The sequence below is a fragment of the Ambystoma mexicanum genome, chromosome 2q (assembly GCF_040938575.1).
Source record: "Ambystoma mexicanum isolate Mex_15411 chromosome 2q, UKY_AmexF1_1, whole genome shotgun sequence".
Lineage (NCBI taxonomy): Eukaryota > Metazoa > Chordata > Amphibia > Caudata > Ambystomatidae > Ambystoma > Ambystoma mexicanum.
In genome coordinates this window covers 1,149,698,808-1,149,842,986 of record NC_090924.1, presented here as the reverse complement: position 1 = coordinate 1,149,842,986, position 144,179 = coordinate 1,149,698,808, and the positions used below count along the sequence as shown (strand labels likewise).

The following is a 144,179-nucleotide window of genomic DNA, read 5'->3' as shown; positions in this document are numbered from 1 at the left end:
TTGCAGCATTCTGCTTTAGGATTTCTTGCTTCTTTCCTGCTATCAAACAGCTTTGGCCTGTCCCCCACTCGTCCCCAAACAAGGCTGAGTTGATGATGAGGCAGCCTTCCTACTTTGAAGTAGCATTTGTTAATTTAGGAAGAGGCATGCTAACACTTCACTAAACCTGAGTCCAGCAGCAGAGGAGACACATGCCCTGCCATGATCAGCGATTTATAAAAACATGTCACTGAACCCAGATTTTTAGTGTTGGCTTTTAGGTGGCACTAAAGCACCCTTATAAGCCAAAACCTTTACGTTGGAGAACAGTTAGAGAGAAATGGTTTATGAAGAGTAGGTGTTGTTTGACTCCCACCCATTGACTGTAAATGGACATGCTAATCTCTTTGGACATTCCCACCCAGTTCCTGCCTCTCCCCACCCAAAGCACCTCATGAGAACTCTGTGTGCTGGCTTTAATCAAGCCTTACCGTCGAACTGTGCACTCAAAGTGCCTCCCCGTGTTTTTTCAAAGCAGTCTTCTGAGAGACAATGACTTAATTGTTGTGAAGGTGCTACTGGTGTAATAAAGGTGTCTTAACCAGGTCTGCTATCAGCCACTCTATGAGTACTGTGTGTGTCGTTCACTGAAGTGCTGCTAAAAACGAGCATTGGCAAAGCCAACAGTTTTGACTTGTGTATATAAGTAATAGGCATTTGCCAGACACTGCTATATGCCCAGGTACTTGCACCATTTTGCACCGGCTACCATCAATAGCCAGTTAATAGCACTAAGGCAGTGTCTGGCAAGTGCCTTTCCCGTGCATATTCAAAAGCCCAAACTGTTGGCATTGCCAATGCTTGTTGTCATTAAATGTGGGCGTAAAATGATATGCCCCGCTTTCCTGATGTTCCAAGGCATAGGATGGCAGCAAAGCAGAGTTTGCATTTCCGCTTTGATTTCTTCTTCCATCTGGAAGAGCACACAGTTTTAAGCCTGCATGAGATTTTCACGCAGGCATGAAACCAATGGCTTTAAACGGGAAAATGCCTCACATTTACACTTTGTAAATAGCGGCAGAATCCATTGGAATCAGAGGCGTAGATAGGGTAGGGCCTCAGTGGGCAAGGCCCACCCAAAATCTGTAAATGCCCACTTACCTGTGCTGTGTTGGAATTTACAGATTTTAACATCACTGCAGTGGGATTACAGCAAAGCGCAGCATTTTATTTCTCACAAAGCAGAGAGTAAAAGTCAAGAGTAAAGGCTATTTCACCTTGGTTTACTATTCACTTTTAGACTACGCTTTGTGAGTATTGAAAATGCACGCAGACGACCCAACAGCATGTAAGTCCTGACGTTGGCGGTCCCTGCGTGCAGTTTGTAGTTTTTACAAAATGACCCACTCAATGTCCTTGACCATTAAGGAGCTGCAATATAAAAGTTCATGAATTAGTCAGAGGGGCATATTTGCCGTCTTTGTAAACCTCTTTCTAAATAGCAAATTTAAATGCATAGCCTGGAGGATTTTAGGAGGAACATTAGGAGAATGGCAATTAATAATTTAGAGGATCGACAAAGCACCACATGTCGCCTTACAACTTATTCAGGGTGCTCGATTTCAGAGGGAGCAGAGACCAGGAAAACGTAACTCCTCTGACAGGAATTGTAAGCAATGAATTGGGCTTGCATAAAAACATACAGATAGCGCACAGGGCCCCTCCTAGTCAAAGTCCAGCTGTACAAGCTCTGGAGATTCTCATTGAATCTCCTAGGCTCTCAGGCTACAGCAAAACAGCTGGTGAACCGCGGGTTGCACTCAACAGATATTTTGGACTACAACTCCCAATATCCCTCTACATTGACTCTAGTGACTTGGGCTGATCGGGGTTGTAGTCCAAAACACCTGGAGAACTAAAAGGTTACTGGCCTTGGGCTAGAAAGAATATCGTATGGTTGCCATTTAAAAATTAAAAAATTCCAGTTGAATCTATTTCATATAAAATGTGCTCACACATGTGTACATAAATGCCGAAAAGACAATGTATTTTGGTTGAGCTGATTCCATATTTGAATTTACTAAATTGTAATGCTAAAATAAACATGCTCGGAAAATTGTTATGTTGACAAATAAAACGAGAACCTTTATAACAGTTGAAGCCACATCAAAATACCTTTCACAAATTAAGGCAATGGTGAAGAGGGCAAAGATGATTAGCATGGACTCAGCATTCTATGATTGATTGGATACAGCTTGTATTTCTGTTTTATAGGGAAATACTTAACACAACTGTGGAAGTAATTCTGGCACCCAAAGATAGAATGATTCCCCGAGCGAGGCAAGGAAGAGGAGGTAAGGGCTAAGAGGTTGGAACATAATTTGAATATAATAAGCAACGCTACATATGGGTTCGTTGACTATTAGCACCCAGGGAGGTTTCAGTAGGCAATTGGTTTGTGTTGCTGAATGCCACAATATAACCTGCCAGATCTTGGCTGCTTGCATGTTCATCCATCTACTCCTCTTCCCCCCTCGGCCGCTTAAATTCTTTTTTTATTCACGGCCACTCTCCACCCTCACCTCGTCTAGCAATCTACCACATTCGTAGCAAGAACTTCATTGTTGTATAATAAATGAGTCTTCAGCTTAATTGAAGTGACAACTTTATTTGCTGCAGCATAAGAACAGGTAAGTAACATTAAATCAAGTCCATATAATGTCCATGGGCTGTTGGGTGGGGTTGGTGGAGGACCTCGGTGCCCTGGGCTCTTCTGATGGTTCTATGGCAGTCTTTAATCCCTAAACTGGAGGAGCACCAGCGGCGCAACATGCTCCATGATGTTGCTGCCATAAACTGTTCTTTAACACTTAGCATGGCTGTGCACACTTCCGGTGGAGGTCTTGCAAGACTTCGGCAGTGCCGCGTCTTGCGTACTCCCTACATTCATCTTAAAAATAGAAACAAGGTTTCTTACTTTGAGCTCTACTGATAGTTCTGTTGCTGCCCATCTGGCTTGGCTCGTTTTTTCTTTTCTGAAGTAGAGTTTGCTCACAAGCTTGTTGTCAAGTTAGAAAAAGCACTCAAGGTTCATGCTATCACTGTGCCTGATGTAAATGGGTGGTGATGACCCTTTTGCCAGCTTAACTGGGCTGCATCCATTACCAGCTGGAATGGCTTGCGGCCTCATCGATAATTTCTTAAAAGTAGTAGAGTTGTTAAAAAGATATTATGAAAATAAATCAATATTATGACTGGAATAGTTTCAAGCTCAAAATGCAATTAATGGAATTCTCCCTAATTTGAAATTACCAATGTTTATGATCATGAAGACTGCTGCAGATTATCCAGGGGCAAGAATATATCCAGGCCTTGGGAGTCAACAGGCATAACTTGCTACAGAAGCCAGATACACTCGGTTGGGAGAGAGGGGAGTAGCAGCAGGTGGCAGCAACAGTATTTGTGTCATTTATGACAGACGACCTGAGGAGGTTGGGTATTGTGATTAGTTGTATGAGAGACATATTGGGGGAAAAAGGGATTGACAAATAGACGAAGGACTATATAATGTTGAGGTGTGTGACTGCAATGGGGAAGTGAGGACATTTGTAATTGAAGGATGTAAGTGATGATGAGGGCTGCAAAGCGTCAAATGAATGATGGCAGTTACGCAAGCAAATCCTAAGAAGAAGAAGACGTCAGAGCAAGACAATGATGGAAGGCAACACGATATGGACTCAAAGGTGCATGCATGGTGTGCCCTTGCGGCCCCCAGATATGACCTTCACAGAAGATCCAAAAGGGTCCAAGCAGAGTATAGAAGTGTGCTTGCAATTGCCTGTCAGGTTGGGTGGTATATTGGCATGAATCCACAACCAAACCTAGCAGTTAAAGGTCTTCTTTTGACAGTGTGCTACGAAGAGTTTTCTCAAACCTAGAACTAATCATTTCACTTCATTGTGCAGCTGGCAACTGCATTCCCATGTTCTACTACATGTGCAGATGTCCCTTCTCTGAGTCTCATATGGGATCAGTGTTGCAAAAATGTTCAACAAATGGAAGTGGGCTGTTTTAAAGGTTTTAATTGTCGTGGGCTCAGGAGTTGCAACTTATTTTGTTTTTTTTAACTTTGTATAGCTTGTGCTGCTGTGTACCAGCATCACTGCCCCATAGGGGTATTTTCCCAGTTCCCTGAACTGATATTGCAGGTTAGCTTATCAATTTACTCAATAATTACTTGCATTGGGTGTTGTATCAGGTTGTAACTGCCCTTGTAACTGCCCCCCACGAAGCATGGGTCTTTAATGTGGGTGGCAGCGCATTGCCACCTGGTACATCCTGTTACAAAAGCACAATTGTCCTCAGGACCCTAGAAAAATCCAACATGCAAATGTTTTTTGGTGGGTGGAAAAATGTACATGTAGATAATGAAAAGCCAATTAAGCCCATAAAAAACTACAGGTAAGTTGCCTGCCTTAAAAGTGGCTAATGCAGCTGTAGGGCGAGCCCCTTTTCATTTTCTTTTGGCAGGCCATCAGCGATGGGGAAGGTGTGGGTTGGGAGTAGTAGAGTTGGTAGCAAATAGATTTAAATGCTTTACATTTTGTCTTCAGTGGTTGAGGGAGGCAGGGAGCAGGGGATTGAGCCAGACGTTCCAACAGGTTGTTTAGAATGTGGACTTACACTGCAGCAGTATAATGGGGATCACTGCACTACAGCAGTATTTACAGATGATGATAATGGAGCCCTACTACCCTAAAATAATGGCAACCCTTGCAATGCATCAAGAATTGGTCTCATTGGCCAGATAACCCTTCTATAATAGTACAGTGTTTATTGCAGCACTGCAGCATGTGTTTGATGATTGTTGGTGGGGATCTACTACAACTATTGGGTGGTGATCCCAGCCATGGTACAGACATTGGACATGAAGTTCCATTAGGGCGCTACTACACTAGCATAATGCGTATAGTGCTATGGCCCCATCACGAGTTTGCTGCTAACCCTGAAACGCAGTGGTAGCGCTATTACTGCCGCATTTAAGGGTCTGCCAGATCATGATCTTGGCAGATTTCCCCCAGCTCTGAGCTGGGGGAAATCTGTGGCAAATTTGCCGATTTTTTGCGCGTTTACCGCCAGCGGGAAATCCGCCTGCGGTAATAGCGCAAATTTTCCCCATTAGGCCCAATGGGGAATGAGGAATTCCCGAATGGGCCCAACTCGTGATGAGGCCCTAGGACATGTGGTAGACACCACAGAAGGCAGTCACAGATGAAGAGAGAATTAAATACTTCAACTAGTAAAGTACATAAAGATAAATTAACACATGACTTGGTGGTGAGAAGGAGTAATTTGGCTGAACAAATAGCAACAGTTCAGATATCAAATAAAGAATGAACACATGCAAGGATGAATGATGTTTCTATGGAGGGCAGAGGCGAAAGAGAGACCATTCCAGCTTCAAGGGTCAATACTCTCATGTGACCTCTGGGAACCATGTCAACAAATTGGTTCAGTTTATGTTTTCACGCTACAGTAAGCTTACCACAATGCAACATGATTGTGAAATAGGTATGCTGGCGAAATTATAGTAATATATGATCCTCCCTCTTCCATTTCTGTTCTGAAAGAGGATCAACCACAGCCCAACCCTTTGACAGCATCTGAAATGGTGAAGAACAAGACTAGAAAGAACATATGATTGTCATCTTTTTAACAAACAAAAAAGAGACCCTGAATGTGCGAGCACGTGCAATTATTATTAACCCTGAGGCAAACTTGTATGACTACATAAAAGGTGTTACAAAAATGATCCCTAAAGAGAAATTTATTTTAATGTGTTCATCGATAGTGTCAGATAAAGTCATATTACAACTAAAGCAACTTGTATAAATGTACACATTAAGATAGAAAAATACATACACATATTTTAAAAGGAAAAAAAAATCTCACCACCGTATTGAGGTAAGAGTATTTTTTGTTAACAACCTCCTTTTTCACTAATAGCATGTGCTGCCAACAATCGCATGATTTCTCATACTCCCCTTCAACCTAGTAATGATATGAAATCAAACTGCCCCTTTCTCCTGGAGACGTTCTCGTACAGATCAAGGGACCATAACATATAGGATCTATTTGTGTGCTTGAACCTTTAATTTGCAGTCTCATTGTGAATTCATGTATTACCCCTATTCTTAGGTTTTTGCTGATGATGTATGTTTACCTGTCTTTCCATGTTAATATATACACATTTATTTACAGTAATTGTACAAGAGCAGTCTATCTTGTTATCTATGGGTGTAATATATATCTTCATCTGACACTATTGATGAACTAATAAAAAATATTTTTCTCCTAATGATTTTTGACACTCTTGAAATATGTCTTTTATGTTATTATACAGGTTTGTCTCAATGAAGGTATCTTTTTTTTGTTTTTGTTTGTACTTGATTTTTCCCACGATGTCCTTTGATTCTCTTCGGGTACCCTCACTTTAGTGCAACATATGTATTCTTGACGCAGGGAATTGCCAAGTGCTACAATGTGGTTTACTTAACATCTGCCAATAAATAAATAGATGAGCTAGTAAGCTCCCACAATAAATGCCATTCCTCACATTTTCCAATTACAATTCGGTTCAACGAAAACTTGGTGTAACAATAATGTGGAAACTGTTCATCAATAACTGACTACAAACATTGCTGGAAATTGAACAAACATACCCTTGGAACTCATCATTTGCACAAGAGGTGAGGGAAGTGGAGGGCAGGATGGACACGATTGAAGGCGTAAGGGGCATCGTTCAAAGTGTCATAACTACAGGAAGCTTGTAGTCGGCATAGATGAAATACGTCTAAAAACCTATCAAATCATCCGATTATGTCTGCTCTACCTTTCATGGGACTGTACTGCAGTCATGCTAGACAGGCAAGTACTTCTGAAATTAGATGCTATCCTTTTAATTTGATAAGGGGGGGTCGTATCATTTTGATGTGATGACACCAGCACGGATTAGCAGACCTGATAGAGAGTCATAGGAGCTAGAGAAAAGATGCAGTGACCAGCAAGAACATGATTCCAAAAAAAGGCCCTTTCGTCAATGATTACTGTCAATTGTGGTATAATTCACTAGAGTCAGGGCCATCACCGTTCAATAGGCCTGTGTTCCCTTATTTATGACAGTGTCAGAACGTCTCAGTAGACTTGCAATACTTAAATTATGACAGTACCTGTACTTCTCAGCAGGCATGCTTTTATCACTATTATTCCGTAGGTGTGATGTGCCACTTACAGTATTTCTCAGATGGGCTGCTTTAATTTTAATTGGGCAATACCAGAGTTTCTCTGATAGGCTTTTTTTATTGTTATTGTTTCAATACCATAATTTTAATGTTTATTTTAATAAAATAACACCAGCATTTTCCTAAGGCGAGCAGCTATCCATTACAAAGTATTTTCTTGGCTTTCAGTCAGTGCCTTATTTCTAGGTTGTTGTACAGTCTCACAACATTGTTGTGAATCTGGGAAGACTATCTGATGTACATTGAAGGCAAGCAATAGTGCAGAAGAGATGGTTAACTCCTATTCACACCTGATTCACATCCTGCAAAACACTAAAGCGACTCTAACACCGAACACTAACACTTCCATGTCAGCTGCACTCTCTGTACATTTGTCAGTGTTTTTGATCATTCGTGTATTTAAGGCATGGAAATCCAGGCACTCCTGGGTTTTTGAGCCTTTTATTCTCCTACTAAAAACAATTGTTGATGGTGAGTGGCATTAAAACCTGTGAACTCTGCCTGATTTTAGATTTGTTTAAAAAATATGGGAAACTCCATTGGAATTGCATGAAAATTCCATGTGGGTAGAGCTGAAGCTTATTTGCAGAACAAGGTTTCTGCAGCAGGCAGTAGCAGACATTATGCTCTATCACCCAGCTCAGTGCTGTGAATACATCAAAATGGCCCCCAAAGAGGTTGACATCGAGAATGAACCAAGCGTCTGGGTGTCTTGATGCAACCCATAATTAGCTGGGCATGTTCTACTAAATGTTCACAAACTGCTGCCTCTCTCGTCCCCAAAATGTCTACTCTGGTCTTTAGATCCGAACCTTGTTGACATGCCGTTGTCTCCTTGGTTCCTGTTAGCAGCACTGTATCAGAATCAGCTAGAAAATCTTTCCAGGATCACTAATCCTGCAAAATCAAGCCGATTTTCAGCATTGGTTCTAAATAAACCAATTACTTTTATTTCAGCCAAAACAACTATTATTACTTTTAAAAATACTCCGCTCCATAGGGAACCGAGGTAGGCACCGCTAGAGGTCACATGTGCCACCCATACCTTTCTATGTCATTGGGAATACTCAGAATGTGGATACTGTTACATAATGAATTACAATGTTCGTTTTGATCATATTCAAAAATAGAAATCGCCCCAGAAGTAAGCATTCAACACAACCATATGGGTAGCTACTCTGCAGAGTGGGGATTGAAGAATGACAGTGTAGTGGTGCCACCCAATACTCGTTCCTGTTGTGCAAGAGCTATCCGACCTTCCAGTCAGCCTTTAGCATTCCCATGGGACAAGTTCATGTGGTTATTGAGTGCACCCTTAGGGAGGCTCCCAGGCTACATGACAAATGGTGGCACAATTTTACCTTCCACAACGTCTGTATGCAAAGCCTGGGCATTGCTACATACTTTTGTTGCCAGAAACCACAGGCTGATTTTGAGAAAGGTCAAAGGAAGCCCCTTTAGGGTGAAGCCTATAGTTCCATCCTTAGTGACCGGTGCACAAATTGTGATTTTACATTGTGGATGCCACGTTGTTTTTCAAAAAGGGCAGCTTTAGAGAATAGTGTCCGCTGTTTGGCCCTGTCAGTACCTAGAAGGGCAGAGGGCCAGGACCCCCTACACCCTAGAATGCAGATAAGCCAGGTAAGCTACACCTATATGTATACCCTCACACAGATAAAACACTTACTATCCAAAATAAGACATGCACACTCATACAGCAAACAATAACCCAAAGCCATGAAAGATCGGCCAAAATACATGCTATACCACCCACTGAACCTCATTCACATCTTCCTACCACACCCCACACAGTGACCACTACGTGTATGAATCAGACATCTGTACCATCATCACTGTCCACAACCTTGACACAAATTCAATCATAGAGGCATGACCCACCCTTGCCCCAACACACATCCGAGACATTGCTGTCCCCACAGACTGCAGCATAAAACCTGTTGATTGCATGGATGGGGCCTTGTAGTCATTCACAAGACCACATGAAGCTGAAGACTGTTAGAATCCCTGGCACCCAACACCATCAAACTCCTCACCTACCACGTCACAATATAACACCCAACTCACAAGTACAGTCCTTCAAAAACTAAAAGTGCTTTTCGTAAGAGGAAATAACAGACTGCAATACAACATCCTCAGTCAACCACACCTCCTACTTATTTCTGGGTTAGTTGAACACACCTCATGCACATGTTAGTAAGACGATCAGGAAAGCTCTAATTTACCTACTAGACCACTTGGATATCAAACAACACATCTCCACATTCACTGATGGCAGAAGCAACACCCTTGTGTTGATATAAATTGTACGACATGCCATCAAAGGCCTTCCTACCTTGCCAATGGACTGGTCACTTGACACTGCCACAGCCATCTCCACCACGCTATGCTCCAGTATCTTAAGCATCTAAAACACCCAAGACTCCATAACATACCTTCAAGGAATTCACTGCATACATATTGGAAGAAGAACTCACCACCCAAGAACTCACCCAAAACCCCTTGTCAAATATCAACACCCTACTTACCATCCACAGCCACACCCTAAAAGACACTGGCGCTCATTACGACCCTGGCGGAAAGGGGTTTACGCCAGCGTAATGCATGGCGTACCTTTCCGCCAGATTACGAGTTCCCGTAGCGCCATGGTGATTTTTACGCCTGCTTTTTGCAGGCGGAAAAATCCATGGCGCTACGGGACTTGTTGTTAATTACGCCACCGTAATTTACGGTGGCGTAATTAACGCCTTCCCCACTCCCATTATACCGTATGGGGCAAAAATGGGAATGGGGAAGGGTAAATGGGGATTGGGGACTTACCGCCCCGCCAACCTCGGAATGGGGCGGTAAGTCCGCCAACCCCCATGGCGGAGTTGGCAGCTCAGCGCCATGGTCCATGGTGCAAATTGCACCATGGATCTCCGCCAGGGTCGTAATGAGGGCCACTGTCAAGGTTCCATGGCACTTCACCAACAGTACCTACTTGGTTCTTTTTTCCACAAAGTAATTACTTTAAATTGCGTGATTGATTTTTTTCATTTATTGCCGGGCTCCCCCCCCCCATGTCCCTTAACCTTCATTAATGCCCGTACCCAAACCCTCCCCATCCCCTTGTTATCCCATACCCACAAATACCTATATTTTGTCAATGACATTTTGAAGTAACTACTTTGTGGTAAATGACCACAAACTAATTACTGTCGGCGAAACAACAGGACCCCACTGTTAATACCATGTACTTGTTTGCAATGCAACACAACCAGCTCAAGGCCTCTTAAGTCTGGTACACAAAGGAACTCATACAACAACTGTACCACCTGCAGATAAGAGAACATGTGGAGGTCAAATCAATTACATTAATATCTCCCTAGTCTGAAACATCCAGAGCATTACTAAGAACCTCTCAAGATGTCAATGCAACTGCTGCAGAGCAACAATTGTAGAAACATTCAATGCTAGAAGAGCTCTCTACAATAACAAGAAGCAGTGCATTTGCTTCATCAATAACCGCTCCATGTCAATCTTCAAACAAATGCAACAACATGAACTTTTGCATGGAGAAAAGCAAACACTACTAGACACCAAACTAATAGTACCCATCACTTTCCAGATTCCTCACATCCTTCCAGATGACATTCAGAAACAGAGTAATTTTAAGACCATAACTAAAGAAGACCTATCAAAGATCTTTAAATCCCTCATGGCCATCTCATACATATAGATATCATCATCTCCTAGTCAATCATTTTAGCCGTTTGAGTATAAAAACTCACATAATCCTCCAAATTATCAATGCATCGCTCATGCAAGGTGTGTTCAAAATTACCTGAATACATTTACAAATCCTCCACAGGTTTACAGAGTCTTGAGTCATTGGGCCTCATTACGAGTAGGGCGGTAAGGGATACCGGGCACTGTTACGGAGACCGGTGCCAGTAATCCCTTACCGCCCTACTATGAGTTCCCTTAGCGGGTCCCTCCAATGCCTGGTTTTACCAGGCGTTATGGACGGGACCCGCTAAGGGACTTCAGAGCTAATAACGGTATAGCAAATTGCGGTACCGTTATTAGCTACTTCCCCATTCCCATTGAGCCCTATTGGGGCTCAAATGGGAATGGGGAATGTTTTTTTCAATGGGGACTTACCGTTTCCGCAAAGGTCGGACTACACCGGTAAGTCCCCATTGAACGAGACCAGTGCGGTTACCGTTAATGGAGGCAGTCATGGCGCAAATAGTGCCATGACTACCTCCAATCTCGGAATGAGGCCCATTGTCTGAACATTTCAGATAGAGGGTTACCTTCCTGCACACAGGTCAACTCTCCCAATGATTCTGGGGAGGGCTTGGAGAGTTAATCATCCCTGATCAACTCGCTGTACTAGGGTGCTGGTCACTGGGACAGCCTCTCTTTGCTACCTCTGTCAGAGCACGAGTAGCACACAATGGGCCTCATTCCGACCCAGGCGGTAAGGGGTTTACGGCAGCGTAAACCCCTTACCGCCTGATTCCGAGGTCCCTTAGCGCCATGGAGGATTTAACACCTGCTTTTAGCAGGTGTTAAAATCCATGGCGCTAAGGGACCTTGTTGTTAATTACGCCACCGTAATTTACGGTGGCGTAATTAACGCCTTCCCCACTCCCATTATGCCCTATGGGGCAAAAATGGGAATGGGGAAGGGTAAATGGGGATTGGGGACTTACCGCCCCGCCAACCTCGGAATGGGGCGGTAAGTCCGCCAACCACCATGGCGTAAACGTAGTTTACGCCATGGTGGTAAAGGTACGACCCAGGCGGTAACTTACCGCCTGGGTCGGAATGAGGCCCAATATCACTGCACTGTCTCATATCATCTCCGCCCACTGAAGTCTGCAAATCTTCAATAACTCTCATTTCAGATGTTACCAATTCTCCTTCTGATATAACTTCCTCCAACATCCAACTCTCTCAGTGAACCTCTAACTTGCCAATCTTCTCCAAGCACCTAGTTCCTTCTCAAACTCCCTACACTATATGAAAGAGGTTGGGTGGCCTTAGATTATTATTTTTGCATTTTTAAAGAAAGCGCTCACACAGGCGCTGCTACAGGAATATGTCTCTTAGTTGCGTATTTATAACGGCTTATTACCCAGAGGTTTCCAAGCGCAGACCCAGGGATCGAACCTGTGTTGCTTCGTGTCGTCTTGTTTCCAAGGCAAGCATGTTGCCGCTGAGCTATCCTCCCTGCACCTGTGTATTGAGGCCCGGCATTACCTTGCTTTTTTAAAATTGCCCAGGAGCGTTGTAGTCCAGCTGACATTGCCTGCAGTGAACTAGAGTCCTCTATTTTCCCAGCGTGTAACTCAAAAATCTGGTGGTGATGTCTATTCTGTGTTAATGTAAGGCTTTTGTCACAAGGAAATGGCATGTTCAATGATAATGGGAGAGCAGTGTTTGTTTTGCCTATCAGGTGGATAACAAGCATATATTTCATTTCATGTGTATTTGTCAAGCGCAACTTTCTAACTATGAGAGTTTCAGCATCTGAACTAGTCTGACTCCTCTTAAATGCTTCCATCAGCAGTGGTGCTAAACAAAGAAATGTATTTCCACACAGCTGTGAATTCAGAATGTTCCAGCTCCTATCACCTTAAGTTATTAATTCCTGCATTGGATTTTTGGGTCTACTGGAAGGTGTACTGGCTCTCTAGTAGTGGCATTAATATGACTAGAGCTATCCTGAAGGGGTTCGTACCCAAAGCCCTTACCCCGTATGTCATTCGTGCTGGTTGGTGTGGAAATGCTTCTGTGACTGCCCTCTGCCTTAGAGTGGAGACCACATGGGGTTGCTGTGTTGATCCCCCATACACCTTCTCTGTGGCCAGAAATTACTAGCTTGGGGCCTCCCCGGTTTCTTTGACCATGTCACTCTCGGTTCCCAAGGTTCATTACACATTTACCTTTGTAAGGGTAGATCATCAGGAAAACAGCCTCCCACTCACTTATGTAGATCAACAAACATCCCACTGCAGAATTGTCAATCTAGCTTCTGCCCCTGATGCAGAATAAACATGGCAGTCATCCATGTGATTGATGATCTGCTGCATTTCATGGGCAAAAGGGGATCCATGCCTACTTATCCGTTCAACCTCTCAGGTGCATTTGATACCAGTCACAATGAATTCTTTAACATTCACGCTACCTACTTGGGGTTTGACAAAATGGTTTAGATACCAGTCACCACCAGGAATTCATTAACATTCTCATTACCTGCTTGGTGTTTGACAAAAAGGTTCTGAATTGGTTTACATTGAACCTCAAAAGCAAACACCAGCTTCTTCCATTGGGCTCACATACATCAAAGCAACATATAATACATAACCTGCGACGTCCCACAAAGGTTTATCCACTAGCCAGTCATTTCAAACCTGTACTTGAGATCACAGGGAAGCCTCCTAACAATGTTTGACATCAAAATCCACCAGTGCACAGATGTAACACAGCTTTACTTGAATGCCAACTTTGTCAACAACATCCACGACCTGAAGAAATCGATTACCTTCACCGAAGTCTCAATGTTGAAAGCTAGGAAATTATATATTATCCTACTCTGATATACAATTCAAGAATTACTAACAAGTGAAACTCAACAGATTCTCACAGAAATGACACCCACTTCAAAATCACTGGGATTGATCATACACAGTGATCTTGCCTTCAAGGCCGAAGTTGCCAAGCACATGCTCATAGCATGGTTGCATTGCAATTTCCCTCCTCAGCAGAATCAAACATTTCTAACACTGCACATATAATTCAATCTCTGGTCCTCTCCCACATGAACAGGTGTAACACCCTCCTGGTAGGCGTCCTAGCCTCCACCTTGGCACAGCTCAGCTGCAGCCCGACTAAATACTGGTCAGAATAAATTCAATCATGTCAACCCTGCCCTGAAGGAACTGCCCCTCAAGCAATGTGTAGCATGAGAGCATGTACGATTGGTGTGACAATGTTTTTGATTAGACCATTCCCATTCCCATCCACTCCCCAATTATTTTCTTGTTTTTATTATTTGAGTTTCCTTTTCTTAGCAAATACAATGAACACCTATATACTATTTCTAATGCTATTTCGTTAATATTTTGAAGCAACCTTTTACAGTACAAGAAAGTATGTGATTTGACAGACCAGGGAGATGAGAAGGGAGAAAACGGGCCCTCAAAGTGGGTTCATTCGACAGCACATCAGATTGCAGATAAGCAATTCAAATGCATTATAATCTGAAATAAAAATTGATCAACATCTCCTTGAAGTCTTTCTCCTGGGTGCGAGGAGTAGGTTTTGCAATCCAGATTCCAAGGCTTTAGAACCACCTGCTGGATGAATATGTAAAGGTGCCTGATCATCTCACCTTCTAGAAGCACAGCAAGGCTTAGCTCATCACCAAATTGTATTTTAGGCCTTGGTCCACATTATCTGCCACTGTTATACCAGATTGCTCCTCTTGTTGCTTGCGTATGATCCAAACGCAATGTCTGGGATCCAGCTCTTTGTTGTGCTGACTACATGATTAGGGGATGAGCGGGTAGATCTTTTGTCAATATATAAATACCTAGCATGGGCAGGCAAATAGCTCTATAAATATCACTCTAGATGTTTCTAAAGAGTGTTTCATTTAAGGTCCATATCTTCTGGATGTGGTGAGAAAGTATTTTAGATGACTGTTAACTTTAGTAATTGATCTCTTTCTTGGCCCTGTTTACAACATTGCTTTCTCTACCCTATCTCTATTGGACTTTACATTTAAACTTTGCTTCATACATGTCCTAAAAGAGTGATTTTGACTGGGAGTGGGGAGACTGAATGATATACTTCCTTCATTGTCTGTCATCTGATAGTCCGGGGGGAGGGGCTGGGCCCCATAGCAGTGGTGGTTCAAATATGAAAAATGACCTTCATGGTGATTCAGGTTCTCCTAGTCTAGGCTCTCCCTCCTTCACAACTAGTTGGGAATACCTGCATGTGGTTCCGCCAATGGAGGTAGAATTTAAGTATATGCTTACTGTAGGGGATTGCTGGGTGGGTGTTGTGAAGGATGGATAGCCTGGACTAGGAGAACCTTAATCACCATGAAGTTAATTTTTAATTTCTCCTTTGTCCTGGCTCTCCCTCCTTCCCAACTGGTTGGGACCAGACTAAAAAATGGGAACATGCCTGGTGAAGGCTACAGATACTGCCTTGGTTCTAGTGGAATGGTCCAGAAGTCTCTGAGGAGTCGCAAACAATTTAATGTCATAAGTCCGAGATACAGGAGACAAACCATCTGGCGATGGAAGCCTTAGCTGCCTTATTGTCAGGAGAAGGACCGCCGTGAGTAATGAAGAGCTGGTCTGCTTTTCTAAATGGTTTGGTCATTTCTAGATACAATTTTAAAGTTCTTACAACATCTAGGTTATGTAATGTCTCTTCAGCCACAGAAGCATGCGGTCTAGGAAGAAATACGGGAAGACATATTTCCTGATTTAAATGAAAATCTGAAACCACCTTAGGTTGGAAGGAGGGGACTGTCCGGAGGACTACTTTATCCTTATGGAACACTAAATAAGGTTCCTTTGAGGAGAGAGCTTGGAGCTCTCCAATCCTTCCAGCCGAAGTAATGGCTACTAAGAATGCCATTTTCCAAATTAGTCATTCTAATTCACATGAGGCCATAGGCTCGAATGGTTTTCGCATTGGGCTGACAAGACCATGTTGAGATCCCAATGTGGTGGAAGTTCACGAATAGGGGGATATAAGCGTAGAAGGCCTTCGAAGCCTTCGAAGGCCTTGGAACGAGAGAAAGACTTATGTTCTCTATTGAGGTATGCGCCAATAGCTGATAAGTAATGTTTGCATGTGCCTACTTTGAGACCCCTGGAAACTAGATAAGATATGAAGGACATGGTATTATCAATAAAAGCCTCTAGAGGGTTAAGGTCTTGGCCCAAGGCCCAGTGACAGAAATGTTACCATTTGCTACGATATTGCTTCGTAGAAGCTGACATGATGGTTATATTTTGCTCTGACAAATGTAAGTGGGAGAAGGCTAGTTTCTCAGGAACCAGCCCTTCAAGGTCAGCAATTGAGGGGAGGGATGAAGGACCTGCCCTTTCTGTTGAGTCAAAAGATCTCTCGATACTGGGAGATCTAGTTTGGCAGTCCCTGCTAATGGTAGTAGGTCTAGAAACCAAATCTGGCAAGGCCAGAACAGGGCTACTAGAATCATTTTCAGATTCTGTGTCATTCTAAATTTAAGCAATATTTTGTGTATTAATGGGAGAGGTGGGAACGCATAAAGTGTTAGGTTAGACCAATCCAGATGTAGAGCATCTCCAGTGAGTGAAGACCCTGACCTTGCGTCGATGCAAACTGAGGACATACAGAATTGTGTTGGTTGGCAAAAAGGTCTACTGATGGATGGCTCCATTTCTGAAAAGTCATCTTTGCTACTGATGATTTCAGCTCCCACTCGTGTGGAGCAGACTGTAACCTGCTTAGTTTGTCTGCTAGGACATTTTTCTTTCCCTCCAGATGGGACGCCAATGAGAAAATGTGATACTGAATGGCCCAATACCAAATCTGCTCTGCTACGAGACACAGGGGTAGGGAACAAACACCCCCCTGCTTGTTGATATAAAACATTGCAGTGGTTTTGTCCATTAGAATTTTCACAACCTTTCCCTGAAATGAGGGAAGAAATGACTTTAGAGAGAGAAATATGGCTCTTAGTTCCAGGACATTTATGTGGTGCTTCGTTTCCTGAGAGGACCAAAGACCATGAGCTGTTAGGCTTAGACAATTTTCTCCCCAACCATACTCTGACGAGTCCGTTGTTATAACTATTTGGTGCAGAGGAAGCTGAAAGGGAGAACCGATTAACAGGTCATCTGGGGAGTTCCACCAGAGAGGTGAGTCCTGAACTTTTTTTGGAATTTTAATTTTAATTTCCTGTGAATGCAACAGCTGGTTCCAGTTGCAAGCAAGATGCCACTGGACCGTTCTCATATGAAGCCTTGCAAAGGGAACTAGGTTTCTACAAGAGGCCATTAGCTCCAAAAGCTTTTGAAATCACCAAGCTGTCAGAAGCTGGTGGGTATTGAACTTTACAAAGGTTTGTTGAATAGCCTCCACCCTTTCCACGGGTGGAAAGGCTCTGTGTAGAGTAGTATCTATAACTGCTCCAAGGAATTGGCTCCTTTGTGAAGGAATGAGCTTGGATTTGCCACATTTATGTAAAACCCCAGGTTGAAGCGTGTGTGGCATGTTAATTGCATGTTTTGAAGCAATGCCTCCGGAGACTGGGCTTTGAAAAGTCAGTTGTCTAGGTAAGGATATAGATGTACTGTCCTGAACCGAAGGTAGACTGTCACTGACCCCAGAACGTTTGTGAAAACCCTGGGAGCAAAAGTGAGCCCAAAGGGAAGACATGTGAACTGGTAATTAGATCTTCCTATGGTGAACTTCAGGAACTGGTGGTGATGTTTGTAGATGGGGTTGTCAAAATACGCATCCTGCAGATCTATGGATGCCATCCAATCGTTTGAATGAAGAGAGGCTAGAATCTGAGGGATGGTCACCATCTGAAAGGTTTTAATAGACAGAAATTGGTTGAGGTCTGAAAGTTCCAGAATTAGACAAATCCCACCTAATTTCTTTGGGATCAGAAAGTAACATGAATGAAATCCCTGACCTAATTCCTCTTGAGGAACCAACTCTATTGCTCTGAAGGAAAGGAGTTTTTGGATCTCTTCCAGGAGCTCCAGGGAGGATTTTTGGCGCTTCGGAGAAGACGATGGTGGAATAGCCTGAAGGGCAAGGGGGTAACCATGCTGAATTATATTCAGGACCCATTCCTCTTGAGTAATGGTTTTGCAAAGGGGAAGGAAGTTGAACAGCCTTCCTGCTTCCGGGGATGTATGCTCCTCGATGATAGTAGGAGCGGAAGGTATGTACATGCCAGGAAGGAAATCAAATAGTCTTCTTTTGTTCTTGTGCAGAAGTTGAGGAAGGTGAAAGTCCCAAATTAGATTTGGGTCTCTGTCTTCCCTTTTTTAGAAGAGTAATAACACTTTGCGGTAGTGGTTGAACACCTATTTCCTTTAGGATGTGGTTTGAATGATTTAAACTTTTGGTGATAGGGTTGTTTCATCGAGATTGAGCTGAGTGTTTTAGCGGCTTTGACACTGGCCTTACATTTTTGGAGGATCTTATCCGTGGATGATCGAACAGTGTCTTGCCATCGAAAGGAAGGTCGAGCACCATCTTCTAGATATCTTGGTGAACAAAAGAGAATGACAAATATGCGTGTCTTACGCATGCAGACTTCACCAGTGACTGCTCTTACAGTTGTGTCAGTGAGGTCTTTAACCACTTGAAGCTGCTGGATAGCCGCTTCTCTACTCTCTGAAATCCAGAGAGAAAACTCTCTAGTAAAGCACTCAAGATTTTCCCAATTAAGGATATTAAATCACACCCAAACTGTAGCAGTGTTTACCTGCCTGAGTTGTAAGGTAGAGATTGTGTAAGGATGTTTATCTCAAGTTTCCCATGCTTTGGCTTTTTGTCCAGAACTGAAGCTGGAGATGGGGAAGGGCCTTTTCCCTTCTTGCCTAGTGCAGCAGAAACTACTACCGATTGTGAAGGAAGATTGCCCATAACTATGAAGGGTTCCTCTTTAGGCACCTTGTATTTGTTATCTAGAACTTTGGAGATATGCGTGAATCGGAATGAGGTGTTGGGATGGCAATTAGACTATCCCACCCCCCTATGTGCTTCCAAGTAAGACAAACACCATATGAGATGATATAACATACAAGGGGGGAGTACTCTGCACTATCAAGCAACCGGTAGGGGCTCTGTAGTGCCTAGAAGTAGATGCGTGGCAATAGAAACCCCATAGCCCTCGGCTCCATTTTGTATTAGGCCCAGAAGGGATAAGCTGGAGGCTCACGCTGTTCACTTTCCTGGTTCACAAAGCCCAAATTCGGTATAACACACTGGCTTAACAAGCATCTTGTTCCCACGGAGGTCTACTCCCCCCTCGTCCCTTCAGTGTTGCAAATATTTAGTATCTTCCAAGGAATGTGCTCTGCAAGAGCGTGAGACAACATCATGATCCACGCTGCATCCATTCATCTCCACTAAACTGCCATTAGGCCTCTAACTCCCACTCAGCCTGGCCAGAGCCAGCCCCACAATACTGACTCGACCCCCGCACCTTTGCATTGCCTGATAAGCACGCAGCCCCCAGGTCCCAACACAAATCAAGTGTCCACAGAAGATCCAAGCACGCGCGGCTATATTTCTTTTCAGCATGAACACATATCTCTTGTAAACCAAGGTACCGGGAGGGATAAATTAAAGATCAAAACCCAGGGTGGAGAACTTGAGTGCGGAAACTGCAGTATCAATGTAGCCCTGAATGTGTGGGTCAGCATGACTGTATTTTATCCTTCGTTCCCCCTGGAATAGACAATTCCATGGGAAGTGGTACTCTTGACTGCTGAGATGGCAGTTTCCCAAAAACACCTGCCGTTTCAGGCTTATCCATTGGGAGGACTTCTAGTGCCTGCATGGCTTTAGTCACAATGTCATGAAACACCTTAGATGGCGACTGAGTGGTGTTGTCATCCGAATCTGAGTCAGACTCTTTGTCAATTTTTTGTTTCTTGGACGGAGGAGCAGATTCCTCATTGTCCACTGATGCTGTCATTGGCTCAGGAGTAGGATCAGTAGGCACTGATCCTTGAGTTAAAGGAGGTGATATTTTGTCTTTTTATGCATTGAGCCAGAACTTCTATGAAGGGCTCAGAAAGCATGGTTTCCAGCACTGTATTGGTGATATCATTCGCCATTTTAGAAGGGCTAGGTTGAGGCTCTTCTAGTGTGATAGGGGAAGTAGAAGAATCAACCCTGTTCGCCGGCTGGTTTGGACTGTATATGTTGAAAACCATGGGCCTAGGTACCTGGATATTGGTTAAAACCAGCTGTGGTCCAGATTGTGCTGGTACCTGAGTAGGTTGACCCAATTGTCCTCAGGAGTGCTGAATAATTGTTCAGGTAGAACTGTAAAAAAATTGGAAGAATCAAAGTGTTCGGAATCAGAAATTTGAGTAGAATTATTTTTCTGACTCTCTGGTACTGAGTCCGAGACAGATGCCACAGGAGATTTCTTCTGCTTGGGCTTTTTTGGAGAAGTCAGTACCAAACTGGATCTCGAGTGAGAATGTTTATGCCTCTTGTGAGAGGACTTATGTGATTTTGTCAGTACCAAAGAGCTTGAGGGCTCAACTGCAGTTGTAGAAGAAAGAACTTTGTCTTTCGGTAATGAGGTACCATATGTTTTACATGCAGAAGCCATCTTGGCTTTATCCAGTACTGGAGAATCGGAATGGACCAATCAACCCCGGAGGCAAGGACCTCTTTGCATGAACCCTTGACTGTTCAGTTTACCGAGGCCTTAGAGGGTTTCCCAGGTACAGTGGTTATTTTGTCTGGTGCAAATAACTCTTGCGGTACCAGGTGGATCTTGGCAGACCCTTTCGCACCTAGAGGTACTAACATTTTCCCACCAGGAGGTACTAGTGCTTTGCCACCCAGAGGTACTCTCAGGTGAACAGGCCCACGGTTTATCCCTGAACCATCCTGTGAAGACCCTGAAAGTGAGGAGGCAGTCTTTCCTTGGGTTCCGAAGGCCAGTGCCGAAACTTGTACCTCACCTGAAGGTCCAATCTCCCTCTTACCGATGTCGGCCTCCCACCTGTTCTGAACAAATTCTTTGGGTGTCTTTGGTACCGGTTCCAGCTGTGATATGGAGATAAGAGGAGTCTGCAGAGACCTCGAGTAAACCCCACAGCAAAAGACATAGGTAGTCACCAAATGATGTATACCCAAACAGCGGACGCAGGAATAATGGGGATCGGCTGCAGAGAAATGCTCCCGGCAACAGATGCACTGCTTGAATCCTGTCGCATACGGCATGCGTAGAGGGAGGCACCATGAACTGAAAAAATAAAAGCGAAGAACCAATCACTAGAAAAAAAAGGATGGACAGGAAACGCTTCGAAAAGGAGGGAGTCACAGCGCAGCAAAATTCTGACCCGTACAGTAGGTGGAAAAACAGGAGCTGGGTGTGGAATGTCGGTGATGTAGGGCTAGGATGTGGGCCCGGTGCGCGCAGGGACGCACACACGCATGATGTGGGCCCTACCCCTTCAAAAGATTTTTAAAGTTACAGCTATCTTTTGCAGCCAGATGTTCTGGCCCGTCTGCGGATGCTGGCGTTCCCAACCAGTTGGGAAGGAGGCAGAGCCAGGATGAAGGAGAAAGATAAGCATATGCTCCAGCACCTACCCTCATGTATGTGACTAGACAAAAGTGTAGTAAAGGGAAGGCATGTACAACTGGGGGAGTCCAGACAAATTCAGCAGGTGCTTTAATGGTAAATAGAGCCAAATTAACAGAAGCAGAGGCTCCTGTTAATGAGTGTGTTACTAGGATTTAGAGAATGACTATCTCATCTCGTATGATGAAATGCATTGAGGAGGTATGAAAAACCAAAATTTTACTTTTGCAATGTGCTCAAGTGCCGTAGAGTAGGTAACATGACTGTTGAATTATTATGCAAGTCTGCATATCAACAATTACTGTCTAAGTCACCAACAGTTTTCCCTTGTGTCTCTCCATCTGCATGACTATATCTGGCTGGCACACAAATCGTTCTCTGAAAAACCTTTTGGGTGGTCTACCAAGTGAGGTGTCTGGCATTTCCACCCCTCCCAGTGTGTATCATTCAGGTGCTTCTTTTGCTATTTGACAATAGCCTCAGTAGTGCTAAAAACCTATTCACGCTGCATCTCAGTCAGGTGAGATTAGAGTTTCTACAGCTGATTGGACAAGTGTAGGTGGTCTGCTAAATTCTTACTAAACCAGAATTGCAGTGAATTGTTGCCACTACCCTTTTGGTATGTGTCAGGAACGTAGGCATCAACCATCTATTCTTCAGCGAGTCACCTGAATTCTCATTGGGATGATGATGAATATACTAAGCCAGATTGCAGGGAATGTCCCCCACAGCTACTTTTAATTTGTCAATCTACAAAAGCTCTATTGTGGTTCCACCTAAACTAGTGTCAGACGTTGAGGGCAACCTGTGTGCACTGTACAATGAACTTGATTGTTATTCTCCAATTGTTAGATCACTCTACTTGTTCGTTCTAGACTTTGAAATTACTCTTTAGTTCATCCTTACATATAGATAGCATGTCATCTTCCAAATAACAACCCCCTGCTTTTCTACATCCTCTCACAATTGCTGTTTAAAGGTTGTTACCTTCGCTTTAAAGTGAGAGTCAAGGAAAGATGTGAGGAGCTACTCCATTTTCCTCTTCATTCTAACAATGTGTGGAACTTGTCTGAAGGTTAAGAGGAGATTTATGTCCAGTTGCCCTACTTCTACATTGCAAGGGATGTCATGTTCACTGTTTATGTTGATAGTTGTAATGCCAACAGATACACCAGTGGCAGCACCTCATTGAGTGATAGAGCATACAGGCTAACCCACTGCAGGTTTTTTTCAAAAGGATTGTGAAAAGAGCAACATTTTCCAAAATGTCTCACTGTGTGCTTGATAGACACCTGCAAGTTTAAGACTATTGCAGTAGTTGTTCAGCTCATTACACTGTTCTCACAGGTTCTCCAGCATATGGTTGGTTGAATTCTACTGAGCGACTATTGTAGTTTTAGCTGGTTGTTACAGAGGAGCTTTCCTAACATATTACATGCACTGTAGGAGAGGCAGAAGGAGTAGGGCAGTAGATGAATAACCAACATTACATCATGATTGCCATTTGAAGAGACAAAAATTATGTGTCTTTTTTATATTTTGTATCACACTCACAAGACTATCAAATAGTGGGCTGGTGCATTGAGAGGAAAATAAGTTGGCTGCATGCTGTGGGATCTGGAGGAAAAGATGGTTGGACGTATTACAAGGTGGACGGTAACCCGCCGGTGCTACAGACGAGTTGCTTCTGACCTCGTAACACTGTTCCACCACCTGAGATCCCGGTGCCACCGGGACATTACAAGTCTTGGTGGCCCGAGATGTCAGGCGGCGGAAATCAATACGACTCCACAGGAATAGAGACACAGAAGCACCAGCAGCATTGCTAACGGTGCCAGTGCTTCTGTGAAAACCATGTTTGCAGGGGCCGGTGCTCCTGGCAGGTCCGACCATCCAGGCGCACACTCGCCCCTGCAGGAATTCGTGTAGTCTGGTGGTTTGAAAGGAGTGTTGGTAGGTTGCTAGCTCCACCCTTATTTCCGGACCGCCAGACTTGGAATGAGGACCGGTGTGTCATAGTTTGTGAACATATGTATGTCAGCAAAATTATTTGGCATAATGGTTCAGGGTGGTGGTGTAAATTACCTGATTTTGAGGGGTGAGTGACTGACCTGTCTCCTTTTCACCAAGCATGTTGGAGATGCCATGTCATGTGGGTCCACAGTAAAGAGGTGCCAAAATGTGTTCTTGACTTACCTCGCAATGACATTTCCTTTTGTATAAATGGCCAGTGGCATGATATGATTGATTCTCTTCTGATGTGAACTAACCCAACACAGCAAATTAATTTTGAGTGCCGAGATGGGCTCCGTGTACTTTGCAGTGGGTGCAGTATATGGGCTGTTGAAAGACGTGCCCATGGTTTTGATCTGACTGACTGCAATGCTCTATGGTTTATCAGACTGTTTTTTAAGAGAGTGTCTGGAGCTTGCTCTCTGTGCAGTGCTTGCAATTTCATGGGTCTGCCAATGCCTGAAACTTCTTGTCCTGTCTCGCTGTCTTCCTCACTCTCTGTGGTATCATCAAACAACAGTTGTCTTAGTATCAATCTTGAATCAGGGGATGGAGCTTAATCTTTGTTTTGTTCTTTGTTGTTATCTGTCTCCAAGGAAAGCAGAGGTCGGGAATCTTCAAGAACCATCTTTCCTTCCTCTGTGTGTTGCTCTCCTTGATGCCAAGTTTATGATGTCTGCAGCAGATTTGGTAAGTTACTTTTGATCACCTCAATCTTATAATGAGCCCACTGTTTTGGCCTTCTCCCCCTACAAAATGCATGTGTTATTATACCTGCTTTGGTGTTCTGATTTGTTAATATAATGTTCATAGGTTCCCCCTGCCATGTCTTCGCCCTCAACAAAATGCATGTGTTGCTCTCCCTGCTTTGTCTTTCGTCACAGATAACACTGCTTTGTCCTTCTCCCATTCCTAAACAAGGCATCAAGGATTTCCCTGCTTTGGCATTCTCCACTTTCTACAAAACGTTGTTCTCCCTGCTTTTCTCTTCTCAGCTTACATATGCATGTGTGGTTCTCCCTGCTTTGGCGATATCCATTTTTCTACAAAGGGCCTGTGGAGTTTTCATTGTTTTTGTCATCTCCATGACTAAAACATATACATGTGCCTAACACTACCATGGCCTTCTCCTCTGCCTACAAAATGCATATATTGTCATCCCATATTTAATGTTCATCCCCACCTATAAACTGCATGTGTGGATATGCCTGATTTAGTGTACCCTGCCTACAAAATTCATGTTGGGTTCTCACTGCTTTGACCTTCTGTGCCACCAATAAAATGCATGCCTAACACTGCATGAAATTCTCCTCCACCTACTTACTGTGAATGGAGTTCTCCCTGCTTGTGCTATTCCTATCTACAGATGCACATTGAGTGCTCACAACTTTGGCCTTCTCCTGCACCTATAAAATGTATGTGCGGTTATCCCTGTTTTGGTACTGTCTCCACCTACACAAAACACATTTGTCTAACACTGCTTGAATCTCTTGACTGTTTGGTGTACCCCACCCACAATTCATCGACCTTTATTGCCCCACATATTTCGGCCCTAATTCTCTAACCAAGTCTGTATTATCTGTTTAATTCAATTCTAACGTACACATACTTTTCTGGTGCTACCCCTAGCTACATACATTTCTGTCTTCTTCTTCAAACATCAACCACTGATTTTATTCTGAGTTTTTACTTGCCTGCCTTTATATAGATCTGAGGTCAAATCAGTTTTGAACACAGAGTAAAGCTCTCTAAAAAAACACAACCTGGTTGAGCCTGTGGACATTTTAGGGTTTTCAGATGTTTATGAACTGTTTTACAAATGCCTACCCTGGTCTTTTTAAGTGATTTCAAATTTCATATTGATAATGCCAATAATTTGGTGACACATGTTATGTTAGCTACCCTCAGAGCATTACACTTCTCACCTTATCTAGATTGTCCAGCTTACACTGAGGCCCATCAAGGCAACCTCATCTTAAAGCATTCCTATTTCTGATGAACCTTTAATTCAACTACATTGGTCTGATCGCTGCTTTTGGATGAATTTCTTACTACCAGCATTGCTCTTATCCCAAATGTATTGTCTTCTCATAAAGAATTATATAGGGCATTTTATATCCCCGTTTTATGAATGTTCATGATGTACATACATCAACCATACTGTTCATAATCATCTAAAGGATTACATTGACAGTCACATGCCATACCAACAAAGATTTTAGACACCACACCCATGCAATTCTGCAGAATTCTTCAATTAAAACCAACATGGACTGGTACAATTCTGTGCTATTCCCTCTTTACCAGAATGAGAGGTTTCCAGAATGTAATTGGCCAGCCTCTTCTTCTACTGCTAAGGAAGCGTATAGGGCCTCTGATAAGATGTATAAGGCTGCAATTGTATCTGTTAAGAAAAATCATATGCAGAATTTTTTAATTCAACAAATAAATCTAAAAGACAACTTTTAAAACTATGTTAGCAGTGGAACATGACACCCATCGCAGGATTTAAACATGCTGAGTTGGAGTTCCTTCTTTTTTATCCCTAAATTTACAGCCGTTAGCAAATGGTGTCTCTTAAATACCATGAGCTGTAAGTTCTTGTCATAACTATCTCAAGTCTTCTGGCGCAGTCTCAGCTCCCCCTTCTCCCATCCCATATATTTTCAACTTTCAGCTCCTTGATCGCACCTCCTTCTGTAAAGAACAAGCAGGCAGGTGAGCTCATCCACCTTAGACCCAAGCCTGACCAGCAAAAGTACTTAAGTCTATTATTAGGTCCACCTTGCTAGAGGTGCTTACTATTGTCAACAAATCTCTGAACACAGGCATCTTCCGGCCAGGTTCTAGTTATAAAAAGCCTCTGCTGATCCCCCGTATCCCGAAAGATACCACCATATCTCCCAGCTGCCAGTGGCTGGTCATCTCCGAGAATAAATAGTAAAAGATCACCACCAAGAGCCAATAGAATCTATTCACATTCATATAATCTGAAGCATGGGTTTCACCCAAGGAAAGATGCTGACACTGCCAAGTAAGATATGAGAGCAACATCCTAACTAGAAAAACAGAGGCAAACCAGCACTGTGGATCCTGCTTGATTTGTCAGCTGCAATGGATACAATGGTCCTCATTACGAGTTTGGAGGTAGCCATGCCATTTTTAGCGGTATGGCTACCCCCAAACCAGGTTCCAGAAATAGGGAATTACCGGGCCATGCCGACTTTGGCGGGCCCAGTAATTCCCATTCACGGGACCCGGACCCGGTACATCCCCATTCCCATTGAGGCCCCATAGGGCTCAATGGGAATGGGGAGAATGCTAACAATGGGCCCGTTAAATGACAGGCCCGTTGTTAGCATCCTGGTCTGTTAGCGGGTGCCGCTAAGGACGTCTGGTCTGACCAGGCATCTTTACCGGCACCCGTGAGCAGACCTCGTAATGAGGCGGTAGAGTGATAGCGCCAGCAGCTCTACCGGCGCCGTTATCACACTACCGCACTTGTTGTAATGAGGCCCAATGTATTTGCAATGGATATAATAGATAATGGATATGATTTGTGTATTGTCATCGATTGTCTTGCAATCCTGTTTGGATTCATTGGCAAAGCATAGAGTTTCTTTCTATTTTTCTATAGAGGTACAGTGCAGCAGGTAAGGCTTGGATAGAATTGGTGTAAAGAGACCTTTGTTTTTTGCTCTTTGTTTTTTGCTCTTCATCATCTACCAGCGGCACTTGGTGGGCTGACCAAACAGTGCAGCTTGGGTTTTCAAATGAACCCAGCTGACAACCAAATGCTATCAACCTGAACTTGGTTGATGAGGACAAAACTAGGTCAGCGGCTGTTTCATTCAGTTCAAGGGTTAGATCAGGGCCAACTGGCTTTGTGAAATTGCAGAGAGGTCAGAGGTCCTCCTTACAAGCTGTGGAGCGGTAGAGCCATCATACCCTTGGCTCAAAGAACCTTACCCCAAACCATTCAAGCTGATTCACAATGTTACTATCCTGTTTATCCTGTCAACGCAGTCATGAGGAGTGGCCATATACAACTCAAGCTCATTGCAAAACTATGCCCCTTTATTAAACCAACCTCATTCATGCTCTCACGTTTTCACTGTGGTTGCGCAGTAAAATATATTTATGGAGGCCAACAACAAACTGCTGGTTAATCTACATGTGCTAAAGAACAAAGACATCAGTCTGGTGTGGGGCATGAGAACAAGAAATCATCTTGCATCCATTAGATGCAACCTTGATCGGCTAGCTGCTTGGCAAAATATTCCAGTGAAAGTTTAATCCATCCAGACTGCCATGTTTCATGGCCCGCAGCAGCGGTCTGATATTCTGATGCTATATTACAGTTGTTCGGAATCTGAAAGAATGGTAATACCATTATCGATGCAAAAGAATATACAAAGTGGGAATGTTTTAAATCAAGGGAGTAGAAGTGTGCGCTATCATGCAGCCACATTTTTCGTCCCTACTCTTTTGTTCACCACTTAAAACTCATGGGGATTCATTACGACCCAGGCGCTAAGTGGTTAACGGTGCCGTAAAAGGCTGCAGCGCCGTTAACCACTTAGCGCCTTACTACGAAGTCCCTTTGTGGGACCCGACCTGAACGGCTGGTCTGGACCAGCCGTTAAAGTAGGGACCCGCAAAGGGACCTCGCAGGCAATTACGGTACCGCAATTTGCGGTACCGTAATTGCCGCCTTCCCCATTCCCATTGAGCCCTACGGGGCAAAAATGGGAATGGGGAAGGGCCATGGTGAAATGGGGAAATACTGCCCCGCCAACCTTGGAATGGGTCGGTATTTCCCCATTTCACCATGGCAGACTCGTTACAACACCGGCACCAACCATGGTGCTAATAGCACCATGGTTTAGCGCCGGTGTTGTAATGAGGGCCATGATCACGTTCAGAAGGTCACGACTATTCACATTTCTGTTGAAGTTCTTTATTTATCGTAATATTTTTGTCTACGTGTGGTTTGCTTTGTGTGATGCTGGTTTTATGAGAAGTGCCTTGAAGCTGCATGTTGGGATTAAGAAATAAACTCAACTACAATAATCAACAGATGCCAATTATGTAGCTGCCATATTTCCATCTGTCAAGTGCAAAGTCTCTTCCAGGTGGTGGTTCACTGTAGAAAAGCTGCTAACAGTTGGTTTGTGTCCTCTATATCAGTTAGAATAGACTGTACTTTACGGTCCATACAATTTGATACATTCTGATGAGTCAAATAATTGCATTGCTGCACCAAAGGAAAGTATGTTGCAAAATCCAAAAAGTATTTTTTATTTAAAATGTCACTATCATAAAATTCCAGACTATGAAACGAAGACTTTGGATTCACAGTCAAACCTTTTTCAAAATATATGGTCACACAACAGAGGACATGCTGCAGCGATATAAATATATGCTCAATAACAAAATGACAGTACATTTGAACCGGAAAAACAAATTGAGGCACTGGACTTTACATCAGTTTTGCTCTGCATTGGTCACGAAGATGATGCAATGGCTTCGAAGTAACAAAATATTTGTTTTTCTTTTGTTGAGCATATCGGCTGTGTCTTCATATGCTATATCAAAGAATGTGCTACACTTCACGCCGCCAACCTGCTCATCATGGGGCGTCGTATTCACTTGGTAAACCACGAGACACTTCACACAACATGTACCGCACACAATATGAAAAATAATCATTTTATTTAATGTACAACGCAAAACAACAATAATTTTTGTTATTAAATAAATATTTCTTCGTTACAGAGGGCATTTTATTTTACACTCCATCCCCAGTTTAAACAAATGAAGTTAAATAAATGATATGTTCGGGTGAATTATTTGCGTCTCCGTTCATAATTGTGCATCGTATTCCTTTCAAAAGATCCTGAAAAACAAAAAACATAGTATTGATTGCAGCACAATTACATGGGCAAATATACAAAGAACTTCGACCGGCAAGCTTTCTCTGAAATAGAAGAAAGGTGCAATGGTGATGAACAGCTTATCAACCCCCTTCCCTCTCTGTGGGGCCCTGACACATCACTGAATACAAATGTACTCATTGCAATGTACACCTAGCCACCATTGCGACTGGGGTACACAAACACAACAGAGGCTGGAGCCCTCAGCAGGCACTCCTGTGTGCTTTGGCCTGAAAGGAGGACAACTGGAGAGGCAGAGGATGGGTAAGAGTCGACAGAGATGGAAGTCTAGGTTAGAAGATAGGCCTGTGGGTGTAGGCGATGGGATGGGTGGAACAGTGGTTATGAAGTAGGCCTGGGCTGGGACAGGAGCCACTTGGGCAAACAACGACTTTGGACTGGTTTTCTGCTTGGCCAGCTTGCACGTATGGATAGATCTCAATACAAGGGTCAAATGCATCTTTGGGGGCAAAAGATGATGGTGGCAGGTCTAGGAGCCACCTGTAGAACAAGGGGCATGGTTATGAATTAGTGTAAGATAAAGAAAACGACAAGGTGGCACCAGAAACTGCTGCCCGCTCACTCCTCACGCACACACAAGTGTGGACGCCATTGCCACCTTTTGATTTTCACTATGCACACAGAAATTCCCCCCTAACTATGAGAAAGGAACTCAGCGAATTTAGGAAGGCAGACCCCCTGCCCATGTCGAAAGAGTGCATTTCACAGCACGTCTTTCAGTAAGAATTGGAAAAAAGCCAGGCAGCACTAAGCATATTTCACAGCAACAGTTCCTCAACCTGCTGCACTACCTTTGCAGCTTTCACTTGGCACTGGACAGTTAATAAACACAGTGGTGGATTCCCAATATTGCTTAAAACGTACTGCATAATTCATTTACAGGGCTTAAGGGGTCAAAACTTATCTCCAGCATTACTTACCGTGCGCAAAGAGCATTTAAGATATAAGAACAGAAGACTAATAAAACATCTCTACAGGGGCAACGTGAGGTTCCTGACCAATTGCTAAAGAACTAAGGTGGCAGTTGGCCCCTTTGCCCCATGTACTCTGCACACAAGCCATGGACACTGCAGCGCTGGGTATGGTTTATAAGGGCCACATTTAGAACAGTTACATGGCTGCAGCGATGTATTCATTTACATATGTTTTCTCATAGTATATAGTTTCATGGTTGATCTTCTGAAAACTAGGGATTGCACAGTTCATAAATATAATATCTTTATGTGACGCTTCCATCCACAGATGTATCATTTCATACTTAGTAACATAACTAATTGGAGTCACTAAACTCTAAAGTCAATGATGCTACTTTTTTTTACCTCAGAAAGATGAAAGGTGGTGTCATGCCTGCTAGAGTTGGAACAGGTATATGTTTAAAACATGCTTTAAATGCACTAATTTTGATGAATTGTGTTTAACATTTCCTTGGGGGATACTCCCAAACCCCTCATAGGAGGGTTGGACTCACGCACTGTGCTCGCACCGCCAGCGAAATATGGGGCCACTTTTAAAAAGAAATTCCAGGGGCACTTTTTGTTCCCATTCCAGCCCTGATCATCAAAGTACTAGATTGGGGATTCTGGTATAGATTATGGCTTCAGCTCTATGACATTTACAATTACCATAATGGCAAAGATACAGTAAGCGTCATGGAAGCTATTTACCTACTACACTGGCAAAGATTGTAGTTATGGCTTCTTGAGGACCTATTACACATACTGGCAAATAACGCAGCTGTAACATCACAGTGATTTACAGTGGGAATGTCGGCATATATTTTGAGTGCAGCTTCATGAAAGTAATTTGTAGTGCCAATGCTGGCATATAGGGTAGACACAAGCATTATCTGAATGTTGGTTACATGCCATCTACTGGACTAGATTACGTGTTGCCCTAAAGGACCAATTGTAAATTGTCTGGCTTTTAGCCTATTTTTTCTCAAACATTGTGCTATAAAGTACACAATTTCAACACATTATTTTTAAAGTTTACTCATGGTAGACTCCCCCTTGAAGATAACTTCACTACAACTGGTTGCTTGTGCTAATTTGCCACTATTAACCTTGAATCATTTACAATGCCAGTGCCCCTCCCCCTGCCCGTCCCACTGAGCACCAAAAGTTGCCTCCACCACTGGCATATGAAGAATAATGTTAGTGGTAGTGCACAGTGGTGGCTGGTAAATGGGCAGGCACCAGTACCTTTGTTTTTTATGTTAGATGAAAGTCTGAACTTCTTTTTTCAAAAACGCAGTGTGTGGGCAACAGCACAATCATCAGGGGCATTGTGCATGTGTAGTAACCAACCTGTGAGTATCAGGGAGGGCCCCGACTTCTTTAAGAAGCTTAGGGGCCCTCATTATCAGGCCCTGCATTTTGTGTTGCAGCATAGCTGGGCTTGGCAAACTGAAATTATTAAAATATTTGGATTTTGCAGAATGTACTAGAATTCTGTAAACTCAACTTTGGTGTCAAGAAGACAAAAGATTTTTTAAATGTATGACAAATCTACCAAGCATGCTCAATCAGAATTCACCTCTGAGACCCTAAGTCTCTTTGTGGCAAATGGCAAGAACTTCTAAATACTGACAGAAATTACTGACAAAAATGAACATAACTGGGGTTTGAATATGCTAAATCACAACCAGCTCCAGGGGATTCAGATAACAGATTCAGCATGTGTGGCATGTAACTGTGTAAAACTACACAAATGTCGAAGATGTCACCTTGAACGTACTGACGTGGGTTGTGTCTTATAGTCCTGCACCAGCTTATCCGTATTTAGAAGACAGGTATTAGGCCAACTGGAATAAAAAGATGGCTGCACACTTGGCTGTAGCACTGATGGCTAGCAACTACCATAACAGTGCTCTAAATGCACAGTCCGCAAATGCAAAATGAGCAAAGGCACAACTCCCATGAATTGACTAGGGCATATGAGGAAAAGGGCAGAGTAAGAAATAAATAATGAGATTCCAAGGCTAGAGGCACATATTCCTGTAGACCTAAAGGCCATGTTTTAGATGACTTGAAACGGCAGATGGCTACCGTAGTGTGAACGTAAAGTAACACTGTGCCTGTGAAATCTATGCTATGAAGAATAAGCTAAAACCACAAGAGCCACAAACAACAACTTGATGCAAATAAAAATAAGATTTCTGTATGACTCGTTTATGTATGTCAAGTGTCAAAAAGGTACTGTAATGTGTCACGTCATTCCCAAACTTACTACGCTAATACCCCATGTTTTTGTCAGAAGTGGACACCCATGTCTTTCAACCCTACTCTTTCCGGGGGACATGTGGCATGATGTCACTGTTTGTAAGTGGTAATCCTCTTATGTGGTTGTAGCAATTAGGGCATAACCACCAAACCTGAAAATGTTAAGGCTGTGGAATTCAAGTTTTACTTGCAAATGCTTTCTTCTTTTCATTGCAGATAGCTAGTCTTGTGCACAAAATATTAATTTCATTCATTGAATGTGTGTGGTTCTTTTTACATTATACAATCCTGAATACATTTTTCATTTAACACTCTAGTAAAATTCAAAATCTTACAAAATAAATCTTACAAAATAAAATAAATCTGTTAAAATCACAAAATATCATATGTAGTAAAATGAAACATATTGGAACATACATGTTTAAATGTGTTTGATACTTTTAAGAAAAATATCCATTGATAAACATATGACAAAATTAATATATGCTCTTTTAAAAATGTAGTCTTTATTAAGTGTAGAAAAATATATAATTCGAATAATATTTCTAAAAGTTTCAAAACTTACTTCAACTAGTTTTTTTCTTTAAAGAAATGTAAATCAAAGGTTCTTTACTCTATACATTGTGAACATATATTTTATATAATACTAATTTTGATAAGTTTGTACCTGACTTTAGTTGCACCATTACCCTAAATGGTAGCTTTCAAAGATTAAAAAATGATATTTTATGCTTGAATTTTATGTCAGTACAGCTAAGTGGGCGTGGAAGACATTTTGACGAGTTGGCAAGCTGAGTACAGCAGTTCCTTCAGGGATTCCATTGAGGCATCACACCTTGCTTGAGATTGCAGGGATGTGGGCTTCTTCAATGGCTGAAGCCACTTCAGTGGTAATCACTGAGTATTTGCATGAAGTGAACAAGAGAGGGTTTAACAAAAGGTGAGAACTTCCTCTAACAGTCTGACTCATTAATCTGTTTCCGTACTTTCAAATATGAGCTATTTCAGGTCTTCAATATTTATTATTCTAACTCTGTAGGACTGTGCCAACAAAGGCAAAGCACCAAATGACTGATTTCCACAATGTATTGGTGCTAGGTTTACCTATCCATAGTATGGGGGCATTGATCTGAATAACATTCCTCAGAGGAAGGATGGAGCAGGACTTGTATCTGGTTAGATTGTCAGCCTAGCTGAAATAGTGTAAAATATCAGAACATGTGAGCATAGGCAAACTCCTGCAGCACTCTATCAACCACCACCTCAACCACACGTGAACATGGAACAGGGATTCACTTAAAAATGGGCTCACATTTCAATCATCATTAGAAATAGAAATGAGGCAGAAAGGAAATTGTCTGTAAATATATTATGTGATTATTCTTGGTATGTAGAACCTTTTAATAGAGGGGCATTTTAAATACAGTACTTGTCATGAACATTTTGAATCTCAAGTGAAATGCACACACATGTATTCTTGCTTTGCCATCATCATTCCATCATCTCACTCCAGGTAAAATCAACTTCAGGTTTCCTCTTGGACAAGGCCCATTTCCCTCTCATCCCTCAAGATGTCACCCCTCCTCAGTACTCATCCAATTCAGACAGAGTCCCAGTCTGCAGTCTTCAGAATCCCAAAGCTCTATCAATACTTCCTGTCGGTATCTTCTTGAACAGGCCCATTTTCCCACACTAAATTATATTTCATCACAATTTCTGATTGGTGAAATCTTACCGTTGGCTTGCTTAACTGGTTGGGACTTCCAGAGACTAAACCCCTTGATTTCATAGGTTGATCATATTGTAGACATGTGAAAGTTGATTATTCTGAATAATTTAAACCCTTCCTCTTATTTTCTTGCATAACTTCTGGTAGGAATTCGTCTCATCAATGAAATTGGGATTTGCAGGTTTGCATGATCAAGGTGAAATCAGGGACATGTCACTTGAATGTGTGCAACAACATTTGATGAAGCTATTAATATGTATATGTGTATAATCTATTAATATGTATTATTTAATAATAATTAATAATGTTATAATATGAATACATACTAACATATCGTATTTGGTCACATTTTCTAGAGAAGACTCTCATAATGCCAAGCAATCAAGCCGTCAGATCCTTCAAGAACGTACCAGTTGAGTTTCTCACAGAAGACCTCACCAAACTCCACCTCCATGTAGTCCTGACGAACAAGGACTGCAACTCGATTCTCCAAGAACTCAACACCACCCTCACAAACAACATCAACCACCATGCCCCAGTGAAATGGTGCACCCTAAAGCCTAAAAGTTTAGCTCACTGGTAGACTTGAGAACTCAACCTCAAACAAACAATCAGAAAACAAGAAAAGAATGGGGGAAAATCCTTCAGCGCATCCAACCTCGCCCTGCTCAAGGAACTCTGTGCTGCATGAAGGCGACTGATCAACACTGCCAAGGCCAACTACTACCAAAACACCATAGCCAAGGCAAACAATGAAAGCAGAGCCCTCTTCAAAACATCAAGCAATGCATCACCCCTCTGACTGACCCACCCGTAGCACACTACATCGAACAATCCACCGCCATCAACTCTTTCTTCATCAACAAGATCAACATGGTCTGCCAACACATAGACACCAACGCCACAACTGACAGCACAATACGCATCCCATCTTTCAAAACTGCAACTACCTGGACAACTTTCACGATACTAACTATGAAAGACTTCACTGACTCTGTGGCATCCCTCAAGGCCACATCGTATGTGGATGACATCCTCCCTGCCTCCTTACTGAAGACCCTTCTGACTGAAGTACTCCTCCCCTATCTGACAATCATCAACAGCTCCCTAACTCAAGACACCTTCCCCTTGACACTCAACACCGGACAAATCCTCCCACTTCTTAAGAAACCAAAACTGGACCCTGACGATCTCAGCAACTACAGCCCCATTATCCATCTTCCCTTCCTAAATAGGGTCCTTGAGAAAGCAGTAGTCACACAACTCCAACCCATCAAAGCCAATAACCTTCTTCAGTCCTACCAATCTGGCTTCAAACCCAGATGTAGCACAGAAACAGCTACCATCAAGGTGATCGATGATGCCCTTCAAATCCTTGATGATGGCCATCCTTGCCTCCTTGTTCCCACTGACCTCTCAGCAGCATTTGACATAGTAGACCACCAGACACTCACCAACAATCTACATGGCTGCATAGGGATCATCGAGATTGTCCCCAGCTGGTTCAAATGCTACCGCCAACAGTTCGTACAAATGGATTCTTCCAGATCACCAACTCTACCCATCACCACAAGGGTCCATGCTGTCCACTGTGATCTTCAATCTGTGCATTGACCCTCTCAGAACCCTCCCCACTCTACACAACATCCACATTCACCAATATGCAGATCTACCTCTGTATATCCTCCATCGAAGACATACACAGGCTCAAGGCCTGCCTCACATTGATCCAATCATGGATGTCCAGTGCTTACCTGAAGCTCAACCCCTCTAAGACTGAATTCCTGCTGCTAACCAACAACACCAAACACCCTGACATCCATACCTGGATCTCTGCTATCAACCTTGAGAGATTCACAACCCAGCTGGCACACTGTGGCAAGTTCCTTGGGTTCAACAACGACAGACACCTCATGTTCAAATAGCAAGGAAGACACAAACGGCCTGGTACCAACTTTCTCTGCTGCAGAAAATCAAGCTCTTCATCACAGAAAACTGCTTCAGATCCACTGTTCAAGCCTTGGTTCTCTGTCACCTGAATGGTGGCAATGCCCTTTTGAAAGGCCATCTGGCAACTACCCCAGCACCCCTGAAATGTGTCCTGCAGGCTGCAGCAAGACTCATTAAAGGACTCTGCAAATCCAACCACATCACCCTGACCCTCATAGAACTGCACTGGCCCCCACTGCAAGCCTGTATCATCTTCAAATCCTGTTGCATCATCTACAAGGCTATAATCTTGAAGTCCCCAACCTACCTCACTGAGAAGCTCAGCATTTCCAGAGGCCTGCAATCCAACAGAAGTAAGGAAATGTGCAGCCTTGAATTATGACAGTGCAGGAAGGAAATAACCAGAAGACATGCCTCATCTGTCTACATTCCAAGATTCTGGAACCTTGTCAACATCAGACTTGAACCTATTACTTCTTCAGTTCAGGAAAGAGCACAAGACCTTCCTCTTCAAGGAATGGCTCCTCATTAACACCTAAGTGCACACACCCTTCACTCACCACCCTGCCTGAGACTCGATGATCTGCTCCCACTGTCTCCCCCCATGCTGCCAATTGCCCACCATCCAGCTTATTGCACCTTTTTTTCTCTGCATTATCTCATCCTTTGGAGTGTCAAACCCCTTCTACGCTTACGACACCAAGCTCTTTCTATTCTTCTCGCCCTTCTCCTCAGACATTCATCAGACTCTCTCATCCTGCCTCACCGCCATCAAGTCCTGGATGACCTCTCACTTCCTCACTCTCAATGCTGAAAAAACAGAGGTCCTATTCTTTCCCACAAACACTCTCATTTTGCAATCTCCTCACTCTTCCATCTCTTTTCCTCTCTCCTGTCTCTCAATCGCTCCCTCTGCCCGCAATCTTGGCATTTACTTTGACTCTAATCTCTCCTGTGACCACCACATCTCCCTTACACCCAGCGCCTGTCGATTTCATCTCTACAACATTCGCAAAGTACACCCTTTTCTCAATTTCCACACTACAAAACTCCTCATCTCCTCACTAGTCTTCTCCCGACTATTCTATTGTTCTTTTCTGTTCTTTGGTCTTTCCCACACATGTTTCTCCTCTTAAATCTATCATTCTTCAATTTGCTCACTCTGTCCTCTCTCCTACCATGACCCAACTTTCTCTGTCTTGTATTTAAATGTCTCTATAGCCTTGCTCCTGACTACCTTGCATCTCTCCTTTCTTTTTACTCTCCATCTCGCTCCCTCCGCTCTACTAATCATTTTAGACTCAATGTCCCATGTCCCCCTTGCGCCCAATCCCGTTTTCGCTTGTTCCAGCTCCTAGTCCCTCTTATCTGGAACATGCTTCCCATGTCTCTTCGCTCCATTTCTTCCTATCCTCTGTTCAGTTCCTCTCTAAAAACCCACCTGCTACAGTCCGCTAATTGATTTAATCTGCTTTGAACACTGATTCATTCATTAATTTACTCTAAGGAACGCTAATTGATTGTTACTGTTTATGAACACTGATTGACTGATTACTCCCAGGAATGATAATTAATTGTTACTATTTACGAACACAGTTTGAATGTTACTGTTTATGAACGCTGATTTGCATTCTGTTTCATTATATTGTTGACTGTCCTATGTAAAGTGCTTTGGACAAAGGCGCTATATAAAACACAATGAATACAAATACAAATGAACACCCTAATAACAATAATAATGATGTCAGAACAGTTTTACTTTTTCAAAAAGGCCTGTGCATCGTAAAGATGCAGTGAAAATAACTTTTAAACATGGAGTAATGTAATTTACATGGTCAGCTTTACTTCTGTGGCTTACTTTCAGTTAGATATTTATAGTTTCCTTTTTCAACAACTATCTAGTACGGTGTGGGACTGCAGGACTTAAAGTGTAACCCATACCCACAAGCAACAATTTGTTCGCAGACCTATTTATGACAAAACTGTTCAGGCAAAAATGTATGCATCAAAAGTATTTATTCTGACATATCCTTAGAGTCTAGTGAGATGTGGTTAAGGATAAGGAAGTGCAAATAGATATGAATTGGTGTTAGGGAGAATTCTCTTATAAGGCTAATTTCCCAAACCTAGTGAGTCCCCCAGCAGCTTTGCTGGATTTTTGGGGTTTGTTTTTTTCTCCTGCTAAGAGTGAGACTCTTTTTCCTCCCACTCTTAGGCATGATTTGGGGTATGTCTCTGACTTTTTGTGTGCTTATGGGCTATGGGGTCTTTTACTCCATAGGGTATCATCTGTTTTTTTGTGTATGTGTTACACAGCACCCTGAGTACAGTAACACAGGGGTGTCATAGTGACCCCCAAACATAGACTCCATACCCTGGGACTGACTTCTGTCTCTCAGGGCATGTAAAGTCATTATTGACTTTACTAGTCCAAAATTGTGAACAGAACCAGTACAAACCATCATATTGTGGAAGTACTGGAAGGGGTTAATTCGATTGCCCCTGGGTCTGTTTCCGAGGGGGCACTGTCCAGTCCCCCCTTGTTGAGTTTCTGGCTGGTGGCAGTGGTTACCACGCAAAATATTCCACCGGAATATTTCCCTACGGGATTTTCCCATTGATTTTAAACGCACCACTTTTTGGTGCAATGTTAAAGATACCGCCAGTTTATTTATTTAATATTAAATCAACGGTTGGGTCTTTTTGCCAGAACTCTTTTCTAAAATGGCGTTCGTGTCCGTCTCTGTAACTCCAACCAAGGTTGGGCCCTTTGTTCCACTTGTTGGTGGGCTTCTCCACAGAAGCCCTCCAACTGATGCCACTCTGTCTGGGTTCCACCCTGGACTGCGTTGCCTTAGCAACTCAAGTCGCACTCTGTTCTGATTGGGCCAGTGGTGAGCCGCCCATGCAAAATGGTCACACTTCCTGGGCCAGAGGTTTGGAGCTAAGAGTTACACTTTGTTGGATCATTATCCCAGCTTATTTGGTCGTTGCTTGGGTTCTTTCATAGGATATGATATTGAGACCACAATAAAGAAGGGTAAATCGTCAAATGTGATATGCCTTGATGGTTTACCAAACATGGTGATGAAAGATAACCCTACTCTTTAGTCGGCAATTCTGTTTGAACCTTTTTCTAATATTGCACTTCAATGTGTACTCCCCAAATCATGGAGTGCTTGTTATATTGTGCCTGTCTTCAAAAAAGGAGACTGCTTAAACCTAGCCAATTACAGGCTGATTGCCTTGTTGGATACATCTTCAAAAATCTTCTTGTCACTTTTATTGGACGATCTCAATGATTGGGGACAAACAATTGGGTGCCCGATCAAGCTCCAAACAGGTTTACACAAAGGGAATGACCCCTCTCTTAATGGGATTTTGTGTACGTAGCTTCAAAGACAAGCACAGATTTAGAACCAGTGTATATGGCTATGGTAGACCTCTTGTGCGCGTTCAATTATGTCAAACTTTGGAACAAATTGTCAAATTGGGGTATCTCTAATGGCCTTTTAAAAATTTGTTTTCTGTTAGATATGGGGACATCATTGAATATAAGAAGAAATAATGAGGGTTTCCAGAACACTACTTTAATGATGTTTACAGGTCTGCAGCAAGCGTGCCTCCTCACACCATGTCTATTGAATTTGTGTTTATCTGATATTACACATGTTTTACTTCCTCAGAATATATTTCCACCAAAGTTAGCTTATGTTTTGCTTCCTGTTCTCTGTTTCGCAGATGATATTATTTTGTTTGACACAATGCAAATAGGTCTGCCAAGAGCATTGCATTGTTTGATTTTTTTTTAAAGAATAACTTGTGTTTAAATCCTCTCAAATCATGAGTTTAAATATTTCTGCTTGGAGTTTCAAACCTAAAATCTCATGGATGGTGAAGTGAACAAAATAAAAAAAATAGTCAACAGTATTATTTACAGTGGCAATTATATTTCAGATAGGTGTTCATGGTCCAGTATAGCTTCTATGCTAGAGATGAAATTGGTCCAGCTATATGCATTGATGCAAAAAGTATATTATAAATATTGTAAGTATTTTATGATTCCTTTAAGGACATTTTATGTGGGAAAAATCTTGCCATCTATTTTATATGGACTAGAGCTATCAATTTTAGATGGCACAAAATGTGCATCATTGAAGGTACATGTTGGAAAAAATGACTGGACCTTCTGTAGAGGAGGAGCAAAGTACCCTCACCTCAACCATCTCAACCACATTGCCTATATGTTGGGTACCAGAATGCAAGACACGTGCAGTCCCATTGAAAATACCAATACAAAGGAGGGGAGGTTCCCATTAAGAAAACCATACCTGGATACAAGACAGTATGATGGCCACTTAAATGAAATCCCAGAAGAAGCAGAACCAATGAGTGAAAGAGCAGATTGGTAACGACACACATGAAGCTGAACTGACATACATGGAAGAGATGCAGAGACAAGATAATGAAAACATTCTATAATGCCTCAAGAATGTATCAAAGATAAGGGACATCTTGGGCTCAAGATGCAGAAACTTATGCTACAAGAAATGATAAAGACATTGATTCATTTTATATGTGTAGATACTCAAATGAAACGCAAGCAGACAAAGTATTCTTAAGGCTGGCTACATAGTTAATAGATTGCGGCAAGCGCCAACGTATACATATAGGAATCAAGTGAAGTATGGATGTTTTCACAACGTGCTATAGCAGAGCTGGACTTAAAAGGGCGAGGGCCTCTTTTTCCAGTGTGCCGCAGCTGAAAAAGTAATTGAATTAAACGAAGCAGATCTCAGCAAGGCGAGTTTGGATGAAGCCCAAAAAGCTGAGGTATTATCAGGTGTGGATGAGCAGAAAGTAGTTACAAATCGTGTGAAAGAACAAAACTCCTATTCAGAGGGTATGGACAAAACAAGGAAGACATCAGAGGTCTATTAAAAAATAGTATTTTAAATGCACTAGAGCTCGATTTTGTCGTCTTCAGTCACGTGAATGGAGGAAGTTGGATGAACACGCCGGTCACAACTACGCATGGGGGCAGAGCGTGCCTTCACTCCCCTGTATTCTCCAGAGCAAAGAACATTTACAAGGAGAAGTTCAAAGCCTTAATTGACAGCTGACCACTGAGGTGATGATGGATGATATGCTAATTTGGTGAGGAGCTATGGTTATGACCAGCTCACTATCACCTGGAAGTCCAGCCTGTGTGCTGCTAAACGAGGGTGGAAAAGTATTGACGAGTGCAAAAGTGCCAACCAATTGTAGGGGGCCGCATGATTAAGAACCCTATAGTTGTATATCCAATGAGACGTAGTGTATTTAGTGATGTTGATATTGACCCATTTTAGGGTGAGGCTTAGTTGCCAACCTGACCTTAGAGAACCAATCACATCCCTGTAGCCGAGAGAAAGTATATGTAGATGCTTCCTTTAAGCCCATCAGATTTTCCACTGGGTTTTAGAAGTTTGCCACGTAGGATGACATTAGTAGATACGTAGGTTGTCATTTGTGACAAGTTTTTGCTATATAATGTTTGTTTTTTCTAAAGTAAATTGAGAGATTGCTGTGCGACGTCGGATGATGTCCTTTGTAACTCCCTGTTTTAGATAATTGATTTTAAAACAGCTAACCTTTTTGCCAACTACCTGAGTCGTTGCGATCACTGATGTTGAGTAAATTCTGCATCCCCATTAATCTCACTGTATTGCTACCTTGTGTTAAGGGCTGAAGCGACTCATTCAGTTCACTTCCCTTGTCACTACCATTGGTTTTAATTAGATATGAGTTGTGCATTGAATCATGCAATATTATATTGAGTGGGAGAAACTATTTTAGATCCCCCATTCTCATTCACTAATTATTGATCTGAATTCTTTAGAGAAATCCATAAATTGTGGTGTGCTAAATAATTTTGTAAAGTAATGTGACTTGAGCTTAATTTGTTCAACTCGTCTACAGATCAGGGCTTCAATTACAAGCAAGGGTAGGGTGTCTTCACAGGCTATCTTTTAGGGGCATCTGCAATGGGTTATTCCTGTTAGACCTATCAATTCAGTTGTCTGATATTTAATCTAACTAGGGGATAGTTATCAGTGGATTAGCTGAGTCATGTCAGAGAAAGGATATCTCCAGGGGGTCCTGACCATCTCCTAAGGTCTGTCCATACCCCAACATTGCATCACTCTATAACATTACATTTAGGAATGTCGTGATATTTTCCCTACTCAATGTCAGGTGAGCAGGGAAACCCATAAAGAAAATACATGATTTACTTCTGGCAAATGCGCAATGTTGTTTCTGACAGAGAGATGGGTGAAAGAAGACCCAACCCCAATTTTACATGATCATTAACCAGAGGGGTTTCGATTTGAAGTTATTCCTACTTGTTGTGCATCAAAGGAGGAGCTGCTGGTATTTGTAAGCAGGGTTTTAATAGCACACAACCTGAATGTTGAAGGTTACACCTCATTCATACATGAACTATTAAGAATCAGAGCACTGAGGAAAACCATCAGGATGCTAGGTTTTTATTAGTAACCCATATATCTTGCATAATTGGTAACAGATTTCAATTTGTCTATGCTCTCTTTTTTTAATATATCAGGTTCCATGATCCTTTTAGGTGATTTTAATGTTGATGTTGTCTGAGCTGCCAACATAACAGGACAGACATGGTGACATGCGTTAGGGCTTTTGTTTTTCTAATCTTGATAGAAGTATTAAATTCCTTAGCCATCAGCTTGACCTGGTCCTGGGTAAGTTAATGTCCGTTGAAAAGATGAAATACTTATCATTTGGTCAGACCGTTGCTTAATAAATGTCACTATGCCAAGATTCTAGGTTAGGTAGATGTCCATCTATTCCAGGTATTCCTCCATCTTCCAGAATTAGTTCCCCTTTCCTTTGGTACTATTCCAGGAGCACTTAAGTAGGCTGAGTTGTTTGCAGAGAATGGGAGGTCAATATTCAAATTACTTCCATGTTTTGGCTAAGAAATCCTTATTGCAGGAGATGTGCCCTCTCGGTTCTCTCAGCAACAGACAAAACCTAACACCATTAATCATTGGCCTATGTTTTTAAACTTCCATGGATACCTTGTAGGCAAAAGGACTGCAGTAAAGGTGCTATTCCAGTGCTCATTAGGTGTGGAGCACAAATAAGGGTACAGGAGAGATCCCAAACTCTACAACCATACCATTTGATCTGTGTAAAATAGCTATTGTGATGATTCTATTGTCAATGAAAACAACTCCTTGCATCATTATTCAAACTTTGTAAAACTTGTATAATATCTTCTGTTCATGATTTCCAGCACCAAGACAGCTGCTTTTTTCCCTAGAAAAGCACATTTTTGTAGTGAAAGATTCTGGTCATAAAAGACAAGATTATTAAGAGTAATCATTCAAATAGTAGTTTGCAGGCTGTGCCAGTGAATGAACATTGTGAGGGCTACCAAGTGCCCCATTTCCAGGGACTACCAAGTCCCGGGAGGATAGCTCAGCGGCAACGTGCTCGCCTTGGAAGCAAGATGACACAGAGTCTGTGCTTAGAAATCTCTGGGTATTAAGCGCGTTATAAATAACCTATTGTATCTTATCATTTGACTAATGTTTAATTAATTGTTTCAGCCTCAGATGCTTCCTAGGGCAGTTGCTAACCTTAGCAAATTCTCATCACCATTAGATTAATGTCCCACACATTTATAAATATGCCATTCCAACTAGTTTAGCACCCCAAATGGATGTTGTCAAATCCTTGTTCATAGGTTAAGCGAATTATTGGCAAAGCGTGATATCTCACCATTTAAAGAAAACAGCTAATCCACTTTTGGTTGAGACCTATTGATCCATCTCCAAGGAAATTGTAAGATAGAGATGAAGTAACATCTGTAGATCTATGGACTGCTTTATATAACCTATAAACTGTCTTTCATCCCAGAAGAGTGATAGAAACTGCTATCCTTGATATCAGAGGTGTTGAAGTGCAGGGATATTAGAAAGACAACAGCACTGATTTTCTACACTTATTGGCTGAAAGTTACACAATTGACTTTTGGATCCTTCACAAATGACAGACCTCTATGTTTGGCATTATGGCTGTGACGATCATTTATGGAGGGAATTGAAGGTCACTGGTGGAGCCTCGCATGGCTCCGCAATGCACCCCTTCATTTTCATAGGCTTCCTGCACCACTTGGTGCAGTTAAAAATGTGCCCACCACCACCTTGGTCTCACTTACTATCTATGCCCTGTTCTTAACTGTTCCCATCCTGCTCCTCTGATCCATGCGTTGGTCATTATAGTAGTATTTAAAAGGGTCTCCCAAACAAAAATGTTAATGAGCTGCAGATAGTCCGGAACAGTGCTGGAATGCTCATCTGGGTTTTCAAATGGTATAAGTTATAATGGTATAATGGTATAAGTATGTCACACAACACTGGAAAAAGCTGGGCTTTCTCATTGTAGCAGAAATTCAGATAAGAAATTCTACTCTTAATTCCAGGTGTATGTAAAGGAATTGCCCCCAGGACTAGTGGGACACAATGAAACAATCTGAGAAGAAGCGTGTTGCCGCCATCAGGTAACTCCTGTTTACTGTAACCAGACGCAGTCCTTCAATGAAATATCTAAACTTTATTAATAGAGTCAATGTACTTAATTGCCAGTTAGTTTAATAACAAATCCAAATTATAAATGTGTGCTAGCTCTGTACTAGAGCAACAGCAAGTGTTGTGTTCAGAGTACATAAAGTAGTTAACACATATATGCACAAATCATGGAATCTTTTAGTTCCTCTTTGGAGATGCATCTTAAACAATAGGTACAGTTTAAAAGTACAAATCAACTACAATTATTCTCCTTATATGCCAACGCATTTCAGATACATCCACGTATCCATCTTCAGGGCTTTAAACTGTCCATCTCTGTTGTATTGACAAGGTAAATTCTCATCTGTCTCCCTACAATATCTAGTGTACTATTAATATCATGTATACAAAGTATAATCTTACGTAGCTATTCTTTAGCTATAAATAAAGACAGACTTACCACTTGTCTGCAAAATTCTGGGTTCACGTGTAGCCTGTAATAAAATACATGCTGTTTCTAGACCATGCCAAACTATATCTGGCTCATATGTAAATGTTCACCAAATTCCTGTGTCTAATCAAATTGAGGCACTCACCCAGATCCTAGATGAGCACTCACACTGGGTCCTCTTAAATTGAGTACTGCATATTTCACCTTTTATGTTTAATGTCTATACTGTGAGGGCAGAGAGAGGGAGAGTGTGGGTCTAACCCCATTTATTTGTATGCACATAGTATGCGCACTCTTCTGGCTTCTTGATATTATGGTGTATCTATCACGCAGAGTCTGTGACGGGATGCCATCTGTTAGGGTAAAAAATTCTTTTTCTGAAAGGAAGGTCTGATAATCAGACCCCTGTTTCAAAAAGCTCCATGTCACAGTTATAGTGCACACATGTGCCCTTGCTGAGACAGCCTGCAAGCACCCTCAGCTCCTGCTATGTAAGTGGCATAGGGTCAGGTCCAAATGTTTCATGTGCATCCCTGTCAGCTGCAAGCAAAAGTATCAATGTAACTTCTGCATCGCTAATCCAAAAGATAATCATTGACTGCCTTAATTAGTCTGGTGGCAGATTATTACTAAATATAAGTCATGCCTTGATTGTGGCAAGGTGACTGCTAAAGAAACACAATTATTATACCACAATAATCTAATATCATACAAGTGGCAACTCTGTGACTAAGGTTCACTATTGCTGGACTGATGTATATTGGTGTCTAGGCTTTAGGTCTCCACAGCTGCAGTGTGGAATAGCCAGGATGCTGCATCATTTTGATTCTCAAGCATGGAGAGACCCACCTTTCGCCAGAGCACAGCGACTTCCTCCTTGGAGTGGTGCTTCGTAGGCAGCACTGCCATGACAAAGCCAGCCTTACACAAGCGTGCTGTTCTGTAAATGCCTTTCAAACTAACAGGTATGGGATGTGGCTGGGTTAAAGAAGCTATAGAGGGAAGATGGGCCTAAAGAGGGAATCCAGCATCTTGCTTTCTGTTAGGGGTGCCGTTATTTTCCTGTCCCCTCCATTTCCTGCATGTAAGGCACTCTGGGTTTGATGTCATATGACAAAGGGCACTTGTTAGCACAACAGGAATGGGACCCCTTAAAGGAAGTTTGCTTTGGATCAATCCCCTGGTTCCCTTTACCTTCAAAATTCAATGGGGCACCCCCTCATTATTTGGTTTATTCCTGGACTAAGAATACACTTTTGGACTTCTGTTGGAAGTGCAGTAAATTCCAATGTCCTCTGCCAGGGAGGTGAAGATGTTGCGACCCAAAGCAGAGGTAAGCTTTGTCCCCAATTCCCTAACTAGCCACTGTGAATGGAGTGAACTGGGGTCGAGGACGCCCTGCTACTCTGGGAGTTACACTGGAACTAGGGTCCTCACTGGAGGTGGAGGCACTTCTGCAGGTTCACTGCAAGCACCCTGGACTCCAACTTGCTGGTCTGGGATTGCAAAATATGGACCATGTCCTGGAGCCCGTGGAGCAGACTTACAGTAAACCAGAAGTCCATGAGCAACTGAAATCTTGTGTCACTGCCCCCCACCCCATCTTCAAACTGCTTCAACATTGTACAATGCCCTGGCAATTTAGGACCTGAACACCACTGCTCATCCACCCAGAGTGTTATTCTACAACAGCTTGAATTTCCTCTGCTTATTAGAGTGGGATTGTGCTTCAGTTTGTAGTTTAGTTATTTGTAGTTTTATTGTTTAATTAAAATTCGATTTTTAATAGAACCTTCATTGAACATGCTTTTATTTTCATTTTGTTGTACTATTGGTGTTTTGGTTGCTACTGTTATCACTTCACAGCCCTCCTAACGAGAATAGCCTGCCCTTGGACCCAGTTACCAGAAAAGACAAAGTAAGTGTACCCATAGTGCTCTGCCTATTTTACCCTTATGACTTCGACCAGCGATTTGGCCACTAATCATCCTGTACCTCTGCAGAGTAGTAGTACATTTTTTTATAGAGTCTCTTTGGTATTTGTGCAACCAGAAAATGCTATGTTTTTAAAATATGAAACTGCATAACACTGCCTCAATTAAAACACATAACTGGTTATTTTTTGACAGATTTAGACACCTAAAACCGTTGAAGAAGGGGTAATTTTTTTTATTAGTTTAAAGTGCAAATTTGTTAATTAAAACCTTATACACTTTAACATATAATAATCATATATAAAAAATTATTAAAAGATAAAACATTGCTTCACAATATTACTCAACACTCACATATTGGTCTAAAAGAAAGAAAGGGGGGTTCTATCCAAATCCTTCCCATCGATTACATATACCATGCCTCCATATTATTCCATATATCCAAAACCGAAAATGTAATAAATAGATATACATTATTCTTTCAATTATTTCAACAAAAAAGGATTGTTAACCATTAAAAATTGCTCTCTTCCCTATATAAAAAGCTACCCCAATATATACCAGTATTTCGACCTCAAAAATGGTCGACCAAAACTGGTCTGACAGAACATGCTTATGTCACTCACCAATTTGCTCTATCTTTTATAGTACCATTCTTGTAATTTTCCACACTTAATGAGTATATGCCTAACAGTTTCTACCTCCATATTACAGTGTTTGCACAGTCGTTCTCCCCAAGGCATCCCTGTCCAAATCCCTGTATATTCCTTACATGGAAGGGTGTTAAATCGAAGTTGGATAATAAATCTCACCAACTCTCTATTTCCAGTTTTTATCAGGTAGCATAAACACCATATTGTTTCTTTTTGGAAAGATATGTTACGTTTTTGCTCAAATCCCAAATTAGTGCTTTCTTTTTTAGGTGTTTAAGTGTCATGTTAATCTCCACTTTCTCAGTTGGAATATTCAAATATATTTCTTTGAGGAAAGAGAGTTTAAAATCTTTTAAACTTGACATGTAGGTATTCAATGTTCCTTTATCATTCAAGTTTTTGCCAATACGTCTCATTAACTCTCTTCCTCCCCTTCCCACATCACAGTCCTTATATAACGTTTGCATCACTGTATTTTCCACAAAGTCTCGAGCAAGGTTAACCCCAACTCGCACCTTATAGCTTCTATCAGAATCGCCTCAGAGGCCCAGCAGAGGTCTCCACAACTTCCCTTCAAGTTTCCCTAGGTTATCCCTTTATTTTCCCTCCACAGTTTCCAGTGCATAAAGTGCCCCAGGAATGATACAGCTTTCATACACTTCAAGATAACCTTCAATAGAATATCCCCACCTGACATGTATTTTCGTATAACATTCCACTTCTTAATTACTTTGGATTCTACCATTTCATAATAGAAACCCTTAGGAGGGTTATTCATGATTGGGATACCCAAGTAAGGGTAGATATCCACCACCTCCAATATTTCAGAGTTAATGTGCCAACGAAAAGCAGTTTTTCCTTTTTTACTTTTAGGCGGTCCAAACACCATTATCTTTGTTTTATTATTATTAATTTTGAAATTATTTTCGTTGGAATATAGATACAGCTCATTCAGCATCCTTTGTAATCCCACCGGAGTTTTATCTAATAATATTGTGTTGTCCGCATACATTAGGCCACTAATCGCCTTGCCTCCTACTTTTAGAGGGAAATTGTTTATAGTAACATATCTATCCCATAGATCCGACACATAGAGGTTATAAAACACTGGTGATGTCAGGCAGCCCTCTTGAAGGCCTATATTAGTTTCAATTACCAGAGAGATGCTATCCCCATTGCCTAGGCTGATGACAACAGTAGTGTCTTTGTACATTTCCTTCAGAAAATGTAAAATTCTGGGACAAATGTTTCTATCCCTCAGTTTTTCCCAACGTTTAACTCTATCGACACTATCAAATGCCATAGAGTAATTAATCTAGCACACATATAGTCTTGTGTCTTATTCATGGTATTGGAGATAATATGATTCAGCATGGCCAATTTATTCAGAGTACTGTAACCCTTTCTGAACCCTGTTTGTTGGATAGGGAGTAGTCCCTTCGCTTTACTCCATTTTTAAGTACTATCCACTATCAGAGAACAGAACATTTTACAGCTACTGTCAGCCATTGCAAGTAGACAATAATTATCGGGGATCTTTCTATCCCCTTTTTGAAAAATAGGAACAACTATTCCTATTGGATGATAGTAGCTTTCATCCAACTATCCGGGATGGTACCCTTTTCCCATATCTCAGTAAATAGTTGGAATAGTAACACTGCCCATTTCCTTGGGTTACGTTTAATTACAATATTAGCCAGCCCATCTGGTCCCGGGGCTCTAGATGCATTCATTTTATTTTTGATTGCAAATATGTCTGAAATTTCATAAGGGAATTTCTGTCTCCAATATTCCCAACTAGTTTTATATATGTCGTCTATCCTATTATCTATATCGAAAAGTTTGGAGATATACTGTGCCCAGGTATCCTGTCCCACTTCATTGTTTTCTCTGTTACCTTCTTCCAACAAAGATTGTCAGTAGAGGTAGCAAAACATTTTGGAATCATCGGTTTTACACAGCACATATATACTCCTCCAATTTGCATTATTAATATTATGCTTATGTGCCTATATTTCTTTCTTTCTTTCTTTCTTTCTTTCTTTCTTTCTTTCTTTCTTTCTTTCTTTCTTTCTTTCTTTCTCTCTTTCTTTCTTTCTTTCTTTCTTTCTTTCTTTCTTTCTTTCTTTCGTGAATCTGGTGATCATATTCATTTGCACGGGTTTTCCCATGTTTTTGTTTAACATACAGCCTACAATTCTCGTTTGAATCATGCCCAATAGGTTTCCAACCACTTTGAGCCCATTTAGTGCTATCTCCTGACCATTTAGGGGCAGTATGTCAAACATTCTATCAAATTGTTCTAAATTCTTCTCAGACCGCATAATCCTATTTCCTCCTATAGAGGTCTGTATATCCATTTCCTTTCCTATATTCCATCTTTGTTGGGATAGTTTAGCAAATTTTCCCTTCAATGCCTTGTGGTCACTAAGAGATGTGGATACATGTTTAAAAGAGATCATGGAATTTCATAATCTTTTACCAACAAACATATAGTCCAGATGGTAGCCTACCTTTCCATTTGTCCAGTTACTCTCCCTTATCACCCCATTATCCGGATCCAGATATTCCAAGGCCCTGCTTAATAGTAATTTCAACCATGTGTACCCATTTACTATCTGTTTTTGGTGTTTCCTATTGGGACCACATTTCCCCATCTCAGAGGGCATGACGTCTCAGGAGTCATCCCATGATTCTTTCCATTTATCCAGCTCCATTTTAGCGACATTACAATATGCATTGAAGTCTCCTACTACGCATATTTGTGACTCAGGCGCTTCAAATAGCCATCCTTCTATTGCATTGTTTATAATATTTCCTATGTCAGACATATTTTGTCCCCCTGGGCATGAGTATATGTTAATGAACAGCATCTCACCAGATAGGCTCACATTGCCTATAACAGCACACATAACAAAGGGAGAATTCCCAAATTGATCATATTGCCTGTAAGGGATATGATTTTTTGACCCCTATGCATAAGCCTCCAACCGGGCGCCCTTTTTCCCCTCTAATGACTGCTTTATTCCATATATTATATCCTTCCAATAACATTTCTCCACTCACCCAAGTTTCTTAGAGGGCAAATATATCGCTATCCATCAATAATTTTATACCATCTATATGTAGTAGGGAATTAAATCCCCTACTATTCCAAGACAATAAGGTGGGTTCATTTCCACTTTCCTCATCTCAGTAGTCTGGGAAATATGTTCCATCTGGGATCCATACTTCAATTTGATCTCTCACTGTGGCTGTCTATTCTTTGATTCTTCCGGGCCTCCGATTTATTCTCCTTTAATTAAACATTAGCAATATTTTTACAAATTCTTTACCCCATATAGTTTTTGAGTGTTCCCGAATTAGGTCATCAAGAACCGCAGATCTGAATTGCATTATAGCCCAATTTTCCCAACTACCAGATTCTGGCAATACAACTCTTTCTATATCTGCTGATTTAGTGTTATGTAGCTGGGGGATTTTTAGCAGTTGTTCCAATATCCAGGCACGGTTCATAAAGGGACTCTCCTCAGCGGTAACTTTCTCAATAATCTTAATACTTTTGCCCAATTTACAATGTTCAACCTAATTATTTCTTATACCATTGAGCGTCCTACATCTAGTGTTTCCACTCATTGACAACCTTTCCATTTTTGTTATATATCTCTTTTTCCCTACTTGTTAGAGACTGAGCTATTTTATTAATGGGAATATTTAGACATCTTACTTCAATTTCCAAAACATTCTCATCTTCCAATTCCACCACTTCAGGCCCATGAGTTTTTCCCTTTAACCAATTTTCTAATCCCCCATCTTTTCATCTGTTTTCTTTTGGCATTCAATGATTTCAAATTTATTTCCTACTTCCACACATTCAGTCTCCATTGGTAATGTGATTGCCAATGCCACACTATTCCTTTTAACGCACTTATTCTTTTGAACTTTAACCATAGCCGTCCTACCTCTGGTGGCTTTTTTATTATTACGTTTCTGTCTTGTTCTTATCTTCGACCCATGCGAAGATTTTAATTCACCCATTCTATCACTAGCCTTATCTTCATTTCCACTAGTTTCCACTAGTATACTCTCCTGATCCAAGTTCCCTTTCTCCTGTATTTTGCATTCCTCACTGTCTTTCTCTACTACCAAACATAACTTACTCAAATCTCCAATACCATCATACCCAACCATTGATTCATCCTTCTTGCAGTCCTTACATTTTTCTCTATTTTCCTTTATCATTATTCCCAGCACTTATGTGTTCTCTATTGTCTGATGTACCAAGGTCTTAACATCATTTTGCTCTTTCAATAGCTTTGTACATATACCAAGGAGAACAGCAATAGTGGTTGTAAATGTTTCGCCTAGATTTAAGGAGTTATCACTTCTATTACCTGAGTCCAGGTTTAATTAATTTTCCATTGGGCTTCCTGGAGCATTCCAGGACTCATCTCCCTCAATATTTTCCTCATCTTCCTGTGCTAATTTTCCCAGTTCAGGTGTGGTGAACAGGTTCATGCCTATCACATTATTCATATGTATGCCAATTTCTGTACTTGTTTCAACATGGGAGATGTCCAAATTTGTTTGCAATCCCATGGATTGTCGCCCAAAAACCTGTATGAAGTTCAACAAGGAATGATTATCTATCATTAAGCTATTTTCTGGGACAAGATTTATGTCCTGAGTCAAGGGTTCCTTATGTTTATCTGTTTTTGTAAGGTAGCTCAATATTTTTGGTTGATCTAAAGTCAGCTTGTCATGTGTCATCTGACTTGCATCTTGCTTCCCCTCTACCCTTCTTACCTTTCCCTTTTCCTATCCCTATTTCCCCTAGTTTTGTTCGATTAGATGGTGCATTTCCCTTGCGTTTCTTTGACCTTAAATTATGAGAACACATATTTGATCCATATTTCTTTCCCTTAAATATTGGGTCTATCTATTGAGCAAATGGGTAAGAGGGGTGTGGGGGGGAGCCCAAGTATAGAAATCTTTATCCCTATTTGAGCCCAAAGTTTAACACAGGAGTTTCACAACAAAAGTCAACAGATCACCCACATTTAGATTTCTACAGAGGTAAAGTGCAATGTGCAAATATCGAAAGGATCTAAATATCCCTGAAAGAATACAAAAGTATCCAAACTTGTAATATAATAACCACAGGGGGGGGGGATCTATTTCACAACCCCCGTGGGAGGTAAAGCAATAGTTAGATGAACTATAACTATCACCGTTAGAGGAGAGGCTCGCTCTCAGCCTCCAATCACTGGTTTTCTATCTTTCACAAACCTACACAACTGTAGTATATAATCCATAAAGGTCTATATATTCACAATAGTAAAGTGCAATGTGAGGGTGTGATCCACAAAAGTCTTTATGTCCAAAAAAGAGGTACAGGTATATATAAAATGTCAACACAATGCCTACAGGGGAGAAGATTCCTTTGCAACCCCCGTGTGGAAGAGAGCAATCAATATAGGCAATACGACCGATACCATTAAACATGTGAGTGGATAACACTTTCATCCAATAAGGAATGGTTTGTTATTTCCATCGGAGTAGAAAAAGAGTCCTCACCACATCCTAAAATCAGGTTTCTGTATACCGAGAAGGGTTTCTTTGTTAATAGTACAAGAAATTGCACAAATCCCAACTCTGGCAAGCCATAAAATGTTTACTAAGGGCACTTATTATGCTTGTTACTACCCTAACAACTAAACACTAATCTAAAGGTCATTATACAACACCATTAACAAGATAAGAGAAATCAATGGTTTTCCTTGCAAGCGTCAAATATCGTCCGTAACAATCCACAGCTTACAGAAACCAATTCATAAGATAAGGGAACCGTCGGGGTTGGGCACGTCCGGCGCTAGAGAAGCTGCCTTAGTCCGACTCTCCTCCCACCCGGACGGTCCCTTTTGGAAGAAGCCAAATACAAACTTACTTCCGGGTGGATTCCAGCAAATGAGGTGGTGATCCTCAGTGCAGGGTCTGATTCAGAGCTGTATTCCGGATTTTTTTAAAGTTAATAAGTGGGCTGGTTTCCACTCTACTACTCGCCCAACAGCCCAACAGCAGTATCGCACCCTTTACTCCTCAGCGGGTAATTGATAAAAGGGGGTGGGGGTGGATCATGAGTCCTGCACAGCATGCTTGGTTTCCATCGTAAACACAACCACAGTCCTTTTTTGTCCTTTTTAAATTAAAAGGTGTTTTGATCTACAGTGACTCATAAACTGAAGCTTCTCCTCCATCCAAACCTAAAGTGCAGAGATGGGGAAAGTAGATGGGAATGAAAGGGCCCCTCTGCACAGCAGACGTCTTAAACTAAGACATAATAAGAGAATGGTGGTCGAGTAAGCATAGCTCAAGAAGCCCATACCTTATGTTTCTCAGCCAGATCCTTTGAAGGAGCACCCGAAACCAACACAACACATGTGGCACCTGGGTGTACCAATGAAAGTCCTTCACACTAGTAATTAGAAACTTTATTAGATGTAGCGCAGAAATAACAGAACTTCCTGGGTAGGAAGTCAAAAAAAAGGACGAGGGAATGAGCAACATAAATGTGAAGGACGAGTATGCTGCCTTTCTTCCAGATATGTGCTCACACTTACAGATGGTGATGATATTGAGGATGAGGCACAAAGTGGTAATGCAGTGTCTGGAACACAACATTCAGCGCAGTCGCTAAACTCTGCTCAGTGTCTATGTCACACTTCAAGTGCTTCAATATTCCTGATCATTCACCAAGCACAAAGGTGCGATGAAATGTGCAATAGGTATGGCATTTATCATCCATTAGCATAACATGCATTTCACAAAAATGCAAATGTATTTCTGCAACCTGGCATAATATTGTCAGTTAGTGCAAGTGAAATTATCAGCACTTTCTTAATTTTAAAACTTGACTAATGATGTGTCATGGCCATTACAAAAACATACCAAAATACGACAGAAATATAGCACACATGCCAGATGAAGAAGAAAAGAGCCTACAAAAATTGAAGAGTGACATACATTTTCTGGCAGTTTGCAGTAAAGAAAATCTAATCCCAAGACCCAGGAACAGCAATCCACTGAAGACTATACAAAATGTGGCATACGCAGAACACTCATGTTTGTTTTGTTTGTTTATTTATTTGATAATAAGGAATAGAAAAACATTGGAAACGTTGAGAAATATTCCCATTTTCCAACTCCACTCTAGAAGAACCTAACGTTGACCAGCACTAACATTTCATTGTGAATGAAACAATTACCAAAAAAACCTGCATTATTTACTGCTTTGGAAGAACAGGGGACTCTATGAAGAAATTATATATTGCTAAGGATCATGGCTCTCGCACAAATGGAGATCGTTCTACAGAACAGAACCAACACAGAGAGCTCTATGCCGGACACCACCACAAAACATCTAGAAGTCATCAGATTCTCTGAGTTTGAACTCATTCACGCTTAACAGTATGCTCTTCAAGAGACTTAAGCGTTGCCCAAACCCGTGGCCGGACAAAATCCAACATTGTGGCAAAACGGTGGACTATATTATATACATAAATCTTAATGAATATTTCCTTGGGTAGTACAGACGGCAGAATGCTGCAGTCTGTATCTGTGGTCCCAAACCCAACACTGCCAATTTACTTAGTTACTTAGTCCATCTAGAAACGTGCAAACACCTATGGGATCTTCAAGCAACAAATAACCAAACAGGGACATTATCGCATAGCCATCTTATATGTGTCTCTGCTGTCGTCAGCTCTATTACACAAATGATTGCCAGACGATTAGAGAGAAGAGGAGGTGCAATTTATTGTGTATATAGCCCCATGAGATGTCATCTCAATAGCCAAACATTCTAAATGAAGTATGGAATAGCTGCTTGACAGTTATTCCTTTAACAATCGACCAGAAAGAAAGACACCTCTATCAGGGTGATGGATCACTCATGCAAAACCCAGCTTCAGATGAACACATTGCATATAAAAGATGAAAGCCAACATAGGCGCCGCATTACACCTTCATTTTGGGAGACAGAGCAAGAGTTATTACAACACCAATCCTGGACACCACCAATATATCTTCAGTGCATAGCAAACATTTGATTGAATTGTACGGGTCATGAAAGGTCTCTTTAATAATTCTTCAAACCACTCAATGGCTTCCAGCACTAGATTACACTCCCAAAATAGAATGTTGCAAGACAAGCATACACTTACTAGATATTGCCATATTTTCTGGCAGGAACGGTCACTTAAAAATAGCTGAATGTTCAAACAAATATCCTTTAATGTTGGCACAGAACAATGTTCAAGCAACCTACTCAAAGGAATCTATTATTCCTCAAGGTACTTGGGTGCCAATATATAGGTTCAGCAGGAGGACAGGCAAGCAATTTGCCAGACTCCATAAAATTCGTTTGGCAATGGGAAAACAAATCCCTACAAATAGGCAGGGAATTGTTTTGTGCATTGAACATGCCAAATGATAACCTGCTACAATACACAGAGCCGAAATATAGAGTTGGTGCCATTGGTAAATCAGTACCCAGCATGGACTCACCTGAACATGCTTTCTATGGACCTACCTAACCAATATTCAGGAGAGATAAGACTGAGGAATTGCCATCTGGAAAGGCTGTTGAAGCCCTGGCTGTTTTGATTTTTATTAATAAAATCATGTGGGCAATTCTAGCTCTGAAAGGGTAATCTGCCAATCAGATTCCCCTTTCATAAACCCCATGGCAACCGCATAGTGTGCACTAGAGCCCTGCTGGGTCAGTCTCCTGATTTGCAGTTCCTGCTCTGCCAGCGGCACAGAGCAGATTCAGAGGTCACATGTAATAGGTACCCTCCTGTAAGCTGTAGTGACAGCCAAGTCTCTGCAGTGAAGCAATTGCATGTAAAATATGCACCCCATTCCAAAAATTGCACAACACTGAGGACTCTATCCTGGTGGCACAGTAAACTGTAAATATAAGCAATACCCGAGTTAGGGTATGGTGGCCAACATCTCTCCTATCATCGTTTCATTCATTCAAATAAATGTATCAAACTAATTCATGAAAGTTTAGCATTTCACTTCGACAACGTCATACCTTTTTTTGCTTTGATTTACATCTGAAGCAAGAGTTTTGTCTTTACCTTTTTCAATGAGTTTTCCCACTGAAAATCACTTTTGTAAATCAGGCCCATCATCCTTTTAGGTTATCTTTGCAGCTAATTGAAATGGAGCACTGCCTTGAGGATTATTTGGACATGGCAGTAAATGTGTTATCAATGTACTGCTAGGCCCTCCTAAACAGCATATTGAGGAAAGAATATCACCAAATTCTGCACATAATAAAACCACGTTTTTTCAGAAGCAGTAGGAAGCTTTCCTATATCAAATTACCATATTGATGACTACAAATTATATGGGAACATTAATATGTTGCCGGAATTACTTATTTGTTCTAGTAAATTTCAATCTGTGCAAGCATTGGAACGACTCTATGAAATACCAGTGTGTTAACCTTTTTTAGATTAAATTGTTCCATTGCAGAGAGTTACCAAAACCACCATTTCATAGTTGCCTGTATGAGGATTCACACTTTGCATTGTGCACAAACTGGGTCTTATATGTTAATGAGGACATTTGTCCTGATACAACATTCTGAGACAAACTATGCTGACATGAATAGACAATTAAAGAGGCAATAGTTTAGATCTTGAGTGTGTATACACTGCAGCCAATCAACATGCAGCACTGAACTATTGCCTAGTAAACCATTTAAACACAAGTTATACCCTCGTGATACCAGCATGTCTAAATGAATAATTGGATTAGGAATAACATTGGACAAAACATTGACATGGAAAGAGATGATGAAAACCACATATTAAAACACGATAATAAATAGTGCCAAATCAGATAAACGTGTTTATATGCAAAGGGAAATGCTGAAAGCATATATGTGTATGTTAAAGTTCTCATTAATGTTGATTCACTAGTTTGTAGAAAACAAGAAAGAAAAACTCCCACTATCTCATTTGACATTTTATGGATTTCTTTTTTTTAACATAAATCCAAGGAGTAGACAATTATTGGAATATGTTTTCCATTATATTGCCCATATTTGAAACTGTAGTCTTTGACAATGTACAAGATTCTTTCAACTGTAAGAAACAAATAGAAGTTTGGATGATGGACTGGCATTTAATTTTCATGTATTCATTTACTGAAAATATAAAGCGCGTTTCGCCAAAAGCAATAGTACTAAATATTAGACAATGTTACAATGTACATGATAATGCAAAAAACAACTAAAAACAGAAGGAGAGGGGAGAGAAACAGAAAGTCACTAAGTAGAAAGAAGGGCGAGAAGGAGAGCTTTCAGGTTGGATTGAAAAATACCAAGACCTGCTACTGTACAAACTTCAGTGTCATTTAAATGCACTATGTGGGCACTATGATTATTCCTGTAAATTGATTATTCCTTTTCGTTGAATCCCTCCCCTCTCATGTTCTTATGTTTCTTGCCTCATAATAAAAAGAATTCATTGAAGAGAAAAAAAGAAAAATACCAATAGATGAAGGGGGGATAGAGAGAGGGAGAGAAATCAAGTCTTTAGGGGCTAAGAGGGCAAAAGATTGGAAACGGGAAGCAGCGAAGGGGACTTTGGGGTCAGTAAGAAGAAGCAGATTCTGTGTTCATAAAGTTCGAGAGGGAGAATAGAATGAGACTAGTGAAGAAAGATAAGGAGGAGCCAAGCCATGAGTACATTTAAAAACAATAGAAAGAAAATGGTAGAGAAGACGTGATTCAAAGGGAAGCAGTGAAATAGACATTTAAGAAGATGTGATAGAGGAAACAAAAGGTGAAGAGAAGATGAACAGAAGAATTATAAACAGCCCGTAGAGGAAGGGGATGTGAGGCAGGAAAGCCAAGAAGAAGAGGAGAGCAGTAGCTGATACGAGAAAAGGCCAGGCAGAACAGAAGAAGTTTAGTAGCAAGAAATAAGAGATAGGGGAGAGCATGACAGGTGTTAAAAAGGGTATAGCAACAGGAGCAAGCAATAGAAGAGATATGCAATCTAAAGGAAAGCGAGGGATCAAAGATAACCCCCAAATTGTGTGCAGAGGAGGAAAAGGGCAAAGAGGAAGGATGAAAAAAGAGAGACGGCAGAGAAAGAGTACACGAAATAGATGAAGCCAGAAAAAAACAGAACCTCAGTATTAGAAGGATTGAGGTGTAGAAAATTACATCCAGTTTTGGACAGCAGAAAGGTAAGTTAATACAGCAGAGTGCAGATTACAGTCAAGGAATGAAAAAGAGAGAAAAATATGTTTACCATCTGCCTACAGAGGAAAGGAAAGAAAATGAATAAATAACAGCATAGAGTGAGGCAGTGTAGATGGAGGGAAAAGGAGAGTACCAAGTACAGAACGTTGAGGGACACCGTAGAGAAGAGGAAGTGAGGTAGAGGTGTGTCCGGCCCGAGTTAAAGAATGGATAGGAGTGGAACCATTTAAAGAGAAACCCAGTAATCCCCAAAGAAGAAAGGGAGAAAATTAGAAGAGTTTGACCAACAGTATGAAATGCCATAGATATATGGAGAAGAATACGTTTAGAGGAAGGCCTAGAATGACGAGCAGAGAGAAAAGAGTTGGAGACATGCAAAAGAGCAGTCTCATTACAATGAGAAGGATGGAATCTAGATTGGAGAGATTGTAGAAGAGAATCATGATTTAGGAAACTAGCAACCTGGGCATATGCAGCCCGCTCAAGAATTTTAGAGAGAAAGGGAAGAAGTAACATTGGGGAAAGATTAGCAGGAGTGGAAGGGTCAAAAGTCATTTTTTCAATCGTGAGAATAAGATCATGATTAAAGGTAGCAGGGAAACGTGAGTTTGAAAGAGAAGGATTGATGAGTGAAGTAAGATAAGGAAGAAAATGGGGATAGACATGTGGAATAAAAGAAGAGTGACGAGGATCAGAAGGAGACATTTTGGATATGCATGGGTAAGAAGGGCAGAAGTATCAGAATCAGAAAGAGGAGAGATTGAGGATAAAGAGTATGAAGGTAAACTGGAAGAAGAGGATTGGGAGAAGAAGCAAACGCAGAATGAAGATTATCAACTTTAGAATTGAAGTAACTAGCAAAGTCAGAGGAAGAGATGAAAGGATGGATGGGTCAGGAGATTTAGGAGACTGGATGTTCTGGAGAAGTTGGAAAAGGCAAAGAGGGTGGTGAGAAAGAGAAACAGTAAGAGCCGAAGAGTAAGATTAAGGCAGAGTCAAAAGAAGATTGTAAAGATGAAAGTGCATCAAGATCAGACAGTGATCTAGATGTTTTCCAGTGCCGCTCAGCTTTAACCAGGCATCAGCAGAGGGAGATAAGATCAGAGGTAAGCCAAAGCTGAGAAGTTTTATGAGTGGGAGTAAAATAACAGATATGAAAGTCAGAATGAAGTGGCAATATGATATTTGAAATACATCTTAGTCGGGACCTTACATTCTTGCTAGAGTTATGCCGGTGGTCTGAGCTAAGTGATCTAATGGTTTCATTTTGAAAATGACTTAGCTGAAATATTGTGAACGACCAATTCTAGCATATCATAATTTGGTCCATTCTCACATAGTGCTCCACTGTTCACTCATTGAAGTGATGTGCTTGGTGTACTAAATAATGCCTATAACCTTTATGGGTCATCAATGATCATGACATGAGCTTGTCCTGATGATTAGAATGTATTGTTTAGTCTCGTATTGAACCGTTACACTTTTTTGCACAGTTGTATTCTGTTGCAAGGTTGACAGATCCAGGAAACGCAACAGACCCTAAGCGTGATGCAGAGTGAAGCTCATGGGCATGAAGATTAATGTGGTGAAAAGTGAAATATTGGAAAAACGTGCTACTGAAGTCCACGAACATACCCCAGAAATGGCTTCTTTACTCCATGTGGATGGTTTACTTACTTTACCCAGTTGTACAGAATCACGGTGTGCCGTGTTATTATATAGTAATTGGGCTTGGGAAAATATATACATCCCCAGTTTAATGTTGACTTTGTTAACACTATTTTTATGCACTGCATACCACACAGAACCACAATCTCCAGACATTTCTGCCTGGAAGTAAAGGAAGCAACATAATAATGATTGACAGTTCATATCTACATTGTTTGGGATACATACCGGAATTAAATGACCTTTTTCCCATAAGTCCAATAAAGGAACGTGGAGTATTCCCTGAAAAATATATTTTTGGTGGTATTTTAATATACTGCAAACATGCACACACTTAATTTTTATATTTAAATACAAATGCAAGAACATACAAAACAATCACAAATAACTACTGATCCAAAACAGGACGGCAAATGTGGATTGATGTTTCTCTACCAGAGGTCTGCAACATTTAGCTCTCCAAATGTTTTAAACTAAAACTCCCATCAGCCCTACCCAGCATTGTTAACAGTGAGGGATCGTGGGAGGTATAGCTCATCCGCCCTACCCTTCATTGTTAACAGTCAAGGATCGTGGGAGGTATATCCCATCTGCCCTACCCATCATTGTTAACAGTGAGGGATCGTGGGAGGTATTGCCCATCTGCCCTACCAAGGATTGTTATTGGTGAGGGATCATGGGAGGTATAGCCCATCCGCCCTATCCATCATTGTTAACGGTGAGGGATCATGGGAGGAATAGCCCATCTGCCCTACCCATCATTGTTAACGGTGAGGGATCGTGGGAGGTATAGCCCATCCACCCTACCAATCATTGTTAACGGTGAGGGATCGTGGGAGGTATAGCCCATCCACCCTACCAATCATTGTTAACGGTGAGCGATTGTGGGAGGTATAGCCCATCCGCCCTACCAAGGATTGTTAATGGTGAGGGATCATGGAAGGTGTAGCCAGAATATCTGGCGAACCACAGGTTGCAGACCCCCTGCCTGCTCAAATCAGAAGTCATTGAATATGCAGGACTGTGAATGTAATATGAAGTTAACAACTCTTAAAAAATGGAGGACACTGTTCTAGGAATCAGTCCTACAGTTGTGTGCAACAATAGCTCGAGGACGGCTGAATGTGTGCACAACCTGAAATGCAGCTCGGTACACAATAGCAGGTAAGTATGCAAGGGCCAGGCATCTGCATATTGGATACCCATTTGCCCAGAACGATCTTGCACAGACATATTCGATTCCATTCAAGGGTACCTGACGTGCATGCCATCATTTAGTGGACTTGGCTTTAGAAGAGTGGAGTAAACACATCTAAATAAAAAGGCCCACATGCCTGGATGCCAATAGAAGGACTTTCAATGAGATTACAGCACTTTGCAAAGGGCTCTCAGGTGAACGAAAGAAACACAAAGGCTGTTGTGGCCACTGAAATGGTGTCAAGGGTGTTGGCGAACCTCACTGGAATGCATTTTTAAAGGGCTCATTTACTGTGGTTGGTAGGAGCTGTCAGTGATAAAGGAGTGTTGGTTAAATATGCATTGGCTGGTGTTGCATTGCGGATACGCACATGGAGTCCAACTATTGCTATTCTATTGCTACTCTTCTGGCAGAAGAGCACCAAAAAGCATTATGTCAATACACTTTTAATTAAACATGTGGTATTGCCATTCTATCTGGTACAGATCCATGCCACATAAAAATGCATTTCACAAAAGTCTTTCAACCAATTGTGCGAACGACAAGCCCTTATTCAACCCTTGTTCAATAAATGTCTATATTCCATGGCTGGAATACAGTTAAAGGGCATTGCACTCGCCTTGAGAACAGGATAGTGCAATACAATATTGTTTTGGCGCTCATTAGCTGGAGTAGTCTGGCATGAGGTGGTATATTAATCCCTAATGCTTCTAATCAAGGTATTCTGAAAGTGAGAGCATCAGTTCATTATTGGTTTGATCAAAATGAAGAGGAAAATTATTGTCTGCATAAATGTTCTTATTTCAAGTGATTTTAATAAGCCACGTTTAATATGGTTTAATTCCCATAGCCAAGATAAAACACTATTTGAAGAAAATGGCTATCTGAAGCAGCGTATTATCGCATAGAACAGGAGTTCCCCGTATGACTGGAAGACGAATGAGAGTACAAAATCAATTTAAGTGCCGTGAATGTCCAGACATGTGACTGTCACAAATGTACAAATCCATGCCTTTAATTTCCTTATTACAAGGGAGTTGCGACATCACATCACTGGACTACTGTAAACCATTTTGCAGATGGCTCGTGACGTTGCACTGCTCCCTGCACAGGCACAGCACCTGGCATCTATCATTTATCACTATCTGAGAATGAGAGATGGTGACCGGCGTTGCTGTGCTGTGTGTGTTTATCCAATGGAATCTGTTTTGGCTGGGTCAGAAGTGAGCAGCTCGGGAAAGACAGAAAGAATAGAAATAAAGGGAAGAAAAGGGGAGTGGACATTGAAGACAGAAGGAGAGCTACAAAGGCAGGATAGAAGAGGGGAAAGGGAAATGACGGAGCAAGATAGATGCAGAACAAGTCAAAAGCAGGAGAAAAGGAGACGCACGGAGACAATATGAGGTAAAGTAGCAGACAGAGTAAGAACATAGGGAAACAAATGGGGAAAAGGAGAGAACAGCAGAAAGATTAAATGAAGAAATACGAACATTGAAACAAAGAAAGAAAAAAGGAGGTGGAAGGAGAACGTATTGAAATAGAAAATAAATATGCAAGTGCAAAAATGGTACACTGCTAGAAAAAGATACGTGCAATAGTTGAGGATAAAAAGATAAAAGGAGCCAAAAATGCAAAATATGAACCAATATAGGGGAGAACATGTAGGGATTGAGAGGTGGAGATAGCATTTAACCGTGGAATAAAATATGCCTAATTTTATGTAAAAAGGATATTGCGGATCACATTGGTTTAATATGAGTCATGTTATTTGTAAACCACATGTCTACCCATTGGCTTTTGGGGCTTAACAGGTAAGGTCCAAATGAACTGTTTAGAGACCCAGGCAGAATGGAAGCTCTTGGAATACAGCCAAGTCTCCAAGCCCTTCTAAGACCAAGAAGATCCTTTATAGGTCTCAGTAACAATGGTAGGGCATTCCAGAGGCAGGGAGGCGCTGTCCAGAATGACATCCTTCCTATCGCCTTCCTTAGGTAGGGAGAAATCAGCAACAGAAGCTGAATGAAGGACAAAGGTTCTATATCAGAGAGCACAGTTTTACATTGTTGAGAATTAATGGAACAGATTCCATTGCCACACTTCAAGTCAATGCAGATTTCTCAACAAGGACCAGATCTACGTTCTGCAGCCCACTCCCGAAAGGATTCTGGCAGCAGCATTTCAGACGATCTGAAGATGCTGCAAGGGATATGCTTGGAGACCGAGGAATGAAGATTCCCATAGGCTAACACAGCAAAATAATAGCCACAACTACTGACACGTTGCAAAGGTAGAAAGGGAAAGTATTACCAGGGGATTTTTTCTTGAAAAAAAAAACGAACAACAACCACATTAAACCTGAGGGGTCAGGCAGTGGCGAAGCCAAGGGAGTGGTCGGGGGGGGGGGGTGGCTGCCACCTCTAGCTCCCCCCTCCTGGTGCCCATTGCGCCCCCAGCTTCCTGCTGATGCCCTATTTTCCACCTCCCCTCACAACAAAAGTTGACTCTGCTACTGGAGCCAGGAACAAGGCATAGTCAATCTTAAAACACAGATTCTTTATCACGGGAGAGGGCTGAAGTTAAAAACCCATGGAGTGGGATCAAAAGTTATGGTTCCAATAATCACTGGAACCACCGAAAATTGGCACTTGCATCATCTCTACATTAACCTTTAGAAAATATTCAGTGCTGATGGGAAAGGTGACGGGGAGAGAGGGGAGCAGGAGATAAGATGGTCGGCAGGTGTCTCTACTGCTCGGGCTGCTCAAAGCTTGGCTTGGATCGTGGTTGGCTGACACATCCACCAAGAAATTGAAAAAAGAGAAGATATGATGGAGTCTTGTGAGACACGACAAGTAATGGGCTGTGTGTCAGAAAAACAATGGCACATACAAATGGTGTCTTGTCAGACAGAAAGAAGAAGAAGCTAACCAGCTCAACACACTGCCTCGAATGCTGGCCTGTACATGCTCGTCAACCAAAAGCTTATGATCGATGCTGTTGAATGCAGTAGACAAATCGTGTAGCAGTAAATCTGCCACACCGCAGTAATCTATTGCTCTTCTGGGGTCATCTAAAACTGACAAAATAACTAGCTCTCTTCCCCTAGGATGCGCACCTGCCTGAAGCTTTCTCCGTCAATGTAGCTCCAAACAGATGTAGGAAGTTAAGATGTAAGGCTTCAGGATCAGATGGAGCAAGTGTGGGCTCTTCTGGAGAGGTTTAACAATGACTGGTTTAAAACTAAAGGGCAGTTCATTATATAGGCCAAAGCTGTGGCAAGGGTCTATGTTCATGCAGGACCTTCTTGGGACATGGTTCTATGGGTACCGGACTCGATCATAGGGGACCAATCGATTATATCAGGCGTTGAGTCCATTGTGAACTCTGGGAGTGTTGGATATACCATGTTTAATAGCGTTTCTTTCTACATGAGTTGCTACATCCAAACCTTAAACGCTGCTAATTTATGTTTAATGGCATCCTGAATCCTCATGTTATTGAAGGAGGGATCAACCTTATTACAAAGGTCAATAGTAGCGAGTAAAAAGAGCTGAAGGTTTATTGAAAATCACAAAGACCTCACGCTGAAATATTAGTGGAATCTGTGATGGCTCAGTATAGAAGGAATATTAGGATGCTGAAATAGACCTTTTTAACAAGGAGATCTGGCACCCGCTGCATTCGTGTGGCCTACTGACCCATTGCATAACCTTTACCTGAGGAATAAACCATCTGGCTGCATGTGCTTTATATACGGTTTTGAACTGAATAGGAACCATATCATCAAAAGTGTTGGATATCCATCTGCAGTACTCCTTGTATGTGACAGGCATATATTCACATACAGCATGAGCAGGATCCAGCGTGTTGCCTGCCTGGTGGATAGGACTCACCACCAGCTGATACATATTTAAAACAGGAAGACTTCAAATAGTTGTGAAGGGGTGAACTTTGTAGCAGCTTCTCCCCAGATATTAAAATCACTGATGATTACAAAAGGACCTCCTAGAATGCAGTGCTAAGCCACAAATACCATTACCATGTACAGTTGGGTATACTTTATCCCACTTAGAATAACCCCAAACCTCCAATTGGAAAAGAATGTCTCTTCTCTGTAGTAAGTCTAGGTAGCATAATTGGCAGGAACAATAGGCATGGTGGTCCTTGTCGGCTGCTAAGGGTTATGCTGTCCCCCAGTGTTATCTACGTCACCCTAAAACCGGATCCGATGAAGGAAGTGTTAATAACATTGGCTCTACATCCTAAACTGCTTTGGCGTTAATCTATTTAGAAATTGTGTTTCAAATAATTATTATAGATAGAGTGGCATTGGGTTCATCACAATGCAGTTTTATTGAGCTACATAATATCTGAAAATAAACTGGTTCACAAACAACTGCATTTTTAAGGGACAGTCACAATTACTCCACTAAAGTTCTACTTGAGGAAAGGGGACAAATCTTTTCCAAAGATGGTCAATGGCATAAAAAAAGCATTTCTCGCTGGTAACCCTGAGACTAGACATTTAACCAAACACACAATTAGATAGTGGTGATGCAAATTGTTAGGGAGAATTCTCATAAATGTGCTAATTCCCTTCACCTTAGAGGCCCCCAGCAACTTTGTTGGATTTTGAGGACTTGATTTTTTTAGAAAGTGTGAGCCTTTTTTCCCCACTCTCTCATGTATTTAGATGTGTGTTTTACTCTTACGTTCTTTGATTATGGAGTTTTAGACAACTCCATAGGCATCATCTTTTCATTTGTGTCACACAGCACCCTCAGTGCATTGACACAGGAAAGCCTTTTAGGCCGTCCCAAGGTTTAAATACCTTCTCTGGGATAAACTACTGTTTTCTCAGAGAAAGTAAAGTGAAATTGACTACACCCAGCACACTATCTTACAATAGAGTGCTGGAGGGGTTACTTAGTACCTCCTATGTCTAGAAACTCATGTAGCAGTCAAATGCTACCCTTTCCTCTCACAATAGCTGGTGGCAGTGGTTTTACAACAAACTACCATGATTTTTCCCGACCGTGAACACCGGTAGCATTAAATCACGGGAGTCATGTTTTTCAAGATGGCGACTGAGCATCCTTTGTTTAAATGGCACCCGGTCTTCTTTTTTCGCCATTTCATTTTGGAAAGGTCCTTCTAGTGTTTGTCTTTGTGCGCCAAACCAGGTTTGGTCCCTTTGTTTCTACGCCTTTGGCAGGCTTCAGGCCTTTGCAGGCTTCAGCGCCAGAGTGTCTGGGGGTGGGCAGGAAGTGAGGGAGGTCCCCGAAACTCCCTGTGCTTAGTCTCCTAGGGGACCCAAATGCACTCTGGCGTGATTGGCTGGCTGACTGTCCGGCAAAGACAGCCACCCTGCTGGGTGAGTGGCAGCTAGACTGGAATGAATGGGAGAAAACTGTTTAAAAGGTGAGTCCCTTGGCTTGGAAGGCAGAGTCGACCACTAGAACGAAAGAACTAAAGACGAGCTGGATCATTGGTTTGCCCGGTGAAGCCCTGCTGCAGGTCCAAATCGACAGGTTCATCTCGACAGAGACCTTTAAGGACAACTTCTCCCTTTAAGTTGGTGTGACCAATCAACTCATAAGCCACCTGGATACCATTCTCAGAGCTGCTTGTAATTTCCTCAGAGTGCTGCAGGAAACCGAATAGCCAGGGAGAAGGACACCAGCTTGTGTGCGTGACGACAGCTACCGAATCGAAGATTTGCTTTTGCCAGCTTTTTGACCAGTCCCTGTGCAGTGCAGGAGTCCCCTGACGTCCTCCCTCTTATCCCCACGACTGAGGCTCAGGAACAGCGAGATCTGCAGGGACTGCCAGGAACCAACGACTTCAGCTGCATCTTTTTCTTCATTGTAAGGTACAGTGAAAACCTGACTGAGAGACCTTACCTCTCACTGCAAAAGTGCTTGAAACTTTAGCAACTTGCAGGCCTCATCAGCTTGTAACCCGACATATGAATCTTTCTTTTACGAACTACTTCTGAGAACTTTGGCAAAGACTTTTCCATTTAAACTCCAGAACTGCTTTATCCTATACAAGACTTTAGCCCATTGACTTTGGCCTAACCTATTGTATTGAATCAGCTCCTCTGGCAAACTCAAACTATTTGCACTGTTTAAGAGTAACTGTAATATCCGTTTTATTAACTTATGCCTTTTTGCTCCTACTTCAAATGCTCTGAATGCCATTTTGCTCCTCCTTCTAAGTAGTTTAAATGCCTCCGAACCTGATATTGTGAAGTACTGAAGTATATTTTTGTGTGATATAGATTGCCTCCTTCTAGTGAATGTTTTCTAACTGACAGTGTAATCAATTAATAAGTGTTTTACCGAGAAACCTTGAGTATAAGTGTCTATTTGAATACTTGTAATTATAGTCCTCTGTGTAACATCCTTGCAGCTAACATTCCCTCTTGAGATAAGCCTGACTGCTCAGCAGCGCTACCTCAAAACTGTGTAGTACAGACTTATACCAAAGGTTGGTTTTGCTTACATCTGTAGTCTTAGTTATGTGTAGTAGTCCCAAAGGGTACTGCATACAAACTCTGGGGATGTTGTGGGGTTGGGGAGGCATATAAGGGGTGCTTGACTGGCCCATGAAAGCAGTGACACGTGTCTGCAAAGGTGTAAACATTGCAAGTGTGGACATTATTGCTATTTTCCCTTGTATAACATTTGAAGGGATAGCATTATTTGCACTTGAAAGGGTAGTGGAGTGTGTGTTGTAAAATATATACAACATAGAAATGTAAAAATAAACAAAATTGAACATTTAAGTGAAAGCCAGAAAGACATATTTAAGTTGTGCAGTGATTACCAAGGTTCTCAAGTGTTTGTAAAATCTGGATATTTGGTGTAGGTTATGCTATGATAGAGAGCAGACAAGGATGAAGCAAAGCCTCTCAGTTTTAACTGCAATATCTCCTGCCCATTTATCCAGTCAGTAGTACCTGCCTAGATCTGTCCTAAATAAAGTACGTGGCAGTTCAAGAAGATGTGGGTGAATGAGAGAATGTGTGAGTGAGTACATACGTGAGCGTGTGAGTGAATGCCGGACCAGGTGAATATGAGTGGGTGAATGTTAGTGAATACGTGAGTAGATGGGTGAATGTTTGAGACTATAAATGAGTGAGTGAAAGCTTGAGTGATTGACTGCAGAGAGCATGCATGAGGGAATGAGTCAGGGAATGCTTGAGTGAGTGAATGAATGCATTAGTGAGAGAAAATAAAAGAGAGTTCTTTTCAACAGCCAATGTATTTAGGAATTACTTGGATGGTGTTGAAACACGTGTGGGGGGGTTACCACAACGGATACTGGTGATAGGAGAAGTCAGACTAAGAAACGGGGTGCATATTTGAAGTAATGAGATTGGAAGAAAATGTAAGTGGGCTAGGAGTAAATGCCAATGGCAGACTGTCGGTTACTACAGTAGTAAGGACCTTGTTAGAGGAAATGTAATAAATAAAAGTTAATAATCGTATGTGACATCTAATCAATATTATGGTAGAACACATGCGACGATTCCACTGATATTTATTACACATGTATATTCATACTAGACACATATCTATGAGATGTGCTTTCACGGTTAGACATTCAGAATTAACTCATGTGGACCTATTTCCTGAGTGTTATTTACTTAAGATAAAACAATGTCATGTTTCTTTATTTCTCTTTCGTGTTCATTGGCTAATTATGACTCTGCTGAGAAATCATAAATATGCAATGTTCTTGTTTATAGATCCTATTCCGACAGCTGATTTAATTGTTCACCTCCCTTAACAAAAACATATGTCGTCCAATCTTTAATGGCCCTGGATCTGCTATTCCTAAATGAAATACAGTTGCACTGCAGCCTTAAATTCCTCCACGTATCATTAATAAACAGATGCTAACAGAGTGGGCTACTTTGTTTGCATTTATGCAAATATTAGTTGCATTGTCTTTTCTGTTGTTTCCACGGTATATCACGATGTAAATCTGTGCTTAAAACACAAATAATAGAGTGCCTGCCCACTAGTGAAACATCACCTGTATGTATTTGATCGTAAGACGTAAGACACAACAGGCCTTGTATCTCAGACCTGCCATTTGAACAAAACATGTTCCTGCGAGGGGACAATGTGGTTACCTCATTGTCACCATTTAGTTTCTAGGCGCTTTTTTTTCATCTGCCAAATTTTGCCAGAAGAGGGTCATTTCTCCAGCTACTTATTATATTACAGAATATTGTTATGATAAAAATGCAGGCTCAAAGGCTGTACTCTGGACCTTTACTGCACCTGCATACTCTGCCTTTTGCAACATTCTATGGCACCATACGCATGTGGACACACTTGTGGAAATGCAGTACTTTCTGATGAGCACAACATCTGTACAATTGCTTGGGTTGTGGCCGGTGAACCTGTGCAAGCAAATACACCTTGTGCGTTCTAGGTGAAGGTGGAACAGTCACAGTGGCAGCCCCATGTCAACAGTAGCTGTCGCCATAGCAAATCTCAACTGTGTGCATGGGTGAGGGGAGGCGCTCTCCTTTAACTCCACACATGAATGCCAGAAACATACACTATATATTAAAATAAAGAAAGAAAGGAACTAAGCCCTTCTGAGAGCACCTGTTTCATTACACGGCATGGCACACGCGTCAAATGCAGAGCCAGCCTGCTCCTTGCAAGTCTGAATGCTGGCATGCCCACTCAGGTCATCATTCTTCCGAGGTTGATAAATTGAGTATGATGAAATGGGTAATAACTACTATTATTACATTGCTTAGACGGGGAGCAATCCAGTAAGGGGCACAGTATACACATTGGACATTATCTTCAGCAGCAGTGGGTCCAGTCCCCGCGTCTCAAGTCTCATCAGCGGAAGCCTCTACACTAGGATGTGATCTGATAATGGTACTTTGTGAAAATCTTGATCTATGAGATATTGCTTAACAATTATGTTCTGACATTGGAAAAAGTTGCAAGTTTTTTTTTAAGGAGGGTGCTGGGGGTAATTGCTCAGCTCTTCAATTAAAAAAAAAATTGAAACAACTTGGGGGTCAACCCTCACTTTTCTATCTTTTCCAATATATTTCCGTTGCCATTTTGCCCTTGCTCTGCTACATGACATAGTAGCTGGGGGTGGGATAGGGAAGCATATGTGTAATTATTATCTTGTCATCATCGACCGGTGTAGTGTATTTCATGCAGTTCCGGAGGGGGCCCACCTGATGTCAGTTGGACTTTGTGATCCTGAGGGTGGGAGCTGGATCTGACTCAAGAAATGAAGTATTGTCTTCGGCGAATCTAACAGAGAGAATCATCACAATGGACAGAGTTCTGGATTCTACTCCCTCTACTAATCCTTTTCTAAGGAAACGGAGTTACCACTGCTGAATTGCAAGTGCTAAACCTTGTCCGTAAAGCAATGTAATCACTAGATTTCCAGACAACCTGCAGATGTCAAAATATGAATCCTACATGCATGGGAAAGGTTGATCAAAACATTTCCTGAACTATCACCATGTAGTTATTTGCGTCTGCTTATAACATTGGTTTCACGCAAGCACCACTATTTAAACTCATTTTTCATATGTTGCATGTTAGTTTATATCTGGAACAAATTAAAAAATCAACATGTCTGTGCTAGGGTTTCTCTAACATGCCACACAGCCAATGTCTAAGAGTCACAGATCTGCCCTTAAGAAAGGAACATTACTACAAGGTCCTCTCCAGACATTTAGGCGGAGGGATATAAAATCCACATAGATAGACTGAGGGAGCTCCAGAGGCTAGGTGGTCTCTGCTGTTTGAGATTATGTTCTATCTGCTCAGGCAGGGTGGTAGGGTCAAAGCAAGGAAGACTGGAAAAAGCAGTGTATGTTAGCACGACCATGAAGCAGAGGAGGGCCTGGGAGCAAGAGGGAAGTGCTGGACTGTGGCCCCTACTCTCACGCACTTAGGCATGCTAAGCCTTCTCAGAAGGAAGATGTGGGGTGTGTTTTCTGTGCCCTAAAAGCAAGGCTGTAAAGAGCGCTCATGAAAAATGCTTTTCTCAAGGCACATCTGAGATTACAGGCAAACAGAAAATGGCCTTCGCTCATGCACTATAGCCATAAACATTACATACAATACATGTTTACATTGTCTATTAAAGACATTTTAATCGTCTATGCCTTGCAAATCATTGACGAGAACGTTCAGGAAGGTGCAGTAAAGGAACTTACGTTTTCGAGGGATTTGTCCAAGTCCTAAATAAAACAAAGCTTAAATTAGGATATCATGGTTATTACAGTAATTGAAACTTTCATATTGTGTTTGATGTTGGGTGGGGAATGAAACATTAGAATGCATAAAACAGTCATTCTCATGAGCACGTTGCTACTTCGAGTTCAGGACCATTTGCACACAACATGCTTTAGATTCATCATATGACTACTATATGCAGTAGTGTCATGATAGGAAGCTGAACATGTACAGAAACATATTCAATTCACCGTGTATATCATTTTAAATACTGGACAGTCTTTACATCAATGTGCACATGTGTTAACCAATTATTGTATTCCTCTGTGAGATTGTATGTGGCTCCTTTGAGGGGTCAGCACAACCTATGCGTAGAAAACCCCATTGCAATAGAGAGATTGGGGCAGTGGCTTGCACTGGGTCATGCAGGCATTGTTATTCATGTGCCCTTTTACAGCATACCAGATCCATATCTCTCAGCAGCAAAAACACTTGACTAATCAGTCATAGTGTTGCACTGCAATGAGGAAAGGGTATAGTCTCTCTTCCCTTTCTCTGATGTCATGGAACATGAATATGACAACAAGCCTCTCCCGCTCCAAAGCTGTGCTGCATGTGGACTGTTTTCTCCTGTTACCCATGTTCTAACAGATGTGGTCAATGAGATAAAGTGCATATCCTGCCTTAGTGCTCTCACACTTCGCTCCTATACCGTAGCTCAAAGCTCTTTGCTCACTTCTGTCTTATGGAAGGCTGTCTTTGCTCCCAACTCAACACTGAGGTTTTTCGTCATTCCTTTTATACTGGCGATGACAGGTAGAATTAGTTAGGTTGATTGTTGGATCTGTTTCAGTGACAATGTCAATCTGTATGAATTGACTTTCTAAAACAGTGCCGTCTCCGCCTCATTTCTTTCTGTTGCTTATGATGGGTTTGGCCACTTTCTCTCTTCAAAATTCATCCAGCATGAATTTGAGGCTCATGACTGAGCCCCGCTGTTTATCACATTGGCTCAGCTTGAACTTTGACTTCACACATGGGTTGATGGACAAAGTTCGTCATGCACGCATTTTGATAATATGAAATAGAAATGGTAAATTGTGTTGTGCATATACCTTCCCAGATAGTCTGATTGTGGCAGTCCTCCTCTTTTTCTCCTGGAGTTCCAATGTGGATCTCCTCGGGTTCTCTAAAATAGGGGAAAGCTCTATAGCTCTACGCCCTGAATATTCTATGTCTCTGCGAATTCCTGACCTCTAGGTTTCCTTCTACAGTCCAAAACTCACATCATAGAGCGGGTGGCTCTCTCTGGCCCACAAAGCTTCTCAATCAATCCCCTGTTAAGGTTCTCTCTGGCCCACAATGCTTCTCAATCAATCCCCTGTTATGGTTCTCTCTGGCCCACAATGCTTCTCAATCATTCCCCTGTTAAGGTTCTCTCTGGCCCACAATGCTTCTCAATCAATCCCCTGTTAAGGTTCTCTCTGGCCCACAAAGCTGCTCAATCAATCCCCTGTTAAGGTTCTCTCTGGCCCACAAAGCTTCTCATTCAATCCCCTGTTAAGGTTCTCTCTGGCCCACAAAGCTTCTCAATCAATCCCCTGTTAAGGTTCTCTCTGGCCCACAAAGCTTCTCAATCAATCCCCTGTTAAGGTTATCTCTGGCCCACAATGCTTCTCATTCTCTCTGGCCCACAATGCTTCTCAATCAATCCCCTGTTAAGGTTCTCTCTGGCCCACAAAGCTTCCCAATCCCCTCTTAAGGCTGTAAAACAAGTGGTCGACAAAGGATAAGCTCAGCATAGAGGTTTTTTGCAAACAAATACTGACTAGATGACCCAAAATGCATTACATTGAATCCTGTTTGAGGCAGAGAACTCAGGGTAAAGAGATTTGAAATTGACACCCCAGAGTAGGAGCCTTGCTGCCACAATGTTACCTTACGGTGGGTGATAAGCTAATGTGTTGGGTGATACAGATTTATGCTTTTATTTCAGAAATATTGTGATTAAAAATCAAGACCATTTTTGCTCGTACCTCAATTTGGAAATGACAGAAAGGAAAATGTATTACATTCTTTTGTAACCCACTCTGAAGAATCTTTATAGATCCACTCACACCCTCCACCCTCACAATGCGGTTGCTCTTGTGCTTGACAGACAAACGAAAGATGAAAACATCTTATTTCATCTTGGCAGAGAGCACTACAGCCATAGTTTATGGGCCAACACTCAGAAAATGCCGCTCCTACCATGAACTCAGACTATGTTGAATTCACTTTAACATTATTGGTACACAACCATTCATCCATTTTCGCAAGGCAGTTTGAATTGTGTCCTATGGTTTATATTCATTTTGAAAAATGGGTGTGTGTTGTCTGCATATTGGTGACTTTTTTCACCCCAAGATTGTATTCAATTTTTCTCAATAGTGAAGAATATAAATTGCAAAAAAGGGGTGCAAAGCTGAATGCACTGCGCAGTCATTTATATATGACTGAGATTAGAAAGTTGGTGTGATGATCTTCTGGCAATTAACTGATTTCACAGAGAGGATTCAAGGTAAAATAAAGCATGTCCTTGAATTCACATATCTTGAAGACATGGGAGGAGGATGGTAATTTGAAGGCAGTCAATAAAATCATCGATGATTCTGAAATGAGTAACTAGGCCTCATTACGACCCTGGCGGTAGAGTGATAATGGCGCCGGTAGTGCTGCTGTCGACGTTATCACTCTACCGCCACATTACGAGTTCCGCTTGTGGGGCTGTCCTGTACGCCTGGTCAAACCACCCGCTAGCTGAACAGGATGCTATGGGGGCTCAAATGGGAACGCAGACGTATCGGGTCCGGGTCCTGTGAATGAGAATTACTGGGCCCGCAAAGGTCAGAATGGCCTGGTAATTCCCATTTTTTGGGACCCGGACCTCCGTTTGGGGGTAGCCATGCCGCTAAAAACGGCATGGCTACCTCCAAACTCGTAATGAGGCCCAATGCCTGTTTGGGCTCTGTCAGGAGATCATTCAACTTAATTAAAATGCATACTGTCAGCAAGGATTTGGAGAGGTATGATTGATTATTAGTTGGTTAGATATAAGGATCTGCTTGTGTTTTTTTCTGTAGTGATATAATGACAATGGGCTGCTACTCAGACAGAGGTCAGGTCTTAAAGAATAGGTGTAGCTTTTTGGCTGTTGTAAGATGGGTTGCAAGGGCTTTAAGATTGCTTGGGAGCGAAAGACCCAGAGCACTTGCTGTTTTGCCTAAATTCAAATATCTTCTGCAATTTAACAAGTTAAATGGCTTAAAAAAAAAAGAGGACGGAGTCTTATGAGTCATAATAGGGTCTCGTGGCAAATGTGGGTTATAACATTTTGAATGTTGAGTGTATTATCAGAAATTGTTCCTGAAATAATGTATCAATGGGTCTAATTTACAAAGTGTTTTCCAATGGGATTGCACCATCGTAAAACCCATTTGTAAATCAGGCCCAATGTCATTACAGACATTTTGTGGGGAAATAATACATTTTAGGCTGAAGTCTATGGCTGTCTGTATTGATCTGAAGCCACCATATCTGCAACTAACATTGCTTCTGCAGAGATGAACTACTCAAATCAGTGTATATGTCCTGCATGGAGGGAACTCGACAAAGGTGACAAAAATATTGTATTTAACGCATACCAAAATTGTAGTATCGCAGTATGTATTTTGTTTTCATAAGCTGCATCCTTACCTCTGTGGTGAAAAAATAAGCTATTCTGCGTATCATAGTTTGAGCTCATACTGCAGTGTAAGCTACTACGTTGACCATTAAAGAATGGGGATGCAAGAAACTGGTTTTCAACTCCTCCCCAAATTGTTATTTGGAAAATAGTGTCGCCCACGCATATATTCCTCAACAAACGCAAAAGATAATGATTCTTACTTGTGGCTCAATTTACCCTTTCTCTAAAACCTCCTTAGAAGATTTTGACTGCATGAAGAAATGATACACAAAACCTTCCTAAGGCTACCAGCAGGCACAGCAGCTCAGGGCTTTTATTATGCCCGGCTGCTACCAGTAAATTGCATCCATCAACACTATTGATTAAATGTATCCCATAGACCCACTGCAAGAATGAATTTGAATATTTATCATGGTTTAGCAAGATAGATACTGAATGGCAGTGCAGTGGGTCATCTTCCTTTTAAGCGTTCTGGCAAATGTAGCAAAGAGGATACCTACCCCAACACTATTAGGGAAGCTCTTTCGGCCTGTATCCAATACCCAGTGGGATGCTTTTACCAGGGTTCATGAAAGATCCATCAACTTCCATGTGGTCAAGCCATGACAGAAGAGGATTCAAACTGACAAGTGTTGCTTTGTTCCACTTTCTTGTAAGATAACATGGATGACTACACAGCCGTCTCCCGAACTGTACTTTGTTAATCCCTGTGTGTCAGGAAATGACTAAGGGCGCCATTTTGAAGCTTGCAACTAGCATTAAGCAGTCTAATAGCAAGGCCTTCAAGTGAACTGGATCTACCTTTCATCAAAGTTGGTACCGACTCAGCGTTTTCCCCATTAGTAAAAGGCTATCTGTTGTTGCATAATTATAGGCTCTGCTCAAGAACTTCAGAAGGTAACAATTTGTTATATATGGACTCTGCTGCCATTTGCAGGGTATATTATTACTTTGCAGATCTGAAAGATCGTGGGGCTAGTTTGGATAGTGCAGAATAAGGCACAACACAAGATAGCTTTGCTGTTTTGTTGATGCACACAGTTGGATGGATAGGTTTAGTGTTCTCATTTATGATGTTGGGATGGGTGGTCCATTGCCAGATGTGGGATACTTAGCTGGTATCCATATTATGTGTTCGGGAATAGAATCTGAGCATGTTAGGGAGCATAGCAGACATTAGAGGACTCCATAGACGTTAGGGCATCCAGCCAGTGTGGCCATGCTGATGTACTGGGTCATCCCAGGTAGGGCAATTATGAGGAGAAGTCCTAAGGCACATTTGAATGGGACCTTGCCCCTAGCAACAGACTGCCTGCAGCAACTCGTCTAGATCGCATTGAAAGTTGGACGGCATAAAGATAAGAGGCAGCCATAGGTAAGAGGTTAACAGGGGCAAAAGGCAGCAATAGGTTACAAGTCAACCGTGGAATGAAACCGCTCCAGGGGAAAATCTCTGTTGGTACACAAAGGATCCGAATTGTAGTGGGTCACTTAGGAGCAAAATCACAGTGAAGATGAGTGGGACATAATTAAAGCAGGGCATTAAAGCACCACCTCCCCCCACACACACACAGAACTGCTAAAGATGATTGGAGGCAAGAACTTTTGGGTACAGAGAAAGAGCTGCCTAGGATAGGAACACTACAGGCACACAAGACAAGCCATTTCCCAGTAAATGCTCTGGATGAAAACATACATTAGATGAAACTTCCACACCCTGACATTAAAACAGGTTATCCAAAATGTTCCAGAAAGAATTTTATGTGTTAATATGATGTGCAAACTTTCAGTATTCTTGCTGAAGTGACAAATGATTCAGAAATTGTGGGAATGTCACTATGCCAAATAGCTGGCTTGTTGCTAGCGAGTTTAAAAACAGATGGATAAGCATCAGCCCCCTACTGTGTATGTACTATTACTGTGTGGAATGAACTAACTGGAAAAAAGTATTCTTACAAATTTCCCCTGAACGAATAACCTCAATTTATTATTATTGAAAAACTGTGCAAGCACATCAGCAGTATGCCTTTAAGGGGAATTGTGAGGTACTGAGCGGGTAATTGATAATGGCATACTTTTAATAAGGTCATTTGAAGTGGAACAGAATGTGCCATTTTGACATTTTGCAATTTATGCACTCAAAATTAAGTATTATAATGTTGTAGAGCTTGGCACCATACAACAAGAGTAACTTGGGGATTCGTTTTCAAATTATATAAATTACTGGTCCTTACAACACCACGTATACTACAGTCAATACATGTTAAGTCATGGTGTGAAGAAATCAAAAGGAAAGGAAATCGGTTCAAAGCGGATAGAAATAGTGGTCAAACCCATTCAGGGAAGATGAAGAGGGTTGAATGAATATTAAAGGTCCAGTTTAAGAGCTGGAACGTTCCATTCACATATGGTGCATGTCTTCAAATACTCTAAATGAGGAATGTATAGAACACATGTCACTGAAAAACAACTACTCTAGGACCTGTTAGGAAGTCCAGTCCCAGAAGCAGTCACTCAAGTCACTGCGGATCTCACTTACTCACACACTTATTTCTGACTATGTAACAAGTAAGGAATCACTACATCATTTCACAGAAAAAAATACTGAGGCCGAAAATGCCACATTTTTTACAGCCCATTTCTAAGCAATTATGTGTGGTGGTTGGGTAAGGGTTAAACCTATAAATAATGTATGGGGAGACTGCAGTGGCTGCGGGGGTCTCTCTGCATGGAAATGTGTGAAAGGGGAAAAGAAATCCGTATTTTCGCCTTCTGTATTTTTTGAGGGGAGATAATCACATAGATCCACCAGTAATTGCTTCCCTTCAGTTGAGAGGACAGAGCAAATCCTCTCAAGAAGGCTTGTTTGGGCACTTAGGAAATGTAATGGCAGTGACAAAAAATGACAAATGTACTAAAGTGTAGAGCAGAGTAATCCACAGCGATTTGGTTAACATCCATATTCTTCTTGGCAGTGGAAGCCATACTTGTGTGTCATTCACTAGGTGGAGAAAGAGGATCATATATCAATAAAGTAATCTTCCACAAAGATCACCCAAAGCATTGACAATTTGGGATGGTGCTTCTAATGCTAATGTGTTTATTCCACAACATAAAATTCGATCGTGCAATAAATTGCCAATGAAGCAACGTGAATATGAACTTAGTCACAAACCAGATTGTGTCTATGTGGAGATACGTATGATTTTTATGACAGAGTCCTTAAGCTTGTCCTGTGAGACAAATGATCCAACAAGCGCCTATCGAAATGGCAGAGTTTGTGCTAAACAACAACAATGTTGTATTTGGTAATTGATTTACAAGAAGGAGATACTGCAATGGGTACTAGATATACCCAAGTGTATGCTAACCTCCTAATGGGATACTGGTAAGAACATTGGGTCCTATATAATTGATGGATCGTGTGGAGTGGCAGATAGGCATATGGTTGCATTGCATTGATGCACTGTATCTAATTTGGAAAGGTGAAGAAAATTATGTTTACATTTGTATACAGTTTTTCAATGGCAATCCATTGAATTTGCTCTTTACTGCTACAATTGATTAAGCACATAATTTATTTTTGGATTTGAGACCTAAGGTTTTTCTCAACCAAATTCAACCAATGATATATTGGAAACCTATAGGTGGTAATTTGACATAACATGCAATGTTGGGCCATACACTCTTTAATACTGAAACATATTATGTGCATTATTCCTAAGAGCAAGGCATAATATAATTTTGAATACAAAAATATATGTCAGGAAATGTTTCAACACATGATTAACAAGGTTATAACAAAGGAACTGTAAATCAAATACAAATCAGAGCAGCCAAGTCTTTTGTTCACATATGCACGCATTCCAGACAGATCCTTGGTACCTTAAGAACATTTTGCCGCAAGATCCTTAACTTTAGAGGACAAATAAAAGAAAAGGCCAAATATGTGTAATTGTCAAGGTAAAAACAAAGGAGATAAAGTGACTCAAAGTGTTTTTATAAATCCTCAGACACCCAGTTTTGTCATTGTTGACAAAACCAACTGGATTTTTATTTTTTTTATTGGGCATTTATAAAGTGCTTTTATAGCTAGATAGCGTTTCAAAGCACCACAAGACAAAAGGGAAGGGAGCAAGGGAACAAATAAACATTAGAAATTACATTAATGATAGACAAAGTATGGTCCTACTAGGCCTTGTGACATTTGGAGCGTGCAAGGGCAGCAAAAGAGAAGGGGTGAGAGGTAGGGGTGATGTGCTAGAGGATGCCCCTGGGGGAAGTGCATAGACGGAGACATCCCAAGTGATGAGGGAGGTCTAACAACCATCTGGTAAGTGCGTGCCTGAGATAAACCACCCAACACGCAGGTGCGGGCCCAGAGGCCAGTGCAGTGGGGTGCTGGTGGCAATTGGGCAGAAGACCAGGGCACTATTAAGACTCATGAGGGGCCTGGCCGCAAATCTCAATGACTCTGGGGATGGTTAGCATGTAAGGGAGAGAGGGAAGGAAGGAGGAGAAGAGAAAAGTCTTGAGTTGTTTTCAGAAATTGAGGTGAACTGGTTAAAGATGGAGAGAGAGAAGTGGAGTGTTCCAGAGGAGGGAGACAGCGGAGGAGAATGATCTGCCCCCAACTCTCTGCTTTGAGAAACGTTTGACAAGCAGAGTTGTAGCGAGAAGATCGAAGGGATCTGGAAGGAGAGTATTTATTGAGAGAGAGCTGCAGGTAGCATGGTCCCAGGCCCCAGACAGCCATATGGATGTTGCAAAGGGTCTTGAATTTGAACCTTGCAGCAACCGGGAACCAGTGTAGAGATTTAAGAGCTGGAGCGATATGGTTCCTGGGCTTGAGGCCAGGGATAAGTATCCCTGCCCTATTCTGGATTACTTTCATTGGGGCGGGGAAAGAAAGAGGCAGGTTGAGGAAGAGGCTGTTACAGTAATACAGCCTGGAGTGAACCAGAGCTCTAGAGACATTGTGCTTCTGGGGGAAGGTGGGGAAAGGGAGAATGCCCCTAAAGAGGTGGAGTGTAAAGTGGGCCTTTTTTGCAAAGTCCAAGATGTGAGGAATGAAGGAGGGAGAGGAGTAGAAGATCACCCTGAGATTTCTGGCTTCATTGGAAGGAGAAGGAAGAGAGCCCATAGAGGGCTTCCAGAGGAATGCTTTAAACATGGATTGTGCAGTGTATGCACCCTTTGCATGAATATGTTAAGATATGACTGGATCAACTGCAGGACAGAATTTGTATATATGCCCTGAGATGTGAGATATAATGTATTTTGGGAGTACCGAATGAGAGGTTAAACTTAGAATCCTATAGCATGCTTATACTATTACAAATCATGATAACAATTATCCAGTGGCTCTATACTTTGTGGAAGAACTTATCAGCCACACATAAACATTGTAATGAATAGAACTAATGCCAAGTGAGAGGGAAATCAGGAAATTATTCTGAGATACCTGAAGGCTTGTCTGATTATTCCATTTTAAATGAAACAACCAGGAGGACAGAATGTTTGTGAAGGTTTTCATATTTTGTTGTAAACAATTTCGTCCCTCTTTTCAGATACATATGTATCACTATACTGCTTTTTCCATCTTTTCATTCAATACAATCTTCCTTAACTTGGGGAATTAAGCAGTTGGCATCTACAGAGTTGACTGTGACAAACAGAGGGAATATGAACTGATTAGATCAAGATGTAAGTCATTTGATAACTATGAGACTTGAGATGAATTGTATTTGAGCTAAAGATCTTATCGAAAGGGAATTGTATTTTCTGATATTATGCTATTAATGTTCTGTACTTAAGTGCTAATGAGAATACCTTTGCTCTGTGCAGTTGAAGACATTAAGGTAACACAAAATGAGCTGCTTTGATTGGAATTAAGTGTTCATATGACTGATATTAATATGATTTTTTTAAAACACAAGATTGACTAAAAATATGAATATGTTCCACAAACCTTCAAGATCTATATTATAGGCCTGTGGTGAAAGATATGATGAATAAAGTATAGGTATCTATATCAGTTTATGATATTGTGCATTTAATTTGGTGCATTCAAAATGATGATTCTATTACTTGTATTTTATATATAAATAAATGATGGTGGACTTTACTATGGATTATATAGAAGTGGAAGACTATGTTTGTCTATAGAATATCAATATATTACTCACATTGTGCTCCAATGACATTCTTAAATAATGAACTGTGAAAAACATGAACTATCAATCAGCATAATTTGGTTTCAATTCGCTGAATGTCATGATTTCCAAGGTTTTACGTATATTTATGATGGAATAAGATATTTTGCATGCATAATGTAGCTGATAAATACGTTTCCATTTAGATTATAAAATACAAACTAAATGTGTGTTTGTTTTTGTGTTTTGACATATAACATGTCTGAGGGCGCATTTTAGAATTATATGATTGGTTTGTGGCTAAAAGCGTAAAGTCATTAATGGTTCGCTCAACGATTAAGCTGTGTTGACTGCCGAATGTAAGGACAGTTTTTAACCTTTTTTCGAATAGAAATTGTCATTAGTCATAATTATACAGGTGCTCAGGTGCTTTCGCATAATTTTCATGCATAAAGCTTGTGGGATTTGAGGCAAAGGTGATTTTTCAAAGACGAACGTTTTAACCATGTACGGCCATTTTTGTAGACTGAGCTGAAAAGAGACATGAAGATAAACGAAAGTGGCACTTTAACTCAAGGCGATACAAAGTGTGCACTCCACTACCTAAAGGTTTTGTGTGCAGAGGTTATTTTAGGGCTTCATATTTGTTTTAGCTATTGGTAGCCCTGGTTATGGGATGGTCAATCTCTTGAGACCTACATCCAAATGATATCTCTCAGATGTAGTTCACAAAGGTCTCCCTAGCAGGTGGATTTGGTTTTATGTCCATTATTCAGATCAATAAGGAAATGACCTACACTCTATTGGTTTCTAACAAAATGTGAGCGTGATCAGCTTGCAAATCGGACATATGAAAATGTTTGTCAAGATTGTACTGTGTAATCCACATCACAAATGATCTTAAAGAACAGTTCTGCTCTTCATAATTTCACAGCCTTTACTGCCTAAGCATTTGAGGTGTCCCTCGGTTACAATGTGCTTTTTAATTATCTTGCCATGGCCTTGAAATGAAGTCAACTGTCCAAATCTGTGGCAAAAAGTGAACAATTGAGGTATCCCCCGAGGAATGATTTCTTTGTTTCAAATACTTCATACAAAACTTGGGTGGGGGTAACAAATATGATCTCTCAGAAAACTGTCCGAAAAAGATGTAAAACAAAAATGATATAAACAATGTGAGTTTTAAGACACCTGTGTTTTAACTTGTACATTCTTGATCTCCAGAGCCAATTACAAGGACAACTTTCCACACAAATTAATTGTCTCACCTTTTTCTGTACAGACTATGCTATCTTTATGGATCTAACCCCTAATAGGCTGCAAAGGACTTTGGAATCCAATGTAAGATGTTGGTAAACCTTTAATATTAGTTGTAATTATGCAAAATCTAAAATACTACTTCTAAGGTAAGATTGGATATCTTCTAAGGAGTCTTGGAAGCTGAGTATTGGGGATTCTATCTGAATACTTAGCATTGTTGATTTACAGGTAGTTCCCCTAGAGACCAATCAATGGTGGCAGCTAAAGCTGTTCTAATAAGGTATAATCAGAACTGCAAAAGACTGTACGTTCTGCACTACAAAGGTCTGTACATTCGGCCACTAACAGAGGCATGCAGAGGAAAAGTACTATAGTTTCCACTTGCACCCCTTTAGTTTCCTGCATCTAAGGTAACTATATAGCAAAAAGAGCACACAAAAAATAGGAAAGTGATAGGCCTCAAATGGTATCTAGTCGTTTTGCCAAACAATGTTCACATGGGATGTTACTGTGTGTTTTGACCACTTTATTGCCACATGATTTAGATGTTAGTTTGGGTTAGGCAATACTGCATGGGTTAAGGCAGGGGGTTCTGCCCGGAGGAGGTACAAGGCCCCCTGCACCTTTAATAGCTAAAAAGTCTTTAAACACTTGTGCTGAATCCACATGGGACCCTTCAATCTCAGTCTATCCACAATTTTGGAAAATAAAAAAGCAAAAAGTGCATTTCTTTTGAAATCTCCAAAAATTATTAAAATCACAATAAAATAGTGAAATCATTCACCATTATAGTAATATGCATTTTGCATGAAATTCTGAAGATCACTTGTTATGGTCAGCAGCATCCATGCCAAATGCCTCGGCGCCTTGGTTTAACTCTGAATTAAGGGTTCTTAAGCAAGTGGTTATCCCTGAATATGATATGCACTTTAAACTGGCATATAAACAGACAGTGTCTCGATATCAGGAAGCAATTAAATTGGCTAAATGTCAACATTATGCCAATCGCCTTTTATCAGCCTCCTGTTAATCACCCAAGCTATTTAAAGTAGCCAAGCAACTTTCCACCGTACCACCCCTAATTGATCCATTGCGCTCACAAGCTCAACATGATTCAATTAGTCTATTTTTTAATTAAAAGATTCAGAGTACTCAGCAATCCATCTCTTGCAGTGGGGTGTGCTGTCCAGAGGAGAGGCATTTAGAGAAACCCCTGGTGATGATAAATGACCCTGGGATGTTTCAGCTCGAACCAGTCATGGATGACATTGTCATCATGAAATCAGCTTCCCCGACTGACCCTATTCCTCTCTGGGCTATTCAGTCTGTGCCGTCTGAGGCTATTCCACTTTTTATAGCAGCACTTCAATTCTCGTTTACCACAGGATTTATTTCAGCTGCTCTGAAGCATGCACTTGTTTCTCCACTGCTGAAAAAGCTGCATCTGGACACTGCCCTGGCAGTAAATGATCGGCCTATTTCACTTTTACCATGTATCATGAAGCTTCTGGAAGTAATTGTTGCCCACAACTTCCTTTCTTTTTGGAATCCGTCTCTTTTACATCCTTTTGAATCAGGCGTTCGGCCATCTAGGGGTACAGAGTCAGTTATGATATCCGTTCTGGATGATCTTGCTTTACTCCAGTACCACAGAGTCTGGGTTTTAATTCTCATTGACCTCTCTGCATCCTTTTGATACTAATCGACCATTTCATCTTGCGTCGATGCCTGAAAAATGCAGGAATCTCTGTCCCCCCATAGCCTGGTTTGCATCTCTTCTCTCAATGCTCACTCAAACTGTTCCTTTATCTCCTTTACACTCATCCCCGGAGGCCCTCTCCTGGGGGTCCCACAAGGGTCCTTGCTATCTCTGCTTCTCTTTAATCTTGACCTTCGCCCTCTAGCAGTGCTTATTCACGAGCATGAGGTACGGTTTCATACATGTGCTTATGATACTCCACTTCTTAATGCTTAAATTAATCAGACAGAAAACAGAGATTATGGTAACTGGCTCTGCTTCGTCGCAGGCAGCATGGACCAGGGATTTTTGGCCGGATTCCCTGGGACCTTGTCCCAAACCAAGTAGATCAGTTAAGGATCTCCGTGTCAAACTCTTCCCTTTTGGCTATCAGGAATTACAAATCTTGTCCATATGTAACAAAGGGTTCCTGAAAATGAAAATTACTTAAAGAAATGTTGCATTTTCTCCCACCTGACTCTCGAGCTAAAGTGGTGACGGCATCTATTTTGAGGTCCTTAGATTACTGTAACAGTATCCATTTGGGCCAACTAGCATTTTTGATTCAGCGATTGCAGCTACTCCAATATGCTGCAGCCTGTCTGGCGCTTGGAGCTAATCACCTCTCCCATTCTTGGGGCCTCCTTCAGCAGTTCTGTTGGCTTGCGGTGAGCAGTTGCAATAAATGTAGGGTCCTTTGCATTGCTCATCATGCATTTCATCACTCTGGAGCTGAGTATCTGCAAGCCAAATTGATTCCTTATGTACCATCCGGGCCACTTTGTTCTGCCTCTCAGAAACTTCTGATAGTACCAAGATTTCATAGAGCACAATCAGGAGAACGAGCATTCTCCACACTTGTACCATCAATGTGGAACTCCCGTTGGGAAGTTATTGACCACCTGGGCTTTCAGAAAGCTCTGAAAACGTGTCTTTTATGAGTCTGTCTTGTTTCTTCTATTTCATATGGAGGCTTCTTCACCGGTTGCTCAGCGCTTAGATGCCCTTGGGCCTCAGTTAGCACTTTATAAATGCTGTTACAATACATTACATATGCTACAAAGTACTCTAACAAATGACCTTAAGAAAGTTTCCTTAGATATTGATTTTGCTTCACTTTCGCAGAAATTAAGAAACTTTTTTCATCATCATATCAGCTTTATTGCAGTAAAAATACCATACAAGGCCATACAATGCATACAATCAAATCATATACAATACAAAGCTTTCGTGTAAATCAACATACAAAACAATTACAATACTATATCACTTGGGCAAGTTAAAAGAATATGACAAAGTTAAATGTTTCCTATAGTTAAAATACTTTGTGGGCAAAATACTTATAATGAACAGCAGTCCTACACCAGCGCTTCCATAGTACATTTTCTCAGATTCCAGGCACTCCTTAAATATGCAAGAAAACCCGAAGCAACAATATACGTTTCGGCCTGAAGTAAAAAGGTAAGGGATTGTGCATTGAGTAAATCTTGCTTTTGTCAATAGGGGGTTAATTGTCCTATTCCTCATTTCCACATAACAGGGCCAGAATATAACAAAATGCAAAAGATCCCCAGTTGGACCGTCACAGCGCACGCAAACTGTATTCGGGGCATAACTCTGCCAATTCTTTGTGTTGTCTCGCAGCAGCAATACATCAAAACATGCTCTTGCCAGAATCCAGTGATCTGATGGATTAATATTGTATATCAGGTAGGGCTGTAAAACATCTATTTTTGATACAATAGGATGCTTCCTGTTTGAACCTAACAGCAGCCCCATTGATTCACGTCTAACCTTAATGGAGTCTTGTATGCGCTTTTTATAACACTTCCTCCCCACAATGGTCAGCAGGTTCACAGGACATTGGAGGTTGGAAATATTAGCTTGGCTTAGACCTTCATGTATGAATTGCAGCCACCTCCAAAAGACACCGCGCATCGCGTTTCTTATTAAATCTTGGGTCACTAAGTCTCTCTGATTTGACCAGAAACTGTTTTGCATTTTGTTCATCCCAAACAGAGACCGCTATTGGTATCTGAAGTGACCTCTATTAATCTCAGGCAGGGGTGTTGATAGGTCTGGAAAAGACCCAGGGCTAAGCTGAGTTTGGAACTGTTGGGACTGGGGGCTAGCTAGCCTTTTGGCTGTAGCTCTTGAGATTCTATCCAGGGCTACAACCAAAGGCCAGGGGCTATAGCCCCCTTAGCCGCCCCCTAGCAACGCCTCTGATCTCAGGAGATGATGCGTGATGGTTTCCTATAAAAGCCTTTATTAATAATTCATTATTTGAAACACTGCATCTGCTTAGTATGGCTTCACGGCAGAGGCTTCTGAATTCAATCATCTACTGCATTATGCCAATCCACTGCCATGACATTGTGGCAAGGGGAAACCCCATATACCTCTGTCTCCTGTGAGTTTCTGTGATGTTATGGCAGAGCCTTATTAATTCAATAATCCACTGCCATGATATCATGACAAGGAGATACAGCATTTTCCTCTTCCTACTGCGAGTACCTTGAGAGCCAAGAGAGGCAGAAGGAGCCCACCACCAAGGCTACACACTCTCTGACTCCCACCCCACAGGAGAAGTCGTGATTCTCACAGTCTAGTAGACGAGCTGTGGCTCCCATGATGACAACAGTGTGCTGGCATTGCCATTGTAGGTGACGGAGCTTTGAAAACCAGTCAGAATAGTTTCTACTGCAGTATGAGGCAGCCATTCTGGGAGCGATAGGGATGGTGAAAGGGGAGGAGGTGTGGGTGGGTTGGCATGGCAGGTTGTCAGGTATTTATTGTTTCCATTTACAGGTAGTATAGCCAAGTGGTAACGCGCTCGTCTTGGAAGCAAGACAACACAGGTTCAAAAATCCCAGGTCTGCACTTAGAAACCTCTTCGGTATTAAGCGGGTTATAAAAAAAACAATTATAAACCAATTATAAAGGTAGGCCGGGTTCCCTGGAGTGGTGTGTGGTAGCAGTACACCTGGCCTAACTGTACCTTTTTTATGCAAGAGGGGGACACGCATGCATTTGATTGAGGTAGGCAGGGTTCCAGGGTTCTTTTTTCCTGTTGTTTGTTGATGGGCCAATAGTGCAGAACAAAGGAAGAGGAAAGGGCAAGATGCCAGGTAAGGCGTTTTCCTGTTTGAGGGGGGGGTTGTTTTTTTGTCGTATGTAGTCCCCTTCTCATCCCATATCCTTGCCTTGTAATGATGGTCCATTGGTACAGTGCAGAGCATGGAAAAGCGATCTAGGCAGGGTCATGCACAATCTAAAATTACAGATGTGTAGCTAATCTTTGAGTTTCTAGGCTTTGTTCTCATGGTCTATCAGAGTTCATTTGTAACCCCTTGGTGAAAACTCTGTGAATGCTATCTACCGATCTATAATTCCATACGTATACTTTATTTACATGTCTTTGTTTAGGGGAGGATTGTGGCCTCCCTTTCTGATTTTTAAGCATTATGGGATCGCTAATAACTAGTTGACAAAAGGGTTCTGTGTGATGTCATCGGTTTTATTTCATACCTTTTTTATAGGGTATTTTACTGCAAATATATGCTGGGGAGACCCCACCAGCTCCCCCCAAATACCCCCACCTTAATTATTAAGCCAACCCACTCCCCCGCATACATTTGTGGTAAAGTGCCTTGGAACAAATTCAACAAATTCTCCCTCGATGGAATAACCTGCAATGGAATCTTCGGCATGAATAGGTCAAAGAGGATAAGAAACAGGTATACACTCACCAGTTGTGCGTTTCCCCATCAAACCATAGAACTGATCTGGCCTAGGTTTCCTCGCAATTCTCTGGAGAAAATGTTCAATCAATGGCCCTTGCAGCTCATCCTAAGAAGAAATGAAAACAATAAATGGATGAACATAGGAAGTCTCTTCTTCATAGTCCATTTCTGGCAGAAGTGAAAAGGGAGCACCTATTATTTTTCCTGCTGGAGTCTTGAGAGGATATGTTTTTGAGGAACAATTTGAAATAAACTGTCTCTTTGAATTGTTATTGTAAATTAATGTAGAAAAGAACATCTTCAAATCCCAGTGCTCTCAAATTATGGAGCAGTTATTTATGTTTGATGATGATAGTATCATACAATAGCTATGTGCAGCAGAGTAGCAATGCAAGACTGTCATTATTCTAAAGTCCATACCTATCATCATTTTCATAATTCTGTTATCACAGTGATGAAAGAGACAAAATATATTGGCTTAGGTATTCAATTCATTTGAACAGGAACACAGAGCAGTGTATGGATAGAAGGTACTGGTTTTAATAGCACTTTCTGTAGCACCTAACTGAACACTATAACAATGGAAATAATTTGCCAATTGGTGTTATTGTCCATGGGGCAGCTACTCAGATATGGCCCTGGGGTATTTGTGTGGTAAATTTGCCCAGATATCACCAAACTGTATTACTGTTACCGTCACTTGGTCTGCTGAGATTACTGCCAGATTACAAGTGGTAGTGGCGGTGTAAATCCCATTTTCTTTAGTTCACAGGAATCAATGGAGCTTTTTCACTTTTTCGGTGGAATTTCCCTGGCAGTAATTCCACCATGGCAATTCTGCCAAAATTTGGGACAAAGCTGGCAGATTTTCACCAAACCTGTAATTATGCTGTGTGGTACATTAATAACGCTGCATATAACCTGCACCACCTAACTTGTAAAAGGTCTCCAAGATTGACATGCTCCTGGAGCCTGACTCGCCACCTGACTTGCAGAGAAACTGCCTGCCCCTCTCCTCTTTGCCACCCGGAAGAGCTGTACCACTACTATGTGCCCCTCTATATCCTACCCCACTGTATATCTGTTCTGTTACCTCTAAGTGCTGCATTATGCATTTGTCTGTTGTATACCTCTGTAAAGCACTCTGTTGTGTATCTGTATTGTTGTATACCTCTGTAAAGCAATCGGTTGCTTCTCAAAGCTCAAGACCAGAATCACCACAAGTTTAAAGTAAGGCCTTGAAGGTTTAAACTATTTCTAAATAGCACTTGTTTTCCAAATGGAATGTTTATCTCATGGCATTTTACGTCATCTCCTAACGCTAACTGAATGTGTTTCTGCATACCTTAATTAACTTCTGAATTCTCAAACGGTCAGGCATCTGAAAGGAATTGCGAGGATGCACTTTTTTCGATGCCTAATACTTGAGAATGTGAATGCAGCAAAATTCCCAAATTGATCCTCCGCATTTCCTGTTGGCAGTGCTGCGCCGCATATGATGGGTACCATTGATTACATGCATTATGAATTCCTACGTGGGGAGTAGAGGAGCAATTCACCATTGTGGGATTTCGTGCAGAATTCTGTTGAAAAAGAAAATTACATTTATTTCCCTAAAAATGTTGTCCCATGCCCAGGAAAATGCACTGAATCGACATAAAGGACCCTCCTTCTGTGAAGGGCAAATTTCCCTGCATCTGTGCTGAATGGCACAAGGGAGAGCATGCCAGATCCATGGGCTTAAATACGCAACTTGTTTGTGAATATCGGGTGCACATTTTGTGATAATCCACCATATGTTCCTTTCTCTAAAAGGCATCCCTTCAATTTTGTGAAAAAAAGGTTTAATATATAGAGCTCTTAGAGTGGTAAGACTGATTGATATTCAATCTCAAACTCACAAGTCGAATCACATTCCCTATTCAGGATCCAGTGGACTCTTATGTTCTCCTGAGACTCATTGTACTAAAAAAGTGTGCCCAAACTCACTCAAACACTCTCCTGCCTAATCGCAGAAACATTGTGGACGTACAACTGGACTTCAGTAGAGCAGAGAACAATTACATTTGGTGTAAGCATTTTGATGAATGATAATGACAAAATGTGCTTCCATGTCCATTTATCTACCCTCTCAGAGTACTATACAACGTTCGATGTCCATACTCACATCATTACTTCCTAAAAGGCGTGTAACTTTTCTATGTATTTAGAAGTTTCAATACTAACTGCACTGGAGTGATTCTATGTCTGCTAGTACTATCACACTGCATCTACTCTATTTCCAAGAGCGTGGAACTCATTATGAAACTGGCACACCCGTGTTCTCTTTGTGTGACAGACAAGGCAAATGTTCAGCAATTTCCCCTGGTATATTTCTCTCTAGGTGGGTTTCCAGTCCTCAGACAGAATCCTTATTAAGACCTGTTTATTTGTGAATAATATAAGGGTGTAGAATGAGTAGACTGGCACACAGGTGGCATGCTTGTTGGCATAAACGTTTGTCATAAAATTAAAGAGGAAACCTATCTCTCCCAAGAGGGGTTTTCATTCCTCAACTAAGGAAATAAGGATTCTATCAGAATGCCCAAGTAAACAAAAAGAGTTAATCGTTGTGCGTCAACATCTATTTCCGTACGTTACACTCTTAACTAAACCAAGGAAAATGCTGGTCTTCTTGTTCCAGAAAATTGACTCTTCTTCCTGACCATGGTCTGGTGCCGAAAGAAAGAGTTCTGGAAAAAGATCAAAACCAAAGGTTCCAAAAGCTTTTCTGAAATGGTACTCCATAAGTGCTCACAGAAAAGAAAGTCCCTCATGTTTGCTTTCCCAGTTGACAATGGCAGGGCGATGACTCCCTCCCTGCTCACCTTCTTCATGTTTCTCAATGCTTTCACAGTGCCAGTCGCTTCCCATGGCTTTCTCAGAATTCACCACACAGTTTAAAAGCCAGGGGGAATGACTCCCCTCCCCTGACTCTGGTGTACCAATAAAATGTCTCCCTTCTCTTGGTACTGTATTCTCTCAGTTCTTCTCCACCAGAGGGGTATGCTTATCTTCCCCTGGTCTTCCTTTCACATTATTTTACACAGGTCTGGAAGTGTGGGTCCCATACCCCTATAATCTTGCTGTTGTGGGGAGACCTGGTGTACTACCCTACCAGGCACTGCGAGGAAGAAGAAGGTTGGAGAGATTCTTCTTCTTTGGGTGTGGGTACTAGACCCGTTGTTCCTCTTCTCTGGGTTTTGGAAGACCTGGTTCACTACCCTGCCAGGCACTGCCATGAGGAAGATGGCTTAGGAGGCTGCTAATTATGGGTTGCGTGTCCCACACCAGTCTTTTCTTAATCTTCTACCCTTCGAGGGCTCTACCAACCGTCCTGGTCACCCAGAGCTATGCAGGGTGCTTATCGACTTGCTCTGGTCATTTGTATCTTCTCCACCTTCCATTTGGGTCTCTCTTTGCTTCTCCAGGGTCTGCTGCGACTCTGCAGTGTTCCCCTGTTCCCGGGCTGCGGGTCTCCAGCTGACCGCAAGTACCAACTTTCTCGATCGGCTGATTGCCCGTTGCTTTACATCATTCTCCAGTCCATCCACGGCAAACCTTTCAGGGATTCTTTTGCCTGCCGCTAAGCGTCCCCGTCTGCGCTCTTCTGGCTTCTCTGACCCGCTTCCTCTAGGGTGGGTCTGAGAACATTGGTTTTATTAACAGGTTGTTTCATAACTCCTCTGATGCAGCTAGAATGGTCGCTTTGGTTCTGCTGGGCCACCTGCATGACTATGTGCCTCTTCTTTGTCTTAGTAGCAACTTGGAAATCTTCCAGTGGGTCAATTGGTTTCTTCTTCGTCTCAGTACTTATAGGATACTCTTACTTTGTGGCGCCTACACTCTTCCTCATCCCAATACTTCCTATAATCGTAGATCTACAAAAAAATATATGAATATTATGAACTTGTGCCCTTTTAGCAAACTCAGACGTTTTCTCCTCCTCTTGAGAATAGACCATCTACCGGTCCCAGCAAATAAAGGAAGTTATAGTCAAGTCACCACTTCTGAAAGACATTGCTGGGTGTGCAAAAATTTAGCAATCACTGAAACAGCAAAACACCTATTGACTGCCTGTCCTTCTTTGTCAAAATTATATCGCTTGTACGATGGTAATCATGCCCACAACTTGAATTTTGTTAAGGAACCTATGTTTTGGTATCGCAGCGTTAATTCACATAGCCTAAATGTACATATGGCAATGTATAGTTTATTGGATCAGGATTGAAATTCTTCTGGGTATCACTATCTAGGACAGCAGAATTTGTTCACAATACCATCTTGCTCCATACTTGACTCGAATTACCTTTGTCGAGTGGCACCTAGTGAGCAATGAATAGTTGGGTCTAACTATAGATCCCCTGCCTTAACATAATCATTACACTCTTCTAGCACAAAATTGTGGAAACTAAAGTCGTCCCCTTGGATGTCTACATTGTGAATCGCTAGATGAAATCTTATCTTTCTATCTTTCTTTCTATTCTTATTCTCATTCTTTATTTATTATTTTATCTGTGGATTGCTTATATAGCGACTCTCAAACGTAATCATTAATTATTATTATTATTGTCTAAGTTGCAGAGTAATCTTATGAAGTGAACTAGTGTTCTTACTGTTAATTACATATTCACTAAATATTCTATTTTATTCCTGTGAAATATGAGATAATTACCCTTGTGTGTTTCGTGTTTGCTAAGTTATGTTTTTTTAATAAATGTGTAAAGTTTATACATAAACTGTATTACATTATTAATAAGTTTAAATAAAAAATATAGGAATATTAGGAATAGTATAGGTGTGATGGGGTGGGAAGGTGTGTCAGGGTAAGGTGGTTTATGGTGATCCTCAGGTCGTCACTAGTCCCATAGTGGGCTTCCCTCCCCATGAGATTCACCCGCTGAGAACCATCTCCAGGGGGACTTTTGGGTAGCAGCCTCACCCTCCTGACCTCATGGGAAGGGTATCCCCCTCAGGGAAGAAGTGATGGCATCTGGGGATTGGTCACAATAGCCTACATTTCCTTTACCTTATTCCTTTTTGTTTTAATAAAAGCACTTTGTTTAGCCAGTGGAGAGGAAATGTACTGCAGTACAAAACATGCCGACTGATTAAACAAAAAATCGTAATCATAATCAGACAAATTATACTGTGATTACAATGCATTCGAATTTTGCACAAGAGCTGTGGTTATAAAATGTCTCTTCTAAGTTAAATGTAGCTGCTTTTTAACTCTGGAATCCCATTATCTGTTGTGTTATATATGTTACAGCATAGCTTGAGACCAAATACATGTTTGGGGACAATATTGCCATTCTGTTAACTTCATGTATTCAAAGGATGTGCAATCACCACTTGCACTGAGACAACAGATTTGCAGTTTGTTATATGTCCCCCTTGCACTCAGTCCTTCTGAAATTGTGGAACGGGGTCCACAGAGTGCAGCTGTGCAGTCCTAGGTTGAGCACATTTAGACTGATCCTGTAACAGCCTCAACTCTCAGACATAAGAATAATCAATTATGAGAAATCCTGCAAAACCTAGAAAACTCATGCCATATTTGGAATTAGGATTACAACCTAGTCCAATAATCTCACCTAGAAACTTAATAAAACTCTTTAAATCCACCCTAAAATATTAAATCATAACTGACAATTTTGTGTAACGTTTTTATGTAAAGTTTTTTGTAACGCTTGAAATTGGGGTCATTGTACTAGACATGGTTCTGATGTCATTCCATTCCCACATTTAGCCCACTTAATGGTATGCTGTCTGAATTTGCAATTCCTAAGGTGTTTGAACTTCATTCACTGGAGTTCATTTACTGCTATAGTTGTGTATAAGTGATGATTTTGTGTAACTTTTCATATGAGTCTGGTAGTATTCCATTACACATGCATCCAACTTTGATGGTATACTGTCCAAATCTACAATTCCTATGGTGTTTGAGGTTTATTAACTGACATTAACTGATGACGTTGTGTGATGAACTTGTGTAAGTGATAAGTGACGGTACCGTAACACTTTAAATTGGGGTCATTGTATGCCCTAAAGATTTGGGCCTGCTGTCAGTCCGGTGCACATTCCTCCAACTTTGCTGGTATTCTGTCCAATTTCCCAATCCTCCAAAGAGGGTTGCGAACAAAGCGAGCCCTTGGTGTACTATACCAAGCCGCTGAGGTGCCATGGGGGCGGAGCATAAAGGTTTAGTGATTAAGTAAAAAGGATGGCTAAAAATAGTCAGAGGTTGAGACTTAAGTGGGAAGAACCCCACACTAGATCTGTACTTTTCCAACCTTAAAAAGTCCAGGGCACAGAACATTAAGAATGGAAGAGCAATTTTGGCAAATCAAAGACTATGTTAAACATTCTCAAAAAGCAAGCAATGAAAGACCATAATGACATAGAAACTGCAATTTGCCTATGATAATATGAACTTTACTATGTGTTTCTTGAGCAGACAACAGCTAGAAATAACAAAACTCTTACAACTTTTAAATTAGATACCACATATCTTGAAAGGTATTCAGGGATGAATAGGAGTACAAAAATAGCAAATATAGACTTTTTTTTTAGAACATCACCTATAACAAGAAATGTAATGTAACTAAATATTCATGGCCATCTGCTTCATCTTCAGAAGTGAAGTCAATGAGATCAGTGAAGCTGCCACAACCGCGAACTCAACTACTTATTTTTTAGTAGATTGGATTGATTTCTGAAGGCCAACTGACCACCAAATCAAAAAAGTGAAATTTCAGGAACCTGAGGCAAAACAACATGTCAGGAGATGCATAGACGTAAGAGGAGATACATTAAAAGCATGCAATACAAAGACTAGCTGCATGGTGGCCACGTTGAGAGGACACACAAACTCAGTAACTAACAGTACACTCAGACATCACAGAGCTATGATGTATGTAAACACATATGTTAGGTGAGTGAACAAATGAATGACTGAGTCCATGTGTGTAGCATATACAGCAAACTCAATCGCATCTTGGAGTTGATCTTCACTACAGATTGGGACATGATACAGGACATCAAATGTTAGAATAGCTGTAAACTGTGGTTCGCCTCCAGTGATGAGGATGACAGAAGACAAAATTACGCCACTGCGAGAGTTGCAAAGGGACTGTGGATTATTTTCACAAGATATTGAAGCCTCAATCCTCAAATCCTCAAAGATGTTTGTGACGAAGATCCATGATCTGTACCAGCAGCTGCATTCTGTGCCACCAAAACTTTTTCATATATAGAGAGACACTTGGGAGTCACTCATAGACAACATTAATGTAGTGTTAACAGAAATTAAATAAAGCACCAACTACCGTGGCTGGACTCACTCTTAATGTGGGAGAATTTATAGCAGGTGCCACACTTCTGTAATTTGAAAGCAGCAGTCTTCTTTTCGGCCATGAATCTGAGGACCCAAAGACACAGTGGGATCATCCATCAGGACTCCTAGATTCGGGCCAGATGTGAGGACCATAGTGACTTCATAGAAATAGAAGGCATCTGAAATTTGGATTTTTGATGATCTTTGGGTTCTAAATGAAGGATTTCTGTTTTGCCTGTGGTTAGCTGCAGCCAGTTATATCTAATCCAGGCATGAGGGATGTCTAGGCAGATCCCACAGTTTCCTCATGCAAGATACGTTTGTAGCTAATGTATAGTTGACTATCATCAACATATGAATAAAGGACAACTTTAAATCGATATGTGATCAAAATGGGGCAGCACACAGAGTTTGAATAAGAAGGGGTAAGATTGCAGCACCCCACATCAGACACATATGGTTATACAGTGACAATCTCCAGTCACTAGTTAGAAGGATCGTCCCTGCAAAAAAGGAAAGCCTGATAGGCCAGTAACAAGCATGCCATTAGGTGTAAGGTAAGCCTGAAGCAATGAGGTGGCCACCGTTTACACATTTTTGGGAACTTGAGGAAGAGCGGCAATAGCAAGGAGGATGGCAATCAAAATCTGCTTTTATTTGACATTAGCTAATGAGAGCATGATCGGTTGTGTCAGAAGAGGCTATCAAGTCACATCCAGTGTGGGAAACAGTGTGGCTTGACACACTCTAGGTACGTTCTTGTAGCCTCTAGCCTCACAGCTTGCAGCAGCCTCGCAGATCGTAGCTGCTTCACGCCTTCACGGCTCACCTTCATGGCTCATGGCACACTCTCCTTGCCCTAGTCTTAACGCTGGAGAGCTCCTTCATCCGCGAACTGTGGAAGCACTGGAATTAAGGGACAACAGTCTTGAGACCTGCAAGAACAACGAGAGGCCGAAGGTAGAGGGTCAGAGGGTTTGAGGGGGGCCAGCACAATTCTCTAAAACTCTGATTACCCGGTGGGTGCTGAGTCTTGTTTGTTGGTGTTAGTTGGAGCACTGTATCTGGTGCACTGTGTGTGGAGTGCACAGCTGGAGTTGTTTGGTGGTGTTTGGGATGTTGGACACCAGAATGCAGATTGAAGTGGAGAAGGGAGAAGGGTATTGCTCTGCATTACTCTCTTCCTGCTCCTTGCTCCTTTCCCCTTATCCCTTGCCCATTGCTCATTGCTCCTAGATCCCAGTGAGTGCAACCAGCACCCTGGGGGAATAAACAGGAAATAGGAAACCAGGAAACCTGAAAAGGCAAGGTGGGAAGGCACTGAAAGGCAGTGATGTTAGAACAAAGCTCACTGTAGCTCATTGTAACTCTCTTCCCTCGCTCCTGTCCATTTTGACCCATTTGATCTCTAATATTTTTACTCCAAAAACTAAACCACAAGTCCCACACAAGTCCCCCACACAAGTCTCTCACACAAGTCCCACACATTATTTCAAAGACATCTTGTCAAACAGCTCCACATAGAGTATAGAGCATAGGACACAGGGCATAGGGCACAGCACATTGAGCTGGTAGTAGATAAGAAGACAAGTGCTAGGCCCTCATTGGCACTAAACAAAGATCAAAGAACACCAGCATGGTCCCAAAACTCAGAGTATGGAAGACCATCACAAAAAGGGAGGAGCATCGACCTCACGACAGGGGAAACACCCCAGGCAAACAACTATTGATTGGGTGGCAAGAAGCAAAAAGGCCACAAATCTTGCTCATTGCCAGCACAACGGGGGCTCTGAAGTGGGGCTTGGTCTGAGCGTGATGGGGGATAATGCCCTTGTCACAATCCCCACAGTGCCTCCCGTACCTAATGCCGCTACTAATGTAATCAGTGAAGCCCAAATTCAAGTCTACGCAATGCTGCGTGCAGAAGGGGCAATGACGGCGGCTAAAGAAAATGGAGAATTATACTGTTCAGATAGCATCCCCCTGAAGTGGGGCCATTAACAACTTCTGAGACCACTGGAAGTATAATTGTAGACACACAGCAGGCAGTGTCCAGACAGATACAACATCCAACGTCCTGAAAGCAGATCTGTCGAAACATTCCACCAAATAGCTCTGCAAATGGACCGGCAAACGAACCAGCTTGATAGCATGGATCCTACCTGGGAACAAGAACCTGCAGCCGGGATGGTTGGAGCAGATGGGGCAGCAACAACAAATGGCCACCTGTCATACACGTCGGCCCTGGCAGCATTGGAGCACTCAATTGACTGTTATTATGCTGAGAATTGTTTCAACGACCTGAGAAGGGCAACCGTGGATGCAGCGAATAAAGGGGTACGTCAAACCCAAAGGGTGGTCCACAGCATCCAAGAGCAGGAAACTGAAACTGATAAGGTTATGGAGGATCTGGGGTTTAGCAAATCCATCGAGTCAGCATCAATGCTGGCTAAAATCCTGCCTAGGCAACCGGAAGACGATGATGCAGATAAGACGGGAAGAAGATGATGGAAGAGAAAACAGCTGAAAGAGGTTCTGCCTATTCCCATGATAATTAGGGATTCATTTGGTGCTCACTGCACAACCCCCTATCCAGCGGAAAAAGAGAGAGATTCACCATTGTCGGAGGAACCTGGTGACCAGCTACCCAGTGTGAAGCGCACAGATAAAATCGTGGGCCGACCTACTGAGAATATAGCAGAGAAAGACTGGAGCCCAACCGGGTAGTCCTGTCGGCTTGCTTCACAGAATATCATGCCAAGGGACGCCTATGATTGCAGTATAATCTTTGGAGGTGATCTACAGGATGAATCAACCATAAGCACAAACAGGGAAAACTTGCTATACTTCTCCAGGCACATAATCATACTTTCCAATGCACACCTGGAGCTCAAAGATGTATACAGACAGCTCTTGGATAGATCTGAAAGGGATGCTGAAAAACTGGGCACATGCCTAGGAGTCATCAGCACCTTGGTAAAATGCATGACAACAATGTTGGGAGCAGAAAGTCCAGCTGCCGGGGGGGTGCAAACAAGGCACAATGATAGTGACAAATGCCCATCTAAGGGCCCCACTGACAGAGCTAGGAATAATGCCGAGGTTGCATTAACGTTGGCACCAGAGGGTGGCCTAGACTGAACTAAAGGGGATGAAGGTATAAACATGTAACCACTCTCCGAGCCCATACTCTCCAACGAAAAAGAGAAAAAAAGGACAACCCCCAAGACAGACTAGGACGATAGGAAGACCTAATAACATAGCAAGTGGGAAGCAAACAGGGGCCGCAAGAAATGGCACAAGGTTACAACAAACAGGGATGGTGACCAAAATCTAACCCGAACAGCATCATCCTCATGAAGAAGAAAGCCAAAAATGAGATCATTTTGGACCCCTGGCAGGATGGAGGAACGTGAATCATATCTGTTGCTTCAAGGGCCTAACACATGGAAACAAAAATGGCCACAAAAGAACATTGGCGAAGGCGCTATCCGAGGCACTGTGTGTGAGTGATATCTCGTTCAACTTACTTCCGAACATTCGCATCCTATCAGACTGCATGTTGTGCAAGGGGTGTAATGTTCGCTTTTGCTTTGAAAACCCAAACTTTCACTTATGCAAACTAAATTGCAGAAATGCACTAGCCATGTAGAGGATTGGGATGTTCGAAGATTCAAAGGCAGGGCTATGCCTCCTATATGATTCTTGGTACTCTTGGTACATAGAAAGGGGCAGTTGCAAAGAGTGGCAACAACTGACTGAATGGGCAGGCAGGAAGAACAGCAAGAATATCAAGTCGCTCCTAGTCTCCTAATTATAGACCTGACAAGACCTGAGCTGGAACAGACATTCGGGCAGGGTCTACCAGTGATTTCCCAAGTATCCAAACAGGCAGGAGAGAAAGTTTATGGATTTGTGACACAGGTCCCACCACAAAAGCTGCTCTAGGGGAACAGTGGCCCAAAGACAAGAGGTTGAAAAAGGCTGGGAGACTGGATTTGCACGAGGATAAGCGTCTAGGTCAGGATGTAATAGCCCACACATCCACTTTGAACCAGCCGGTCAAAAGCTGGGGGGACATAACGGAAGGTCTCTACCACTGTCTCCTTATTTTCATGGAATATAGCAGAGGCAAAGCACATGTTTCAAGGGGAAGACATAAGACTTTTGATGCAGCAGTTCAAATTTGTTCTCCTTCAGGAGACATAGGCACAAGACACACTGCACCTGATGGCTTTCAATCATTCAAGATCCAAGCATCAAAGAGTACACGGGGTTGCTCATACGGGGGAATGACAATCTTAGTCAAGTCCCAGTATAAATGTGATCACGTTGAACTAAATGCAGATCATCATTACTTGCAGGTGGTAAAGGTTAGTCTGGACATCAATATGAGAATTGTCCTAGTTAACTTTTACAACAGCCCACATACATCCAATAAGGGGCGGTGTATAATCCAACTCAAGCAACTTTTCAATGATCATATTGCTGACCTGGATCAGGGCACACATATGATACTGCTGGTGGGGGACTTTAATGTAAAATGTGGTGGCTGCCCCCCACCACATCCATTAGATGACACAGAAGACTACCTATGGGAAGTCCAAGATCCAGAAATAATGGATCCTAGAATGTGTGGGGAGGGCCTCAAGCTAACACTGTGGTTGCATGAATGGGGGTGAGAACAATAAATGGCCAGGCCACGAGTGATAGACTGGGAAAAGCATCCTTAAAAAGGCACTAACGGAAGTACAACCATTGACTACTGCTCCTTCCCAATACGTTTCTGGAACACGATCAATGAGTTTCACGTAATGGAGGATGAGTTGAGTGATAAGTATTCTCTGGTGCTGGAACTCAATATCAGCACGCCACAGGATAACATCATCAACTGGCACCTCGTAGCAAATGTAATGGAGGCCAACAAGTGCACAATAAGGTGGCGCCCTGATAACAAAAACGAATTGTTGCAGAACATCTATAGTGATGCTGCAAGCTTCCTTATTCACATAATAGAGGAGATGGTCAAGCTCCGGGTGGGATACAATATGCTCGCAGATTTCGACCAGCTATGTAAGATGCTGACCGCAGGGTACCAGAAAGAGGTGACTAACAACACTTGCAAAAAACAAGCTGCCTGGTTTGACAAGCATCGCAAGCAGGCAAAATCATTATTGCTAGCTGAATTAAAAAAGGAAAAGAAATTGATAGAAACCTGGTCAGACTAGCCAGAGCAAAAACTACAAGCAGGAGGTAGTGAACCACAAGTGAGATCTGGATAGGGAGGCACGTGCTTATTTGGTGCAAGCAGCTAGGTCAAATGATGGTAGGACGTTCTGGGATCTTGTCTCTTCAGGGCCCAAATATAAAAGACCAGGGGATGGGCTGGAAACTAGGTTGATGGACGCAGATTGGATTCAGCATTTTTCACTCTTAATAATCTGCCGGAAGTAGCTGCGGGTGAGATAAATACTGCACCTAACCAGGCATAGAACCCCTTAGATGATAGACCAGGCAGAGAGAAAGTGCAATTGGTGACATTTTCAACCAAGGAAATACTAGATGCAATCGCTCATCAAAAACTCAGTGGATCACCAGGCTCAGATAGCATCCCGGCTGATTTGTTTAGAAAAGAGGTGGATCTGTGGGGCCCAGTACTAATGGTGTGCATCAACGCCATGTGTGCAAAGGCACAATTTCTGGGATCATGGGCAAAGGCAATAATCCAAACAATTTACAAAAAAATCCCAAGAGATATGCCATACTCATATAGACCAATCTCGCTCCTTGACTCTCTGTATAAAATCTTTGGAAGAGCGCTACTGGGGAAAATCGAATCTTGGATCGATACCAGTGGCGCACACAAGATACAACTTGACTTCCGCCGGGGATTAGGGATGAGCAAGCAGAATCTCAATCTCTAGCTGATCTTGGCAAATTCTCTCCACCTGAGGGGCGAAACCATATATCTTGCTTTCATGGACCTATGCACAGCCTTTGACAAAGTGTACAGGAAAAACCTTGGGCTGTACTTGGGTGATGGGTTGCCCGCTGGGGATAACAGACCTATTGATTAGTGTGCATAATAATACCCAGGCCTGCATGAGAAGTGGCTCCTCTGGCCACTGTACTGCTTACTTCCAGGTCCAGGTGGGAACACGACAGGGATGCGTGCCTCAACGGGAGGTCATACCCAGTCTTGGAATATGCCGATGACATGGTCCTGATGGCAATGATCTGCATAAATGGCGTATCCCGAGAATCAAGAAATTTGACTACCTAGGGATTCGCTTTACCTCAAACCTGAAACCGGCGGCCCATATCAAGAAGCAAGGGGCTAGGTTTAATCAGTCGCTTGGGAGAGTTAGGAGATTTATGTCAATGTCGAGCTCCAAGCCATTAGATCTGATAAAAACAGTATACACAAGCAAAGCGAAAGCAGTGGCGAAATATGGAGCATCATCAGGGGGATATGAGAACACAAGCAAGATCCAAGTCTCAGAGAACCATTTCCTGAAACTCATCCTTGGTCTCCCCCGATCAGCCCCAAATTACAGTGTACACACTGATCTAGGGATTCTGTTTGTGGAGGATGAAATAGAGCTGCAACCAATCCTGCACTGGCTTAGGCTATGGGCTAACCCGAAGGTGGGGGTAACACACTCTCTGATCAAAAATCTGATAGGCAGAGGAGGTCACGAGAATGTCCCATGGCTCACAGAGGTGAGGAAGTGGTTGGCAAAACTGAACGCTGAACATCCACTGACAAACCAGAAGCTAATCACCAAAGCCATTGTGACAAAGCTTAAGCTTCAGGCCTACTCCATATCGCGGGCTGAGAGAGAATGTCTGGAACTGAAGAAAGACACTAAGAGAAACCTGGCAATAATCTCAACAGAGGCAATACAATATTACTTACTATGGGCACACAACCCATGTGAAAGAAACATCATAACTCAAGCAAGATTCAATTGTCTCCCAATAAGATCTCAGTGGGTAGGGAAAGCAATGTGTGCCTTTTTGGTTGTGATGCTGTGGAGGATACTTTGTATTTTGTGTTGTTCTGTCCAGTCTTTAAGGACATCAGAGCAAGAACATTGGCTCAAGTCTTCACAGACAATTCACACAATGTGGAACAGCCTTGTTATATCTCCTGTGGGCAGAAAATCTGTTTGTGAGCAGGTCACTGTTATCCTTCTTGTGACAAGCTATCCCCAGGAGCGCATGTGTGTTATCCTCCATATGTGTTAGTTGATTGGCTCACAAAAATAGCCCTGCTCAGAACAATAATAACAAATGGGGGAGGCACATCCTAATAAGTGCATTACGCAAAATGCCTGACCGTAACGCATATGGCTGCTACCTGTCATCTATCATTCTCATTGATAATAGATGATTTTTTAACCTTGTGGTATCTGGAAGGCATAAACAGAGCTTCTATCTTGCACCCTGGCATCTGCATTTGCCAGAACTATGTATTGCTTGTGAGATCGAATGTATTCATGCATGTTCACATATTTTACCCTTTCTATGGCATATATTTATGTGTTTTATTCTTTTATTTGTCGAAATAAAATGATTTTGGTATTATATAAAGCCATATCAAGTGACTTGGTAAATTACATCTGTTAGGGAGATTTCTCACACAAGTGCTCAAATCCCTCTACCTTAGAGCCCTCCAGCTCTTTTGCTATATTTTGGGGCTTTGGACTTTTCATTTTCAATGTGTTTTACTTTTGTGTTCTTTGGTAATGGAGTTTTTAAAGCAAACTCCATAGGCATCATCTTTTTACAGTGTGTCACCCAGCACCTCTAGTGCAGTGACACAGGGTTGTCTTTTCAGACTTCCCACTTTCAACTCCATTTTTTGGGACGGATTACTGTCTCCCAGAACATGTAAAATTGCCATTGACTTTGATCTTCCAATAGAGTACTGGAAGGGTTAATAGTTATTCCCTATTGTCTGATTCTCATTAGTATGTTCCCCTTTCTCTAGGATTTGTCTGGTGGCAGTGGTATCTACCATTTTTATTCTACCGGAGACTATTCTACCGTTAGAAGCTATGGTGGTAGCCTCAAACTCAAACCCGGTAATCCACTTTTATTTTAACTTGGTTCCGGTCGAGTTGCTTCGCCATTTCTTTTTGTAAAGGTCTTTCTAGTGTTTTACTCTGCGCGCCAAACCAGGTTTGGTTCCTTTGTTTGCCGTCCTTTGGCGGGCTTCTGCACAGAAGTCCTCCTTAGGCACCTGAGTGTCTGGGTGGACAGGATGTGAGGGAGTGGTTTGAGGCCCCCTGCACACGGTGTCCTTGGAGACTCAAGTCACACTCTTGTTTGATTGGCTATGTGGCTCTCCTGTCAGGACAGCTACCCTGCTATGTGATTGACAGCCAGGCTGTGTGAATGGGGGATTTGGTGCATTAAGCCAGTCTCTGGGACTGGAAGGCAGATTCGCCTCTGGAACGAGAGAACCAAAGAGAAGCTGAAGGAAGACGACTACTGCAACTACTGGACACCCGGTGAAGCCCTGCTGCAGGTCCGAATCGCCTGAAACTTTGACGACAGAGGAGATCTGCAAGGAATCTTCTCCCCTTGAGCTTGGTGGGAACAACCAGGTCACCAAACGCCAGACACCGGTCCTCATCCTGGTCGAATTTGCTGTGCATCGCTGCAGCAGATCAGATAGCCAGTGGGAAGAGAACCAGTTTGGGTTTTAAGGAGCGCAACTTTTAATTGTTGTTTTGCTCTGCTGCTGGCTTCTTCCCTGGGCAGTGCAGGACCCTGCAGCCGTCCTCCTTCTTGTCCCCACGACAGAAGCTTCAGGAACCATGAGCCTGCAGGAACTGCCAGGAAAAACTGCCTCAGCTACAGCATTCTTCTTCTTTTAAGGTACTGTTCAAATTCGGTTGTTCGTTCCGTGCGACCGCAGAGAAAGTGCAGGAAATCTTTTGCCTCTCCAAAGGCTTGTCCTTCTCTTCTCCTTTAAATAACTTTTCCTCCGCCCAACTTCGTTTTCAACGCTTGGCAAAGACTTAACCGCAAACTACTTTGAACTGTTTGATCCTCTGCAAAGACTCTGCTCCATTAACATTGGCCCAGACCTATTGACTTGAATCCTAGTTGTAGTAGCCTTTTCTAGATTGCCATGCCTATAACTTGTTGGTGTTGTTGATTTTGAATAACCTTGCCTTTTCTCCCTTTTAAATCGCTGGAGTGCCATTTTGCTCACACTTCATTTTGAGCTTAACTTGTCCAGAATTGATTGGGTGTTGTAATATATTAAGACTGTGATTTTCTAATGCTTTATGATAGTGAACTGTTTTATAACTGATGGTGTAAATAAATGTATATTATTTTACTCAGAAACCTTGAAAAAGTGTTTGTTTGAACCATAGTAATTGTAGTCCTTTGTGTAACCTCTTGTACTGTCCACTTTACTCTTGAGATAAGTCTGGCTGCTCAGCCATCGCTACCACTTTACTGTGTAGTACAGGCTTGTACCAAAGGTGAAATTGTACTTACACTTGTAGCCTTAATTGTGTGCAGTGGTCCCAAAGGGTACTGCATATGATTCTGCCTAACAACATCTCAAATTGAAAACTTGATTACGAAAAAAATAGCAAATACAATCACTAAATAATCACATAAGAGGTGGAGCAACATTATTTATAACCATATTACTTATGGTGAATAGGTATTAGGCCTAGTTGGAGGCTTCCTAGAAATGTCAGCACAGATCTCCCACATCAAAGTACTGGTGAAGCTGGCATCCCAGTCCAGGCAACATGCAATGATTTCCATTCTCACCTTCACACTTACAACATACCAGTAGAAGTGGGACCCATAGCGGTAAGTTGGTGATGGATTGCACTCAGAGGGCCTGATTTCTAAAGTGTTTTTTAAACTGACTTTTCCATTCAAAAACGCTTTGTAAATCAGCCCCAAAGTCTTTCAGAGGATTACTTTAGTACATTAGTACGCGTTCCATGGATTTACAGGCGGCAGAACAGTTCTTGAAGATAATATGAGCTCACATCAGCAAGCACTGTACGTGAATTAGGATAGGTATGATGCGATCACGGTTGCGAGCAGAGCAGGGATTGATAGGCTGGTTACGGGGAAATGTCTTTACTTTGTATAGATGAGAAAACTGCTATTTGAAGTCTGGGTCGGTTTTCTTGATACAGGCACTGACGCATAGTTTGATGTGAATATAAAAGCGGAATGAGTTAGCTCAGGTCCTGGGCTGTGATGTGAGCCCTTCCAGGTTCCTGTGTGGAAACTATATATATATAGGAGGACTTCCCGAAGTATTTTCCTATGTGTCTGCCAAAATGCCTTGCTCAGGAGTGACCTTTTAGTGGGGAAGTTGAGGTCCTTCTCTCTGAGGGTAGCTATTTTGAAGACCCTCACATTTCACCCCTTGTTTCTCTTGAAGGGCATACCCATAGACAAGAGAGAGACCCACAACATTGGATATGACAGACCTATTCCTAAGTGAACCCTTCTGAATATCATAACCCCTACTATCCTCAACCACCTTCACTCTTAAGCAAAGCAAACATACAGCTAACTCCTATAACCAGCAGTAAAACACCCTTTACTGGTAAAACAGGGATACGTCCCCTTACATGATGCCTGGATCTTTCCAGGTCACCAGAGAGTAGTCCCCTGTAGTGGTCTCCCTGCCTTAGAACAATGTCAACATAGACTAGACGTAGTCTGTGCTCCCACATCTTCAAATCAAGATCCCCTAAGAACACTCCGATGAACCTCTCTTGCTTCTCCCTCTCCTCATTCTGTGGTGGGATCCCATTTTGTTCCAGAGACGTCGTCCAGTATTTGAGGGACCTCAGAGCCACCTGTAAGTGTATACACAGTGCCTTTATAATCAAATGGCAGGGTGAAGGGGATGCCTCACCTGTTTTGGACATTCTTTTCCAGTCAGTCAAGTCTTTAGTGGTTTCATAGCTCTTTGTCGATTCAGCGTCCCCCCAGACAGGTCTTAGAATATCTGAAGTTGACATGCTTACTATGTGATGGTGCCCCACTGCCTTGCCCTAGTCAAGATCTCCAGCTTATTCTTGTAATAGTGGCTTTTGGCTAAGACTGACTAGGGACCTTTTGTCGCCCCCTTTGAGTATGCCGTCGAACAGCACCGTTTTCTGGGCTTCTTCTCTATGAATTCCACCTCATCTGTGGCAGGGTCGATATGCGAATGTTGTTCCTCCTTTCTCTGTCCTGCATGTCCTCAGGTTTAAGGGCAGCTTCGTTTTCCCTTTGTTCCAATGCTTTGAGGTATGTGCCAAAGCTTGTTTCCATAACATCTATGGAGGCTTGGTTATTTTCTATTGCTTCCAACCAGTCTTCCACCTTGGTGACTGTTTGCTTAACTTCTAAGACAGTGGATTTAATTTGTGTGCTCAGGGTTTTTATTTCTTGTCGGATGTTGCAGATGTCTGTCTTGATTGGGGCACCTGCTCCATGCATTTCAGCCATCTTTAGAGGTTGCGGCCCCAGCCGGCCACTTCCAGATGCCTCTGTGGGCCTTGGGATCTCTCCCCCATAACCCTTGTGTTGATCTCTGGGGGGCCGAGGAGCCGCCCACTGGACTTTTCTTCCAGTCGCTGCTATGGGCACCGGATCCCCCCCATGACGCTCGTGCCGAATTCCTGAGTGCCCTGCTTCTACTCTTCCACATGGACCCTAGATCTACGGTGGGGCCGGCCATAGCCTCCCAGGGCACCACGCAATGTCTGCCCCCATGCCTGCCAATGGGATCCCTGCACCTTGCCTTTGGCAGACCCAGGCGGCACCTCCAGAGACTCTGTGACCCTGGCCATCCTTGAGTGGAGGTGAAGGGGGCAGGCCAGAGAATCCCTGCCTCGCGGCCTCACCTTCGTCTGTCTTCGCCGACGCTGTGTGCACTGTGCAGAGTGTCCTTTACATCTGCTATGATGCCCAGACCCCATGCGGCTTTGATTTCAATGCGCACGGCATTGGAGGGCCCACCTTCTCTATGGCGATGGGCCTTTGCCACAACCAGGGTGGCGGACAACCTCCTCGACTGCGGATTTATGCTGCATCCACAGTGCCGTTGGGGCATAGCAGCACCTGCAGTCGCCATTCTGCCGTGGATCTTCACCCCCACGTATCTCTATCACAATGGCGGGCACTCGGGGTGTCCAGGGCCCTACGTTGAATTCAGATGCATAGAAAATGAATCATTTCATTCTGAATATTATCTGTAAAGGCAAGGTTAGGTGTTTGATTATTGATCCATTCCAGAAACTGCAAACAACAATTTATCACTTGGCCAAATGCAGAACAAATTCAAAAACTTTCAACAACACCTAACGCTCTAATATGGGTTATTATCTCCATAAATATATCTCTACTCAAGGTTTGCCACGTACAGTTTCACTACATCTGCAGAAAATACTGCCCCCATACTTGACATTGTAAGGTAAATTCCTCTGTGTACACGAAACATGCTTTGTAAAAGTGGATTTAAATCCTCATCAATAAATTGCGCCACAAGTGCCGAAAAACGTGTCATCAGAGGGCAGCTCCCAAGGGAGCACTGAATTGCTTGTTCACAATAAACAGCTTTGTAACTTTACATATAATGTGGCGCAATGTATTGATGAGGTTTTAAATCCACTGTTCTAATTGGAGGTGGGGAACATTGACCTCCCGACAGGCCCGGCAGTCTCCAAAAAGTGGGGCTGAGCCGGGGCCCTGCCGGGGCCCCCCGACCTCATCACGCCATGGCGGCCGCGGCGGGAGATGCGCCCACCACTTTAACGTCAGGCAAGCTGACAGAAGTGCAAGCCAGGCACACCGTTGCTGTGCCTGGCTGGCACTTACGTCAGTCACTGTAACTTTCTGTGATGACCCCTCATCTGAGGGGCCATCAGAGGAAGCTAGAGTCCTTTAGTTTTCCCTCGCCAGGTCACTGAGCCTCAGCGAACCCGCGGGCTCCATGATCAAATATGCAGATTAGATCACGGAGCCCGCGGGTTCGCAGAGGGTGAAAGACGCCTCAGGGTCTGTGATCTCTGCTCAGAGCAGAGATCACGGAGCTCGAGGCGCCTTTCTCCTTTGGCAAGGCTTTATAAAAGATGCCTTCAACTGTGTACGTTTAAGCCATCTTTTATAAACGTAGAAATATTTCTATGTTTATAACAGACTGCTTGAATCGTACACAATTCAAGGCATCTTTTATAAAGCTTTGTCGACGGACAAAGCCACCTTGGGTTTTGTCCGTCCTCAACGCTTTATAAAAGATGCCTACTTTTCAAGCCGTCTTTTATAAACATAGACCTATGTTACAAATGTCTATGTTTATAAAAGGCAGCTTGAAAAGTACACAGACCATAGTAAGGTAAGCACACAAGTGTGCGTAATTTACTATGCTTTGTGCACTTACAAGCCACCTTTTATAAACATAGAAATATGTAACATTGCTATGTATATAAAAGAAGGCTTGAAAAGTCACAAACCATAGTAGTACGCAAACAAATATATAAATGCTCAAATACATTTATATATTTGTTTCCGCACCTTACTATGATTTGTGCACTTTTAGGCCACACCCACAATGGAAGCCACGCCCCCAAACGAGGGCCCCCCCTCAATTTCTTACCCCACTTAAAGCACTGTTGCAGGGCGCAACAAGTTGCCAGCTGCAACCCCCACTTTAACCTAATGCTTCGTAAAAGCAATTTCAGCTACAATAATCCTGAAGTTAGAAGGAATACCTTGATGAAGATGATGTCCAGCTAGTCCTTCTATAAGAAATTCTAAAGAAGGTTGCAGTGGAGTACCTGTGTACAATTACACAATAAGGGGAACAAGGCATTCTGTAATTGCATCAGATGCATGCCTTTGCACATATTTCATCATTTCCATGTTATATGTAATATGTAGTCATATCTGCACTACTGAGGGTTTTAGGAAAACAAAATTACATGTGTGGAAATGGGTTCCAAAATGTATCCCCTACCAGCAACAATGGACCTTCCCTTTAGTTTAATTAATGTTTTACGCACTGTTGGTAACATTTAGATCACTAGAATCACTGGATTAGATTTATTCAAGAATCGAAATTCTTGATTGCTAAGCCACCGGCTCTCTAAACCCTCCTGTGTGAGCACGCAAATTAACTGTGCAATGTCATCAGTGTGTGTAAAATACCATACTATACTATTAGAAGGAAATTCTGATTTGCTTGAGAAACTGGCCCAAACATGGCTTGGAGACAACAATTATGTTTCTGCTGGAAGATCTCTCCCAGCAAGATACACAAACAAGGAAAATAAGGAAATACTATATAAAGAAAGGTCCAGGCAGCGAATGATGTTTGTTTTCTAGTTTATATACAGAAAATGTGCTGGTAAAATTATTAATTCATTCATCACACAGGGATTATAGGCATGTTCTACACCATTGAAAACTTCAGTACACTTTAATTTATGAACCCCCAAAACATATACTGTGTTTATATCAAAATGTTTAAAATGTATATGATGCAAAGGATTTGGTTGTGAAAGAAATGTATGGTTTGTGATAAATAGGTACTTTTTTAGGTCTTACTAAGGAGAGGTTTGGATTACAAACACATCTATTGAATAGGCACCATACTTCAAACTGCTGTCAATCGTATACTTTTGTAGTTAATTGCCTTCTAGCATAGTATTTTGAACAGACTGTACAGAGAAAAAAAAAAGTAATCAGAGTGAACTCTTTCCAGGTGTTTACCTATGGCAGCATAGTGGAATATGAATGAACATCTTTTCTGTGAGAAGTAAGCTTGGAAGAACTTACAAAATAAATGCCACATGGGCAATTCATATCTTTGCCATGATTCCTCCTATTGAGTGTGGGTGGGTTTATGGCGCAATATAATATGGCTGCGGTCCCAGGTCTCTCTCAATGATTCTTCATCTAATCAGAAACTGTAAACTCAGGTCGAACCTCGTCTTCAAATGTTAAATTGGTTGAGTTTATCAGGGCCCTTTGGGCAGATTTGTCGAGAACACTCAGCCAATCAGAGCAATACAAGAAATCTGCCAAAGGAAATTTGACCCTTTATAAAAAAGGCCCACCTCACTTCCTTCTCCATTGTGGATTGTATGAGGCTGGGGAGAAGGACCACACAAGGCAGGCTAACACTTGGAGGATGTTTGGAGGCTGTGTTCACTGTTTTATGAGCTGTGTGTTGTGTTTTTTGTCTCTGGAGTGTTTTTGTGACCAGTCTTTGTGCCCCTTTCTTTTAGTGTTTGTTCATTCTTTTGTTGGTTTCCCCATGTAAAGAAATTGTTGCCTTTCCTCTTGTAGCTTTCCACCTATAAAACTAAAAGTCAAAACAATAGTCATGTCCTAAATGCTATGTGCATGAAAACACAAAAAAAGAAAACAATTGTTTGCCTTTTCCCAGTTTCACCCCCTGTGTCCGCTGTTGTCTTAACTTTCCACTTGCTGTTTTGTTGCTTCTGTTGCTTTGCCATCTAGCATTTCTTATTTTAGTAGGGACTGGGATTGTTGACTTGTGCTGTTCTTCTTGGTTAATGGAGTTATTTAAACCTCTTGGATTTTCGGAGTGTGCTTCAGATCTCATGGTTCTCTCATGGAATTCCTGTGATGTTGGAATGGGGGAGACGGTGGGAGGAGAAGTTCGGGAGAAGAAGCTACTATTCTCCCTGCAGGAGTAGAGGACTCCTCTATGATGAATAAGGAAGGGGAAACCTCACGCTGTTCATTGATGTTGATTTGTGGGCCTGAGCAATGTCGCACCGTCGGTCCTCCAAGTCAGTGGGCAGCCTTCTATGGCATTGGAGAATGCCTCAGGAAAAAGAGTAGGAGGAGAGCCATGGCCACGATACGGCCCCGATTAGCAGAGGCAATAAGGAAGGGCAATAAGTGGAGCCGCCCATGTAACCAGGATAAAAAGGGCCTCTTGTGGACATTCCCGTGGTGACAGGGTAATTGGAGGAGCACTCTGTGCCAAACACCCCCACCCATAGAGACTACCCAATCCATGGAATTGGCATGGGCAGCAACATTTCCCTTTGCCTGTGCACCCTAAACAGTGGTTTGGGGGAGGTTTACCACTGCTGTGCCACCTTTGGGCAGGACCCAGTTGTCCACACAGTGAGGCCTGCTGGAATGTATTGACTGCAGTGCATTGTGCCGCAAGCTGGCATGAGCTGGGCAATGCGGTGATGTTGGTCAAAAATGGATATCCACCATCCCTTACTCCTGTAGAAGGTGTACAAGTGGATGGGCTGGCCTCACCGGGAGACTCCCCTAGCCAAGAGAGTACCAGAAATCGGCGGAAACGTCGGAGAAACTTAGCTTGAGGAAACAATCTGCAGGAGACGTTGTGAACTTCAGAGGGCAGCTGCACACAATGAGAACTAACACACTAGTGGGTGTCTGTGCCATGAGAGAGAGCCCAAGAACATTAGTGGGTTGCTGCACCCTGTGAGAGGCTGAGAAATGTATGGGGCGCCTGTGCTTCGTAACGATAGAATTCAAAAACATTTCTGGCATAATAGTCCATGGCATGTGTACGTTATTAACATCTGAGGAGCTCTCAAACTAATGACATCAGTTTCCTAACCACATGCACTAAACAAATCTGTTCCACTATTCGGTGCCTGACATGTACCAAGTGATAATCATCACCATCTGCAATGAAGTGACTGTTCATATTTATAAATGTCAATTATAGAGCATGTGTCACTGTGAGGCTACTCCTGTGATTAGAGACCATTGCCCCGGATGCACAACAAACTCCCTCCGACTGCACATTCGTGAGGAGTCAACATATTGATTCAATAAAAACGTGCACATGTGCCACTTGTCAAACAGACTGCTTGCTTGCCAATACTGCACTGAGCCATCTTCTCATACAAATGTCTCACCCAAAATGAATCTTGGTCTCATTGCAATGACACATGGCTGGATAACGGAGTGTTAGGGAGAATTCTCATAAATGGCTGATTTCCCTTACCTAATCAGTCCCTCAGCAGCTTTGCTGGATTTCTAGGATTTATTTTTTACACCTGGTAAGAGTGTGAACCTTTTTGCCATTCTTACATGTGTTTTGCCATGTGTGGTTTTACCATTTTGTGTCTTCTTGGGCTCTGGAGCCTCACCTACTCCATGAGCACCACTTCTCATGTGTGTTACACAGCACCTTCAGTGCAGTAACACAGGGTTGTCTTTTAAACTTCCCACTGACTCCATTTTTCTGGGGCTGACTACTGTTCCCCAGAAACATGTAAAGTTGACATTAACTTTATGTAGTCTCTTTTAAACCACAGACCCAGTACACCCCATCTTACATGGAGTATTGGAAAGGGCTAAGTCTCATCCCTTTTTGTCTGTGTCGCTTGGAGCCTTCTTTCGCTCCCTTAACATTAAGACTTGGCTGGTGGCAGTGGTAAATACCCTAATTTTTCCACCGCGATTATCTTATATAAATGTGGTATTGTTTTAGGCTATCATAGTAGCCTCAAACATAAACCCACTTGACCAAATACATTTTATTTTGGCTCCGACTGGGGTTATTCACCATTTCTTTTTGTTAAAGTCTTTCTCATGTTTTTCTCTGCACGCCAAACCGGGGATGATTCCTTTGTTCACTGTCTTTTCGTGGGCTTCTCCACAGAAGCCCCCATTAAGGCGCCTGTAAGTCAGGTAAGCAGGATGTGAGGGAGGGGTCTTCGAACCCCTGCCATGGGTTCCCTTGGTAACCCAAGTCGCACTCTTGTCTGATTGGCTAAGGGGACTGGCCTTGCCAGGCCAGCCACCCTGCTGTGTGATTGACAGCCAGGCTGTATGAATGGGGGAAAACTGAATAAAAAGCAGGTCTCTGGGACTGGAAAGGTAAAGTCAACACTGGAACGAAAGAACGAATGAGGAACTGGAAGAAGAGGACCCCTACAACGACTGAACCGCCCAGTGAAGCCCTGCTGCAGGTCCGAATCTTCAGAATCCAACGACAGAGAAGATCCTCCAGGAAACCTCTTCCCTTGAACTGGTGGGACCAACCAGTTCACCCAAACTGCAAGCCAGGAACCCTCCTCTGGTCGAATTCACTGTGCAGAGCTACAGTAGGCCGGATAGCCAGGAAGGTCGGACCCTGCTTGGATTTTAAGGAGCGCACCTTTTATTAGTTGTTTGGCGCTGCTGCTGGCTTCTCCCCTGGGTGGCTCGGGACCCTCCAGTCTTCCTACTTCGTGTCAGTCTGACAGTCGCTTCAGGAGCCGCAAGCCTGCAGGAACCACCAGGAACGTCCGCCTGAGCGACAGCTCCCTCTCTGTTTTAAGGTACTGTGCAAATCCGGTTGTCTGTTTCGTTCAACCGCGGTGAAAGTGTTTTAAATTTTTTGGCAATCCGAGGGCTTGTCCTTCTCTTCTCTTTGAACTAACTTTTCTACCAACCAATCTCGTCCGGAATCTGTGCCACGAACTGTACCGCAAACTACCCAGAACTGTGTGATCTTGAGCAAAAGACTTTTGACCCATTGACTTTGGCCCTAAGCCTTTTCTATCTGATCTCTGTAGCTTCCCTTGTTCAATTGCCCTGAGTACTTTCCTGTTGGTTTGGTTTGGTTTAATTTCTGATAACTTTGGCTTTCCCTCCCTTTTAAATTACTAGAGTGCCATTTTGCTCCAACTTCATTTTGTGAGCTTTACTTGTCTGGAATTTAAGGGAAGTGGTGTGGTGTATTTATGATTGTGATTTTTAACTTGCTTAGAATAGTGAAATGTTATACAACAGTTGAGTAAATAAATATATATTCTTTTACTTAGAAACCTTGTGTCAGTGTTTGCCTGAATCATAGTAATTGCTGTCCTTTGTTTAACTATTTGATACTGCTCACTTACTCTTGAGATATGTCTGGCTGCTCTGCTATTGCTACCACTTTAACTGTGTAGTACAGGCTTGTACCAAAGGTGAAATTGTACTGTCACTTGTAGTCTTAATTGTGTGTGGTGTTCCCAAAGGGTACTGCATATAATTCTGCCTAACACTGAATTAACTGTTTTAAGCCTGCAACTCTTTCAAGCCTGCATCAACTCTGTGGCCCCAAAAAGGAACCAGCATCGTCTAAACTGATGTCCGTCTGTATAAAAAAAAAGAAATGCCACCAGCAAACTGTAGCAGTCTATGGAGCTCTGGTTTCCGGATGGAAACTTATTAGGCCAAAGAGATACTGCAGAAGCTTGAATATGCAATCTCATGCATGCAGACATTTTTGGACAGTTTCTTATAGAGTTTCCTGAACAGACAAGGGTTTCAGAAGATGCATCTGTTGGTGTGCTCTCTTTTCAGTGATAAAGACAGCACTTTTGCATTAGCAAATAATCTTGGAGGTTTTTTGCAGGTGTGTCACACCTTCCTCATGATTCATTTTTGGGATGGCTTTTTGATCTTTTCATTGGAACTTTTCCTCAAGTTTGACGAGGCATGATGAAGACCTTCCAGGTGCACCGGTATCTTTGTGACCATGTGCGTATTCAGGTACCAAATCATAGGAATGCACCCATTCCAACTCTGTGGGCTATCACATTTCATTTTATCTGGAATCTTCACAGCCCTTCACTCCAGGTACAGATGTATATTTGAATCCGGACACCATCCAAAAATCCAAACATTACTGGTTTAGGCACTTTCATCCCTCACTGTGGGCAGGCAGAAGCCTTGACAATATATGGCAAAATTCCTACCCTCTCACTCACCAGCAAATTACAGCTACTGGACTTGCTGTTTACACAGGTATTCCACAGTATGCCACCCACATGGTGCAACAGGCTTTTCAACCCTCTAATTATACACACTGACCAGTGTAGCATGCATAGTCAACTGTGTTCGAAGACTATCAAATGGAGCATGACACCTTTCAGAAGCCCTAACCCTGAGAACCTTTGAATCTCTCAGGGGCACATATATAGGATGTGCATTACTAATGGGCCATTAGGTGAAGAATCCTCAGAGAAAAGGTAAGGTTAGCCAGACATGAAAATGCCCAAAATGCAGGGGCTTCTCACCAAATGTGCAGTTTAGGACTTTCAACCTTAGTCACCTTCTTGCTATTGCCCACAACAAACAGATGAAAGCAAGGGCAGAGGAACAACAGCTGTGACATCACTGTCCTGGAAACAGCAAAACAGAAGTCAATTTAAGCCAGAGACTTAAAATTAGGATGGAATGGACAAAGCGAGTGCATAATAATGGATATTTTATCAAGTACACTCAGTGGGTTGTGATTGTGCCTATGGATGGTAGCAACATTTTAAAGTTCATGTTGTAAAGTGCAATGTTTCATTCCACTAAACATGAAAATCCATTACATGTTTCAAACATAAGCATATATACACCATTTGAGTGGTGTGAACACCACAGATGCTATATTGTGTCATATTTTTCGCTCACCTAGTTTCCCAGCACTTTCAACCACTTGACTGCATATTCTCTAGTAAAACATATCACATGACAACCTATGTTTCACTATACATGTTTCTTCATAAAAAGATAAACCATTCACACTGATGTATAGCCTACTCACTTAGATTTTTGACTCATCATAACTATGTTGTGAGAGCTGGGGCCATGATATAGAAAGAGTATGGAAACAAACACTTTAAACTAGAAAGGGGGTTAACAAAATAACAAACAGAAATATCACACTTTTTGTTGATACCAGCTAACTAAAGAGCACCAGACCCTGAGTGAACAGAAAAGCTGAGAGTGAAAGTAGACAGTGACAAGAAATTGGAACGTCATGCACATATTTCAATACATTATGGTTTCATTTCAGATTGAAAGGACCAGGTTTCACTTTAAATGCTGCTCTATTTATGTGATCTCAGTAACGATTGTGTATTCGCACCGAGGCTCAAGTAAGCCTTCAGTGGTTAAACCTTTAAAACAGTATCATAAATAATGTTGAAAAAACGATCTTGTATTGCTTAAACAACTAACTAAATATTTGCAGTGATGTAAATGTATATCTTTAAGAGACAAATATATTAGGCAGGGATTAGTTCGTTTCTGGGACACCTACTGGGTTATGTGTTGGTGGGGGCTGAGGCTTGTCTCCCCAGGTGTTAAGTCTCTACCCTTAGGCATGTGCGTTACCATCAATCGATGTGCCATACTCTGGCGACAGATGAAGAAACGCTGCCCCTTTCAGCCACTGATAACCAACATTCAGTTATTTACTTACGTCTGAGAACAGCAGGCTTTCAAAGCATTTGCTTCTGCAAAGGTAGGAATTAAGCCAAGTACACCTAGTAGAACTATTAGCAACAGTTAAATCATGACATTGGGGTGCATAGTGCTGGCTTGGTCCCTGTGATCATGAACAAATGTTACATCAAATACAGAAGAAAGAAGAAATCAAGTAAGATGAGAATAAATAGAGTGGGATGAAAAAGCCAGTAATTGTCATATGTGGATTTAAATTGACAGAGGTTATTTCAGAATCTTAGCTAATGGGGCATGTTGGGTGGGTGTGATACTCAAATTTGCATCAGGTGCATGGTTGTTTTCTATAATTTATTGAAATGAAAATATCATTTGAATACGTTCCAAAAAACATATGTTAGCTGTGGAGTTAGTAACGTCAATCTATTGCACACGCAGCTCAAATCCAACTCTCATTTGAATTCCAACTTTATAGAATGTCATCTTGATATATCTCTTCCATAGTTGACTTCAAACTTCACAATGTATTTAATTTACACACTGTGTATAAAATAGCATTACTACTGTAAAATTCAAACAAAACAAAAATGTATAAATAAACAGTGACACGATGTCATTCCCTCCTAAAAGTGCATTGTGCCTAATTCATGCATACCCACATATATGTGTAAAACAGCATATCAAATACAAAAACGAATCAATCTAAATTACAAAAAGGAATAGTCCCTATCATTTCACAATTATCTGCTTTAAATATTCTGTAATTCATATGGCCTGAAAATACGTTCTCTGTTGGTTATGTATAAGGACTGAACGATAACCGACATGTTCATGTTTCTGTCCTGCTGTTGCTATGATTTCATAGACATTTGTCAAGGGTTATAACATATGGTGCCAACTTCAATGTCCATAAAAGTTAATCTTCTTACTGAAGAATATTATAGGCTAGAAAATACTTTTCTTTCAGTCATATATTTTTTCTTTATTTTCCTGAAATATTTTTTATATGGACTGTATTTCTTGCATATTTTTATTTCTAATAGTAACTTGAGTCACAGAGGTCTATAATCCTGGAAGTCTATTGTTAACAGGGTACTCATCTCTATATTCACAGTATTAGCTTACATGGTCTAATGGTATGGCTTGGAGTTGTATTACGCTGTCACCTTTTCTATTGTGTAAGGTCATTTTGTATTTTATATGCTGTTTGACATATTTGTGTGGACATGTATTAACCACAGTGCACTTTTAAATGGGTTTGACATGGTAATGCTATAATATTTTATATGAATTGTGGACATTAAAATGTGACAAATTGTGAAATTTGCAAACTATTTATTATTGGATAGGTGTATATCAAGATGAAATTCCATGCATATTTGTTATTCATGTGAGAGTTGGTTATTGAATCTGGGTGACATCGATTGATGTTATAAACTCCAGAGTTCAGGTTTTTGGTGTATGTTTACCATGCATTAACTATGGTTTTAGGCTGGACTTCTAATCTTGTTTTGTTATTTGAATATGTTCCTACATTTCTGATGCCATTGAAAGGCAACCCTATAAACGTGCAACTCGGACTTTAGTGTTCTATAAGGAAATGAAACACAGTAGCTTTAATATAACTCATACTAGCATTCTCTTTATGTGTTTTGGATCAATGAGTTGTTTAATTATTAATACTAGTTACAATGCTCAATATTTAACATTGTTTAAATGCAACAGAAAGGTCTGTGTGTAGCCCTGGCGTAGTGTGAACTTCTAAACTGTGAATGTAGCTAAACAGAATCCTATTTACATTGTGATGAATATCCATTAGTCAGCTCATTAGAATCATAATTGGCAGACCTCTAATAATTTACCTTAGAGCAATATCTGGAAGATTAATGGAAGAGCTATATTCCATTTAACATAATAGGCGTTGATTCCAAACTACAAGAATATGTCGAAATACACATATTTTGTCAAGACAATCAAATCCACTGATGGTCTAATTTTTAACCAAATCTGAAACACCACCAATGCTTTGTTTCAGATTTGTCTGGCTAACACGTTAAGTGAATTTTCAGAACCAGATGCCTAGCGGTCCATTAACCCATGACCTTGGAAAGCATTAAGTACAGAGAAAGAATGGGCCTTTTTAATGAAAAACGGATTGAGTTATTCTTGTGAGAAGTTAAATTGTCTTCTAAGTAACAGATGGCTGCTATCGATAATGGTTTGCCACACATGTAAAATTAAGCCGATGCACAGCGAAGGCAGACTGTGTGTACGGCAAATTAAACTAGATTGTCACTTGCAATTGTTTACCAAATGTTTGAATTTAGCTGAAAAGAAGAATATAATACATATAAAATGAGATCTCAACATGTACATTTTGTGCATAGGTTACATATTTTAAAAACACCATGAATGCACAAATGAAAGAACCCCAAGTTAACTCATTGGAGTCAGACTAGTCTCAATCATCTATATATGTCATTTTCCCATTATCAAACATGTATTTAAAGAAACATATTTTAAAAATTAATATTTCAGCTCAGCACCAGTATTCAATCCAAAGAATGGGGCTAGTTTTGCTGATGCATCCCACTTAAGATATAGAACATTCAATAGGTGAATAGACGCATACCTGGATGCAAAGTACCATCCCAATTTCAACTAGTAAAGAGCTCCAACTGAAAGGACCCTGGGACATCCCACAGGATGATTTTGTCCTTGTGATTTACTGCAGAAAACTAAAAATGTAAGGGATTGTCTGTCCTACTGTGTTTAAATATAATTCACCTTGAAATAGAACTCTGAAAAGGGGACGTAGTTCTCTCTTAAAATTCATTAAAATAAATAATTTCCTAGGTTGTTTCAGAAAGTATATTACCTCATGAAATCTGATGTGTCTTGATCAGATTTCATGGATTTGGCAAAGGAATTGAACAGCCCTTTATGAAACTGTCCTTTCTATTATTAAATGTCATGAAGAAGAATAATTCCCAAAGAAGACAAAATGGTGTGAGGGGTACATTTTTGATTGAAAAATCGATTGTACAAACCTGGTATTCAAAGTGTATATTTTCCAGCAGGTTTTTCTTCCCTTTTAAAAGGAATGCAGAATCATTTGAAATGTCCCCTTTCATTAATTTACAACTTAAAATACCAATTAATTTCAATTTCTGCGTTTATGTAGTTTAAAAAAGAACCCTCCTGTTGCTAATAGAAAATCTAAGGTTATTGTTTTACTCCAATACATTGATGTTATTAAAGAGCTTATTTTACACAGCCCAGTGGAATATTTTACTCATATTTTCAACAGCTTGTTTGAAACCATAATCACCAATTATTAATTTTGTAGACATTGGCCATTTGAAAACACTACTTCGATGTGGACTGTAAAGTAAAATACTTGAGCACTTTTTAGAATAGTCATTCACATCGGTTTTTCTATGTATGTGTGAATTATTAAATTGGATATTTTTTGGTTAATTAAAAAGTTAGTGAGATAAAAGTTGGCAAGCGGCAGTAGTGTCATTATAATTGAAGTCAGAATTAATTTGAAGGTTTTGTGGTGACTTCACTGGCATTGTGAGTAAGGGACCAGCCATATTTCCCTGAAATATTATTTTGAATACAATGTAAAAATTGTGAATAGAACAGCCTTTTTCTTGTCCCAAATTGTGAGAGGTGCAGGAGGGATTGTTGCAGAGGGGGAGTATTACATTGGTGATATTCCTCCAAAATAAATGAACCACTATAAAGACAAATATACATTCTAGACATCCATTTACATTCTCACTAGACAGTCTTTTACAAAGGCCTTTAAGTAGGAATTTGTCCTGAAATAGGGATCCTGAGAAGATTTCTTCAGGCCTTTGAGACTGACTCACACCTGTGTAGTCATGTCATGAGACAAATAGCTAAAACCTCAACTTTTGGAGGTAATAGATATTTAGCAGCTCTCCAAAAAAACACATTGCTCTATTCAATGTAGGACTTAATCATGGCTCCTGCTATCACTGCAGGGTGGTCTTTAGGAATAAAAGGCAGTATTCTACTGAGCTAGTTAACACCCAGGAAGCAGTTCTTTATCATCTAATTTATATGTGGACCACAGATATGGATGCATTCAAGATCACATCAAGGGCTTTCATCTAGTTATTGAATGAATGGCCTCTGCCAAAATACACAGAATTATTGCAGGTACTTTCCTGAGTGCTATGAGTTCTCCCAACGTTCTAACTATACAGAAACAAGTGTAGAGCTCAAAAGAAATATAGGAACTTTTGTAGTACCAGAATTGTACAATCATTGACACTTACAATCAGAGATATCGAAAAAGTATTAAAATTTGAAGGGTGCACCTGGATCTTCCTTTGGAAAAGGTTGAGTGGATCAATAAGTGTCAGAACTTTACTGAACACGTTTCCAAGATATCATGTTGTATCAGCAGTGAGTCCTGAAAAGTGAGACTCTTTCCAGACCATTGTCTGGGTCTTGCAGGTCTTAACTGTATAATCTGAGAGTTTACCAGAAATTGGCCATCTTCAACCAGTTTGAAAATAGATGTGTTATGATCAGAAGAGTAACCGAGAATTTTTGCATAGGCATAGGAAAGTGAGTCATTACTGAACTGTGATAAAATGACTTCTGCTATACGGGAATATAGGGATGAGTAGAGGATAAACAACCTAACCAGCCCCACACTACAGGCACAGTGCAAATGGTATACCTCCTTCACCACCTTTGATAACATGGGCTCAGGGCAAGGTATATATTCAGTAGGGGTGTGAGCTACTAAGAGTAGCAACCCAAACAACTTAAATACAAGATATCCACAAAACAAATATTTCTAAGATTCTATAAAAGTCAACTAACTATAAAACAATAGACAAACATCCCTGTAAAAAAATAGAATGCAGACTTTTGTGAAATGGTACTATGGGTCGATAAGCAGAGGTGTTAAGGCAATCAAATTAAGCAACAATGTCAATGTACAAAGTTATATTCATGTATTAAATGTTTTTGGGAGGGCTTTAAAGTCACTATGGCCCCTAATGTGCACCAGGAAAATAGAGCATCTTCGCAGTACCAAGAATTCTTGTCTTTGGGGGATGGCAGTGCCAAGGCAGGTTTTTTGGTACTTCAGCAGGGGTCAACCAGAAGATGAGTCATTGTGAGTTGATGTAATCCTACTCTCAGTCGCCACCGAGTTGTGCCCTTTTAGACCCTTTTAGACCTTTTAGGATCTAAAAGGGTTGATTTAGCCATTTGAGACAATGGGCCTCATTACAAGTATGGCGGTAAGGTAACAACGGCGCTGGTGTCGCTACCAGCACCGTTGCTACCATACCACCATACTCAGAGTTCTGCTTGCGGGTGCCTTAGCAGCCAGCAGGTCTGACCTGGTGGCCGTACCGGCACCCGCGAGCAGAACATGACGGTATCACCAGTACCATTATTAACGGTACTGGTGCTACCACCCTCCCCATTCCCATTGAGCCCTATGGGGCTCAAATGGGAATGTGGATGTAGCAGGCCCGGCACCCGCGAAAGGGCAATTACCGGGTTCGGCTGGGCCAGAATAGGGCAGTAATTGCCCATTCACGGGTGCCGGATGCGAGTTTAGAGGTAGCCTTGCCGGTAAAACCGACAAGGCTACCTCCAACCTCGTAATGAGGCCCAATGTCTTCTGGTGGTTCAGGCAGCTGTAGAGTAGGTGGCGAGTCATTGCCATCTGCTGGGATGAGTCAGTGTTCACTATGTGCAAGTTTGATATCTTAGAGCAGCCAGAGTTGGCACTCAAATCAGTTGCTCACAGGAAGATCAGGTTAATTGGGTTGCTCAAGACGTTCTGCAGAAATGGGTCAAGGAACTGTCTGGATAGCTCAAAATGCAGAAAGTGGTTCGAGATTAAAGTTTGCACACAGTGCCAAACCCAGCCGGGTGAGTCATGTGGTGACTCAAATGTTTGGAGTGTGGTAGATCTGGCTCAAAGTAGTCTTGGGGTGGTGAAACAGGATTCCAACTTCTTCGGGGCATCTGGGTTGTTGGAGCTCCAACTCCAGGTGCTCCAGGACAAGGTAAGTCTGTCTGTTCTGTATTCCCACTCTAGAGACCTTGCATGGCACCTTGAGGTGATTTTTCAATCATTCAACAAGTGAATAGAAGCCTGATTCCAGTGCAGCCAGCAGGGGGGCCTTGGTTAAGCAGCAGTTCACTCATGCTGTTTCCTGGGATGGTTAGGGGACAGAGCTCTTCTCTGCCATGAGTCTTCACCTTACTGGTGGAGCCCAATGGAACGGACTACACTCCATATAGAGGTACAAAAGTGGACCCTTCTTGACATTTAGAACCTTGTGCGGGTCATCCATTATTGACTATTTCTTTATGCACGTGTCACATTGGAGGTTGATCTTAGATTTTAAGGTGGTACAATACATTTTTAGTGATCACTTTCCATTAAGGTTGATCCTTAAGTGGGAATGTGTTCAGTTTACTTTAATCTCCAATCCCCAATTGGATGCATACAGAATAAATCCAGATTGCAAATGCAGGCTGAAATGGGCAAAATATGAACCCAGGAATTAGCTGCAAAAAGTTTTCTCATCAAACCTGCATCTTGTTTATGTTTATTAATTTATATTGCGCACCTACTAACCCAAAGGTTTGAGGGCGCAGACAAGACAAAACACATAAAAACATGTATACAACAGTAACAGAAAAGGTCATAAAAGACAGAGGTAAACCACAAAGTCATAGAGAAGACTAGCTCCAGGAGCTGAATTCAGAGAATTAAATTACAGTTCGAGGACCCTTTTGGCAAGTATTTTAAACGTCTGAGGAACGCAGGTAGGGAGCTCATCCGACAGCCCACTAGAATACTGTCACTATTGGGTAGTGAGCACCAGTCACTCAGCTCTATCCTTTTAATGATCAATAAATCATTGAGTCTGACTAATCCTGGGCCTGTTCTCTGGTGCATCCAAGCAAGAATATTATGTCGGAACGCTTCTTTGGTCTCTTTTTCTCTAGTTTCTGAATATTGGTTATAATAAAGTTTCTCTCATCCATTACAAAGTCATAAGAGGTCGAGTTCCTTAATGATGGCATTTGTGCTTTTTTTATTGTAGATTTTGTGAGGATATCCTTTTCAATTTGGCGTTCATGGCTGTAGGCTGATTAGCCTATTTATGGACGCTAATTGGCGCCTGTGAAGATAAGGGTGGATCCATTTCCTGTGTTTTGTATCGACACTGGGAACTTTTGCTCTATCCTTGCCTAACAGAGGTGGCCCAAAAGATCCCGGAGGGTCCTTAGAGCATACATCCGTCTGCATGGCTTGATCTATCATTTTCTTTTGTGTGGGAGTTTGACAGGCAATGTTTGCCCTCGATGCCCGTGACAAAGCATCCACACTAAAAGGCCAATGGGTCTGAGAAGCAGAGTTTACCTTCGGAGGCCGTAAATCCGCTACGCAGTCATTTAGCGCGTCCACCAGGAGACCCAGGTCAAAAGGTTCCTAACAAAGGATTAGCTCTTTAGCAATGTTGTCCATGAGCACAGGCCATTGTGAGGGCGCCATGTACTCGGGTTGATCGGGTGTAAAAGTATCACTCCCCTGAGAAGCAAGGGATGGTAGAGTTATAGGTATCTCAGGATTTGTCACTAATGGACCATTTGCAGATAACATAGGCCCCCTGGCATCCATGGAGCTATGAGGGCTAGCTAATGATGCATGTACCGGGTGGCTTGCCTTCCGGGAGAGTCTGTCCATGACCAGTATTGAATCTGGTACCTTGCATGGGGAGAAAGGGACCTCAGGAGGAGTCAGTTTAGTAATCTTGTCCTGTAATTCTTGAGCCAAATATGTCATCAGACTGTACTTTTCAGTTGTTTACGGACTTGGTGGGCTCTTTGTCCGACACTCTTCAACATGACTTTAAGCTCACAAACAAGTAAAAGAGAGGCTGGTTTGAGGAGTCCTGTAGGAGGGCAAAAATACATCTCCTGAAGGTAGTAAAGGAACCAGCCAAATTCAAGGCAGATATTATCAGGTCAACGGCCAACTATAAAACAACTGTACAATCTAGGAAAAAGGTTGTTGGATAACCAGGCTTGGGAGGATTTTCTAACTACTGTTTCCTCTAGAAACTCAAAGTGGTTTTGGGAATAGGGGACTGCTCATAGGAGAGTACAGATCTCAAGGGAAAACCATATTGAGGCCAGAACGTGGGTTGACCATTTTTCGTCCCTGTATCATGGTCCTGAAACCAAGAGTATGAGTAGAGGACAGGGCCCCTCCGATCCTTCTGTCAATAGGTGAGGTGAAGGATCAATCTGTCAACAGGCGCCAAACCGGGCAGCAGGCCTGGATGCAGTGCCTACTGATCTATACCAGGAAGAGGTTGATCTCTGGGCACCACTGATGACCATTTCTTTGAACACATTCCTCCAAACAGGGATTTTTCCTCAATCTTGGAAAAGGGCAATTATACTTCCAGTTTTTAAGAAAGGTGACTGTAGAATCCCCCTATCCTTTAGGGCAATATCTCTATAAGACACCTCATTTAAGATTTTTGGATGTATTATACTGAGGCATGTTGAGGAATGGATATCCACTGAGACAATCCTCACAGATATTCTGTATGGCTTTAGGCCAGGTCTGGGGATGCTACATCAGTTACTTATTTGTATTCGGTGGGGGAATACTCTGTTTTTATCAAGGGGAGTGCTGCCTTTGACACAGTCAACAGAAGGAAAATATGCAAGGTGCTGGAGTCCATGAGTTGTCCAACTGAGTTGGTGAGGATTTTATCGATAATTCATGAGGGCAATAGTGCATGTGTGAGCTTTGGTGAACAGGAGCAGTGTACCAAATATTTCAAGGTGGCATCAGGAGTTCGCCATCGGTTTGTTCTGGCCCCTGTCTTATTTACGTTATATAATAATAGCATATATAAGGCACTGGTTGCGTCAGGGACAGACTTTCCATGAATTGGTAAAAAATAAAATACACTTTTTGCGTATGCTGATGCCACTGTCATTCTTGCAAGTACACCTAGCGCTCTTCAGAAACTCATTAAGGTATATACTGACTTTATGTCAAACTTAGATCTAAAAATAAGCACAGCCAAGTCAGCAGTGATGGTATCTAAATCGGGGAGAGCAAACAAAACTAAGATGGTCAGTATATTTAGTAACAGTTCTGTTATTCTGCAGGTAAAAGAATTCAACTATCTGGGCATTCGCTTTTCAGAGAATTGGAAGGGAGCTGCACATACATGTAAAAAACATACCAAAATGAGACAAGAATGGGGGGCGTAACGTGGTTTATAAGGAGGTGTCAAAGGCAACCTCTTCAAATGATTCTGGAATTATATCGAGCACAGACCAAAGCTGCAATTAACTATGGGGGTTTGAAAATGTATCTGGGCTAGAGTCTACAGAAAATATTTCTTTAATGAAACCACTGGGTTTTCCCTGCTCGGCCCCAAATTATGCAGTGCATCTGAAGCTTGGGGCTCCCCATATTGGGGATGAATGGTATGGGCCCCCAGACCATGCAATTGCTGAGTATCTGGTTGAACCTGAAAGCCTTTGGGACTCAAGAATTAAGGAGAAACTTGATGCATGATGCCCTTTGCAGGAGAATACCATGGTTGAAATGTATATATGAATGACTAAATCAAGTCAATCTTTGCAATCTCCAGCGTCCAGTAAAATTATTGACTAGGGAGGAAAGGAAGTCCCATAAAATATGCATGCTAAACTTCATTAAATTTAGACGTGAATCAAGGTGGTGGTTGTTAGGCTCAAATAGGAAACACGCTACTATTTCAAGAAGAGATACTTTACAGCCTTAACTGATACACAGTAATAAACCAGTAGATTGCTGGAAACTGACAAGAGCCCACTTTGATTTACTGCAGTTACGGGACATTACAAAGAACTGGAAGGGGTATGTTCAGAACTTGGTTTGTCTATGCTGTGAGACCGCAATTGAGGATCTTTGGCATTTTGTTATATTCTGCCGCTGTTACACTGAAATTAGGAAAATGACAATTCTATCACTGTTAACACAAGTAACACTTACTCAATGCCGTCCGGCCCTTTTCCTTTTTTGCTTCAGGCTGATTCGGTTATTGTTGCATGGTGCTTTCTTACATTCTTGCAGAGGGCCTGGAACTTGAGGAAAAGCATTATGGACCTTTTGGTGTAGTATTATTGTTTTATTGCCCATGAAGTATTTCAATTTCAGGGAGTTTTTTAGATTGCTTTAATTTTGCTTGATGATTATATATATAGGTAGATGTACTGTATGTATTTTAAAACGTTGTTTGGTATTGAAATCTGCATTATATGAATTGCAGTAAGATTTTTGTCTGTTTATTTTGTATGTGCTCTTATGGTACTTTCTTACCGAAATAAAGCGGTTATAAATTAAATGGATCCTTCTTCTCTTGATGGTCCAAAGATGGATCATCGAATGAGGGGAGGTGGGGCACTCTCATGAAATCAAAATGTCAAAGGAGATTGGTCCAAAGCAAGCCTGCAATAAAGGATACAAGCCAAGTTGTTTTAACAAGTGCCCTTTGCTTTATGACATGAGACCCAGAGTACCTTGCCTGCATGAGATGGGGCGGATGGGCTTCTCTCTGGCTTCTCTTACTCTGCCTCGTCCCATGCCTGCTGACTTCAAAGGGACTCCAGTGGAGAGCACCCTAGTGTGAGCATGGCATGGTTATGTCAGTGCTGCCTCTGAAGCTCTGGTTCCCAGGAGAACTCCTGGGAGACGTCCTGGTTCCCTGAGGGAAGGTGTTACTCATCCTGCATAGGGGTAAAGGAGGATGCATGCTGGTCTGAGTTCTACATAGCGGATGTGAGACCCATCAGGCAAGATGGCAATATTCATCAGGCCTGCCATAGCTGGGCCGGGCTCAGCTCACAGAACAGACACTAGTGTGATATCAATTCCCTGTTTTTTTGTTTTTTTAAATCCCTGCCTATTCCACCCTCAACAGGAACACTATAAGGCCAGTCAACAATTAAATAACGTGGGCAATGGGATTCATAGAAATGTAAAAGAAAAGGGGAACTGGGGGCATTCTTGCCTAGTCCATCCTGTTAGCAAGATGGGAGAGAGCTCTTGCTTGTGTAATACCCGGAGGCTTAATTCCAAAGTAGCTTATCTTAAAAAGCTCAATTAATTTAGGCAGTGTTTCCATTTCTAGCATGAAAATCCAGAAGAATTCCTGTTGACCCACTCAAATGATTTTTCTTCATCAATTAATTGAAGGTTCAACTGAGATCCTTGGCTTGGAGCCACATCATTAAAAGTAGATGCCAAATTTGTGGGTGCAACTGCACCCTTACCAGACAAACACATGCTGCTCAGGAGGTATAAAAATGAAATCGCCTTGTTGAATTGTATTAAAGAAATTAAGAAAATGTGGAATTTGAACGCAATGGACTTTAACATACAAGGAAGACGAGTCTGATCTGGAGTCTTTCTGGTAGGAAGTGTACAGACTAGTAAAGATTTAACTCTCCAAAAAAGGAACTGATGAGGAACTGGATCTCTTTTCATCAATTCAGCAAGGGATTGTGTACCTTCCCCTTTGATTTCCATATAAAGCTTGGCATTGCATTCCTTTTGGAATGTGAGTTATTTGAATAATATTTTCATTCTAATAGTCATTTATATAGTGCCTTTTACCATTACTATAGACTAAATGCGCTTGTGATGGGAACGCTCTTGGGTACCGCAGACCAGAATATTGGAAATTCTCATGGAGGTTTAGAATGCATGTGTGCATATGGCCAAGATTAGGGATTGGGTGGACTGGCTAGGCTGCGGTAAGCAACTCGAGAGGTCAGGCATGTGAGTGGGTGTTGAGGGGGGGTCACGAACGTAAACAGGTGCAAGAGACTCGTTATGTGTCCAGCAAAACCAAAATGCTATCGCAGTGTTCCAATGGCAGAGGTGTTGAGGCAAGTCTGGAGTGAGTAGGCTTAAAAACGTTAAGTGTCCAGCTAGACCGAATATTTTATTGGAGTTCATAGCAGCATTCTAGTATGTGTTGATGGATAGCCGTGCCTGCAGCAGCAGTCCACTAAAGTGGTGAATATGTACATACCTGAAGCTCAAATGTAGCTTATCTTGGATGTAGCTGTGTCATCAGATCTTATATGGGGACAAAAAAAGCCAGCTACTCTTGTAGACTTTTCTAGGTCGCTAAGGAGAGGCAACCTCAAGTCTTCGAAGTGCAATAGACTGGCTGTACTAGTACATCTTTTAGGCATGACAGGCAGACTACCATGGGATCTAGGATATAGGATTCTGAAAGCCTCATAGAAATGCTACCAAGAAAGTCTTACTAACTGTCTTGCAAGTTCCATAGATCTTCAGAGTAAAGGTGGACATACATTACATGCTGTCTTTTAAGTCTCTTCTAAGAGCCAAGCATGGGCTAGTCTTCAGATATTCAAGTGCAGTGCATGTTATAACTTACACCATTTGCTCCAGGTGCAACACACAAGTTGACTTACATCTGCAGTCTTCAAAGTGCAACATCATTCCCCACGGCCCAAAAAACCTTTCAAGGGTGACAACGTTTCCCACTGCAAGATCCATCCAAGTGCAATACAATCCCATCCCCAAACAATCCATCCGAGTGTGACACATTGCCCACCCCTAGTGATCCATCCAAGTGTGACACTTTTCCTAACACCGACAATCCATCTAGGTGTGACTCATGTCCCACCCCTAGCGATACTTCCAAGTGTGACACATTTCCTACACCGACAGTCCGCCTAAGTGTAACACATTTCCCGTCCCTCCCAAACCGTCTAAGTGTAATATATTTCCTTCCCCTAACAAACCACTGAGTGTGATACATTTCCTACTCACATTTCCTACTCACACAATCTAAGTGGGAATTTCCTACCCCTAACAATCCATCAAAGTGTATCATGTTTCCTACCCCTTGCAGTCCATCTAAGTGTAACACATTTCCTAACCCTCAAAACCCATCCAAGTGTAATACATTTCCCACCCCTGACAATCCATTTGAGTGCGATCCCTTTCCAACCCCAACAATTCATCTAAGTGTGACGCAGTTCCTGCCTCCAACAGTCGATCTAAGTGCAACACATTTCCTACCACCAACAGTCCTTCTAAGTATTATGTAGTGTAACATATAAACTATCCCTCAAAACCATCTAAGAGTAATGCATGTCCCACTCCCCACAAACCATCTAAGTGTTTCGCCTTTCCTACTCTCAGTAATCCATCTAAGTGTAACACATTTCCTACCCCCAACTACAGCTGAGGCTGAGACATTTCCTACCCCCAACAGTTCATCAGAATGTGACACAGTTCCTACCTCCAGCAATCCATCTAAGTGTAACAAATTTCCTATCCCTCGCAAATCATCCAAGTTTAACACATTTCCTACCCTCAACAGTCCATCTAAGTCGAACACATTTCCAATCCCTCACAAACCATCTAAGTGCAATACATGACCTGCCCCCAATAATCCAACTGGGTTTGATGCATTTCATACCCCTAGCAATTAAATGATTAGGAACTTTAGCAACAGCTTAGCCTGTCATCGTTGGTGGATGAATGAGTTGTGTGGATAGTGGTTGTCAGTTTGCGAGGGGGGCTGCTGCGATAACAGCCGGCGCAGCCTGGGATTGCCAGTATACAAGGCAGGCAGCCGCTATAATGGCCTGCGCCGCCTCGGGTATCAGGTCATGTCCCTGAGGAGTTTTGCAATGTCATTGTTAGGTGGATGGAGGTGGCCTGGCAGTCCTCTAATGATCATAGAGGAGCAATCACTTGGCGTTTGGATATGCTATTGTGTTATTGATTACCAATGGAAGGCGATGTGAACCAGCCATGAAACATGATCATGGGTGTTCCAACAGCGTGGTTTTAGCTGTTTTGTTAGTATTATTTTGAAAACATTCTTCAATAGCTACTATAATACTATTGCGCCCAGATACCTCAGGGTTTGGCGTGTCATACAAATAAATAAACATAATACTGTTACAAAACTCAGATGAGAAGCAATTTTCAGCTGAAAACCCATTGCATGAAAACTATAATCGAAACTGAGATCTTCATCGGAAGGTGGAAATGATCATACCACAAAATCCCTTCGTGTGTGCAAGAAACAAAATAGTGTGGCTGGCCAAGACAAGGTCGACCCAGAACAGGGGTGTTGCTAGGTCTTGAAATGATCCGGGCCTATGCTAATGTCAGAACTATCGTGACTCGGGGCTAGCTAGCCTTTTCGTTGTAGCCACTGAGCTTCCATCTGGGGCTACAACCAAAAGACCCGGGGCTATGGCCCCACTAGCCACCCCCTAGCAACGCCTTTGATCCAGAATAATGTAGGTGAATATGGAAACAGAATGACAACTCTCGCACAATGGCATTGAGAAGTTGGCAAGCATCAATTAAGCTGGCAATGATGGGCCATGTACCAAACTATGCAGTGTGTTCAAGTTTTCCCTGATGATTTTTCCACTTTGCTTGTCTATTTCAGATATGACCTGGGGAATTTGCTAACCTATATTGCTACTTACTCACCTTTAGTCATATTTGGGTATTTGCATATCTTTTGCAACCTTGACACGTTAAAAATTCCTGTCACCATACAAGTAACAATTAATCTGTTGGGATGCTCTTCTTGCTGTTTCCTCTTCTCTTAAATAAAGTCTTCTTCGAATATTATAACCTCAGGCTCGGATTCCCTACACACATTTCATGCACTTGTTTGAACTTCGTAGATCCTATGAATTGTACTGTGTTTACGCAGAGGCACTAGCTCGGACACTAATATATTTAACTGTGTATGCTTTTTAATCAGTGCTTCTGCTTTGTAGGCGTCATGTGCGTGACTGCCCTATCTGAAATGTGCACATTTGTCATCGTTTTTAGAGAATTGCAATGGTCCTAACTCTACCTGGAAGTGATGCAATGTATTGGAGCATAGTTTTTGATAATGTCTCCTTACAGGTAACCTACATACATTATGCATAGTGTCTAATGTATGTTTTGTGCCAGGGACGTGGTTGTAACAGTCCAAAATACACCCTTTTTGGGGGTAGCAATGTTGTTATTAAATTTGGCAATCAAGCTTGTCAAATGCAAAGATTGCACTAAAGGTTGCGCTTAATGTTCAGGTCTTCAGGGTTGTCCACTCCCAAGCTCCACACATTGAATAGGGACCATTCTTCCTGCTAACAGGTCACCTTTCACAAGGACATGCTTCTGGAGATGCCCATAGTGCTCTTGGCACATTGTTTGATCACAGCAGGGTTCATGACCAAATACAGATCGAAAACACCTGGGGAGAATCTAAGGGAGTAACATACAAAAAGGAAACAGTGGGAATATGGAGAGTAGCCTGTGCATAAAAGGAATGCTTTTGAGGTTTTCAAACTCTCCTCGCCTTTATGTGTTACAATTATTTTATTTATTTAGTTAGTTATTGTGCATTTGTAAGGCGCTTCTACATGAAGACATTGTGTTCCATAGCCCGCAAAGAGGAGTGAACATGGGAGCAAGGCACATAGAATGAACTGATGAGCTAGAAAGAGGCGCTCCTGCTAGGCCTTGTGAGCATTCGGAGGGTGCTGGAGCAGGTTCATTCAACTTTAAAAGCTTTCCTTTTGGAACTGCATTTTGCGATGTCAGAGAGTGAGAATCATCAGCCACGACCTAGAGCGCGATTAATGGAATTGTTTGCACGGTTCAAAGTGACTTTGCACTGCTGAAAAGTGACGTTGCACTGCCGACACATGTGTATCGATATAATCCATCAGCACCATCGGGAGTCGTCGTATCCAGCACCTTCTCCAGTCTCTGTCGGTCTGTCTTCCGTTCTCTTTCTTTCTTTTGCTCACTCTTTTCTCCCATCTCTTTTCTCCATTTCCCTGTCTCTCCCGCTTTTCCCAACTCCGGCCATATCCCCCCCCCCCTTTTCAACTCGCTGTCACTGGCTCCTTCTGTCACTCTTACACACCACGTTCTCTTTGCCTTTTCCTTAATGTCTCCCTCCTCGCCTTAACCTCAAGTCCCTCTCACATGTTCCTGTCTCAGTGCCTCACCCTCTGTCCATTGCTCTGACTCTCAGTCTCACTTTCTTTCTCTATAGAACTTTCTTCACTGATTCTCTCTCCATCTCTCTCAAACACACCCTTCACCCCAGTCTACCTCACTCCCTCCCCCCCACCTCTCCTCGCTTCCCCATCTCTCGGACTCCCTGCCACCGTAGCCCCTCTTTGAAGATATCACTTGAGGCTGGTGGCAGCCCACAACTGCAACACAGTACGTCGTTGAAAACGAATGCAGCTGCCCGCAAGGGCCATCACGCAACCATCGCTCCTCCTATTAATATAGGACGCGATAACTAGTGCTCTCCACTGCTGGCGTCCAAGAGCACGCCCCCCGTCACAGAATGCATTCGATCTTTTAATATTAATTGCTAGAGCAATGTTAATCCGTGCCTGGCTATTCCATCTGTCTGCTTAATTCACGGGTCGTATCATACCCAGAGGCTACCAATCTGCTAATGTGCACGAGGGAGAGGGAGAGGGGGAGAGAGAGAGAGAGAGAGAAAGAGAGAGAAAGAGAGAGAAAGAGAGAGAGAGAGAGAGAGAGAGATGCCTCTCTGCTGCTGCAATGCCTCCCACAGGACACAGTGACAAGTTTATAGTCCTGCACTTTTGCAATTGTGGCAGACAGTGCCTCGTAGAAATGTCCTCTAACAGAGCCCGTTATATTGTTCATATTTGTCACTGGGGCGGACATTCGGAAACGCCATTTTAACGAAAGGAGTTCGGAAAATGATATGTCAGACATGACACAGGTGATGGGCTGGTTGGACTGCAATGCCTCTAGGATGGAGCTCGCTATTCCTAATTTCTTGGAGTATTCTTGGCGTGCATTCCATGAAAGAATTCCCAAACCACTCAACATTCTCCTTAACCCCTTGGACTGTGCCTATGATGGCCACACATTTAACAAGATAGAAAAGCAATTGAACCTGCAATTTTGCTGGATCTGACATGTCCCTACCATTTCCTGACTAGGTGGTCCTCATACCATCTTAGAAGTCGAATTTAACAAGATATTCGAGTTGTGTTTTGATGGCTGGGCTGCCCAAGATAACTTAACGCGTGCTGACATCAGTCTGCCTTCTGCCCCAGTAGCTAGACGGCAGTTGCCACTTGTGAACAGATCCATTCTCCGCCTAGTAAATGCGACACAAATGCAGTCCTGACACTTGAGTTTAACGTCTTTCCACCAGTCAACAGTTCTGAGACTCCAACTTGCAAGCAAACAGTTCATGGTCATTTTCCACCTTGGCCAGTTGGGCCACTGTAGAGGCTAAGTCCAAGAGTGAGTGAATGTTCCTGGTCCTTCTCGTTTTAAACTGGATCGATACTCAGCGCAAACCCAATGCACGTCTAACTGTTCACATGTTACCTTGCCACAAAAATTAAAGGCTATGGCAGCCCTCACAAGCCGGTACCTTTCTCCTCTCTTTAACCGTATGTTTGCCTCTTGGACCTTCCCAACTTGCTTGACGCTGGGAAGCCGCCCTACTCATCATGAAGAAACCATCTACTGACGATGACAACCAAGCAAACCCTTGGACAGTTCCCTCCTCTGACACTACTCTAAAGTTTTGGAATGTTTGATCTCTAACTATGTGATAGCCTACCAGGACCATAATGGACTCTCTGTCCAGACCAAGCCTGCCTCTGAACCAGTTACTCCACTGAAAAGGTGCTCACTGATGCCTCACGCTCCCTCACTAGTGCTCACCACTCTAAATGTCTCCAGCCTTATCCTCCTCAATCACTGCACCCTTTGACACTGTGCAACTACCCCTCCCCTTTATATGATCTCTCACCTTGGCTACTAGGGTACCCGGGGGTGCTTTTCAGCAGTGACCTGTAACAGTGCGTGATAGCCGTGGCAGCAAGGGTAATCCTTTAAACCCTCTGAGGAATATCCTATCCTCACCTCTATTTCCACAAAGACTCCAGTCTCAAATATTGTCCTCAGCAGATACACTATTGCTTCAGCCAAGTCATGGGACTCCCACTGTGTTCCTTTACCCCCCAACAAAGCATTGAACGTTTACACCCCTTTCTCTCTTCAATCATCCATGTACTTCACCCACCTTTGCCCACTGACTCTGTGGGATGGAACTCTCAACAAGTATCCCTCTCAAAATTCCTTCTTGGGATCTATAATTCGATCCATGGATTGTCACCCAATTACGCAGCTAAAGCCAACTCCCTATATGGTCCTCCTTTCTCCCTACGATCACAGGCCGCGCTCAGCCTCTGATCCCCACCCGCCCTGAGCCTGCTCCTTTACAGTTCTTGCTCCTTACCATCGCAACTATGCACTTCCTGGTATTAAGTGAGCTCCTATTGTACTGAGCTTCAGAACTGTTTAAGAAGCGCCTACTATTTCAAGAAGGGGCATCTGAGGTGTACCGGGGCATCACACAATCCCATGTGCCCGTACCATTTCCTCCTGCAAATGTTTCTAAACAACTTTAAATGCCTGCATGTTATTGAATTGTTCATCTGTACTCTTCTCTCTTCGCGTCTTAAACACTCTTCCCCAACTGGAGCACGATCATCCATATTTCAATTACCTCATTTGGTTAATGGCCCAGAAATGGCCAACTTGTGTTCCCTAGTGTCACTGGCGGGTGTTCTAGTCAAAGCGATACGGGAGCTCAACTTAATAAATACAAAACTGCAGCTGGTTCTCAGAACTGAATTCATATGTGCTCTGTAAATGAAAGGCGGGCTGCCTATAACACGGAGGATTGAATTTGGGTTACAGGTGTGATGTCAGAAGATTGACAGATGGAAGACTTTGGATGAACCTAACCACTGGCATTGCTCTGGAAACTCTGCATGACATTAATCCTCACCCAGCGGCGCCGTGTTCAGAAGAGAAGAGGCCATTTGCAAACCAGGCCCGTTCCCACACGCGAGGGGGTCGGGGGAGGAGGGGGTCCAGCCTGAACTACTAGGTTGCACCACTTCCGCAGAAGACCAAAGGAATACTCAGACACAAGGAGCCATTGCCGTTTTTTTATTTTATTTGACTGCTCAAATATACTCATCTCTCTGGATAATGTGAAGGTCTTTGGCATCACACTGTGTATGGATGTGGTGGGAGCTTGTCTCGGTTCTCGCTACATCTGTATGATCGCACTCATGGAAATTAGTTTTATAGATTTCCTGGCGGAAGCCATGAGGGAGCAGCAAACGCAGCCCTAGGCATCCCTCTTTCCCATCAACTGCCTCGAAAAAGTGAGAGACGGGTGTCAAGATGTTAGAAAGGGAATTCAAATCACCCCCCACGCACGCCGCTGAGAAGTGCGGATTCACTGCGATTTAAAGTGTTGCATCAATATTGAGAAGTTGTCGCACTCTCCAACTAAACGCATCGCACCCCTGCCGTGAATTACACGCGGGATCCTAATGAAGGCGAATAAGTGCGGTAGTCCTCTGTGGGAAGTGCTAAACTCCTGCCCAGAAGTGCAATACTCTCGCACTCGGGTAAAAGCTGTGCAAGTATTCTGAGCCTGCCATTTAGAGCAATTCATGCCCGCTGCAAGACAGCTAGCTGCCCAAGGAGCTACAATGGCTCCAAGAAGCCCGCCCAACTAGCACACGTTGCGCTGCAGTAACCCCTCCTCCATAGCATAACATGTTGCAATTTAGCTGTCGCATTATACAAATGCCGAACATGGGGACACTTTTCTAACGGTATGCTCCAATTTCTGAAACATTTACTCTGGTCCCCCGGGCTTCTGTGCAAGTACAGTGCACGAGGGGATTCTGAGAGACTCTGCATGAGAGCATTCTGAGACTCTGTACAGTGCACGAGGGGATTCTGAGAGACTCTGCATGAGAGGATTCTGAGACTCTGTACAGTGCACGAGGGGATTCTGAGGCTCCGCATGAGAGGATTATGAGACTCTGTACAGTGCACGAGGGGATTCTGAGGCTCCGCATGAGAGGATTATGAGACTCTGTACAGTGCACGAGGGGATTCTGAGACTCTGCATGAGAGGATTCTGAGACTCTGTACAGTGCACGAGGGGATTCTGAGGCTCCGCATGAGAGGATTATGAGACTCTGTACAGTGCACGAGGGGATTCTGAGGCTCCGCATGAGAGGATTATGAGACTCTGTACAGTGCACGAGGGGATTCTGAGAGACTCTGCATGAGAGGATTCTGAGACTCTGTACAGTGCACGAGGGGATTCTGAGAGACTCTGCATGAGAGGATTCTGAGACTCTGTACTGTGCACGAGGGGATTCTGAGAGACTCTGCATGAGAGGATTATGAGACTCTGTACAGTGCACGAGGGGATTCTGAGACTCTGCATGAGAGGATTCTGAGACACTGTACAGTGCACGAGGGGATTCTGAGAGACTCTGCATGAGAGGATTCTGAGACTCTGTACAGTGCACGAGGGGATTCTGAGGCTCTGCATGGGAGGATTCTGAGACTCTGTACAGTGCACGAGGGGATTCTGAGGCTCTGCATGGGAGGATTCTGAGACTCTGTACAGTGCATGAGAGGATTCTGAGACTCTGCATGAGAGGATTCTGAGACTCTGTACAGTGCACGAGGGGATTCTGAGGCTCTGCATGGGAGGATTCTGAGACTCTGTACAGTGCACGAGGGGATTCTGAGGCTCTGCATGGGAGGATTCTGAGACTCTGTACAGTGCACGAGGGGATTCTGAGGCTCTGCATGGGAGGATTCTGAGACTCTGTACAATGCATGAGAGGATTCTGAGACTCTGCATGAGAGGATTCTGAGACTCTGTACAGTGCACGAGGGGATTCTGAGGCTCTGCATGGGAGGATTCTGAGACTCTGTACAGTGCACGAGGGGATTCTGAGGCTCTGCATGAGAGGATTCTGAGACTCTGTACAGTGCACGAGGGGATTCTGAGGCTCTGCATGGGAGGATTCTGAGACTCTGTACAGTGCATGAGAGGATTCTGAGACTCTGCAAACGGGAGCAGCCGCTGGAAGGAAATTGCAAAGCTAATTCCGCGGAAGCCTTTTGGGGAAATGCTGCAGGGGCTGCCATCCCCGCGCGAGGCGAACACTACAAGAATGCGCGCGGCTTGAGTATGGCGCCCTCCTCCGCCAACACGCGATGTCCGTCGAGTCGAAAAAAGTCCAGGGGTCGCGGGCCTTCATTCTTTTATAATGCCCACCAGGACAAGTGAGGGGACGACATATCAAAAGGATGTCTGATCTCTCTTAAACAGCTATTATGATAACAAAAACAGCGGGGTTATCAATTTTGCCTACCTTTATGGAGCCACGCCCTTTCTTTTTCAAATCTTGGCAAAATTAAGTGTTTTTAAACAAGAAATAAGGGACCAAGCTAAGGGGGTCGGTATGGCAATTTTAATATCATTGCCTGCAATGACAAAATATTGGAGAATTTGTTTAGGAAACTATATGTTGGAATTCAAATGCGATTGCCACTCGCCTCAAATCCTCACTGTCATTGTTAAAACAATAACTAAAAGACAAATACCACCTTAAAATAATGATCCAATTCCTATCCACTCTTACATGCCCTGGTAGCCATTTCTTGGCGGGGCGCCTGCCTAGAACGTATAGGGGGAGACCATGCACAATTGTGTAACCTTTGTGTCAACAGGGCTTCCACGAAATTCGATTGCATTGTTTTGGAAACGTTCCTCTGAACTCCATATTTCACTCAACAAACACTTTACAAAACACTTCAGTGGGGAACATAGAGATGCGGTCATTTGATGTCCTTACAAGTGTTGGTCTTCTCCCATTTAAAAGAGCCTCTGCACCCCTCCCCCACCCCATCTTTCTCTCCCCCATTCCACCCTCTGCACCCCCGTCTTTCTGAGCTCCTCTGCTACCCCTCTTTCTTGTAACCCACAGGTGCGCCCCTATGTACAGCGCCCCCTTACTACATTCTAGGGTGGTGCTCTATTAATCCCTTATACACCCATCACTCCACAGCTGAGAGGTACTAGGACCCTTCCGCTGAGCGCATTGCAACTGTACTGTCTAGTCACAGACCCCCTCCAGTGACCCTGGGAAGCGCCGGTGCCGTCCCACTGCACACGTTTGCAACCCTGTTGGGAAGCGCCGGTGCCGTCCCACTGCACGCGTTTGCAACCCTGTTGGGAAGCGCCGGTGCCGTTCCACTGCACGCATTTGCAACCTTGTTGGGAAGCGCCGGTGCCGTCCCACTGCACGCGTTTGCAGCCCTGTTGGGAAGCGCCGGTACCGTTCCACTGCAAGCATTTGCAAGCCTGTTGGGAAGCGCCGGTGCCGTCCCACTGCACGCATTTGCAGCCCTGTTGGGAAGCGCCGGTACCGTTCCACTGCAAGCATTTGCAAGCCTGTTGGGAAGCGCCGGTGCCGTCCCACTGCAAGCATTTGCAAGCCTGTTGGGAAGCGCCGGTGCCGTCCCACTGCACGCATTTGCAGCCCTGTTGGGAAGCGCCGGTACCGTTCCACTGCAAGCATTAGCAACTCTGATGAGAAATGCGGCAATCGTTCACGGACGCACATGCAACCCTCCGAGGAAATGCATTTGCGCTCCTTGCCGAGAAGTGCCGTAACCCCTCCCCAGAACCCACTAGAGCAACCATCCTCGAAAGCACGCATTTGCAACCCTGGCGACAAGTGCTATGCACTTCGATGGAACCCCGCTCCGAGGCGCCTTTGGTGTTCTATCTATGATAAGTACAGGGCCACTCCCAATAAAAAGTTGGCTCCTCAGACTGAGAAGTTCTACTCCTCTCCGTGGCCAGCAGACGGTGTGCGGGCTGGCGCAGCCTGTTAGGACACCTTCATTCTCACCACCGATTTTACAATCCTGAAACGCGTTTCAATGTAAATGGTCATTAACTATGCAGGGAAGCAACCCATTCTCACCACACACGTAGGGAATGGTTCGTGAAAAAGCTGCCGCCCACTCTTCTAAGTCTAGCAGTGGGGCAATGCTCTGTATTCTGCAAACCTAGGGGAGTGGCGCAGGCGCCTGCCTCGCTCTAAGCCCACACCCCGCAGTTTAGTCCCCTCTGCCCCCCTCTCACCTGAAGTTGCTCGGTGTACGGCCAGTCACTCTCCTCGCTGAGCCCCAGGTCGTCGGCGAACACCTGCGCTGACACCAGCAGGAGCACAGCCAAGGCGACGAGGACTCTCATGGTGCAGCCGTGCCCGGGCAGGAGGCGCCGCTTCAGCCTTCGGGTGGATGGGTGGGTGGGTGGGGACGCTGGGTTCCGGCAGCTACTGCAGAGGGGAGGCAGCGGCGGTGGAGCGCAGCTACAGTGACCCCGCTGCAGCCGAGGCTCACAAGCGCTTACTGCAACACAAAAGAAAGCCTTAGAAAGGAGGGTCCTAGACTTCTCCCGTAAGTGGGGGAGCAGGGGGGGGGGGGTTATAGGGTGCGGCTGTGAGGAGGGGCGCAGAGGGATCTAGTTGTTACAGGAAAAGGCACGCAACAGGCAAATCAGCTAACAGGCGGCTGAACGCAATAGTACCATAAAACATCAGTGCTTAATGTGTCTCTTAGGGCTGGGTAAGAAAGGAGACACGGTATGGATGCCCTTCCCAGGGAACTCTAAGGGGTGAAATAAAACACATGCACTTGTGTATAAAACACGTGTGTATAGGCGCGTTATAAATGCCATATCATATCATGCACACAGAACCCATGGGCGCCCTTGTCAAAGTGCCCCTGGGGCCTGGGAATAAAACATGTAGAAAAGGCTCCCCTCAGAGTGACCTCGACGAGGCCTCACTTACTGTTCTTGGCGGGAAAGAATGCGACCCTTCCAGACTCGCAGTGCCTCTGTGACTGAGGTGCGCTGGAGAGCAGCTCACTTTATATACCTCGGGAGGGGCAGGGCCTCCGTGCGCCTCATTCTAATTACCGCGCTCTCTGTGCCCACCGTGTGGCACTGTCAGGGCCCGTGACGCCACCCCTACAGCCCCCTCGGGACTGCGATCAATATTCACGATGAGTTTTTGCGGAATCCCCCTCCCCTCATACATTTCCCCATCTCCAGGTAGGATGCGCCACCCCCCAGTATCCCAAACAGGGAGTGATGACGCAGGGGAAAAGAGTGATACCCCCAGAACAGACACCCGCCTGCTAGAGGTTGTTGCGTCTTTTTTCCCGTTCATCGCCAGAAGTGAGGCACGCCGAGCCTCACAGCGGTTAGTCATGGCAATGAAGGCCGTGACTCAGAGTTCGCGAAACTTTCGAAGTGCCTGTGCTACGTCAGACCAGGCGCACTTTTTAATGACATCTGGCTATCGGAAATCCTGCAATTCACAGGGCTGACTGCACCTGCCAATTCACGACAGCCTTTGTAAACGCATCATGTTTTCAGTGGCATTATGAAAACCTCTTGGTAATATTCGCGTGTGCACATCATTTTTCAGCTTATCAGTGCCGGATAAGATTTTGGAGATACAGAACAAATTAGACGTTTTCATTTTGGTCCTTTGTTCACGTGGAGGAAGGACGACCAATGCCGTTTAATCAAACGCATTTCCTACTAAATATTTATTCGGTGCCGTTGTTTGTTCAAAGGTTATTTTGGTGCAGTTTAATCAACTCGTTATGTTTTCCTTGTAATACACGTATTTATCCGTCTGTTTTTGTCGCCTCTCTACCTTTGCAACGATGACTTTCAGGCGTTGTAGTGTGGAGGAAGTGACGTGTTAAATGGCAGATGACCCCTTCAGATACTCTCTGATATGCTTATTGCGCGCTGGTCCATGCTTTCCAGGGGAGCTAGAGTATACACTGCGCCTCGGAAGGTTTGTTGGGCTTTTTCTGTTATTAACGTGGTCATATTTGACTTACCCCCGCTCCCCCACAAAAGCATGTTTTCCAATTAACTGCTGATTTCTTCACTCATCTGTTTCAGGGGGTGTTTATTTTTACTATACGGTTCTTTGTAAATCAACGTGCCGAATGTCTACAAATAAATTAAAAAAAACAATCACCAAGTAAAGACCTTGTGCATCTTTCTTTCTTTCTTTCTTTCTTTCTTTCTTTCTTTCTTTCTTTCTTTCTTTCTTTCTTTCTTTCTTTCTTTCTTTCTTTCTTTCTTTCTCTCTTGCTCTCTCCCTTGCTCTCTTGCTCTCTCCCTTGCTCTCTCTCTTTCTCTTTTTTCCCATCCAACCTTTCTCGCTTACTTTCTCATTTACATGGCGGTCTCTGTTTCTTTTATGCTTCCACTGGCACGCGCAACATCCATCTACGTAACTCTCTCCATCGTCTCCTTTCTCACACACCATTGTGAGTATCATGTTCAATCTCTTTCTCACACTTCATGTTTTCATGTCATAATCCTATGCAGAATGATCTAGTTCCTTGTACATCCCATTTCCCTCTTACCATCTCACAAACCTCTAATTTCTCTTCACTTGTGACAAATTGACTATTGCCCTGTAGGAGTACAAGGATGAGTGGAGGCTAGAGCGCCCACTCAGCCCTCACACTTCTACAAACCAAGAGCCAACATAGTCATAAAGGTAAAACATGCACAGACAAGAGCTAGGCCTCCTTCACCTTGTATGGTAATGTGGGCAGAGAGAAGGCTATACTCTTAAGGTCGGTGTGAATGTGATTCAGCAGTGACCCAAGCAGCAAAGTATCACAGCTCAAAATAAAGCTAAGGTCCAATCAAGGTTTACATTTTTTTATTGTGTTTTGGTTTACAAAAACCCTTTCACAACCATTAAAATAAACGGTCCAAAATAAAGAAAATAAAAAGTTACAAAATAATAAAGTCTTACATAAAACATGTAATAACCAATAGTATAAATCATATACATAATATTGCCTTACGATTTAGGATCTCTATTGTTTCAAAATTCTCCAAAAGAAATCTTTCCGATGCCAATATCAACTAAACATTTTCACCCCACATAAGGCGAGACCAGAACATATCCCCTGCAAAATCCGTTCCCGCTGGAGTCTTATCCTTAAAGTAAGGCACTCTGTAATTGATCAGAGTTGGACAAACAGTAACCACGTGTTTTAATGTCTCTGGCATGTCCACAACTCCACATAAATGACAATCTCACCACAAATGCGTGTGGGATTTCCATGAACCTATACATTTCAGCATGGGCATATGATTTAGGGAAAAGCAAAGTTACATATTTGTTAAGGAGAATTCTCTGTTTAGGCTGAATTTCCTAACCTAGTGAGTCCCCCAGCAGCTTTGCTGGATTTTTGGGGTTTATTTTTTTCTCCTGCCAAGAGTGAGGCTCTTTTACCCTCACTCTTGGACATGATTTGAG

The 144,179-nt window shown here is 42.4% G+C and overlaps 1 protein-coding gene across 2 annotated transcripts; it reads right to left on the bottom strand.

The window, feature by feature from the left end:
• Nucleotides 1–28,943: 28,943 nt before the first annotated feature.
• Nucleotides 28,944–141,775, bottom strand: TAC1 (tachykinin precursor 1). 2 transcript variants are annotated; one of them, XM_069648541.1, is made up of 6 exons: nt 141,663–141,775; nt 140,951–141,219; nt 89,189–89,288; nt 72,538–72,561; nt 61,340–61,393; nt 28,944–29,569 (listed from the first exon to the last, which is right to left on the bottom strand). In XM_069648541.1, the coding sequence occupies exons 2-6, from the start codon at nt 141,059–141,061 to the stop codon at nt 29,520–29,522; spliced, it is 339 nt and encodes a 112-aa protein (XP_069504642.1). In that variant the 5' UTR covers nt 141,062–141,219; nt 141,663–141,775; the 3' UTR covers nt 28,944–29,519. The 2 variants fall into 2 exon arrangements, with proteins under 2 accessions (XP_069504642.1, XP_069504643.1); XM_069648542.1 differs by lacking the exon at nt 61,340–61,393.
• Between the last annotated feature and the right edge of the window lie 2,404 nt (nt 141,776–144,179).

What these genes read in the sequence shown, in the direction of transcription:
- TAC1 (XM_069648541.1), bottom strand. Translation starts at nt 141,061, where the DNA reads ATGAGAGTCCTCGTCGCCTTGGCTGTGCTCCTGCTGGTGTCAGCGCAG. An exon ending in CGTACACCGAGCAACTTCAG is followed by an intron (nt 89,289 to 140,950) that starts GTGAGAGGGGGG and finishes ATTTCTTCTTAG; the next exon opens with GATGAGCTGCAAGGGCCATT. An exon ending in GATGGGGAAACGCACAACTG is followed by an intron (nt 72,562 to 89,188) that starts GTGAGTGTATAC and finishes TGTTTTATTTAG; the next exon opens with GACTTGGACAAATCCCTCGA.